Source organism: Meles meles, chromosome 1 (genome assembly GCF_922984935.1).
Source record: "Meles meles chromosome 1, mMelMel3.1 paternal haplotype, whole genome shotgun sequence".
NCBI lineage: Eukaryota > Metazoa > Chordata > Mammalia > Carnivora > Mustelidae > Meles > Meles meles.
The window spans coordinates 203662713-203801197 of NC_060066.1; the positions used below are offsets into that span (position 1 = coordinate 203662713).

Genomic DNA, 138485 nt, shown 5'->3' on the forward strand with positions numbered 1-138485 from the left:
GGAAGGAAACAGGGGAAGGATTTGCTGTTGTGACTAAATCAAAAGCAAGAGATGAAACAGCCACAACCTCATCCCAGAGGAAGCCCAAGTCTCCTTTTGTGTCTCTTTTGTCACTGAGAACACCAAACCATTGTCCCTGTAAGACAGGGTACCTGCCCTCAAGCTTACACACGAGGCAAAACACAAAAGTTAATAAGACGAAATTAAATTGCAGTTCCAAAAATGCAGCTGGAAGAATCCGGAACATGCCGCATGTCTGATGAAGTATGCACAGTGCAAGCCACAGGCTTTCAAAGGTGTGGGTCACCTCCCCTCTGAGGTTTATGGAGAGGATCAAATGGAAAAATGCACAAGAGGCCGGCAGTGTGGGATTGCGGGTTAGAGCATGCGCTTTAGGATGGCTTGTGCTCCTCTGGTCTCAACTGACCTGCTCTGTGAAATGGGGATAATAAATGTATGGAGCCTGACATATAGGAATTGCTCAGTAGTGGGAGCTATTACTATCATTAAGAAAACAATGATAGATATCTGCAACTTGGTTCAAGTTCCTGGAGAGTTTGGTCTTTAGGGTGGTAGATCTGAAAAGATTGAATGAAGGAATGAATGATTGAATTCTCGGGTTGGCTCCGCCCCCCAGGCTGGTTCGCCCGCATGCTGCCCCCTAAGTGGTTGGATGAAATGTACCCTAGCTGTGGGGTCCCCTGCATCTCAGCGTGTGAGTGTGCAGTGGTGGGGAGGTGGTCATTCAGGGTCCGGTGCCGCAGCTGCCCCGGTGTCATATTCCGGGAGGGTCTTCGCTCAGTCTCCCCACCCCCTCACTCGGCGCCGCGCCCCGGTGGGCAGGGAGACCAGCGGGATCGGCAGTGCGGGATCCGATCTCGGGACTACAGGCTCGCGCCGATGGGTGGGGGCAAGCGGTGGAAGAGCCTGCCCGGGTCCACCACGTGGGGGACGTGCCGGCGGAAGCGCTGCCTTATCCTGGGAAGGTCGATCTAGGCCGCCCCAGGTTGGAGTGGGGGTGGGGTGCGGATGCACCTTCGGACGCTATGGTCCCCCAGCCCTTCCAGGACACGCCTTGGGAATTTAGGGCCGGGAGGATACGGGTGGGAAAGGGAGAGAAGAGGAGCCTCCTGGTTAGAGGACGTGGGGGGAAGGGGCGCCCTAACGGGGAAACGTGCGCTGCTCAGGCTGCCGTCTCCTTTAAGGGGCCGGGCTGGCTCTGCGGCGGTTCCAGCTAACCACCGACCTGGTGCAGCTCTGCGGTCCGCGTCTCCAGGCAAAGAATCCGAGTACAGCCTGGCGGCAGGACCCGGCGCGGGAGAGGGCGTGGCCCAGGCGGGAGCTGGGCGGAGCCAGAGCTGCAGACAGCCGCTCTACCCAGCCCAGAAAAGCGGCGGAGAGCGGGAGTGGGTGGAGCCACGGGCTCGTGGGCGGGGCCCGGCGCTGCGGGCCTAAGGGGCGGGGCCACGGGCTCCGGGAGCACCGCAGAGGGAGGTGGATGGGCGGGGCAAGGGCGGGGGCGGGGCCTGTGTCTGCAGTGGGCGGGGCCCGCCGCAGAGGGGCAGTGCCGGCGGAGAGTCCTCTGCGTGCGGCTGCCGCGGCCCCACCACAGCGTCTCTGACAGCCGGAGAGCTGGGACCCACGACCCTCGCCACCTCACGCAGCCTTCGCGGCCTCCACCGCGGCCCGAGTCCCGTCCCTCGCCTCGGCGCCCACGTCCGGGGGGCGGTCCGGCCCGCCGTCGCTGCGGAGGCCGCATCTGGCGCGCATCTGGAACCGCCCGGCCGGCCGCGCTGGAGCCCGCGCCCGCCCTGGCCCGGCCGCGCCGGGAGCCCTGCCCGGAGCTGGAGCCGCACCTGGAGCCGCGGGCCCGGGGCCCTGAGCCGCGCAGCCGGCGCATGGTGAACTCGCTTCTGTTCGGGGAGATGGCCTTGGCCTTCGGCTGCCCGCCCGGCGGCGGCGGCGGGAGCTGCCCCGGCGGGGGCGGCGGCGGCGGCGGGGCCGGGCCGGGGCCGTCGCCGGTGACGGCGGCGCTGCGGGACGACCTGGGCTCCAACATCCACCTCCTGAAGGGACTCAACGTGCGCTTCCGCTGCTTCCTAGCCAAGGTGCACGAGCTGGAGCGGCGCAACCGGCTGCTGGAGAAACAGCTGGAGCAGCAGCAGAGCGAGCGCGAGCGGCGGCTGCGCTACAAGACCTTCTCCCGAGAGCAGGCCGTGCAGACCGGGCCCGAGCTGCTGCGGCCGCCAGCGCCCGGCGCGGGGCACGGCAGCGGCAGCGGCGCGGCGGCGGGCGCCAACGCCAACACCGTTGCCCTGGGCGGCCTGCCCCCCGGCGGCGGCTCGCACCCGCAGCACTACGGCCGCCTGCCCGGGACCATCTGGAGCTACACGCAGGTGCGGCGCACGGGCGGCGGCGGCGTGGAGACGGTGCAGGGCCCCGGCGTGTCGTGGGTGCACCCCGACGGCGTGGGCGTGCAGATCGACACTATCACGCCTGAGATACGCGCGCTCTACAACGTGCTGGCCAAGGTGAAGCGCGAGCGCGACGAGTACAAGCGGAGGTGAGTGGAGACCTGCCCTTCCCCCCACCCCGCAGCTCCTGGGGAGGGGGCGTCCAGGTCTAGGAGGCGGAGGAATGCGTGCGTTCGGGAGGGGCTGGGGGCGGCCAGCTGGTCCTAGCAGGTGGGCTGGAAGCCGTGTTTGCATAGGGCCCTACACACGCAAGGAAAACTCACTTACTAGTTCCAAGGATGGGGGCGGGTGCTGACTACCGTAGGGGACACGTCGGTGCAGTCATTGGTCGGGGCCGGTTGTTTTCTAGGTGGCATAATGACCACTGGTGTTTTATGTGATCTCATTTAATCCTCACACCAACACAGAGCGTAAGGCATTCTTATCCCCATTTTGTAGATGAGGAAACTGAGGCACAGCGACGCAAGGGGCTTGCCAAAAGGGGCTTTGCTGATAGTGGCAAAACCAGGATTTGAACTAGTGAATTGAACGACTTTTGGCTAGTTTGTCTCCCCCTGTAGGTATTTCCCCAAGGATGTAGGAGGCGGGCTCCCCCACTCCATGGGTGAAAAGAAAAAAACTTTTAACCAACTCGCTGGCCTTTTTTTTTTTTTTTTTTTTGGTCCCTTAAATTAAATGAGATCATGTGTTTGAAAATGGGCAAATCCACTGGGGTCAGAGTCTGCCATCTTGCTCCAGCCCTGCAAGGTCTGTTTGCTGGGTCTGGATAACCAGACTACCATTGGACTGGCCACAAGTTTTGAAAAACCCCTCTCTTCACCCCTCTTCTCCCCACCCCCTACTGTCATGGCTTTGAGTGCCAACAGATGCAGCCCTAAAGGCGTGCAGGAGGAGAGGATCTTGCGCTGAAGACTGGACGTTGTTTGGACCCAGACCACGGTCTCTGGCTAGTGTGAGGGGTAGATTGCCTGCAGGACCCGCCTGCCCATTCTTGCTGGGTCCCGTTTCCCCAGCTGGGAAACTGACCTTGCTTCCTGCCCGCAGCCTGGCTGACGGGACTGATGGCTCAGCTTTCCAATCAGAGGAGGGGGTCTCTCTGTAGCCTCACAGGCCTGGGTGGGGGCAGGGCCCTGTGCTGTCCCAGCATGGGCAACTCTGCATTGGGAGCCTCGGTTCCAAACTCTAGGGCTTGGAGGGTGTTGTGAGAAGGCTCTTTCCTTCCACTCTTTGAGTCCTGGTGCTAACATTGAGCCCAGAGGTCTGTTCAGGGGCATGAGTCTCCTCCAGCACCTGCCAGGGAGATAGTGGGACCATTTGGAAACCTATTTGCTCTTTAGACAGACAGGAATAATAAAACCTAACCCCAGTTGCAGAAGGGGAGAGGAGGTCGGTGATGCTTTTTGGAAGGGATAAGGTAATCAGTTGATGTTATTAAAGATGATAGACTTTGTCAGGCCAGCATAGACCAGAGGTCCTGGGAGTCTCGGGTCTCTCATGTAGGACCTGGCTCTCCGTGGGGAGGTCTTTCACTGCACTGGGGACGAGCCCCTCTCCCGGGCCGTCTTCTCTTGAGGACTTGAGAATGGATTCATGCCCCGCCACGGCCAGGGGGAGGCTACCTCTGCCACTGTGGGCAGCTTCCTTGGGGTGGGGTAGGGGAGCAGGCACTGTTCTCGATGGCGAAACACAGAGGGATGGGCCCTTCTGTGTCCCACTGTTGATTGTGTCGTCATGCCTCAGGCTTGTGCTGTGTTTGTTTTATTGTGTGTGCTTTTTGGACGTGGCTACTAAGGAGATGGAAAAACCGTGCCCAGTCTCAGAGGGAGATAGGTTGGCGTTGAGCAACGTTCTTTTCAAGTTGCATCCAGGGTGTGGGGTGTGATGTCAGCTTCTGGCGCTGGCCTGGAATGAGATGGGCACTGCTGAGGCAGGTGGAGTGTGGGTGCCTGTCCTCCCGTCCCCCGGGGCTGTGTGAGCGCCTTCTCTTCCTCCATTTTTTTGGTGAGCTGGGGAGGTGCCTCTTTTCCGGAGTCGATTCAGGGCTCAAGTTGGATTTGTCCAAAGCAAGTATACTCCCTTCTTCGGGACTCCGTTTCCCCTTTCTGTAAAGTGTGGGGTGAGTGGCCTAGCACTGTGCTCCTGGAAGCCCCAGACTGCCTTGGAGATGGTCTTGGGTTCCCTGGACTGTTATGTAAGACTTCATATTTTTTAAAAGATTTTATTTATTTATTTGACAGACAGAGATCACAAGTAGGCAGAGAGGCCGGCAGAGAGAGAGAGAGGGGGAAGCAGGCTCCCCGTTGAGCAGAGAGCCCGATGCAGGGCTCCATCCCAGGACCCCAAGATCATGACCTGAGCTGAAGGCAGAGGCTTTAACCCACTGAGCCACCCAGACGCCCCAAGACTTAATATTTTAAATTATATTACAGTGTTAATATGGTTATAAAAAATGTGCTCACTTTTAAGTTCTTAATGTCAACTCATTGTTAATTGTTAACTTGTTAGTAGTCGGCCTCAAGTTAAAGCCACCCTCCTCCTTTCTCTGTTTGTCTGAAGAGTACTCTGAGATTGCAGAGCAAACCACTAAAAACCGTTCCCATTTGTAGCTACTTATTTGTGTGAGTCAGGATTTTCGTGAAACTCTGCAGCCAAAGCTGGAGAAAGGATTAAACAGAATATGGTACTGTCATCTGTGGTCCCAGTTCTAAATGTTAATGAACCAAAATAGCCTCATCAGCTTCACTGATGGGACTCAGAATAGGTAACTAACTGTTCTGTATGTGAACTTCTAGTATGAATGTATACCCGTAACATTCTGTTTTTACTTCTTTCTGTATTTGGGTTTCTCTTGAGAATTTGCTTTCGGGAGGAGGTCAGGCATCTCAACACCTTAAAAGAAAAAAATTTAAAAATCGCCAGGCTAGATGATCTCAAAAGGTCTTCCCGGCATTGACAAAATATAATCTTGACTTTGAGCTCCCAGTCTGCTTCTGGTCCCCGGGCCATGAGAGAAGTCACCATCTAAGGGATGGGACCACGGTGTTTGTTTGGGTCACCGAAGGCGTTAGATGCTTTTGGGCTGTCTAGCACGGAGCCCCAGGCAGTGACCAGTGGAAGGGACCTGTGCCTGGAAAGGAAACGTTCTAGGGTTTCCTCCTGTCTACCTGGAGGAAGTCACAGCCTCAGACACCCCCACTTGCTTCCGCAGAGTACATGTGCCTGGTGCGTGTAGCTCTGTGTTCTCCAAGCTGGAGGCATTTGGGTTCCCCCTCTGGGATCTGCGGCCAGAACCATGTACCACCACCATCCGTATTTTGACTTAAGAAAAATATTCTTCACCAGCTTTCTTGAGGTGTAATTTGCATATCATAAAATCCTCTTAAGCGCACAATTCAGTGATTTTCTTTTTTTTTTTTTTTTAGTAAATGCAGAGTTGTGCAACCATCACCACAACCCAGTTGTAGAAAACTTGCATCACCCTAAAAAGAGCCTTCAGGCCCATTTGCAGTGAATCCCCCTTCCCACCCCAGCCCAGGCAACACTGATGTGCTTTCGGTTTCTATAGATTTGCCTTTTCTGGACACTCCATGTCAGTGTCGTTGTATCATACATAGTCTTCTGTGTCCGGCTTCTTGCACCTAGATAATGTTTTGTAGGTTCAGCCACGTTGTAGTGTGTTTCAATAGTACATTCCTTTAGACTCGAGAACGATTTTCCACTGTGCAGACAAACCATAGTTTATCGACTCACCTCTCGCGAAGAGTCATTTGTACTACCTCACATCGTCTCAGGGGCCCTGAGTGGTATGGGAACCGTGCTTTGGAAACACCGACCCAAACCAGAGCTCCTGGTCTGGGGTGCCTGGGCCCTGGGCCCCGTTTGCTACGGCTTGGGTTTCCCCTCTGGCCAACCAGCTCTGAGCTCTTTACCATGAGGGAACTGTGGTTGCCCAAACTGTACCGTGGACAAGGTTGTCATGCGTTGATTTGGAAACCAAAACAAACATCTCTGCCCTGTCACCACCCGGTGCCACCAAAATGTCCTACTCCGAGTTTGTAAGCTGGGGGCTTTCCCCTGGAGATTCCTGCTGAGTCTGTCTGAACTTTAAACTAGGGGGGATTTCTCTGCATTGCTTCTCAGAGACCCTGACTCCAGGTCAGGCTACTAGGTGCTGTGTGACCTCAGGCCAGCTGCTACCCTCTCTGAGCCTTAGGTCCTCCACCTTTACGGGAGGGGGTTCCTTTTGGTGACCCCTCCCAACTCGCCCTATACTTTGGTCTGTGACTCAAAGGGGTCCGGGTCAGGGCTGTTCTTCCCGTCTCACAGACTGGCAGTCCTCCCTCTCTCCTGCCCCAGGCCCAGCGTGGTTTGGAACTGTCTGGGTTTCTCTCCCTCCCTCTGCAGGTTGCCAAGTGTCTGTGCCCCTGACTCAAGTCAGCATGAAGGGCTTGCTTTGTTTCTCCCCAGTGGTTGGGTGATCAGAGCTTTGCTTGAGAGCCAGGAGAGACCACAGGGATCATTTAGCCCTATGGTTCCCAGACGGGCCCTTTAGAGCCCTGAGATCCAGAGCTGGGTGCCTTGGGGGCAATTCTGGGGACAGTGAGTGGGGTTGCTGAGCACCTGGGATCTGGCCCCCATCAACCATAGCAGCTCTATTTCCATGCCTGCCAGATTGGTCTTCTGGGGAAGGTTCCATTGGAAAACAGAGTTCTACAGCTTAGAAGAAAAAAAAAAAAAAAGAGAGAAAAATTGCTGATTCAGCTGAGTTACTTTCATTTTTGAGATGGGGAAACTGAGGCCCGGAGGGAGCTGACCCACAAAGCCAGGTTGGAAGACCTTGCCTGCCGTTGGAAGCTTTCCCCACGACTCTGAGGTGATGCTCACGTCATCTGGCCTCGGCTGCGGTTTGGTAGAGTTCCCTCCACCTTTTTGTGTGTCTGCCTTTAAGCATTTTTTAAAAAGCTACTTTCAGGGATGGGAGGGACTTTTGTCCCAGCTATTTCTGATCTTGAGCCGGAAGGGGCTGGGCCGGCAGCCTGAATGAAAGGCTCCAAAAAGGGCTGGTGGGTGAGCCAGCTGGAGTGTCCCCTGCCTTTCCTCATCACACCCTGGGAGGCCCTTGAGCAGGTGTGTGCTGGCCCCTGAGTGCCCCAGAGCCAGAAGATTGCCCCGGAAAGCTGGTCGCAAGGCTTCATTCTCTGCCACTTCTGTTATCTCTGAAGCTGTCACCGATGTGGATTCTTTTGTTTCTGATTTTTCTGGGAGGCAGCCTGGGATGGGGGGGAAGGGTTCACGTCCCGGCTCTGCTACTCCCTGTGTCTGCGGGGAAATTGCGTAACCTCTCTGAGCCGCCGGAGCCGTCACTTTCTGTAATAGAGGGGGAATAGCATTGCTCCCCTAGAAGTTGGGGAGGAATGAAGGAGGTCCTGTGCTAAGGCACCTGGGGCTTCGTAGGCTCGGATGGGTCCCCTCTCTGGCCCCCCACAATGTCTGTTGCCTTCATTTTATAGGGATTTCCTGGCACCGTGCTGGACTACCCCGCACATCCATTTCAGGACACGTCGCGGCTCTCTCTGTCCCGTGGAAGGCGCCAGACATGGTGTTGGGGGCGGAGGGAAAAAGGGCTACTTCTTTGTCCGGCGTCTAAGGAGGGTGTTCTTCCTACTCTTAGCAGTTGATTTGTGCCTCCGGAAATCTCTGCTCCCCCCGCCAACCCTTTCTTCCAACCTCCATTGAAAGAAACACACAAACCCCCTCCATCCAGCTCCTCAGTGTCCCAGAGTCTCTTGGCTGTGCTGGCATTCTCTTTGGGGACATATTTGGGAGGGATTTTCCAAGCCTCAAGTCAGAGGCTGGGGAATGAGGTCCCAGAAAAGAAAGGGAAGCAGGAAGCCGGGAGACAGCTGACGCTGAAGATTCCTTCCCTGAGGAATGTGAGGCGGGGCTTTGGCCTTGGCCACCGGATGCGGGGCCCCTGTCCCCCCTCCCCAACCAGCGCACTCGGGTGCGCGCGCGCACACGTGCACACGCACACCCGGGCTCACAGGGTCTCAGCCCCTCTAGGCCTGTGGCCCGCCTCCCTACACGTGTCGGTATTTGAAGGACACAGAAGGGTAGACCCAGAATTGGAACATGCTCTTTGCCGCAAGGAGATGCGTCGACTTCCAGGGGAATTGATTTTAAACTGCTCCGTGTGTCAGTGATACTGCGGGCTGTGGACTTTGCATTGGGAGTCCTGGCTTTTGATCACATCGGGGAGGCGAAGCCAGGCTGCTGTTCTGTTGATTTTCTGTGTCACGGAGGACTGAAGGCCTGGGGCAGGGAAGAGACGCTATCTGTCCCCTCTGCCCAGCACCAGGATCCACCCAGCATCAGGCATCCCTGAGCGCCCGCTGCCTCTCCCATCACGGCAGGGCAGCACACACCCTGAATCTCAGGGGCCTGGGATGTCGCTCCCCCACCGACTGTAAGCTTGTGGGGGCCGGCTCCGGGTCGCTGTACTAGCAGAGCCCAGCCCGGGCCTGGCCAGGGTCCATGCTGAGCTAGCATTTCGCAGTGAGGGAGGGCGCTGTGTCTGGCAGCTGCGCGTACCCCTAGGTCCCCAGGGCGGCTGGGAACCACACGACGCAGGTGATGGACATTTGGAGTCAGGAGACCCGCTCTCCAGTCCCCCCCCCCCAACATCAGTTTTAACAAATTTGAATAACACCCATCACCTGGGTTCCTGGCACGGGCATTAGAAGCTGAGCCAGACTACGTTAGCCACTTTGCCTCTCTGGGTCTCTGTTTCCTCATCTGTGTCCCAGAGTCGTGGGTGGGGTAAGTGGGATTGTGCAGCTATGGCGCCTTATAAATGGGGAAGTTGTAAAAGAGATTTCACAGGGCAGATGCGTGCGCTGTGATGCGGGTACCCTAAGGGGCCCGGGGGACTGGCTTTGTGAAGCAGCAGAAAGTCAGGAACCAGGCTGGAAGCTGGAGGGAGGGTGGGCCGTGCCTTTGCCAGTGGCATCGGGGTGTCATGTAGCCTCTGGGCATTGCTGGCTGTGAGGTGCTTAGAGGATTCGGGGCCAGAGGCGGGGCGGCTGGTGAAGATTTCTGACGCTGCTGCCTGACCGCCAGAGCAATACCTTCCCTCCTCCAGTGGGGTTGGGACCTTCAGCTTGCTGGGCAAGATGTGGTTACTTACCCTAGTTCCTGGTACAAGAGAGGGTAGTTGTCACCCAGCGGCAAACCTGGCAAATGCCTCTGGTCCCCTTGGGGGGTTCTGGCCTGGCTGAGCCCGTGGCTGGTGGCAAGGGGCAGCTAGAGCCCTGTGGAGTCTAGGCTGTGGTCCTAGGGAGGATCTGAGCTTCTGGTTGCCTCCCTGGGAATGGGCATGATGGGAAGATAGGCCTGTGCTCTGGGACTTCTGTTCTCTCTGTAACTTCATCAGAGTGGTCTGGAATCCACGCACCATACAATCTTTTGTACCTCAGTTTGTCACTCTGTATAATGGGGCTGCGTTTCCTTATGAGTTCTGTTTCCCAGGGTTGCTGTAAAAATCGCCTGAAGTAATGGTGTGAAAGCCTTTTGAAAAAGGTTTAAAAATAAATCATAATGACTTAATAGCCGCCACTGATTGAGCAACTACAATGCTCTGGGCTCTGTAATGACTTCTTTAAGTGAGATTTAATTATCAGACAACCCCAAGGGGTGGGAATGATGCCCATTTTACAGGTGAGAGGTTCTTTTTTCTCCTTTTTAAAGAGAGGAGGAGGAGGAGCAGAGGGAGAGGGACAAGCAGACTCCACGCTCAGCATAGGGCCTGACACGGGGCTCGATCTCTGGATCCTGAGATCATGACCTGAGCAGAAACCAAGAGTTGGAAGCTCAACCGACTGAGCCAAGGGGAGAGGTTCTGAGAGGTGGAAGACCTCTGCCCCGGATCTTGGCGGCAAGTGCACAGTGGGTCTCTAGACCCCAAGTTCAGTGTTCTTCCTAGTGGGGACAGGCTGGCCAGGTTCCATGCCACCTGAGGGCTGCTGCAGGTTGGTCCAGGGTGAGGAGGCAGGCTGAGGCATGGGGTCTCCCCGGCGTCTGTCACAATATTGCCACCGTATGTGGCAGAACAGGGGGCGGCTGCTACGCTGGGAAGACTTCCTGCTGTCACTTGACAGTAATTATTTCTTGAGAAACCAGTGAGTCACTGGCAACGGCAGGCAGGTGAGCCTCCTGGGCCACCAGAGAGGGCGGTCCAGGCCACCCCCGCTCCCTGGAGGTGATCCTGGTGGGAACTGGACTCTGGGTTGCCGGGAGTTCCTGGTCAGCCAGAGAGGCTGGCACATCGTAGCTGGTGGGCCTGGGACGCGGGAGGAGTGGGGGAGGGGAGGCTGAGGAGCACGGATTATCCCCTGTCTGGCACTTTTCGCATGATGGGATTCAAACCTTGGGCCAGCTGTGCAGATGAAAACCGAGGCTCAGAGCAGGAAAGTAACTTGCTCCAAGTCACACAGCAAAGCCAGGGCTGGATGAAGGTCTCAGATTCTAAGTTAAGGCTCCTTTGATCATGCCCGGCCCCTAATCCCGCCCAAGGCAGCGGCCAGGGGGTCTCATGAACTGTTGTACACAGGAGAGGGAGCGACGCCCCTCCTGGTGACTGGAGGGTCACTGGCCTCTGCCCTGGGGCTGGGTCTTGTGAAGTTGTGCTTTTGGTCGGCTCCATGAAGCTTGTCTCAGCAGAGGGAACTTGTGAACTTGTTACAAGTCATTCTGTGCCTCTCGTTGGGGGAAGCTGAGCCGGCTGGGTGTGGATGGCTGAGAAGCGGAGGCTCTGTTCTCCCAGCAGTGGCTGGGCAGGTGCCGTGAGCCGGGTCCCGTGCTGGGCACCGGGGTAGAGCAGACATAGGCCCTGCCCTCAGGAGCCCCGAGTCTGGGGACACAGGCAGATGCGACTGGTACCAGCTCAGATGGTACCTGTGCACAATAAGGGCGCAATAAATATTAATTAATTAATGAAACAAATATTTAGTTAGCATTTACTCTTTGTCAGGCTGCACTGAAAGCCGTTTAGGGACGTTTGATTCACTTAACCTCATGATAACCTGTGGGTTGGGTGCTGTCGTTAGCCCGTTTTAGAGAATGAAACGGAGCCAGAGAGACATGGACAGAACTGATCCCAGAAGCAGCTAGCAGGTGGGAAGCAAAGGTTTCATCCAGGAAGTCAGGCCCGGGATTGAGCTTTTTATGCTATAACCCAGCAAGGGGCACGCCCACTGCACACAGCGGCTGGGCTCTGAGCCTCAGTTTTCACTTCTGTGAAATGGAGATAGTACCTCTGCCCTCACGGAGCTATTTGCAAGATTAAATGAAGCGATGTCTGTGGAAGCACTTTATAAACTATTAAGTGGTTGCCCTTGGGGTCGAAAGGATTAGAAGCCTGGGTCCTTCCTACGCACGTGGCTGCTTCCTCCCCAGCTTCTCTTGCAGCCTGTCCTCCTCTTGCCTTTACCTTCCTGTGGCCCCTGGATTCCGGGATGAGCTGCGTGCTGGGATGTTGGACAGAAACCTGCAGAACTCGCCGGCTTGGAGCAGAGCATTCATGTGCAAGTTGGAAGCGTGGAAGGGAGGAAGTTGAAGACTGTTTCTGCTGCTTCTCAGCTGCGTGAACTTAGAGAGTCATTTACTTCTCTGAGAAAGTGGGACGTCCTGTGCGTGGGCGGCAGGAAGAGTGAACGGGACGGCGGTGCTGGCAGCTGCCACTGTGGTTATTAAACGAGACTGGGGGTTCTGGGGAGAGGAACAGGGGTGCGGGGTCGGGTTGAATGGCCTTTGGACCCCGCCTTGTGCAGGAGCCCGCCTCCCCCACCCCACGGCTGCACTGGGTGAGGGCTGTCTCTGAGCTCTCTCTGAGATGCTGGCTCAGCGCACTCCGGCCTGCGTGCTCTGACTTCGGGATGGACCCACTCACACAGCCCCCCGCTCATCTGCTGCTCAATGGGGAGACGCCCCCGCAGTGGAGACACTGCCTTCCGCCCTCTTAACTGGCCATTTTTATTACTTGGGTTATTTAAGACGGTACTTGGCTTGCTGCCGCCTGTTTGCCGTCTTGGGGGAGGGGAAGAGCCGCTGGTCTAAGTGGACCTTGTGAAATTCCCCGGCAGACAGGCTCCTCTCGGGGCAGGGTCGGCACATCTTCCCAGGGCCCGACTGCGCCTCCTTTGCGCCCCTGGCCTGCTGCGGTAATGGGCAGAAGGCCATGCTGGGCGGCGATGGGGGAGACTGACGGGAATAGCTTTGGGGAAAACTGGTTGCAAAGTCAGACCACAGCCCTGAAGCTCTGGGTGGGACCCTGCGGTGCTTGAAACCCAGGGATTGTGAAAGGTGCCTGAGCCAGCTTTGGGCCAGTCAAGGAAGCCTTCCTGGAGGAGATGTCACCTGAGTTGGGTTTTGGAGGTCTAGCAAGAGTGGAAGAGAAGGGAGGGGGGCTCCAGGTAGAGAGAACAGCTTGTGTGAAGGCCCGGAAGTGAGGTTGCCATGCCAGTGCGCAGTGCAGACCCTGCTGCTCAGGCGGGACCTCGCCTGCCCGCCCATTCTTCTTCCCCTTCTTGTCTTCCCTTCCTCCTCCTGCCCTTCCTGGTGCTCTTTGTTCCATTTTGCTGCCTCTCATCCTCTCTCCTCTCCCCCTTTCCCTTCTTTCTTGCTTTGGCCTTCATTTGCAATGGCTGATTCTCACCTCCCCATCCCCTGTGTGAGACAGGGGTGGGCTGTGAGGGGCGTCCTGCTCCTGTCCCTGGGCCACCCGATGCCAGGCCTCTGTGGGGGGCTCTTTGTCTGCTGCTGGGGCTTTGTGAGCCTCTGTGTGCGCGGGCGCGTGTCTGGGAGCCTCGGTCTGCACCCTGTAGACTTGGAGTCCTTGGGGTCAGGACCTTGCCTTCGGCCACCCCAGTCCCTTTGTACTACCCCTCGTATATCATAGTGGGGGGCAGGAGGGGCTCTCTGCTGAAAGGGATAGCTGTTGCATCTTGGAGGTCAACACTGGTCACGGGTGACCTCAGCCTCCAGCTCCCAGCCCCCATCAAAATGAGCCTGGGATTAGACACAGGGAGAGGCATGGGAGCTGGGGGGCTAGGCTGCTCACGGTGCCTCCCAGGCCTGCCCGCCCTGCCTGTCCCAGCTCCCTCAGACCTGTGACTTCATCTTACCCCCCCAGTGGGCCCAGATGGTGTGAGCCATTCTCCGAGGTCAGTCTGTCCGTCTGTCCCCCTGTTTCCAGGCTGATGAGTAGATGGGCCTTTGTCTTTGGAAAAAGACCTGAGAGTCCATCCCTCAGTGTTTTATAGTTTCTCTCCACCCCCATGCATGTACCTGTGACCACTTTCAGATGAGAAAACTGAGGCCCAGAGAAGGAGAGCGGCTCTCTTGAGGTCACACAGCAGAGTCGGGTTTCCTTTGAAACCCTGAGCTAAGGGATCCTTCCCGGGTCTGATAGTCATTTGAGGAGGGGTTTTGAAAACTTTTGGAGGCTGAGGCTCTCCGGGTGAAGAAGCCTCAGAGCCTGTGAGGTGGCGTCCATGGAGGCTGAGCCCCGCCTCCGAGCCAGCATGCAGGTCCCGGGGAGGTGTGTGGAGGAGACATCTGAGGGCTGGCCTCCTTAGAACAGAAGGCACTTCCCTGGCCTCATCCCAGCGGTCTTGGGGAGTTGACTGACTGCCTGACCTCCCTTGTCTGCCACCGTGTGCTCCTGTATCATTTCTCTGTGCCTCAATTTCCTCTTGTGTAAATGTGATGATGAGACCCTCCCCCCAGGGCTATCGATAAGCCTTGCCCCAGGAGGGTCGTTCCCATCCTCTTTCCTCTGGGGTGGGCCCTGGAGTGGGAAGGTGGGAGAACTTTGCCTTCCGAGCTGGAGCTGTGTGAACCGGAAAGCCGGGTCCCACAGCCCAATGGAGATCTGCACTCTGGGGATGTGGTCAATAAGTAGTACTTTTTGTGTTTGCGCTGATCTGTGCGGAGAGTCTTAATAATTCTGTTGTGACTGGTTTTACACTTGTCTTCAAAGAAAACACCGACACTCAAACCATCACGGCTTATCCAAGCTGGGGAAACTGAGGCCCTAGTTCAGCCTGGATTGAGCCAGGATTCGCTGGTGGCAAGTTCAGGGGACCCCCAACTCCTAGGCTGTTCCTTTCTGTGCCTTAAGGCATAATAAGTCCACAGGCTATCACTTGGGTGGGAGCTCTGACTCTGAGCTGAGACCACCCTGAGCCTCAGGTCTCTCATCTGTAAAATGGGGATGATATCCTGAACTCACAAGTCGTAGTTCAGGTTCAGTGAAATAGTGCATGCCAGGTTCTGGCCCCCTGGCTGTTATTGCTCTGTCCTTTCTGCCCCAGACCCCATAAGTAAGAACTGCCTACTCCCTCCCCCTTCTGGCTACAGCCTGGCCCTTTGTGTTCAGGGCACTTCCTTTCCCCAGCAAAGCTGACCAGCAAGGAGGAGGTCACATCCCCTCTCTTCCCCAGCAGATTGTCAGCACAGGGTCACTGGTAGGGCAGGACCTAGCATTCAAAGCCGCCCAGCAGAGTGTGTTGCCTGGAGCCTGTGGCTTCCAGGGGCCTTGTTGGATGGGAGAGTGTGTCCCTGTTCCTGCCACCCAGAGGAGGGGCCCTCTCTGTCCCAGACTCCTTGTGTGGATGTGGCGGCAGCCTCAGGAGGTCACATCCCTGGCCTGAGGTCTCACCATGAAGCAAGGGCAGAGCTGGGATTTGAACCTGAGTCTGGTAGGTTCCTCCGGACTACTTCCTGCCACACTCACAGGCTCAGTCTTTCAGGCTGGGCAATGGGCTGTGTGTTCCCCACCCGGGCCCCTGGGCTGAGTTGGAGGAGCTGGAAGACAGGGACTCGAGGCCTCCCTGGCCTCTCAGTAGTGGGGGAGGGGGACAGCCGTTCTTGCTTCTGGAACTCTGTAATGCCACGGAAGGATGGCTTCTGGGTTCTGATCCAGCCCACAGATGGCTGTGGGGCTGTGGGGCCTTGTGGGTGAAGCCTGCACTCTCAGGCCTTGGCAGAGAGGTGACGTCGAAGGCCGTGTTAGCATTGTTGTTCCAGGGGTGACGTCAGGGCCACTGGTATAGAGTTTCGTCTGAGACAAAGGCTGCTTTGTAGCTTCTGCCTGGTTTGAGCCCAGGCACGTCACCCCCCAAGGTGGGAAAGGAGACAGAAGGGATTGCAGGGCCCAGACAGAGAAGTGCTGGGAGGCGTGCTTCATCCTCGGCGCCTCCAAGAACGAAGCCGGGATCTTGTTATCCCAGAGTGCTCCTTGCATGGTTTCCCAAGAGCATCTCTTGTGCCCAATGCGGTTCAAAACTTCACAGACGTGTTCTCTTGAGATCACAGCCCTCTTGAAGGGTGGCTGTGGTTGTGCCCGTTGTACAGATGAGGGCGCAGAGTCTCGGCAGCTGGAGTGGCCTGCTGCTTGTAATAGCTAGAAAGCGGCAGAGCAGGCATGGGAACTTGGGCCTCTCTTGGGCTTCGAGGATCACCCCTGGGGTCCAACGATGTTGCATCTTGTTTCAAACCCAGCTCTGGGAGTGCACTGCAGAGAGCCGAGATGCCCTGGGGGGTGGCTGGAGCAGATGAGTCTCATGGCTTTGGGGGTCTAGAGCTTCTGTCCTCAGGACGCAGAGCTGGGCCACTGTACTCGGAGTGTGTGTTGCGAATTCAAGTACGCGCGTGTACGTGTAAGACAGAGAAGGGGATTGGTGGCCAGAGGATGGGTTGTTGTGGGAAAACGATCCAAGGACGTCTTGTGGGCAAGTGTAAGGAATCATCCTAGAGGGCGCCTAGGACCTTCTGCTCTTCCTGTTTTGGGAATTACCCCACTCGGTCATCCATCCATCTACCCATCCATCCATCTGTTTGTGGGGCCCCCGTGCTCAGGCCCTGTGCTTGGACCCCCGCCATGACGCTGCATGGACCAGGAAGGCAGACTCTCGTTCCTGCCCAGTATGCCAAATGACTATGAAGTCAGAGCTGCAGGAGTCCTAACAGATGTTTCGTTTCTCCCCCAGCACACATTTCAGAGACAGGCAGTGACTTGCCCAAGGTTGCACAGCAACTTGGTGGCAGAGGTAGGTCTCACGGCCAGGCCTGTGGCCCCCCCGGCCCCGTGTTCTCACCTCCCTGCCGGGCTGAGGTTCCACTCCCGGCCAGCAGCTCTCTTGCCCAGCCCTGCCTCCTTGCCTATTTTGATGTGTTCTTGGGCTATGCTGGAGTCCCTTGCAGCCTGTGTCCTGAAAGATACCCAAAGATGGATCAGTGTGCTGGTCGCCAGCTGGAGCCGAGCGTGGCTGTGCTGCGCCCCGAGATGATAGCCTGTCTGGAACACCAGATTGGCTGAGTCCCCGAGTACAGAGCCTCTGACGCCCTGCTTTACTTCTCCGTGCGGACACCAGCTTGCAGTCCCCAGACATCTCCAGAAGGCACCTGTTCCTCCCTCGCCTTGAGGTTGGGACCTTTGCAAATCCTGCCTAGAGATCTTACTGCTTGGGGAGGGCGTTCCAGAGTCTTCCCCTGGACGTGCCTTGTGGCTCTCTCCATTGGAAAATGCTTCCTGGTCTCTGGCCATAATCCCATTTGTGGCATCCCCTTGTTTGGCCTTTCATGGAGTAGGGGAATGGGTGGGCATCCACTGCCTGGGGAAGACAGCACCACTCCCCTCTGAGCCCCTAAGCTTACCCTCTTCCCTCCTAAAATCCCTCCGACTCATGCACACTTCTTAGAGCACGCTCTTGGGGTAGGGACGACCTGGTCCCTTTGAGATCCCATCAGTTCCCAGGAGGGTGGCACATGCCTTCTCCCGGAGTCATGGAACACTTGGAGCTGGAAGTGGCCCTTTCCTGATGAGGAAACTGAGGCCCAGAGAGGCTGAGCAACAACTAGGGCCATTCAGCCGGCCTGGTGGGTATCCTCTTTGCCAAGGCAGTCCTGATTCTGGGGTTTGGGCTGGGGAGTGGCTTTCATGGTCCCGTAAAGGTGGCTGGTGGCCTTCTGGCCTGGCAGTCCCTGCCCCACTTGGGTGTCCTGGAAGCAGAGCGGCTGGTTCCGCACAACTCCCTTTGGCTCCCTGGCCAGGAAATCAGTGCCCTCCCCTGCTTGCCCTTTGGGTTGGCACATTCCTGGCGGTCCGGGACTGCCTTCGGGGCCCCGAGGCGGCTCCTCCTCCACTCCCACCTGTCCGTAGCTCCCTGTCACCCCACTGCCTCCCTGACTCCCTTTTGGCCCCAGGGAGTTGCTCAGCTCCAGGGGGGCAGGGCGGGAGGCCCGGGTGTACAACAGTGACTAAGTTGCCAAGGGGACACTGACTCCTATGGCTGGGACAAGAATGGGTTAAGCAGCTCTGCCTGCTGGGGCTGGACACCCAGCTGGTGTCCTGGCCCCTCAGGCCGACCAGGCCATCTGGCTTGACAGACGCCACACGGTGTTCCATCTGTCCCCAGGCAAAGTCACCCGGAGGAAGCCGCCTGCTGCCTTTGTGGGCTTGCAGGGGTGGGCATGCACGTGGCTGTCTGTCCCTAGGAAGCCAGGCCTGCTGGGAAAGGGCCCACCTCTGGGCAGGCTGCCCCAGGGGCGGCTGGCCCACGGGTTTCCCAGAGGCAAGAGGAGGGAGAGCCCGAGCTCCCCGGGCGGTCAGGGCTTCCTTGTTCAGCTAGGTCCAGAGAGGTGCTGGGCCAGGTCCAGGGTCACACAGCGTGTCAGTGCAGGTGGAGAGACAGGACTCTCACCCAGGCCCTCTCGCTGCTCTACCCCATGGCTCCAGCTCCCAAGCTGATTCATCCAGTAAATACCAGTTGAGTACCTACTATCTGCTGGGCACTTAGAGTGTCTGGATACCGGACAGCGCCCCCATCCCAGGGTGGGGATGGGGAGCCCAGAGGATGAATTGTCTGTAGGGAAGGACAGCACGTCCCAGCCAAGCCTCAGACCCTGGGCCTGGAACCACCCTCCCAGCTGCTGGGAGTAGGGCCCACTCACTAAGATGACGATTAGTGTTCACCGTCTTGTACCATTCCCACAAGCCAGGAGGAAGGAACTGTTGCTGGCCCCATTTCACAGATGAGGAAACTGAGGCTCAGGTAAAGCCCCCTTTACTAGGTCGCCAGCTTAGAAGTGGCTGAATCTGTCTGTCTGATGTCCAGGAGTTTTGAGATAAGGGGCAGGGGAACTGTGTGAAGGGCTTCGTCCCCTCCCCCAGCCTGCTCCTTCTTGTCCCTCTGTCTTGAACCATCTCCTTTTTGGCTTCTTGCTCAGTCTGGGCCAGGGGTTATGTGGCTGGGAGGGAGGGGCCAAGTCCAGGGAGCAGAGAGGCCCCAGTTGGCTTTGAGCTGAGAAGAGAAGCGGGGCTGGTTCCCTGGCAGGACTGGGGCTGGTGACCCTCTGCTTCCTCCTTGGCGGGGCACCTGGCAGGATCTGAGCAATGCTCGGGGGACCCCTTTTACCCCCTTTGGAGGATCTGTGGTCTCTAAAGGACTTCCTGTCCATCGACGGGCTCTGGAGGCTGAGCCAGGCCTGTGGGAACTTCCGGGGCCACATGGCAGGGCCAAGCTGGGCCCGGCCTGGCAGGTCAACATGGAAGCCTCAGCACTTTGCCCTTGGGGTTTGGAGGTGATGCAACTCCAGGTCCATTCTGACCCCTGGGAGACTGAGATACATATTTTCTGACCTTCTCCCTCCTGTTATGAGGCCAGCTGGCACAGAGGAAGGAGCCAGGCTTTGGGATGGGAGAGACTGTGTTGTCCCCCAGCATTTGCCACACCGTCAGGTCAGCAGAAGCAGGTGAGCCTGGTGTCATGAGCTTGGGTGCTGGAGCCAGACTGCCTGGGTTCAAACTCTGTGACTTTGCACAAGTCGCTTCCCCTCCCTGGGCCTTGGTTTCCTTATCTGTAAAACGGGCAGAGGAATAAGCACCCACATCTTAAGCCCGTCGCGAGGACTGAAGGAGTTCCTAGTGCAGTCGTGAACTACCCCTTCACGATGTGGGCTGTTTTGATTATGTGGCCTTGGACAACCCACCTCTTCTCTGTGAGCCTCAGTTTCCCTATCAGCAGACACTAGAGGCTCTAGTAAGTTCTCTGCCAGAGGCTTTACTGTCATGGGGGTTCTCTGGGTGTCTGCTCCATTTCTTTCCTCTTTATCCTTGGGGGAGCTGACCTCTCTGTCCTCTGAGAGGGGTGCCCTTGCCCCCTGCGTGGGCAAGAGAGACACTGTGTGCGTGTATGTGTGTGTGTGTGTGTGTGTGTGTGTGTGTGTGTGTGTGCATGCATGTGTGGTGTCCCAGTGTCCTCCCCACTGGCTGGGCCCGCATGATGACAGGAGGCTGGTATTAAGCAATGAGTCTGTCCCCTCGAGCTGTGTTTAGTCACTAATCCCTCTCTAGGTGCAGACAGGGCAGACTAATCACCTGTCCGGCCATGCTTGCAGTAGCCTCCCTTGCTACTTGTTACAATTAGGATGCTGTACGCACAGGCGGTGTCTGTCCCAGTGCATCCTGAGTTTCACAAGCCCTGCGTGTAATTAGCTTCCTGGGTCGGTGTCACTCTTCTCTCCATCCTCCCGGGCGACTGCTCAGGAATGTCTTCCTCCCCTTACTGCCGCGAGGCGGGAAGCCTCCGGGGTCTGGGTTCCGGTTCCTGCTCTGCTGCTGCGGGGATGTGTGACCTTGGGCTTGTCATTTCGCCCCCTGAACTTCAGACTTCCCATGGACTGATGGCTAGACTTCACAGCGTCCCCTTCTGACATCCTGGGGCCCCACGTCTGGAGGGTTTTGTTGTTGTTGTTGTTTTTGTCTTTTGCACACACGCTTGTCTGTCCTCCTATAACCCAGATGGTGGTCGTTCTCCCCCGTTTCCTGGATGAAGAGACCAAGGCCTGGTGAGGGGACTTGCTCAAGGCCTCAGAGGCTTGGTTTAAATCCAAGGTGGGGTGCGTGCCAGCTCCTGTCTGGTGGACTCCCCTTGGCTTCAGCCCCTTATTTGTGCAGGTCGCAGATGTTAAGGATGACTTGTTCTCTGAGGCCGCGGGCCCAGGGCTGCTCGGGGCGCACAAGCGCTCCCAGTGAGTGATGTGGCTTTGATGGGGCGATTACAAGGAGCGGCAGACCCACAGTGCCTTGCGCTTACCTGCGGGGCGGCACAGTCACTTGGAATAAACAACGGGAGACCCACAGTGCACATTAGGGTTCCAAAATAGCATCGGGAGTTGCTGTTTTTCCTCCAAGCTGTAAACAGAGCTCTGGGTGGGGCTGCCCCCAGCCTCCTGGGCTCAGAGCCCCTGGGTGTCCTGCTTTTCTGCCTGGGTGCCCAGAACCCCTGCTGGCTTCAGGACTCTAGCAACAGCTGGAGCCCCAGCATCAGAGAGCTGTTCCGAGTGCCTGATGCTGGGGAGGGATGTGGGCGGTTGCAGGGGGGGCATCTCTGGGGACTCGGCCAGGCCTGAGCAGAAAGGCAAGGTCCTGGGGCTGGAGAGCTGTGAGCTCACCTTCCTGTCATCTGCCTCACAGGAGGTAGGCCCAGGTGACCAGGTGGGAGAAGAGCGTCATTGGAGGAGAGGAGCAGAGCTGGCCGGGACTACGGAAGTTGGGGAAACTGAGGCTGATGGGGGAGAGGCAGGCAGGGAGGTCATGCCCAAGGCCACACAGTGAATCAGTGCTGCGCTCACTCCAGATTGGGGGTCCCAAGAAAGGCCCTGGAGTTGACCTTCAATGCACCCTTTATCCAGAAAACATTTTTTGGTGCCTGTGGTTCCAGGCTCTGTGCTGGGCTCTACAGTTGCTTCTGGGAGCCAGAGACTGGCCTGATCTTGTGAGAGTCAAATAGGGAGACTACTTGAGTAGCAAGAGACTGGGGCTTTTGGAGTATAGAAGTAGGGTACTTGACCTTGACCAGAGTCAAGGAAGGCTTCCTGGAGGAGGAGGTATATAAGCTAGGTCCTGACATTGGTATAAGATGACGAGGAGAGAGATGACAAAGGGGGCATGTAGAACAGAGCCTTCCAGGCAGCGTGTATAGCATGTGCAAAGGCGTTGCTAGTGTGAGGCGGCTTGGCACACTGGGGGCACACTGGGGTGCCGTGGGGGTTGCTGTTTTATCTTGCCCCATGCTGGCCTAAGGCCGCTTGCTCCAGGGCTCATCACACACTGGGTGGAAAACCTCTACCCTTTTGGAAGAGAGAGTCTGGGTCCATTTCTCAGGTGAACCTGATTGCCCAATGTGTTGCTCCTGGGGCTTGCAGAATGCCACCCCAGTGAGGGTTAGGGAGGGCAGTGTTTATGGGGGGGTCTCCCCCCACCAGCCTTTTGATTAATTGGGAAACTGAGGCATAAAACTGTACTGCTGTAGGGACTAGGACGGGGACCCAGGGACCCTCCTCTTCCTTGGCTCCCCAAGCAGCTGTCCAGGCTCCAGCAATCGCCAAACCCCGCATGAGTTCAGCCTTGTCACACAGGGCACTTTAGAGGGGCACACATGCCTTTTCTCAGTCCCCCCTTGACCCAGCCACTCACTCCACCCAGATAACTGGACAGATATACAGATACATGTACACCAAGATGTTCTTCGCGACGTTGCTCAGATTGTTAGGACTTGGGAATGACAGTGCAGGACCCGTTAGATCAGTGGGGTCACGTCCACCTGCCATGTGACCCACCCAGAAGGATGCTTGGTGTATATTAAGTGGAAAAACCATGCTTGAATGCCACGTCAGTCTGATCCTGGTTTCACTTGTGAAAGATAAGCTTTCATAAGAAGGCACCAGGAAGGACATGCCACCTATGTGAAGGTGATTCTCTCGGGGAAGGGGGACTGGGTGGGGTTTTAATTGTTTTGTTTCACTTATCTGATTTCTTTCTATTTCTGGTGTAATCGTTGTGAAATACACATGCAACCTAAAGCAAACAGGGAGAGAGAGCAGGTGTTCTTGTGTTTTTAAAGTTTAAATGCCTTTGATTTTTTGACCAATGGACACATTGCATCACTGAAAATGGAAAAGACACAGAAGAGGAAATTCTCATACATGCTCCAGCATGGGTGAATCCCGTGGAACTTATGCTAAGTGCATTAAGCCAATCACAAAAGGACCAATACTGGATGGTTCTACTTCTGCGAGGTCCCTAGGAGTAGTCCATTTCGTAGAGACAGAAAGTAGAAAGCTGGGTGCCCGGGGGTGTGGGGAGTTAGTGTTTAACTGGTGCAGAGTTTCCAGAGGTGGACAGTCAGTACACTGAATGCCACCGAACTGAGCACTTACAAATGGTTATGGTGGCCAATTTTATATTTGCATTTTACCATGACTTAGAAAAAAACAATACAGCAGGGGACAGAGTGATCAGTCTCCTTTCCAGTCCTATCCCCCAGCCACGTGGTTCCCTCTGTCTCCACTGTGGGGGTAGATTCCTGGGTTTGATGGGCAGGGGCAGGTCCCCTCCACTGGTGGTCAGAGCAAAGATGCCGCCTGGCCCTGACAACCCAGGAGGCACGGTCCCTTCTGTCCCCGTTTCCGGGTCACGAGGCAGCTGGTACGCAGACCTTCCTGCCCTGGGGGCCGAGGGATTGAGGACCTGAGGGTAAGGGAGCCAGTGATGCCAGCTAGAGAGAGCTCTGGAGCTGGCCTCTCTACTTCAGTGGGAGGGGATACCCTGAATTCACTTCTTTGTGTCCCCCACCCCCCCAACGCCAGCACTTGGCTCCCTGAGCAGGCACTTGGGAAATGTTTGTTGAAACTGTCGTGGGGGAAGGAAGATGGTCTACAAGCCAACAGCCAGACACAGCTGGGTAGCAGTGGACGCTGTGAGGCTGTTGGGCTCTGGCACCCTGAGACACCCAACATTCATCCCGTGAGGCATCCTGGTACTGGCCAGGTCTTCTGTTGCTGCTGGGATGTGGCACTGGGTTGGACGCCAGAGCGATGACAAGTCCTCCTGTGTCTTTGGTCGATGGCTGTGTGTGTTACCAGGCATTGATAGCAGGGGTTCAGTTGGACCTCCATGTAGCCTATCTGGTGCCCCAGGACCGTGGCCACTTCACTTAGTGGACTGCCACCCGCCCCTTCTCTGTGGCGGGAAGACCCCATCCCTTGGCTAATCATAGCTTCCATCAGTTGTGTGTTTACTGGGACCTGGGCTCTGTACTAAGTGCTTAATGACTCGATACAGCAGCACACACCTGCCCTTCCCAGCATCCCAGGCTGGTGAAGCAAAGCGTCTGGGGACCTGATGACAAACTGCAACCCCCTCCTCCCCCCACTGTTTCCGTAGAGCCCCAGAGTTATGGGAAACAGACCATTTTACAGATGAAGAGACTGAGACCCAGGGAGAGCTCAGAGCTGGCTTGAGGCAGCAGGACAGGACAGGGAAGCAACGCCTGCATCTCTCACCTCTTTCCCAGACTGGAGCAGCCACGAGGAGGGTCCTTCATGATCCCCATGTCACAATGTTCAAATAAGGTGGCTCAGGGGCAAGAAATTGTTTGCCTGGAAGCCTGTGGCTGGTCATTTTGGGATTTGAATCCGTTTCGATCTGACTCCAAAGCCGGCGACTCTTTTGCTGGTCATGTGCCAGTGGTCGGGGTGGGTAGGTGGTGGGGCTGCCCGCAGATTAGACTTGGCCGCTGGCAGTGGAATGCTCAGGCCTTTCTCCACCTGGGTTCTGGGATTTTGGAAGTGAGTAAACAGGCAAAGCAGGTGCCCCAGGTAAGCAGCTCCTTTCCAAGTCAGTGACCGAGACCCCACGAGTCCACGTCTGTGCATCAGACCCTGGGTGGTAACCTGGGGTGTGCTGGAGGGCATGGTGGGGAGAGGGGTTCATGGAGCTGGACCCCTGAGAGGCTGCTCAGCCTGGAAAGTCAGATGGGCTGGGCTTGACCTGGAGCCAGGCATTGCCCTTGGACCTCTGTTTGCTCCTCGGTGAAGTGGGCACGCAAACACTTAGCTCACGGAGCTCAGGTGGGAGAACAGTGACTAGACCAGCACCTAATAAGCATTTTCCAGTCAGTGTAAGTCTTCCCCTTCTCCTAGCAGAGTAAGTGTGATGGGAGAGGCAAGGAAGTAGCCGTTTACAGCTCCCTGGATGCCATGAGGAAGGCATGTACCAGGACTGGAACCCCCTGATGGACATAGTGACTCACCCCGGGGAAGTCAGGAAGGGCTCCCTGGAGGAGGTGATGAAGGTGTAGCGAGCCTGGAAGAGGTTAGAAAGAGTGGCCTACGATTTGGCATGCAGATTCCTCCTCGCCAAGAGATGGCTTTTGAGTCACTTTCCTTCTTGGAAGTGGTCTGGTTTTTATGGGGGGCACAGTAGAGCCCCCTCAGGTGTGGTTTTCAGACAGCAGCGATGGAAGGAGGGTGCTCTCCGGCGCGCAGCTCAGCTGCCTGGTCTCTGTAGGTGTTTCAGTACATGCCACAAAAGTGGGAGTGGCGCTAGGAATCTGGGCGAATATGGACGCTGGGTAACTGGAACATGTGACTCGTAGAGACGGCCGGAACCTCAGATTGGCATTGGGTGGGCAACCGGGGGCTTCTCTGAGCCCACGAGTATGCCTTGTGCCTGCCAGCGTGGTGTTGTGAGACTAGCTGGTCTCAGGCTGGTGAGATGTCTCCTGCCTTGGTCTCTCTTGCCATCAGGTGGCCTTTGTTGGGACAGACAAAGGGCTGGTCACATGCCCATTCATTCTTGGGGAGGGTCTGGGGCATGGAGGGCAGAGGCAGGACACTGACTGGGTCTCTTGCTGGCAGTGGACTTGGCAGTACCAGCATCTGGCTCCTTTCCCTCTGCCACCGCTACCCCCGGCTGCCCCCGGTCGCCCAGCCAGGTGATGGTGGCCTCTAGCTCATCATCATCACCAAAGTCATGATTATTATGGTGGCACAGTGGCTCCAGAGTCAGCCAGTTCTGGGTTCCGGCGTAGCACCTGTGGTGCAGTCCAGGACCACTCTGTTAGTCTCTGGAACTCCCTGACCGTCTGTCATTGGGAGGTCAGGAGGACAAGGACAAGGACACCGAGTGCATGCTCATGGGACAGTGTGTGCCAGGCACTGTTCTAGGTTCTTGTCATACATGAGTCCACTGAACAGTTGCAAAAAGCTCTACGAGACCATCCCTACCTGGGTGGTCTTGCCAATGCCCAGAGAGGGCTGGTCGCTTGTCCCAGGATGTGCGGCTGGGGTTTGATCCCGGACCTTCCCAGCCCCTGCCCTTCTCTCTGCTATGTATGTTGGTGTACATTGGTTTGAGCTCAAAGACTGATACCCCAGCTGGCTTGAGATTTCCTGGTTTATCAGATTGCTTTGTTGGTTTATCAGATCAGCATGGCGTTTTTGCTGGGGGACCACAGAAAATGTTTCCTGGCCTGGCCGATTGGGCCCTTCAAATTTATCCAGCTGGATACCATTGCTTTAAGAATGGGAAAGTGATGCTTGAGGAGGGAAGGGACTCGCCCAAGGTCACTCACAAGTTAGGGACAGAGACAGGATCAGATTCAGGGCTTCCTGCTCAACGCTGGCTGCTGTGTTGCCTGAGGCCATGTGGGCCTGGGGAATGGGGTCCAGTCAAGGACTTGCCAGCCTTTTCCTCCCAGCTGTCTCAAGGCCTGGTGGCTCCCAGGGAGAGCCCCGGAAGTCAGCCAGCTGCCCCGCACAGGGTGCCCCTGGCCACTGGGAACAGGGAGGGAGAGTGTAGTGTGGACAAGTCCATGCAGCTCGCCTCCCAGTCCACGGAAAGGGCCTGCTTTCACTGCCTTGCTGGCAGAACTATGGGCAGCTGAGCTACAGGGTTCCAGATCCCCAGAGTCGGGTGGGGTGGGGAAGTGCCCCTGCTCCTATGGCCTGGGTCGTGCCTCCCTGTGTTTCCCTCCCCCAGGCAGGCACGGGCAGGGTGACAACAGTTGTAAGAATGGCCATCGTCCATCAAGCATGCCTCTGTCCCTTCCCTTGAGCTTACTGAGTCTGCCCATGTACTCCACAAGGTGGGACCGCCACCCCCCATTCATAGATGGGGCACCTGAGGCTCCTAGGTAGTGGTTAGTGGCCACCCAGGAATCACAGAGTAGCTGATGCCTTCCGCAATTTGCCTACCCTTCTTAGTGGGGTCCGCAGAGACTCCTGTCATCCTTGATTCTGGAAGGCCCAGGCCGCTCGTGACAAGCCCTGTCCGCTGGGCTCCCTGGACGGGACTGCCCTTCCAGGTTGAAAGCTGCCCTGTGCGTGCACGTGTACACGAGTGCGCACGTGTGTGCGTGTGTGTGCACATGCTGGGCAGGGGTGCACACGCGGCATGGTCGCTGCTCCATGGCCCACCAGCAGCTCCGGGCCATTACTGCCCGCCCGTAATGGAATCGGCTGCCCTGGGTAAGTGTGCACATTAATTTAATACCTCCTCCGTGGAGACAATCAGTTGGCATTTAATTTGTGTTTCCTTCCGAGTGGCGGAGTACAGCTGGGCAGACAGGACGCTGATGGGCACATGTGTACATGGTCCCTTCCCTGGGGCCCGGGGCTGAGCACAGGCAGGGGGAGGGCAGTGAGCCTCAGGGTGGCCATGCCAGGAGGTACCTGTGAGCACCGGGTTCGGGGAAGGGGGGGGGCTCTCTGCTCACAGCAGGGAGCACCCAGCCCTCCTTCTGCTGTAAGGAGCCACAGGAGAGGAAGAAGTCAGGATGGAGAGGGGAATTTGAGCTGTTAGTGGCCTGGGGGGAGGGCTGTCTTCCCAGCCCCGCCCACCCCCACTGCCTTTCCTGCTCATCTGTGTTTCTTTTCTGCCACAAGTGGGAATTGTTTGTGATATGAGACAAGGGGGTGCTGGGGCATGGGAAGCTGACTCAGTGTGACATTGAAGCTCTCCAGGGGGACTCAGCGGAAGCTAAGAGGGTGGGGGGCTCCGGATCTTCATCTGTAAGTTGGGCTCCATTGATGGGCCCATTCTGATCTCCTGCCGGTGGGCTTTGGGGAGGCTGGATTTGAAGAAAGGGCCCCCTGGTCTTCCTATGGGCTTGTCCCCCATGCTGGTCTGGAACCCGGCTCGGCAATGCGGCCAGGGGTGGGACACGGTCCATCTGAGTGGGTGTTACACGGAAGCAAGGGGGAGCCCAGGGAGACAGGTGGGCAGGATGGCCCTGGCATGCCCCTGGCTGTCACGGCAGCCTGCACCCAGCTGTGCTGCAAGGGGTGAGCTCCCCGTCCTTCTGGGTGGAAATTGTTCTCTGCCATCGGCCCTCCACCGGAGGCCAGACTCCTGCTTGGCCCAGAACGAAGTTTTCCACTGCGGGCTCTAACCTAGCCTCACCTGAGTGAGTCAGCCAGGGTGTGCCTGCCACTTACCTTCCCTGGAAAGGTGTGGACCATTCCTGGGCCACCCTCCCTGCTCTCTGAGGGCTGGGCGCTGGAGCCAGCTGTGGTGTTCCATCGTTCACACTGAGCTGCCAAACATTTAGTGGGCTCTCCGCGGGGGGGCGGGCCCGGGAGTTCTCGCCCCGACTGCCCACCTTATGTAGTCCTCACGACCACCCTGCGAAGGGGTGGAGTGCTTCCCATGTCAGAGATAAGGAAACTGAGGCCCAGAGAGGGTGATCGTTTTGCCCGAGGTCACACCGCTGGGACGTGGAGGGGGGAAGGATTCAAACTGGGTCCTTTGCTGCCTAGGCAGCTCCAGGACTTTCTCCCCAGCAGCCCCCTGGGCTGTCCCTGAAGCCTTCATTGTTTTTCTGGGGCTGTACCCACTTTCCTCTGGAGCTGGGGCCCCAGACCTCCTTTCTCTGATGGCACAGGAAGTGAAAAATCTGTGAGTCAGTCCCTCTGCCAGTGACTTCAGCCTGGCTTTCCGCCCCCCGCCCCAGCAGGCCAGGCTTTGTCAGCCCCTTTCCTGAGGCTCTGTGTGTCATCGGGAGCTGATGGTGGGGGGAGACCCTGGCTGGGGGATGGGAGGTGGGGGTGGGGAGGCTGCTGGTGAAACTTCACCCCACCCCCGCCAGCGGCCTGCCAGACTTCTTGTCCATCCTGTGGTTGGTGCTGGCTCCTCTGGAATGCGGGGAGACCACATCTGGGTGGGGCGGGTGCCGCTACCCTTGTCCCTGCCCCTGGCCTCACACGTGTTCTCCTTCTGCTAAGGTAGGTGCCGAGGTCCCAGACCTCAGCCTCCGAGGCACTTTGTAGGGTCATTTCCTCTCCTGGCCCTCTTTGTCCTGACATCTTTGCCTCTGCTCTTCAGCCTAGGGCGGTGAGAAGTGGGGGAGGGAAGCTTTCCCCTTCTCCCTGCCCCCTTCCTGCCCTCGTGGCCCCTCCCCCTGGCCTTCCTCTCCCTGGAGTGGACAGAGCTGAGCGGAAGCCCAGTGCTGGGAACTCAGCTCCTGGGAGCCCCTAATCGGTGTGGTGTAGGCAGAGAATGTTCCAGACAGAAGTGAGCAGGAGGGCTGAGGAGTGATTGTGGTTCGGATTCATTCATTCATTCATTCATTCATTCATTCAACAAATCCATACAACGGTTAGGCTCCTTACCAAGCGCCGGCTGGTTTTAGGAGCAGGAGTACGGCAGTGGGCGCAGCACTGGTAATATAGCCAGTTCTCGGCCCTGGCAGAAGGGCCAGACCCCCAGCCTTAGGCCCAACTCCTCTGAGGACTTGTATGATGGCGTCCCCCCTCTGACCCTCTTCGCCACTAGAACAGGCCTCTCCTCCTGTTTCCTTCGTGCCCTGTCTGGCCAGGGTATAGGGGCCTAAAACTTCTGAGATGGGAGCTGGAGGGCTTCTCTGTGCTGCTGCACACACGTCCAAGTTCCCGATTCATGGACTCCCAGGTCTGAACCCCTGCTTGCCCTCTGCCCTGGCGCAGAGAGCCTCTCCAGGGCGGCCCCTGCACGCTACTTCGTCCGGCCGCCGAGCAGTGGGTTGTGCTGGGCCGTACTCTGGGAGTTCCGGGGGTGCCATGCATCAGCCCCTTCCTTGCTGGGGTCTTGATTTCCTGTTCACTCCAAGGCAGTGGGAAGCTTTGAGCACAGGCCAGTGGAGGGATTGGGGCAACGAGCTGCAGCGGGGCAGGAGCCTAGGCTGGGGCCGGAAGATGGGCCCTGAGGTCCTGTCCAGCCAGAGCTGAGGCCCGGTCGCCTGACCTTCAGACAGTGTGGGAACTGGATGGGTTCTTCTCGAGTGGCCCTGGTGTGTGCTGGGGCCACATTCTGTCCCAAGCGCAGGTGGAGAGACCCAGGCTCTGAGAGATGGAGGCAGGTCCTCGGAGAGGCTGAGCCTGTGTTCATTCTCACATCCCTCCTTCTCCCTCCTTGTGAGCTATGGCCCAGTCTCAGTGAATGGAGGGCACAAAACCATCTACTCCCTGTGTGACCCTGGGCCTCAGTTGCCCTAACTGTACCCTAACTGGGTGAACTCTGGCCCATCCCGGCCTTCACTTTTGGAGATTCTCTGAGTTAAAGGGTGACATAGACATGACCCCACCTTCCTAGCTGTGTGATCTGGGGTAATGGTCTTGGCCTTCAGCTTCTTCATGAGTAACATGGAGTAACACGGAGATAATAATGGGGCCTAGAGGTGACCGTGAGTTTTGTGTAAGTGAGCTTTGCCTGTGACGCCCCTAGGAAGGCTGCCTGGCAGGGGTGCGTGCTTGGTTCATGTTAACTGCGCGGTTTGCGTTCTCGTCCTCCTCCTCCTCCACGGTCGTCTGCCTGCCGGCTGCAGACGCTGCCGCGCGTGGCTGTGGACAGAGAGCCCTCGGAGGACTGGCCTTGCAGACCGCTGTCCGAGGGTGTCCGCAGGGTGGGAAGGGAGAGGCTGCGGGGGGGGGCGAGAGCAAGTCCCCGTGGTGTGGCACGCCGGGGTGGGGCCCTGAGCACTTTCTGGAGGTGGAGAAGATGGAGGGCAGTCTGTCCCTGTCCCCCACGTCGCGGCTGGCTCTTTGGGTGAGAGCCATGCGGGATGAGGTCCCATGGCCATGTGGCCCGGGATGTGGGAAGTTGGAAGTTTCATGAGCCAGTGGGTCGGGGTGGGCAGGGGTGGCTCTGAGTGATTCAGGCCACCTCAGCCCTGGCTGGAGTTATCTCCATGCTCTGGGCCTTCATTTTCCCACCTGTAAAACGGGGCGGTAGGGTTCCCCATACCCTCACAGCCGACAGTGTGAGCGCCTATGCTCCGCAGGGGCTGGGTGGGAGAGCCGCAAAGGACACGATGTCGACCCAGCCCTGGCCCGCAGTGGGTGTGTCCCCTTCTCCGTGGCAGTGGCTGCTCCCTGGCCTCTGTGCTGCCCATCTTCGCTCGTGTGGGCGCCTCTGCCCCAAACACCCGTCCTTACTGAAACCGCATTCCTGCGGGCAGACCCAGGGCGGAGGAGGGGACCGTCCCTGGGACAGGTGTTGAAATCGAAGCGGCCGCAGCTTGGTTGACCAGTTTTCAGTTAAGCCGCCTGCTCCCTCCAGGGCTGGGCTCCAGCGAGCGTGGGGCGTCTGGGGTCCCTGAGGCAGTCTGTCCCTTCTCTCCTTCCACCGCAGTCAGCCGGAGCAGCTGAAGGGCACCGCTGTTCTGCATCATCAACGCCGGTGCGGGCAGAGCCAGCTTTCTCCACCGCGGGCAGGAGGCGCGGCAGTGTGGGCCGCGGACTGGGCCCGCCAGCCAGCTGCCGCGGGCATGCGGGGTTCTGTCCCAGGTCTTCTGGGAGCAGGCCCGCCGGCTGCCCACCCAGCCCGGCTTTGGAAATACAAAGGCCCGTGAAATCACTGGTGCAAAGCTCATCTGTCAGAGGGGCAGCTTAGAAACACCAGTGAGATGTGGGGCATGTGTCAGGGGCAGCTCATCAGGAATGATGACCTTCCGAACCCGGACCCGACCCCCAGGGATTGCTGTGCCCAGACAGCCCGAGACTCGCTGCTGCCTGAAGCACGGGCAGCGCGTGGGTCCCATCCCTGCTTGCTAGCTGTGTGACCCGAGGCCAGTTGCCTCGCCTCTCTGAACCTCAGCTCTGGCACCCGCAGGATGGAGTTGGGGAAAATTCTCTACCCAAGCGGGTTAATAATACTTCTCATGAGAGCCAATGTGTGTGAGGCACTGAGCTCGGGGTGCAGGGCATGGGGCGCAGACCGGTCTGGCCCATCTGGTGGGGTGCTCCTGCTGCTGTCTGGAGATCCCAAGGGCTGGTTTATGTTTTCTCTCGGGGTTGACTCGGGGCAAGTCGCTTTCCTTCTCTGGTCCTCTTGTTCCCTGTCTGTACCAAGGGTCTGTGGAGCCCAAGGCACCTCATTAGAAGCCTGCTCGAAGGACAAGTGAGAGATGCCGGGCTGCACCTCCAGGAGCCTGTCTGGGGAGCAGGTGTGCAGGGGTGAGAGGCCCCTGGGTGCCCCCACCTTTGCCCCTTGCCGCCCCCTTCTCTGTGGCTCCTGCTCTTTGCCGAAGGCAAAGCTCGGCGGCTTGGAGCTGAGTCCCCTGCCCCCCTCAGAGCAGCAGGGCCCGGAGAGATGATTCAGCTCGGACCCGTGTTCTGGGCCTTGGCCTCCCTTGACAGAAGGCCCGGGAGCCCCGTGCTGCCGGGCAGGTGGAGGGCGGCCTGTGACCTTCTCCCCACCTGGGACCCCTCTCTCCCATGGTGGGCCTGGGACGTGCCTGGTAACCTCGGGCAAATTGCCTGTACGCTCTGGATCTCAGTTTCCCTGTTTGCACAGCGGGGGTGCTCCGTGAGATGGTCTCACCTGGGTTCCACCCTCACATTCTTTCACTGCCCCTCCTCCGCTTCCTCTGTGTCCTGCATCCCTGGCAGGTGTCCCGGCCCCGTGCCTGCCCGGTGTTGGACCCTGGAGCCCATGGCAGGTCTAGGCCTGGCTGCCAGTGCCAGGGGAGCTGTAGAGAGGGAACGGGAAGAAGGGGAGCGTGTGGGGGAGAGGAGGAATTTTCCTCTGTGTGTGCAAACAGTATCCATTTTCTCTTGTTTCTAAAAGCCAGTGACGTAACGCACCCTTTATCCCTTCCTCCCTTCTGGCCTATTTTTAGCTGGCCCCGACAGCATCCTAAAAGGCTTCCAGACTTGCCTGCTTGGAGGCCATGTAGGGAGGTGGCCAGAGGGTGAGGAGAGCGTGGAGCTCATCTGTCTGTCCCAGGATGCAGGGAGGGAAGGAACCTGTCCCAGGCTCCCTCTGGGGAAGGGAGCTGGGTGGGGAGCGCGGGGAGGGCTCTGATGGATCCTGGGTCTCCGGGGAGCTTGGCAGGGTTGCCAGAGCTTCTAGCCTGGGTTCGAGTCCTGGCTCCAGGACTCACCCTGACCTTGGGCCCCTGACCCGTGCCTGGCTTTCTGCATCTGTGACATGGGCTAGCGGTACAGCTGTGCTGGAGGGTTGTCGGGGAGATTGAATGATACCCCGGGGAATAGTTCCTGGTACAAAGTAAGCACTCAGTTAGGGTGAGCTGGTACTGGGATGGTAATTATGATTTTTTTTAAGCCTTATTTATTTGAGAGAGAGAGAGGCGATGGGGGGAAGGGACAGAAGGAGAGAGAGAACCTCAAGCAGACTCCTGGCTGAACACAGAGTCCGATGCGGGCCTTGATCTCATGACCCTGAGACCGTGACCTGAGCCGAAATCAAGACTCAGACACTTAACTGACTGAGCCACCCAACCGCCCCCAGTATTATGATTCTTAATATCCCATTCTACCTCCAGTTCATGTTGGGGGTACCCTGTGAGCCCCTGTGTGCCTCCTGCCCTTTATTCTTTCCTGTCTGGCTTTAACCAGCATGTGCTCGAATGAGACAATACACAGAAAGCCCTGGAACGGGGCCTGGCAGAGGCGCTGACTAAGTGCGAGCTATATTTATTGTTTTTGTTTTAATGTAATAAAACAGACCCAGGTTTGGATTCCAGCCCCATGCGCTAGCCCGCTGAGTGTCTTTGGGTAAGACACGTAACCTCTCTGAGCCTCAGTTTCCTTCTCTGTGAGACAGGGATATTTAGCTGGGTAGGAGATTTCTTTGCTGGTGAGGATTGCTGCCGGACAGAAAGACTTCTGCGGACCGAGATGATCACTGGCACAATAGAAGTTTCTTTCTTGCGGCGCTGGCCACAGTCCGGCTCCTGAGCGCCCACTACCGTACGGGATGATTTAGCAATGGCAGGAGCAATGGCATTTGCAGGGCACTTTATAGTTTGTGTGAAGGGGAGATGGTGGTCCCTCCCGCCTTCATCTCCCCGGGGTGCAGTCTCATGCTGGGAACCTGGCGGTTGTCACCCCTGCCTGAAATTATGTGTTGACCTGGCTGTCCCCTTCCTGTTGACCGGGAGCTCCCTGAGGGCAGGCGGGGAGGGATTCACGGCAGCACCTTGCTTGCCTAGCCTGGAGACAGGCCCATGGTGGCTGCTGGTGTGGTGTCTGAGGGCCGGACTGACACGGGGAGGCCACCGTCTGACCACCTGTCCTTCTTGGCTCTTGCAGGTGGGAGGAGGAGCTCGCCAAACGCATGAACTTGCAGACCATGGTGGACACGCTGCAGGAGGTGAGAGCCCCCAGAGGTCCTGACCACGAGAGGCTTGTGGGAACCGTGTGGCCCAGGGGCACAGTCTCCAAGGGGCGAAGTCGGAGGCCAGTCCCAGCTGAGCCCCTGCACTGTGCTGCCCCTGCTGTCTCAGTCGCTCCTTAATGGAGCCACGAGGCCTCTTCCTTGTCCCCTGCTTCGGACCTAGGAAGGACCTGGCACAGTGTTGTAGAAAAGCTGGGGGACGGGAGTAGGGGAGCCTGGGTCTAAGTCCCAGCACTGACCCCTGCTTGCTGGGTGATGGTCCTGTGACTCTTTCCGACCCTCACCTCCCCACCCAAGTTCAGGACTGGATGGTCTCTTGAGCTGCCCGATCCCAGCTTGTAAGAACTGACTGGGGGCCGAATGCCTTATGCCTTGGAGTGGATGGGCTCCCGGTGCGAATATTCTCTTGTGGTTCTGGCTTGGGAGCTCTGGGTCTGGGCTCTGCTTTACACCCACCTGCTGGGTGCCCTGGGCGGCAAACTTCACCTTCTCGGCCTCTGAATAGCGACCCCATGAGGAGACAAGAAAAGTTCTTTAACACGTTTCTAAACATTGCTTTCCGATATTTAAAGCACGGATCTTCTAAGAGATAGAATCAAGTAATGTCAATACACAGAAAGAAAAGGATGAATGTCTGCCCTCCCTTTGTTTTGTAACAGACGTCTTTCTGTTTACAAACCGGACATGTTCACGGTCAAATATTTGGAAAATTCAGATATGTAGAGAAAAGAATAAAACTCCCTTCCAGTTCTAGCCCCCTGCCCCACCTACCCAGTTGACAGATTGCCGGGTGACCTGTCTTTTCTGTACAAACACACGTGTATTCTACATGTCTGTGTGTGGTTAGGTGGGCACACGTGGCGTTGCCATTTTGGGGATGGGAGATGGTCAAATATCGGCAATTTCATATGGACCCATCTCATTTTAACCTACTGGAATCCCTTATTATATTAACCGGTTCTTTTTTTCCCTTAATATCTGCTGGGGATTTTTCCATAGGATAAATATTCCTTGGAGAAGTGTTTCACGCTGAGTGGTGCCCTGCCGTGAACTGAACTCAGCAGGAAGCCAGGCTGGGGGGAGGTCCTCAGCACCCCTTTGCTGGCACGCAGGTGCCTGGCCTCGTTGGACGGCAGGTGTCCAGCCCCTCCCAGCCCTCAGGGTGCCCGGTCCCCTAAACCACCCTCCCCCATCTCTGTCCTCCCTAGGCGGCACAGGAGGCTGAAGCCATCCAGGAGGAGATGAACGAGAAGATCGAGCGGCTCAAGGCCGAGCTAGTGGTGTTTAAGGGGCTCATGAGTGACGTAAGTGCCACTGGCCGCCGCCCCAGGCATCATGACACCCCCTCCCCCCAACACCCATCATGCAAAATGCTTCATTCACTCCGAGGCTCCAGAGCTCGGCTTCTAGTTAGAGTCCTGGCTGGCTGCGTTTGCCCCGTGAGGATGACGGATGCATCGGAGACCAGCACCCCCCCCCCTCCACTTCCGCTTCCCTTGGTCTGAGTAGAGATGCATTAATCAATCTGCTGCTTAACCCATCCCGCCCTCCCCCGGGCTCCTCTGACGGTCTGGTCTGTGTGTTTGCTCCAACTCGTCCCGGCTCGCCACGCTGAGGGCAGGTGGTGGCCGTGGGCCTCGATGTCTGGGCACCGTGGAGGGCCCAGGGGCAGGTTGAAGGAGGCCCCTGGGTCTGGTCTGTGTCAGCCGCGGGGGCTCCCCCGGCCTGCGGTCTGCAATAGAGCTGCTTTGTAAAGTTGGGGAACCCCAGCATCTGCATCCTTTTGAAGACTGGAACCTCTCTGAGTGACTGTGGGTGCTGGGGGCTGTTGGCAAAGCCTCCTTCCTGCTGGGGACCCGGGTTTCCGGCCACCTTCAAGCAGCGGCAGCACGTAGGGAGGGCCGCCAGAAAGGAGAAGGAGCCCGATGGCGGGTGACTCAGCCTGGTGTGGCTGCTGGTCCTGGGGGCTGTGGAGCTGGGTGTGGCTGGCAGAAGCCTCTGGGTGGGGGTTGCTGCAGGGGAGCCCACCTGGCTTCCCCTCGCCGGGGTCCTGAGGGACCCCCTCCTCTTTGGTGAGGCCCCGCGGTCAGCCATGGGAGGAATCCTGGGGAGAGCGCGTCACCTCGGCACCTTGGTCCCCCCCTCCCCCGTGTGGGGGGACAGGCAGGGCACACGGGGTGGGAGAGAAGGGAAGTCTTTCAAGAGTGGGAGGTGTCTTTCTTTTTCCCTTGCTCTGACAAAGTAAAGACTAGCAGTGTGTCTGTTGAGAGAACGCCTTCCAGCGCTTAGGGAGGCCGGCAAACACGGTCTCACATTGTCCACTCGGAGCCAAAGCCTTTAGCTCCCGTGACCTCTCCACCCCCTCTCCCAACCTGAGCAGTGCTGGCCCTGCCCTCCCCACCCCGGAGAAGCTCCAGGCCCCACCTCGGACTCGGGGCTGTGCACCCCTCTGCCCAGCAGGAGCCCGGGAGCGACGCCCCCGCCCCGTGCCCTCCCCCATGCTCGCTCCAGCCCTCGCTCACGTAACCCCCCTGCTGTCCTCCCTGCAGCCCATGACAGACCTGGACACAAAGATCCAAGAAAAGGCCATGAAGGTGGACATGGACATCTGTCGCCGGATCGATATCACGGCCAAGCTGTGCGATGTTGCACAGCAGCGGAACTCGGAAGACGTGTCCAAGATCTTCCAGGTGAATAGGGTCACCCTGCTCACCGGCCGCCACTCCCCCCGCACCCCCCGTCACTGCCCCCTCCCGGATGCCCGGCCTCCACCCTGCATGGCCAGGCCCTCTTCCCCTCCAGTTTCATCCACTCCCCTGCCCCCAGAGCTAGCGTTGACCCCCGCTCTGGCCTCCCAAGACGACAGAGTCAGGGACGTGGCGACTCGTAGGCTCATCAGGCTCAATGCTTCATCCTGTGGCTGAGGAGGCTGCGATGTGACGGGCTCAGGAAGGGACAGGCCCAGCTGGGGCTGGCACTCAGGTCTCCTGAGCCACTGGGGCTTGGTCCACAGGCCCGAGGGGCTCCGTCGTTGAGGTCGAGAGCCCTGGTTGGGCTGTGGGAGCACCGGGCAGATGAGCCTCAGAATTCCCAAGAGCATCTGGTGGCCTCTGGTTTGCATCCCTCAGGGTGCACCCCCAGCCCTCAAGGAGCAAGGCTGTGTCCCGAGAGAGGGCGGTGGGGCAGTTAGTCCTGGTGGGCTGTCCTCTGGGGAGGGCCCAGGGGCTAGTCCAGTGGCCCGAAGGGCACGTGTCATTCTCCAAAGGCTGCTTCTTGAATTCTGGGTTGTGGTTTGGCTTTTGCTTGAACCCAGGCAGTCCAGCGTGTTGTCGCTTTAAGTGTGTGACTTTGGGTGTAGCGTGAGCGATCTGGGCTCGTCCACCTCCGTGCCTTCTTGCCGCCCCTCTGCTGGGAAGCAGGGGTGACCATTCCAGGCTTTGTTCGGTTTGCTTGTGTCTTGTCTGCTTGGAATGGAGGAAGCTTGGGGACCCTCGGGCTGCCTGCCCATTTTCTTTGCATGTGAGCAGGAGGGCTCTGAAGCGTGGAGCCCTCTGGGCCTCTGTGAGGGGTTCCCTCTCTCCCTGGCTGGCGCTGAGACATCCCTGGGGACTCTGCACCCCGGTCTGGCCCACCCCTCTCCCCAGATCGTGGGGCTGCCGCTCTGGTGGAGGGCCAAACTGAGCCAGCCTGCCCACCGGGGGAGGGTGTCTGTCCTTCCTCCTGCATGTGTCCCGCCTCACGCTTCCTGCTAACGCCACCTGCTTCTTAGAGGAGCTCCGCATCTTTCCCAGCAGTGGTTGCCCCAGCCACGCTCCATCCATCCCTGCGGGATGCCGACTCCCTTCCCAGCCCCCCCCCCCCCCCCCGCGTCCCGGCAGAGCCTCCCACTTACCTCCATCTCTTCCTTCCCCTGTCAGGTGGTCCCCAAAAAGAAAGAGCGGAAGGTGGCTTCGGACGACGATATCTCCGAGCAGGATGGGGAGGTGAACCGGTTCTCAGATGACGAGGTCGGGTCCATGAACATCACAGATGAGATGAAACGCATGTTTAACCAGCTGTGAGTATCTCTGCGGCCCCGGCCCCCCGGGGCTCCACTGCACTCCACCAGCTTGCTGGCGGCAGGGGTGCAAACGGGGGGGGGGGGGTGCGGGGGGCCTGCTCTGACAGTGCTTTGAGTGGCCAGCAGGGGGTTCTGAAAGAGTTCAGCTTTATCCTCAACGTTCATAATTTGGGGACTTTCACATTTTCAGAAGAGGCTCACTGGTAGTGCTGGGTCCTGTCGGCTCGAGCCTTACACTCCCACTGGTTGTCCCCGAGGTGGGATCGCTGGGTTGATCCCCGCACCAGGGCCCACCATGCGGACTGAGGCGGGCTCCTGACATGCACTGAGAGTCCTCAGTCTGTCCAGTCTGTATTCTCCATCCAGACCCACATTTGACGCTAATCCACAAGGTCCCCTGAGATCGGGTGGGGGAGGGAAGAGGAGGGTGCCCCTGCGGGCATTAGGGGACTTGTCTGAGGGCCTGGACTTGGAGGGTTGGGCTGAGACAGGGTCTCTGGGGCCTACAATCATTTCCTCCCGCCCCTCTGACTGCTCTTGCCTGTTCCCTGTCTACAGCCCCTTGCGATTGGGCCCCTGAGCCCTGAGAACTCATACTTTCCCCGCCCTAGGACTCTGGGTTTCCAACAGCAGAGCTACGATTGAGCTCTGGGCTCTAAGGAGCTGTCATAAAACCCCACAGAACCCCTCCCCAGGAGCTCCTGTCTTTTAGGCAGTTGCCTCTGATCTCATACTTGGTTCGGAAGCCAGGTCATGGGTCTCCCTCCTGCTTCCTGCAGAGCCCTGGGGCTGGCTTAGCATTACAGAGTCCAAAGGCCACTCAGCCCAGCCCCTTCATATTCCGATGGGGAAAGTCATGTTCAGAGGGGCGTGCCAGGAATTGGAATAGAGCTGGACCCCTGACCCACAGTGGAGTCCTCTGTCCCCAGCTAGCTGTCTTTGTGCTCAGAAGAGAGTCCTCCTTGGCCCTATCGGCAACCACCCTCCCTGGCCTGGTCTGTTTGCCGCTGAGCGGTGTGGCTAAGGGAGGCAGGAGTCCGACGTGGGCTGGGATGGGTTTGTGTGACACTTCCTGGTACTTGTCATTCCCTGGGAACGGAACTGAGATGACACTGTGTCTTGGGGGCTTGCTGTTAGACTGTGACAAAGAGACTCCCGGACTCCTGATTCTGTCTTCTGACATCCCCTCCAAATGTCATATTCTCATCTTTTGGTGATGACAGGGCCTTTGGAAGGGAACCCTTGGTGGGATCCAGGTTTTCTAAACGTGGTACTGGGCATTGGGCATTCCTGAGCCCGAGGCAGGATTGTCCAGCCCACACACCCAGGCTGGGTTCATTCGGGTGAATTAAAGGGCTTCACTGAAGAAATGGTCCCCATTTGCAGAAAATCCCCAAGGGATAGTTAGGCTGCCTGGGAATGGGGTGGGCTGAAGGACAGTCCCAAGAGCTGGGTCTGGGGCCTCCACCCGCTGTGCTGCTGCTGTACCAAGCAGGTCTGATGCAAAGTTGGGGTGCCTGGGGTTGACCGGCCTGAATTAGGTTCAGTATCCAATTGGATTTATTGGGTTGTGACATGGCCTGGGTTAAAAAAAAATAATAATAATAAAAATATATATTGTATATATCCTCTGATCGCCCCTCCACCCCTGCGGGGCTAGCCAAGGCCATGCTAAGCCCTGGCTCCCCCCCCCCCACCCCCCGCCATCAGGGTGCTGGCCCCACCTCCGGCATCTCCATCGGCTCCTGGCCAGGCTGAGACCCAGGCCAGAGGCTGCCCCCGGCCAGTTCCACTGAAGTCTTTGAATAATGTGCCCCGTGTCAGGGCTGTTTTGTTTTGATCAAAATCTGTTGCTTCAGCTTCAGACCAAGGAGAAGGGGAGGAATTCACTGCCCTCCCTGCACCATGGCCAGCTCCGCAACCCCGCCCTCCCCGTCTTGCAACCCCTTTCTCTGGCCTGTCTTCCTGTCCTTTCTGGCTCCCCATTCCTCAGCTGGGGTTTCCTTCAGATCCCAGACGCTAGAAAGGAAGTGAAGTCAGCGGTTGAGTATGTGTTGCGGAGACGGTGGACCCCAGGGGCTAATCTGGAACGAGTCCAGGCCAGCAGCGCCTTCCTCAGCAGCCTTGGCCCGGCTCTGGTCTCTGGGCTCATGGAGCCACCTACAGGTTCTGGCAGAAACTGCTTTTCGGTGGGGGACCAGCCTCCAGGAGGTGCTCTAGACAGCTTTTATTTTTTAAATTTTATTATTTTATTTTAAAAAGTATTTTACTTATTTATTTGACAGAGAGAGAGATCACAAGCAGGCAAAGGCAGGCAGGGGGGCGGTTAGCAGGCTCCCTGCTGAGCAGAGAGCCCGATGTGGGACTCAATCCCAGGACCATGAGATCATGACTTGAGCCTAACCCACTGGCTTAACCCACTGAGGCTTAAGCCAGGAGCCCCTCTAGGCAGCTTTTTGTTTTTTTTTTTAAGATTTTATTTATTTATTTGACAGACAGAAACCACAAGTAGGCAGAGAGACAGGCAGAGAGAGAGGAGGAAGCAGGCTCCCCGCTGAGCAGAGAGCCCGATGCAGGGCTCGATCCCAGGACCCTGGGATCATGACCTGAGCTGAAGGCAGAGGCTTTAACCCACTGAGCCACCCAGGTGCCCCTCTAGGCAGCTTTTAACCAGAAATTCTTCTTGGGCCCTGCCCCGTGGCCCCCAAGCCTGATCCATCATGGGAAGGAAGGGTGCAGTGGCCTGGAGCATTGGGGTAGGGGTACATCGGCAGAGAGCCCTGGGACCCCCGTTCTCCTCTGTGGCTGAATTCGATCGATCAAATGATTTAAGTAAGCCCTGCAGACATCAGCCATCCGATCGAATCAAGTTTTCCCTTCAGCTGGGGGAATGAGGGCAGAAAACCCTCCATCCCAGGCAAGCCCGTATGGTCCGTTACCCTGCTTCCAGTTCCAGTGAATAGGAAAGCCCCAAAGTTACTCGGGCTTTGAATCCGGGCCTGGTTTCCATCATGTATTGGTCCAGAAGTCCACCTAATCCCTGCAACCTTCAGTTTCCTCATCTGTAAAATGGGTCCAAGAATCATGCTTGTCTCATAGGCATATTGGGAGGAGGGAGCAAATTGTAGCGTGACACACGCTGGGCGGCCAGTCCCACACCCAACACATAGTGGGTGCTTGGTGTGTTCTACTCAGGGGAGAAGAGGCTATAGGAGATGTGTGGTTTTTTACCCCAGGTTCTGTGACAGGCTAGTGGTGTGACATTGGACAAGTGGGTTATTCTTCTGAGCTGCAATTTCCTCATCTGTAAAATGGGCATATTATCAGCCTGAGTTGCGGAGAAGACTACAGAAATCGCCTTTTAGAAAGTAGGGGCTCCAGAAATGAGCTGTTACTTGAATGAAAACTGTCACCAGATTGGACTTGGGGGGAAAATATCTTTAGCCTTTCCTGATTCAAGACTGGCATCTTTACAAAGAGACATTTTAAATGGTATAAGTAATATAGCAGTGTTTTTTTGTGTTTTAAAAGAGCTCACCAGCACCCCCCCAACCCTTGCTGGATAGGGCATGTATCCCCTTTGGCTGGCACCCCTATCTGTGTGGCACGGCCCCCCGGCACGAGCGTACCCATCGGGGCGGCGCCCTTTCTTCCCCAGTCCCGGCCTCTGCAGCCAGGCTCCTGGTCAGCTGTGCCCTCTGCTGTGATCCCACAGGCGGGAGACCTTTGACTTTGACGATGACTGCGACAGCCTGACGTGGGAGGAGAACGAAGACACGCTGCTGCTCTGGGAAGACTTTACCAACTGCAACCCAAGCATCGACCTGCAAGGCGAGGTGAGCCCCCAGCCCGGCTGCTCAGACACCGGCCAGCCCGCCCCGTCCCTACTCGTTCCGGCAGCCTGCGCCACCTGACTCATTGGTCCCCTTTGTTCTGTGTCCCCAGCAAGAGGAAAATTTGGGCAACTTGATCCACGAGACAGAATCCTTCTTCAAGACGAGAGACAAGGAGTACCAGGAAACGATTGGCCAGATCGAGGTGAGGGCTCGGGTTCTCAGCCCCTGGTGAGGCTCCTGGGACGTGAGGTCTTGACTGCCGTCGAGGGGGACGGGGAGGGGGGCGAAGCTGGTGGGGTGGGCTGGGCACAAGTTCACAAGTTGGAGGCTTGCGTTTCCCTGCGGGTCATACCCCTTCTAGGGCTTCAGTTTTCTTGGGTATAAGATAGATCCCATGGGGGTGGTGATCCGTGTCTGTCCCAGAGAGTTTTTTAAGTTATTCAACAGAGATGGTGATCCCAATGAGAGAAGACATTTGAATGACATCGAGGGACGCTAGGCCCTCAGGAAGCCTCGCTAGTACTCACAGGCCCCTACGTGCCTAGAGGTGGCTGGGCATCTCTGGCCTGCCCAGTGGGTACTATAGGCTGTTACAGAGAGCAGCAGAGGAGAGGAGACTGACCGAGACCCTGGCTGACCCAGGGTCTCCTGCTGGGAAGCACCGTGTAGGCTGGCTCTCTGCACCATAGAGCCCGCTCTTGGCCACATCTTTCAGTGAGAGTGACTGCTGGAGAGCGAGAAGTCCGAGCCTTCCCTGGGGGCTCCGTCATTGGTAGAGGAGAAGGCTCAGAAACATAACGGAGACCTGAGAACTGTCCGAAGCAAGTCTGTATAAAGCAGGGCGGGAGGCTGGGCGGGTAGAGTCAGGGGACCCCACGCAGGCTGCCCCTCAGGTCACTAAGCAGCTGTTCCCTGTTCCCTGCAAGCAGTTCTGAGGCTGGGGTCCAGCATGTGGAGAGTGCAGGGCGTGGTGTCCCGGGGTGGCCTCGGCGCTGTCACCACCGAGGATGCGTGGAGGAAGTGGCCGAGGGTTCCCGAGTGCCGGGGACTTGGCCTCACCTTTCTCCTGCCTTGTGGCCTTTCAGCTGGAGCTGGCCACGGCCAAGAGCGACATGAACCGGCACTTGCACGAGTACATGGAGATGTGCAGCATGAAACGCGGGCTGGACGTGCAGATGGAGACCTGCCGCCGGCTCATCAAAGGCTCTGCAGACAGGTGCCTGGCCCCTCCTCCCTGCGGGTTCAGCAGTGGCGTCCTTGGTGGGGATTTGTGGGGCTGCGCCTTATCGCCTGGTCCATTTCGTCTGCCCAGCCCATCTGTCCATCCATCCACGCATCCAGTATTAGCCACCGCTGTGTGCTGGAGGACTTGGACATCTGATCGCACGCACCTCCTGCCACATCCCTGCCCCCACTGACTCAGCAGCTTCTTGTCATTTCCAACGCCTGCTCTGTGCCAGGCCATGGGGACAGTGATGAACAGAACAGCTGCAGCCCCCGCCCTCTTGGGGCTCATGCCCCACTTTCTGCCCAGTCGCCGGGTAGAGGAGGGATGGAGGGCACTCCCCAGCATCACTGCTGAGGGGGCTCCTGGTGTCCGTGGGAAGCAATTTCCCTTCCTTTCCTGTCCTCCCACCAAGGGCCACTGGGTCTGTTCCCCAGGACACTGACATGCCTCAGGTCCCTTTTGTTTGCCAGGGAATGCCAAAGCAAAGACAGAGCTCCTGCCTTCAAGGAACACACAGCCTTTTGGGGGGAGACAGATATGGCAGTAATAAAATGAGATGGTACATGAGGAATGCTGGGCACGAAGCACAGATGTGTTCATTGTACTCGTTCTTATTATGACTGTCGTTCAGGTTATACAAGAGAGAGGGGCAGCTCAGTAGGGGGAGGGGCTGGGCTTAGATGTCGTACCTCTAGCTCATTGTTGTCCCTGGAATCCACTGTCCTCACCTCCGTGTTCAGATGGAGGAACAGGTTAAACAGCTTGCTCCCGGCCCCCTGCTCATCAGGGATAGGGCCAGGATCTGGACCCAGTACTACTTGCCGCTGTCCCGTGTATCTTCCTGCTGAGCTCTGAGTTAATTAGGGTTTACTGAGCACCTACTGTGTGCCTGGACATGTGTTAGGTGGGTGGAGAGTAGGACCCAAGCTTGTTCCATGGTTCCTGCTCCCAACGAGCTATCCGCCCCCAGAGCACTTAGAGGCCGTGCAGGGGGACCCGAGAGGTCTTGAGGGCCACGATCAACTCCATGAGCTTAGAAGATCCTAAGGAGAGCAGAATGAAGGCAGGGTCTCAGGGCAGGATCATCAATGATTAGATTTTATGCAAGGGGTGGCTCAGTCTTTCCCGCCCCTTGGATCCCTTCAAGAGTCCCCAGGCTGCCCTCTGCATGACCCTTGTTCTCTTTTGCCTTCCAGGAATTCACCATCCCCCAGCTCCGTGGCCAGCAGTGACTCAGGAAGTACAGATGAGATCCAGGATGAGTTTGAGCGGGAGGCGGATGTGGAACCCATGGTCAGCTGATGACGGAGGCCCCCTGTGCCTGCTGGTCTTGGTGATGGCGCCTCTGCCCCTCTCCCCATGGGGCCAGGAAGGCTTCTTGGAGTGGGGCTCCAGTCCTCACCACACAGACTCCCTCTGCCCTCCCTTCTCTGGAGGCCCCGAGGGACCGCTGCTTCCTTCCTTCCACCCCACCACCAACCAGTGCCCCGCCTCCATCCACCCACCCAAGGAATGGTGCTGTCAATTTCTATTGTTCTCCACGTTACAAATGCAGACTTCTGTCCGGACGATGCAGTGTTAACTGTGCCTTTTCCCTTAAGCTGAGCCACTTTGAGCTCCAAAGAATTCTTCCTAGCAGGTGTTTTTATACAAAACTCTAAGGTGGGGACGGGGCCCCTGGCCTGGTATAATGTGGATTTCTCCCCTCCCACCTGCTTCTCTGATTGGCCCTGAGCTCTGCCCTCCCCTCCTCTGCCTGGCCAGTGCTGACCTGAGTTGGCCTAGGGGTAGTCCACGTCCCCATCCCTGGGAAGGAGCTGTTTGCCTTTGCAACCTTTCCAGGCCTGGGTGGGGACCTCCCCAGTGTTTTTACTTACTGACAAGAGAGAGAAGATGGGAGGAGGGAGTGCAGACAAAATTTTATTTTCTTTCTGGATCGAGTGGCGCAGCAGAGGGACAAGGCACTGTGCGGGAAAGTGGAGTCTCACTGTGTTTAAACTACTATGCAAAAACAAAACAAAACAAAACAAAACAAAAAGCAGCTTGCCTTATATCATTGTGGAAGGTAGGCCGTCACCCAGACTCCTGGTTTTCCCCTGGAGCTGGCAGGGAGGCCGAGGCTAGGGCGATCTCTCTCGCAGCCTCTGAGGGTGAGCACTGACTTGGGAGAAGGGGTTCTGTCAAGGTCGGTAGTGAGGTCGGTGGGGGGTTGGGGGCTGCCAGGCCATCGGCCCACCTGACTGCTTGCTTTCTTGGGATCTTTGTGGGGGTGGGAGGGGTTTTTTATTGCCCTGATGACTTGATGTTTTTCTCTCCCTTCCCAGCCAATGATAAGGGGCTACAGATCTGTAATTTCTCTGTGAGAAAGCCTGGAGGGGGCGAGGCCTGGTATCCAGCCCTCTGCAGTGGGGCTGGGTTGGCATCGCCTGCCGCCATCTTGGTTGGTTCTCTGCCGTCCCTAGTCGCGGGCTGTTTGGCCACTGGCAGGCACTGGAAAGGCAGGGGGAGAGAGGCGACAAGGGCTGCTGGCAGATCGGAGGAGGCAGGAGTGGAGCTGAAGTGTGAGAACCATCCTTTATTCTGCTCATGGACACATGCAAGCCTGTTTCCATACTTCACTTGATTGACCAACCAGTGGGGAGTTAACCTGAGCCAGTATCTCCCCAATGCTTGGGTCAGAAGGCCCCGTGTGGAGGCCACCCGCTAAATCTCAGCGTGGAGCCAGCCGAGCAGGTTTTGCTTTAAAAAAAAAAAAATTTCTTTTTGTACCCACTCCTGGGGGTGTGATTGCCGATTTTTGGGTTTTTGTTTTGTTTTAAATTAAAAAAAATTTTTTTTTTATTGGCCCAGGAGCTCCCCCTGGAGGTCCAAGAAGCAAAATGCGCCCGAGGCCCAGAACTCCCCACCTACCTCTCTCCTGTGGAGGCGGAGGAGGGCCTCTGGCTGTAAATCGGGTGGGAGCCCCCTGTCTTTCTTCCTCAGGGTACCAGCGACTGTAAGGGCCTTCTCTCTCTTCTGTTTCCCCATCTGTTTTGCAGTCTTAAAACCATTGTACATAACATTCATATTATATATGTATATGGAGAGAGAGAGCATGTGTGTTAGTGACCGTATGAAATTTTTATTTATCAGAACTTGGTGGCCTTTATTGTGAGTTTTTCTCTTTCTCTTTTTTTTTTCTTTTGTGGTTGTCGAGGGACCCTACTGGTCCCCTGTGGCAGTCTGGCCCAGAGGCTTCCGTTCCCAGCCATACAGCCCCTGGGTAGGTACGCAGAGGGACAGTGGTTTGGGAGGAGAGACAGCCCCTGGCCTTCCTCCTCACTGACCCTTGTTCTCAAGGTTACAGGGTTCAAACATACCTGATTATTATTGTCATTAGTGTTGTTTTAGTTTTAGTTTTATTTTAACCAAAGTCGGGCGTGGACCTCAGCTGCTGGAAAGATTTTCCGTTTCTGGGAGGACCCCACACCGCATCCCCGGGCCTCCTCTGTCTGGGGCTGAGGGGGGGTCATGGAATGACCTGGTTTGGGAAGCAGAGCGGAGGCCAGGCTTGTGTCGCTCCTCAGGGTGGTGGGGGGCACGACAGAGCTGTCTGCAGTGTTAAGACATAAGGCAGCAGTGTAAGTATTCGGGGGTACCTACGGGGACCGTGGCTGTCCGTGTCCAGTGGTGGTATTTATGCTCATGTACGTAGGATGTCTGCCTCTGGGACTAGGGTGCCAGGGAGTGTGGAAATGGCGACAGCCAGAGATGGACGCTGGCTGTGCAGCTTTTTTCCTGCTGGTTTTCCAGAGCTGCTCTGCTCTGGGGAGCTAGGATCTGGGGCAGGTGGATGCAGGGTGTTGGGGGCGGCAAGAGTGTGGCTGACCAGCCTCCCGGGCCTGGGCCCGGCTGCCAATCTCCCCACCAAGTTCTTTTTTGAGTTTGTTGCCGGTGGGCCCTTGCTCGTGCCCCCGCCATGAGCCCACAGCTTGCCAAGAGAGACCCCAGCGCTCGCTGGGGCAGCCCCCGGTCTGGTTGGGATGAAATGCTCCGTCCTTTGTAAAGCTGTAAATACTCAAATTTCTATTTCTAAGCCCAGTGTCATATTGACATTGGTATCTCAAGGTTGTTCTCAGATGGGCTCTCCTGTGCTGCCCTCTCTCACTCTCCTATTTTTGGGGGTTTTATAAAAAGAGAGGATGGGGGAAGGGCAGGGAGAATAGCTTCTTTTTGGCTCCCTGGTTGTGGAAGACACGCTCACGCACGCATACATGCACGCACACACACACACTCCTCTGAGACTCCAAACAGGGAAAAAAAACCCACAAAACATTGGCAAGTGAACGCATTTTGTTTTCTTGTAGCAATATATCTTGAGGTCTCTGAAGGGCCAGTCCATCGTGGACTTAGCTCTGACCTTCAGAGAAGGAAACCACTTGGGCTTGGAAGGGGGGAGAGGGTGTGGGGGAGGGGGTAATATAAGGTGTAACTTAAGCTAAATGTAATCTATTTATAAAGTAAGAGATTCTCATCTATTTTTATGAAAGGAAAGGGTTTTTAAATCTAGGGTAGGCAGTTCTGGTAGCCCGGTGTTCTCCCGTGAACAAGACGCATGTCACTGCTGGACTGAATTTGATCAGTGCCCCTCCCGGGCCTCCCCACCCTCCACCCCTGCACCTGTGAGCAGCTTCAGCAGAGCCTATGTACGTCCCACCTCACCCCATTTCCCTGTTCCTTGACACACCCTCCAGCTCCTCGGTCCTTGAAAGTCTCGGGGTGGGGGGCGCATCTGTGGGAGTGGGTGGGCAGCGGGGAATTCAGAATGGAGGTGGGTGCGGAGGAGGGGAGAGGGGGCACCGGGTAGGGGACAAGCTCTGCCTCAAAGGGTGAGCTCTGCTCGGTGACATGGGTCTGGTGTGCCAAGGTCCATTGCCAGGTCAGCTGTATTTGGAAAAGGCTGAGAAGCAGCGGACCGTGGGTAACCATGGGACTGTTGGATCAGGGGGGTGCTCGGTTTCCTTGGGGCCTGGACCCTAGTGGGTCCCGGGTGGTCAGGGAACTGGAGCAGGAATGGAAGGGCCGGGAGATGCCCACCACCAGCCCCAGCTGTGCCCACTCCAGGCCGAGGCCTGGGCCTCAGTCCTCCAGGGCCTGGGGCAGGAACCGGGGTGCTGGGACTTCCTCAGACCTGGGTTCCACCATCTTGAGACCCCAAGCATCCTCCTGGCATGGGGAGTCTGGAGGCAGCTGGGTGGGTGTGGGTAAAGGCCAATTCTCTCGGAAAGGGAATTTTCCTTGGCTGGAGGATTTCCAGGTTCGGGACTGGACCTGGGCTGTGCGTTAGTCTTGGGCAAATCCCTCACCATTCCCGCTGCCGGGGCCCTCAGAGAAATGAGGCCAGGCACCATCCCCACCCCCAGCAAGACCCCTTCGTGGACGTTTTAGCATCTACCTGATTTTTAGCTCCATCCAGGGAAACTTGATATCCCGCCGTCCCATCCCACCCCACCGTTGCTGTTTGTCTGCCAGTTGGGTCTAGTGTCAAGGGGAAAGGGGGGGTTTATACTCATTGAAAGACTACTGATCCTACCGGAAACCAACCCGTTTACTGTACTGTTGTAAATATCATGCCCTTTATATCCTGTATATTGGCTTCTTTTAAATAAAGTGAAATGTCTTAGAATTGATGGTGCTTTTTCTTTTTTTTTTTTTTAATTGAGGATAAAATAGTGATGGGCAAAGGGCAAGAGGCCAGAAGGCTGCATAAACACCAAAACAAAGCCATTAGCCAGATGGTGAGAAAATAGGGAAAATTCACATCCCCCGTTACATGGGCACCTCATGGTGAAATGTTTGGAGGGCGATAGAGCAGACTTTATTACCATGCACACTTTACGGAAGGGGAAGAGCGAGCCAGAGCGGTCGCAGGCTGAGTAACTGGCATTGCCTGCTTTGCAGTTGAGGTCCTGCTGATCATAACCCCCCACTTTGTTTAACCTCCTTTTATGGTGCCCATGAGGGGCCACCTTCTGGGACTCTGGATTTGACACTGTCCAGTGTTCTAGTTTCTTCCCATGAATGGCCAAATTTGGGGAGACTCTGCCTCCTGTGAGCTGCCCTGCTCCCCACTAGTGTTTTTTCCAAGGATTCGGAGGACAGCCACCAATTCAAGTCTATTTCTTAACCATCTTTAAGACTTGAGCTTAGGGACGCTGGGTTGCCGGGTCCGCTAAGCGTCTGCCTTTGGCTTGGGTTATGATCCCAGGGTTCTGGGATCGAGGCCCCTGTCGGGCTCCCTTCTCTGTGGGGAGCCTGCTTCTCCCTCTCCCTTTGCCTCCCTCTCTCTGTGTCTCTCATGAATAAAGGAATAAAATCTTAAAAAAAAAAAAAGACTTGCGCTTAATGGAGCTTCCTTTTCTCCCCACTCTTTAAATTCCCCAAAGTGTCTTAAAGGGTGTGACTTGGAGAAAGAGGAGTAACATGAAATAATGCGGGCGATACCCCCCCCCCACCCACTATAGAAACTGAGTCCCAGGGAAATAAGGTATTTTGCCAGTGTCCTAAGGAGGAACCACAGTCAGCATCAGCACTCTCACTCCTCACCAGGTTCTCCGTTGCCTTTGGAGAAAATATTAAGTGGTAGTTTGGAAGAGAGCTCTAAAAGCTTCAACTAATTTAGGAATGGAATGAATCTTGAAGAGCCAGCCATCAGGAAGTCTTCAGAATCCGTTTTTTTTTTTTTTTCTTTAAAGTATCTATTTATTTGAGAGCCCGAGAGCTGGCACTAGTGGGTAGGTGGGGTAGGGTGGAGCAGGGTGGGGAGCGGGAGGGGAGTGGTGGAAGGGGAGGGGAAGGGCAGAGGGAAAGAGCCTCAAATGGACTTCCGGCTGAGCGCAGAGCCTGATGTGGGGCTCGATCTCACCACCCTAAGATCAGGACCTGAGCTGAAATCACAAGTAGGTCACTTAACCCACTGAGCCACCCAGGTACCCCCAGAATCCGAATTTAAAATAAAGTGTTCAAGCAAACAACTTATCCAAGAGGAAACCAAAATTTTGACTCAGGGCTTGGGGGTGGAGAGTGGAGGCATGGAGCGCAGGGACAACCAGTTCTGAGTGTTACAGGATTTCTTTTCCTCCGGTGCCCCTGGTTCTTGGTCAGGCTGCTTGGAAGAAGGAAGAGGTAGACCACACAGAGTGGTGGGCAGCAAAGCAAGGTTTATTGAACGATCGTAAAGTTTATTGGATGATAGTGTACAAAGCTCCCAAAGGGTATCCAAAGGGATAGGGTTGCCAATTTGGCATTTAGATCTAGGGGCTTTGTGGGCTTGTTGGCCGGCTGTTTTACTCCGATCAGCTGTGACCTGCCTCTCTTCCAACTGTTCTTCTTCACGAGGTCTGGGGTTTTGAAGGAAAAGCTAAGCATGGACCGGCTGGGTTTTCTCTCTCACTGGTGCTAGCTGGCCAGGAAGCAGGCCGATTTATCTAAGCGCCAGGCCGGGAGGTGCGGGGTGGGTGGGTGCCCACCAGGCGGAAGCTGGAGGCAGGGTCTGTAGGCTTATCCCAGGGGCTGCAGCCCTCTGGGTGGAGGCAAGGGGCTGGCCGCGGTGTGGCCCCGCGGGGTCCAAGAGTCTGATGGCCACCCGGCCAAGGGGAGACCGAACCGTCAGGCCGGGATGGTCACGGCACCTGACTCACCGACCAGCCCTCCTTCCGCGGCCCCTTACACTTGTCCTATTCCGGCTCTCTCATTGGCTCTTTCCGCCCCTCCCGGGAGAAGGCTGCAGCAGGACCGCCCACCCGATTGGCCCACAGTCTTCGGTGTGTCATTCTGATTGGTCGAGGGGGCTCACGCCCCCTCTCCCCGTGGGCGGCTGGGCCATACCATAAAAGACGAGGGGGAAGCGTGTAAATGCCAAAGCGTCCCTTTTGGGCTGCCTTGTCCTGGTTCGCACACTTGCGTCTCCAGTGCCTTCTAATCAGAGTGATCGCATTACCAAGAGGAAACCAAGAGGCATTTCGGGTGAATCCGATGCGGAAGACGGGCCCGTGATCCGCTAACTCCCTCCCGCCAAGGTCGTGCGCTCCGGGCGGGGCTCCGCCTTCTGGCCGCGCCCGGGGCTCAAGGTCTGTGAGCAACCCGGGGGCTCACCGTGCGCGAACAGTTCCGCTGCGAGTTCGAGATGCAGTCGCTCCAGCCAGTGCTCCGCCGTGCTCTGCTGGCCCGCCCCTGGAGGGAACCCGGGTGAGTGCGTCCCGGGTCTGCGGCGGGCGGGAGGGGGGTGCCTGGGGCCCCTCCCTGCCAGATCCCCGCGGCGATCGCGAGGGCTCCCCACGCCGGGGGTTGCCTCCTCTACCCCTCTGCCCCTCACCCAGGCCTTCCTCCCGCTGCGACCCACCCCCCGGTCTCTTCCGCGAGGTGGACCACTCCTGGCTCCCACGCTCGGAAAGTCACCTTCTTCGCGCTCGTCTTCCTCCTAGCAGGGAACCCAGCGACAGAGTGCATCTCGATTTTTTGCACAGCGCTTCTCAGCCCCCGACCCTCGGTCTCACATTCAAGACTCGCCTCTGGGAATCCCCGAGTCTCCCGTCCCCTTTCTACCGGGACTCCTCTTTCCTCTTCTCCTTTTTCCAAATTAAGTGCTGGGTAGAAAAGGGACCCTTCCTCCCGGTAGTGGAAGAGTAATGCTTAGGGAGTGCTTGTAATGGGCCGGACGCTGGGCTAAGGTGCTTGATGCGTGCCTCACTGTGATCGCTGAGGGAGAGACTCTGCACGGGAAGTGCATGGAGCAGTGCCTGGCCCTTAGTACCCAGTTATTATTAGGCAGATAGTCGTTTATCACTCTCTTTTAAACTGTGCGGGAGATATTCCGAATTACAGGTGGAGAAGCCAAGTGTAGTTTTGGGGTAGATCAGACCTGCAAATGCCCTAGCGGTGGGGTTGGGTTCCTGGACCCTTGCCCACTCAGTGACATGTTTTTTTTTTTTTTTTTTTTTAAGATTTTATTTATTTATTTGACAGAGAGAGTTGAAAGAGATCACAAGTAGGCAGAAAGGCAGGCAGAGAGAGAGAGGGAAGCAGGGTCCCCAGTGAGCAGGGAGCCCGATGTGGGACTCGATCCCAGGACCCTGAGATCATGATCTGAGCCAAAGGCAGAGGCTTAACCCACTGAGCCACCCAGGTGCCCCTCAGTGACATGTTCTTAGAGCTCCTCTGCGCTAGTTGGAAGGTGGAGGGACGTAGGCAGGACACAGACTCTGTTCCAGAGAGGCTTAGTCTGACAGGCAGGTATTTCTGTGGGCCTCTCTTTCAGGGCTGGGCAGCCTCTGCCCCCAGTTTGAGTTTTGTTTGCCTGACCCCTGGGACTGTGACCAACTCTGTCTCCCTGCTGAGCTATGCCTTTTCTGAGTTAATCAGTTTCCTAAGGGATGGTGGGGGGGGGGCGCCCTGGGCATGGGTCAGTTTCAACACTTCTGAGTGTCCTTTGTGGGTGGGGACTTGAAAGGTAAGGGCGCAGGAAGAGCACATGGGGGAGAAGGACTTCTCTCCCAAGCCAAGGCTGGGGACCACACTTGCCATATCTTTCAGGGCAATCTCTTTTGCAAGCTTCTCCCTGGACTCAGACATCACCCTCCGCCCCCACCCCCACCCCCGACCATGGGGGAGGAAGACCATAAGTTCATGTATTTACTGAGCACCTACTATGTACCATGTGCTAAACCGTGGAAGAGAGGGGTACCCAGGGCACTTACACGTGGGTGGGGACTTCTGGAGAGTTTTCCATTTAATGGTGGAGGGGAGAGAGCTTAGCCATGAAAATCTATAATACCTGGTAGAAAGCAATCCATATTCTAGAAAAAAAAAAAAAAGCTTGCGATAGCAGTAACATCTATCAAGCGATCAAGAACCATAGACCTGGCAGTGTGCTAGTAAGCACTGTATTATCCCTGTTTTTACAGATGGGAAACTGATCTGCCAGTTAAGACCAATGGAGAGCTAAAATCGCAGTCAGACTCCTGCTTCGTGCTCTTAATTACAGAGCCTTGGGAGTGGAGCTAAAGCATTTTGCAACCCGATCTGAAGGCTCAGGTTACCTCTGGCCCAGAGCCCGAGACAGGGTTTCTCAACCTTGGCACTGTTAACATTTTGAGCTGGGTAACCCTGTGTGTAAGGGGCTGTCCTGGGCCTTGGAGAATGTTCGGCAGCTTTCCTGGCCTCTGCCCACGAGACGCCACGAACACTCCACAGTTGGGACCATCCATATAGGAATGTCAGACACTGCCCAACGTCTCTGAGACCAAAATTGCTCCTAGAGGACAGCCGTTGTTCTAGAAAAACAGGTCTGATGTTAGGCCATATTTTGTTTATTCAACTAATATTTAGGATGCTCCTGGGCCATTTGTGGAGAAACAGTTTTAGAACATGTTTAATAGTATCTCATCTCTCCATGTCCTGTTCATAGAACTAATGCTGAGGAAAAACCACCTCTTTTGAGGAACCTGGTGTGGGTGATGATGTTCATAGTGTTTCCCTTTTTGCCTGGAGTGCCAGGAATCTCAACTGATTTTTTTTTTCTAAGATTTTATTTATTGATTTGACAGAGAGAGATCACAAGTAGGCAGACAGGCAGGCAGAGAGAGAGAGAGGAGGAAGCAGGCTTCCCACCAAGCAGAGAGCTGGATGTGGGACTCGATCCCAGGACACTGGGATCATGACCTGAGCCAAAGGCAGAGGCTTAACCCACTGAACCACCCAGGCGCCCCACTCAACTGATTTTTTAAAGAACACTTTTTTTTTTTTTTTTTTGCGGGGGAGGTGGTGGTGCCTGGGTGGTTCAGTCATTAAACATCTGCTGTCATTCAGATCATGATCCCGGGGTCCTGGGCTTGAGCCCCTGTGTGGGGCTCCCTGCTCAGTGGGAAGCCTGCTTTTTCCCTCTCCCGGGCTCCCCCTGCTTGTGTTCCCTCTTTCCCTGTCTCTCTCTGTCAAATAAAATCTTAAAAAAAAAAAAAAAAAAAAAAAACCTTTGCCCCCCAATTTTATTTATTTATTTATTAAAGGGGTGGGGGAGATACAGAGGGAGAGAGAATTTTTTTTAAAGATTTTATTTATTAACTGGGGGGAGGGTGGGGGGAGATCACGACCTGAGCTAAAGAGCTTAACAGACTGAGCCGCCCAGGCGTCCCAAGAAGTGAGAACCTCAAGCAGGCTCCACCTTACAACCCTGAGATCATGACCTAGGCTGAAATCAAGAGTTGGACAATTCACCTAGCCTGAGCTACCCAGGCACCCCTAAAAATACTCTTAATCATGCATTCCCCTCCCCTTTTTAAAAGATTTATTTATTTAGAGAGAGAATGCACGAGCACATGGATGATTGGTGGGGAGGGGGAGAGAGAATCCCAAGCAGGCTCCGTGCCCAGTGCGGGGCTCGATCTCAAAGCCGAGATCAAGAGTTTGGTGCTTAACCAACTGAGCCACCCAGGCACCCCCATGCGTTTTCTTTTTATTTAATTAACGTGTGTCCATTGGAAAAAGTGCAGATAAAGCAAAAAACATGAAAATGACCTAGAATCTCACCACACGGAGGTAACCACTGTCCTCACTTCGATTAATATCCTTTTAACTTTCCACAAATATGTACGCTAAAAAAAAAACCCCAACAGTATAATGATGGGCTCATCTGCAAACACTTTTTGGTAGTTTACTTTTATTTCGTAGACTTGTCCATTTTACTATCTCCGTGGCCTCGTACCTTTTAATGACTTGGATTATTTTACTGAGCTTCTTAGCAGCCTGTGATAGTTTTATAGGCATTACTGTTCCCCATTTCGTGGATTAAACAACTAAAGCCCTTGAAAATTAAGGAAAACTTGTCTAAGGCTTTAAGCTAGTAAACACCAGGTCCCCAGTTGACTGCCTCCTGTTTCTCTGGGCCCTGACCTGGTTTTTTCTCTATTTCATTGACTTTATCGGAAGTTATCCTCAGTTATGTCTCTGCACATTCTTGTTGGAAAGAACCAAGATATATATTTATATTTATGTATAAATTTAATGAGTAAAAGAAGTCGCCCAGGCACATCGTAGGTTTATATGAATCGCGAATTTTTCTCTATTACTTTTGTACCAGATGCTGCTGGGTGCCAGGGGTCCCCCCACCATTAGAGGGTGGGTGGGCTGGAATTGGCTACCGTCCTGCCCCCTGCAAGAATCCTGGGTCACTCCTCGCAGCCCACCTCCCTGCTTCGTTTGCAGCATTTTGGAACTCCCCAACACATGTCCCAGGCTGCCTGCCCCTGGAATGGGCGCAGACTGTGCTGGGCAGGGGGCAGGGGGCTGGCCCATCCTGTCACTCCCTGGACATAGACTCTGCTCTCAGTCCTCCTAGCAGAGCCCGGGCAGTGCCTCTCGCCTGGAATGTTCTCCCCTGCCCCGTTGGTGAGCCCACACCCAGCGCTTTGTGGCCTTGGTGGTGTGGCTCTCCTTTGGCCCTTCATTGTCCTGTCTGTATAATGGGGAGAATCCCATCCACCGCGGAGCTGAAGGGTTAGAGATGGTGTGACAAGGGCTCATTATGTAACTAGTGGCGCGAAGTGGTCCCAATATTGGCTTCAGAGTTTGACGGAACCCCCACTTGGGCTGCGGTTGTCCCTGGTGCTCCCTGAGCCCCTGCCTCTGGTACCCTCCCCTGGCCTGGCACGTAGTAGGTGCTGGGTGCTTGCTGTTGGAATGGGACAGAGGACAGCGTGGGGTGGAGATTCTGGCCGCACTCTTAGCAGCTCTGTGGCCCTGGACAGGCTCTTCAGCCTCCTTCCTGCCTCATTTTCCCAGGCGATAAAGACAGTTGTAGCCATCTCCTAGGATTGCCTTGAGAGGAGATGAGTTCATACACACAAACCACTTCGAAGAGTATCTGCTCCTGGACAATGTTGCTTTTTTTTTCTTCTTTAATTTAACTCCGTTATTGGACAGAGGGGTAAAGCATAAGCAGGGGGAGCAGAGGGAGAGGGAGAAGCAGGTTCCCTGCTGAGCAGAGAGCCCGACTTGGGGTTCGATCCCAGGACCCTAACTAAGGTCATGACCTGAGCCCAAGGCAGTTGCTTAACGGACAGAGCCACGCAGGTGCCCCAACAATGTTGCTCTGAGTATTGTTTTGATCCTTCTCCCCAGCCATGGGCTGTCCCGAGTGATCACCCTGGACCAGGAAGATTTAGACACGAGGGTCCCAGCCAGCACAGGGATGATGGAGGCAGGTGTGGAGCTCGGGTGCCCCCGGTGCCTTCCCATTGTCCTCACTAATGACGCCGAGGCAGAACCCTTTCTGTTGGGGTTGACCCTGCTCACCCCCCCGGGGGAGGCAGATACCTGCCCACCTTGGGGGTTTCCTACCCTGCTCTCACCTTTCCTTTCCTGGCACGGAGTAGCAGCGCCCATGAACAGCAAACCACCGCCCTCCTCTCTCGTGAGCGGGGAAATGCTGGGAAGGAGGAGACACGAGCTGGGTGGAGAGGAGGACGAGCCCGTCCCCTCGGCCCTGCTGCTTGGTTGGGTCTCTGACAGGCGGCAGGTGCTTCTGCCCTGTGAGAGAGGAAGCCCTGGGTTCGGGTGCTGCTCTGGGGCGGGGAGCCGTGCCCTGGAGCTGTGTGTGAGCATCAGAATCCTGGAAGTCGGTTTTCTCATCTGTAATAGTAATCAATAATAGTAATAGTAATCCAGGCCCGTTTCTCTGCATTCGTAGCTGGATTCGGGAGATAATCACTTGTGTGTCTTGCCAGGCCTGTTGTAAGCACTTAATACGTATTCCTTGATATTTCTGGGGCAATAAAGTTCTGGGGCAATAAAGCTTGGCCTGGATCTGCCTGGGCCCCCAGCACTTTCTCTCTGCTCACCGCCCCTTATCTTGACGATAAGGAGGATTGGCCTTATCAGGTCACAGATAACAGCTGGGAAAGTCTGGAAGCTGAATGAAGCAAGGGTAGTTTCCTTTCTCCTCCTCTCCTTGTGCTTGACACCCTGACCCCAGGCACTAGGGACCTGCATCCAGCCCCAGGTGTTAGCAGAAGAGCACTGGCCTGGGAGTCCAGTCCCGGGGGCCTGGTATCGTTCCAACAACACTTTGGGTGTTCATTGTTTTTATCTGCCCCCCTCTTTTTTTTTTTCTTGATGAGTCTGATAAAAGGTTTATCAGGGTGTTCTTTGTTTTAAAAGGTATTTCTCCAGTGCTCCCGAGGGCCAGGTGGGGTGTCCGTGGGGGAGCGGCGGGGTCAGGGTCGGGGGTGGTGGCTGACGGCCTGGCCTGTTGGTGGTGCTATGACCAGAGCGTGGGCTCTGAGATGACCTGATACACGGCCCATCCAGGCGCCAGAGGGTGGCGTCTGCAGAGGAGGGGACTCCAGAAAGACCCCCGGTGGCCGGATTGCAGCAGACAAAGTGGGCACTGGGGAGGCTGATGGGAAATAGGCCTGGAGGCCTCAGGAAGGGTTCCGGGTTTTTTGTTGGAGAAGAGATGAGAAGCCACTGGGTAGGCAGGTTTCACTGGTGGTATCCAAGCTGTCTCTGTGCCCTTGAGATGTGTGATGAATGTCGCATGAGTAAGGAATGAGTCCTGCCTGGAAGGGCCTCGCAGACCCTCGAAGAGGCTGCAGGTTCTGTGAGTGATTCTTCTCTGCCTCTCCAGAGCCAAGGGAAGAGTGCTCATGCTCATTCCAGATGGCCCATGAGCCAAAACAAAAGGTGGTGGGGGGGTTTGGTTTTGTCAGGTGTCCTCGGGTTATTTTTGGCTTCAGATTTGACTCAGGCTCATCTCTGAATTCTGTTCCCCACATTCAGACTGATGAGCAGCTGGGCTGGGGCTTGGAGACTTTCCAGGCAGAGGGGAAGCCAGCAGGGAGTGTGATGATCCTGTGGTCACAGTGGGCCTCGGCCCTGGGGAAGGTAGAGAGAGAATGCAGGATTTCTGCTTCTGACACTGCCTGGAAGGGAACGGGGTTCCCTGGCAGCTGCTGCATTTTAGGCTGGGTGGAATGTGGTGCTAAGTTTATTCCAGCACTGTCTGGTGAGTGCCCAGGCCGGCCCAATTGTTGTGACCTGGGGGGTGTCTGAGAACCATTTTGCTCTTGAACACCTGGCCTGGTGCGGTAACATTCTGGGTGTGTGTTTGTATACATATGTATACATACATACGTACACATCTGTGAGACTCCTCTAAGACAGTATTCTTAGAAGTACAGAGCCCAAGGGGTGACGAAAGGCGAGCACTTTTAACCTCACAATGCCCCTGAAGGGCACACGGACTGCCCCCATTTTTCAGGTGGGGAATCTGAGACCTGCCGAGTTTCTCATAGTGGGCTGATGTCTCCGAGCCCGTGGGGGTTTTGGTCCCTTAGCTGTCTGCTAACGGAGCTGGGTTTTCTGCATGCCCGGCGAGCGGGGTCCAGGCTCCCAGCCCACACCCGTCCTCGGCGGGCCCCCTCCTGGCTATAGCTGATTGACTGCTTGCTGGTGGTGTGCTGCTGCTGGAAACTTCCAGAGGGCCCCTGGGGGTACACGCCACCCCCGCTTTCCTGACTGGTGTGGAGGCTCTGTTCCTCCCCCACTCGAGGTTGGGGGTTGCGGTGTGGACTTGAATTTACGGGATAAACCTGTAGCTTTGTGTGATTGTCTCCCCGGCTCTTGAGAGTAACCCAAGGGAAGGGCTGGTGGGAGGCTGGCCTAGCCCTGCATTTCTAGCCTGGGTTAGGGGATGGGTGGGGCCTAAGGAATGTGACCCGCCTCCTGGGATGGGGTGGGTGCTGCCCGGGAGGTGGGGTGGGGGAGGAGGGAGAAGGCCTACCTCACTTAGAGCTGTTAGGCAAAATCTTGGGCAACCCAGCCCTGCCCCCTTCCCTCCGGGACCGCCCAGGGACCTCTCAGCTCTTCCTGTCAGGCTTCCTGCTCTGGGCCTTTGTACTTGCTCTCCTTTGTGCCTAGAATGCTCTTCCCAGTTCTGAGATCCCAGATGGTGCTGGGAGAGGACACCTCCCCTGAGAGGCCCTCCCTGATCACCTTGGCTGGAGCAGCCCTGCCCTTCCCCTTACTTGTTCTCTCACACCCTGTCCTCACTGTGTTTTATTGCTTTGCGGTGGTCCGCGCTGGAGGTCAGCTGCTTGGGATGAGGGTAGTTGGAAGAAAGGCAGGTAGGAACCGGAGGGGCCCTCCCATCCTAGGAGGAAACCACCCTTAAAAGGATTTTACACCATCCTGATGGGGCCCTCCATCCTTTCCCACCCGTGATAGGTAGGTAGAGAGGAAACTGATTGAATGATAGGCTCAGGGAGTGTTAATCATATTGAAACCGCCACCCTGCCGGCAGGCGGGTAAAAACCTCTAGACTTAGAAACTGGTGGTAACCCTCTCAGTCCCCTCCCTCCTCCGGAGCTTTGTGTCATCTCTTTGCTATCGTGTCATTAACCTTGCTTGGCTGCCCTCACTGCTGGTGCACCTCCTCATTCTTCGAAGCAGCGTGTCCTAGAAGCCCGGGGCACCGAGGGGAAAGAAATTCTGCAGCCCATGCGGCCCAAGGCCTTGGTGTCACGGTCACTGCTCTGTCCCCCCTGTCTACGGCAGCGTCAGGCATAACAGATACCCAGGAACCTTCTAGAATGAAAGGAGGACCAGTCCTCGTGGCCCCTGCTTTCCTGTCCTTCTCCAGACCTTCCAGACTGGGTCCGTGAGCCTCCAGACCCCTTCTCAGGGAGAAGGAATAAAAAGTGCCCCCCCAGCACTCACTGCCCAAGTGACACAGAGGCCTGGAGGACCCACCCGTTAGTGAGGTTCTAAGGTTCAAGACCGAACAAAGTCTTCAGGATGACGAGTTCTTGCAACTCAGGACCGTGGCATCAGACCCTGAACCCCGACAGCCACCCTCCCCATGGCTGCAAGCTGAGTTCAGGGCACTCCTCCAAGGTCCTGGCCCACATCTTGGATGTTTCTGCCCACTGGGAGCTCAGCTCTTGGTGCCAGGGGAATCCCAGCCGGGTCCCATTCTGATGAGCTGAGCTCTGGAACAGGCTGCCTTCAGCCCAGAGAAAGAAGTCACTTGGGGCCTTTGGGGATAAGGGCTGCATGGTGGGGAAGGAACGGGAGAGTCCACTGTCTCTCCATGTGCAAAACACTTAGAAGTGGTTTTGTGTTGACTGAACTTAAGCTTCAAACGGCCTTGTGGGTTTGTAGGATGGTTCTCACTTAGTAGATATAGAAACCGGCCCAGACTAGGCAGGTTGCAGGCGCCTGAGGATGCACAGGGGCAGGTCTGGGCCTGGAACTTGGATTTTGGACCCCAGGGCTAGTTCTTGCCCCCCAGTTCTATATTTGCTCTTGATGTCAGGATTCTGGGCCAACCCAGAACATCCCCCTCCCTCACTGGAGATAGAGGGGCCGGGTCTGGTGGCGGCCACCACTGATCTGTCTGCCTCTGTTCCCCGCCTTGGACCCCAGGCTGTGGTGGAAACACACGTCGTCCTCCCCGAAAGTGGCCAACGAGCCGGTCTTGGCATTCACGCGGGGCAGCCCCGAGCGAGATGCACTACAAAAGGTAATGGCCAGTGGGGGCAGGGGCACGCAGTGGGAGTAGGGGGTGGCGTGAGGACAGCCTCCAGCAGCCCCCCCCAGGATGCCTCTCTGTGCCTACAGCCCTCACCCCCTGATGTGCCTGCCTCCAGCCTTGGAAGGAGACCAGATCAGGGATGGCCATGTGTCTGGAGGATGGGAGAGGCTGGAGGCAGCAAGGGGGGCGGGTGGCAAGCTGGGCCACTTTGGGGTCCGGACCACTTTTGGGGCTCTCTCCAGGTTAGGGGCAGTAAGCCCACAGACATTTGCTTTCTGCTTACAAACATTGTCCCATTGATTGTCAGCATTTTAAAAATCGTGAGATGTCATGTACATTTCAGATGCGGGGTTTTCTCTTCTGTTTATAATGCGAGGGCCCGGCAGCACTGACCTCCCCTCCGCCAGGACAGGAAGTGACGGTGGAGGGGGGCCGAGTCCTGCTACTGCCCTGAACAGAGCGGATGCTCTCTGGCCTCAGAGCCCGTCCCTTTGGTATTTCTGTTCCCGCCAGGTGGGGGGGACCTGTGTTTGCAGGCTCTGCCCCGGGGTTTTTAGGTGGGGCAGAGAGCGGGGAGGAAATACCCAACCCCCCAGTTGTCTCCTCTGCAGGCCTTGAAAGACCTGAAGGGCCGGACGGAAGCCGTTCCATGTGTGGTGGGGGACGAAGAGGTGTGGACATCAGATGTGCGGTACCAGGTGTCGGTGAGTCCTGTGGGCGGTGGGGCTCGGTTTCTCTCCGAACCTGGGGTCCCATGTCTCGGGCAGCAGATCACACGGGACTCTCTGCCCACAGAGTTTATAGTCTGTTCCCTGATCTTGAATTCTGTGCGCCGGTATAAAACTTCCAAAAGTAGTCTTAGGGGTCTTGTCATGAAAGATGCTGACTTCACACGAGTCAAGAGGGAGTTAAAACGGTGATAGCCCCTGGCTTTGCAATCTCTTTAGAAAGGTGGACCCATTGGCCACCTAGAGGGTAGGGAGAAAGGGCAGAATGCAGAATTGAAGATAATCCTTCCAGAGAATCAGTCTCCAAAGCCCTGCCCTCTATTTTGGAATTGCTGCTCTCCCGGAAGATAACCTCCTCGCAGGCGGGCCCCCAGGGCATGGGCCCGTTGTCCAGCGAGGTGTCGCCTCCTAGAAGCCCTCCAGCTGGAGCCACACTCCTTCTACAGACACATCTGAGAGGCCCCGCCCCATCTGCAGGGTCTCCTCTCTCCGTCCTTGCCACTTCTTTTTGAGGGAGGAAGAGCAGGGACTTAGCTGCCCATTTTGGAGATCAAGGGACAGGCTCAGAGACACTGAATGACCCAGCTAAGGCGGTACAGTTAGATCTGGAATAGGGATGATTAATCCTGGTTCTCCAGAACCACACCCCGTTGGTGTTGAGTCTGGTGCGTTTTCTGGAGAGGATTTGGAAGCGGCATAGTAATTCACAGTGCAGTGGGGTCGTCTCGCTGTGGCCCCCTGGTCACGGAACGAGAACCGCGGAGCCCTGGGTGCAGGAGACAGCCTGGACTTGCCTCGATGCCTCCTGGTGACCGCAGGGAAGCCAGCACGTCACTCACACTGGTCAGAGTGTTCTCGAAATAAATTCCAGCTGCACCTTGGGAGAAGTACAGCCCTTCCCCGTGGGGGACCTGGAGAGAAATTGCTCCCGAGGGCGTCAGAAGAACAAACACTGCCTGAGTCTCAGCTCATGCCTAGAGGCTGCCTTTTACACACTGTCACTCCATGCAGGCCAGAGCGCCCACTGCTGGGTCGGCGACCAGAGGGCACGACACCCGGAGCCCTGGGAGCACAGCCCTGGACCACGCAGGTCACCCGGCCCCTCAGTGCTGTGCCATCTGCCAGCTAGGATTCTGATAACCCTTTGGGCGGGCACTTCCATTCTCATGGCCTGTGGTGCCTCACTGACCTCTGGTTCCCACTTGGGAACTGGGGGGAACATGGGAGGCAGTGGCTGGGACGGGCTGCTGGCGTCCGGGAGGACCGGATACAGGTGACTCTGCTGGTGGTTGGAATGAGGGGCAAAGGGCCACTTCCTCCTGAACCCTAGACCAGCACCGCCCAATAGAACTTTCTGCAGTTCCGATGACCAGTATCTGCACGCTGTCTCACGACCGCGGCCATGGGCCATGCGTGGCCGTCCAGCCCGTGGAATGTGACAGGTGTGGCCGGGGAATGGGGTTGAGATGTCAGCAGGCACATGGCTTGTGGCTGCCGTGTTAGAAAGGAAAGCCGCCAACAGCCCGTTGGCAGACTGCTGTGGGGCAAAAGTGTTGAAGTGTGGTGGAAAGAAGGGAAATTTCTCCCTGTCTTGTTGCTCACGCTAGCGTCTGGCACTGCTGGGTTCTGTTTATAAATGTTTGCGGAGGGTCTTTTCGACGAGTATATCTGGGTCCCATGCCAGGGGCTAGAGAAGCGGTTGGTCTGTCCCCTAGGCACTCGGGGGGACGGCAGAAATCCTGAACGGTCCCACGCTTCCTGTGGGACCTCACAGGGGACAGTGCTCCTGTCCAGGAGCCTGAGCCCCCGCCGCGAGCCACACCTGCTCTGGTGGCGTTTTCACCTGTGAACCCACTTGGCCCTACTCCCCATGCTGTGGGGGGGGGGTCCCCATTTCCCACAGAGGGAGACGTGGAAAGGGGAACCCACTTTACTCCGGCCTCCAGCTAGTAGGTAGCAGAGTTGTCTCTCTGGCCACGAAGTCCACACTTTCCCTGAAAGACTGTGTGGTCCATGCCTTTCTCCGGGACCGTGAACCTTCCAGAGCAGGGATGGACTTACTCACCAAACCGCAGGTGCTCTGTAACCCTTAGTCAGAAAGACAGATGTGGGGATTAGAGGGGAGAGGGCGAGGGTGCTGAGAACTGTTGCCTGGAAGGTGAGCTCTGTGCCCGGCCGCGTCCCCACCTGTCCTGGCATCTCCCAGCTGGGCAGTGACCTCGCTCTCCTCTCATCTGGCAGCCCTTCAACCATGGACACAAGGTGGCCAAGTTCTGCTGTGCAGACAAGGTAAGACCCTGGCGACTTCGAGTTGGGGTGCTGGCCCTCTGTTGCCTTCCTGGCTGCTGGCCTGGAGGCGGGCCTCAGTGTCTGCTTCCCTCGGTGGCTGTGGTGGGTGGAGTCTTTCACAGCCCGGGGGCCGCCTGGGGTTCATTCGAGCCAAATGAGAGCCGCGTGGGCCGGGGCTGACATTCCCTGACATGCCTATGGCCGTGAGGCAGCCTGGTTTCCAAGGGGCGTAGATTCTGCAAGGCTGAGTCACGGACATTGGAAACACCAAGGATGGGAAGGTAGAGGGTTGGCATCATGGGGGGCAGTTGGAGGGGTTGGGGTGCCCTGTGGCAGGGGGTCTAGGAGCTGGCCTCATGGGGCAGCGAGGGCATGCTGGTGTCAGGTTGGAAGTCTCAGGCTATGGTTCTGTGCACCTGACCTTGAGGGCTGGAGGCTCTGGCTGGTGGGTTTGGGGGCCCTGGGAAGACAGTGAGGTCCTAAGGAGACCACAAGAGAAAGCAGAGCTAGCTTATCAGCTGAGGGACTTGCAGCCAAGTCCCTGGCATGCAGACCTTCCTGGCAGGTCCCTCAGACCTCCAGATGGCCGCAGGAAAGGCCCAGAGCCTAGGGTGGGCTGGCCGGTGGGACACTGTGTTTGCTACTGTGTATGTGGGACGGGGGGGGGGGGGGGGGGCTGAGGCTAAGGGAGCCATGGGTCCCTGCGTGGAGACCTCCAGTCTCCCTTGCCAGTTCCCCTGGGGCCCTTCCTGCTGTGGGAGACAGCCCTGAACCTATTCCTCTTCATTAGGGTGTACTCAACATGGCCATTGAGGCTGCGTTGGCCGCCAGGAAAGAGTGGGACCTGAAGCCCGTCGCAGACCGGGCCCAGATCTTCCTGAAGGCGGCAGACATGCTCAGCGGGCCGCGCCGGGCAGAGGTCCTTGCCAAGACCATGGTGGGACAGGTGAGGTGCCCATGGGCACAGTCGGGGTGGGGTGGGAGGCTGTGGTCACGCGCGATCCAATACAGTAGCCTTGAGCTGGGCTGCTTCTGTGCTGGAGACAGAGAGATGTTCCGAGACCCCGTGCAGCCTCTAGGCTTAGTCAGCCCTCTGCAGCCCTCTGACGGGCCTTTCTGACACCTCTAGCAGAGGCTCACACACCGCCGGGGTCTCTCTGTCCCTGACAGTCATGTCCAAGTCCTGTGCTCAGGGCCCTCTGTTTCTGGCCCACGTTCAGCTTGCTGGGTGCTCTGCCCGTGAGGTCACTAGTCTGGATTTAGCAAGATTTCCTGAACACCAGGCATCCCTTCTCCCTGCCTCTCCCCAGCGGCCCTGCCTGGCATGTTCCCTCTCTTCTCTGTCCTGTGAACTCTTCCTTCGAGCTCCTGCCCAGACATCACCTCCTCTGTGAGCCTTCCAGAATGTTCTCTGTCTGAAAGCATTCGTCCCGCTTCTGCGCTCCCGTAGCGTGCTGTTCGTTTGTCCGTTACAGCTCAGGTCCTGTTGGGTACAATGAGTTCCTGTGTGCGTATCACCTCTTAACAAGCTTTTGGGGGGAAGTAATGGAGTTAGCCGTTCTCCCTCTTCGCGGGCTCACAGCATGTCTTCCTGCCGTCCTAGGTCCTGAGGGATGTTTTCCGACTGCGTGCATGGGGAGCCAGGGAGAGGCAACAGCAGCTCCAAGTGGGGAAGGGAGCTTGGGGGGGAGAGGGTTAATATCACTGTCCCCAAGAGGAAGACTTAGGCTCCTGGGTAGCCCCCTCAGGCCAGGCTTTCCCCATCCTGTGCTGAGAGCCCCCTCTGCTGCACAGAGGTGGTATGACAGCTCCTTACTAGCTAAGGGTCTGTCTCCTGGTTCTCAGCAGCCTCTGTGGTGGTTGTGGGCTCCGCAGTGTCCCCAGTGAGCCACACACACTTGGTGGCCAGATTAAGGTGCCTTATTGGACTAAAGTCTCAGGAGCTTCTCGGAAGCGTGGTGACCTCACAGAGCTGGGCAGGGCGTCTTAGCTGCTGTGGTTCCAGGTCCCAAGCAGAGTGACTATTGCCAGTGACCGTGTGCCAAGGAGGGGCTGCCCTGATCCGGAGAAGCCCCGTTCTTGCAGCCCAGAGGTCTCCCCCGGACCCTCTGTCTGTCGGGAGGAACAGGCAGCGAAGGAAATGTTGGCCGCTGTCGGGCCTCCTGCTGCTTGTTCCAAGTGCTCCCAGTGAAGGCACCTGCTCCCCCAGGGGGGAACAGAGCCACCAGCACCGTGGGTGCACAGTCGGTGTTGGAAAAGGGGTGACAGGAGGCACATCGGTCGACGCTGACCCTCCGGCGGTCCTGTACGCAGGGGAAGACGGTGATACAGGCGGAGATCGACGCGGCGGCAGAGCTCATCGACTTCTTCCGGTTCAATGCCAAGTTTGCCATGGAGCTAGAGGGCCAGCAGCCCCTCAGCGTGCCGCCCAGCACCAACAGCGTCGTGTACCGGGGCCTGGAGGTACCCACAGGCGGTGGGGCGGGCAGGAACCTGCTGGAGGAGGCCAAGGTTCCTCACCACCTCCCTCTCCCCCAGGGCTTCGTGGCGGCCATCTCCCCCTTTAACTTCACGGCGATCGGCGGCAACCTGGCGGGGGCGCCGGCCTTGATGGTGAGACGATGACCTGGATGGTGAGATGGGGCTGGGCGGGTGGGCAGCTCTCCTCCCTGCCTTCGCAGACAGCAGTGGCCCAGCCCCAGCTGTGGGGAGACGCCCAGAAGGTGGAAGCCGTGCGGGCCCCTGGAAAGGCTTTGGGATCCGAGACTGATTTGGGAATCCCCAGGCAAGCCCCCTAACTTGTCTGAGATGGTTTCTTCCTCCTTAAAGTAGAAATCTAGTAGGAGAGCCCAGAGTACAGGGTTGTGGGGAACATGTGTGGGACACACACGTGGGACATGTCTGGCCTGGTACAGGCTTCAGGGAAGGTTGGCGGTGATGGCGTATCCCTTTCCATGCCTACTGGGTGCCCTACAAGTCACCTGTCAAGTCTAAGAAATGACCACACAGTAAAGATTCGGTCTTAGCTTCCAAGTCCCTGGCTCCCCTGCCCTTGTCAGGGAGAAGGTGATACGGTCATGCTCTTGGAGGGTCTGGGTGGCTCGTGGGGCAAAGGAGGAAGGCTGGCAGGTGGCAGGGGCCTGGGCCCCACATGGGGCAGCTGGCTGGTCTCGAGGCTGCTCCTGCCCAGGGCTGTCCTCATGCATCTGGCACGAGAGACGCACACACCCAGGTGCCCCCGTGTCCTCAGCCAGGACACGGGCGGAGACAGTTCTGTGAGCACTTGCCCACCACGCCCAGTGAGCACCCAGCAACGTGGAAACACCCAGAACAGACCTGCCCGAGGGGTGCTGGCAGGACCCGTCGGTACAGGCTTCCAGAAGAAGGGTACCTTGGCCAGAGTGAGGGAACAGTGGGGGCAGGGAGTGGTCTCACTGGCGAGGTTTTTTGGAACACCGTGCCCGACACCTGGAACCGTGGGGACATCTTGGCCTACCAGGGGGCCTGGTGGCTCCACGTGAGGGAGAGCCATGCTTCAGGATGGAGGGGCCGTTGGGTGGTGACCCCTGCCTTGTGAGTCATTGCCATGCCTCCCGGACAGGGCAATGTGGTCCTGTGGAAGCCCAGCGACACCGCCATGCTGGCCAGCTATGCCGTCTACCGCATCCTCCGGGAGGCGGGCCTGCCCCCCAACATCATCCAGTTTGTGCCCGCTGACGGACCCACGTTTGGCGACACGGTCACCAGCTCGGAGCACCTCTGCGGTATCAACTTCACGGGCAGCGTGCCGTAAGTCCCCGGGGCATGGCGGGCCGGGGGCATGGGGCCGTTCACCAGGTGATCTGGGAGCCGGAGGTCAGGCACAGATCATACCTACGGACTCGCTGTGTGGACTTGGGTGGCCCGCTTCACCTCTCTGAGCTTTCATTTCTTGACCTGTTCAAGAGGAACATGGTCCCTACCTCGCAAGGCGATTGTGAGGTTCCAGTGAATGATCAGAGAGGAAGAACGTCACGGGCTGGAAGCAGACTACAGGAGTTTGGTGGTGCTGATTTTGATGCCACCTCTGTGTCTGGGAAGGGAACAAGGGAGCTTGGAATGAATTGGAGGAAGCAGGAAGGCTTCTTGGAGGAGGTGGTATATAGGCAGAGGTGATAGCCAAGCAAAGAGGGGGTAGGGAGAGTGCTGTGGGAGAGGGAACAGCATGTGCAAGGCCTCAAGGCTAAAGCTCCCGTGCTCGGGGAGCCGGTGGTAGTTCCGTGGGGCTGGAGTGTGGGGTGCTGGGGTCGCGGGAAGCGTGGGCACAGGAAAGGTTCAATCGTTTATTTGGTAACGAGCAGGTATATACGTCCGGTGAACACGTGGGCAAGTCCTGATTCTCAGAGGGTTGAGTCCCATGACTGTAAGGCCCTGTGAGCCCGCAGAGGTGTCTAGACCTTATCCCAAAGGTGATTGGGAGCCACGGAAGGTTTTCCCCCAGGGTGTGCATGAAGCAGCTTCTTTTCAAGCAGAATCTGCAGGTGGTGGGTAGTAGCTCTGTAGCTGGACCTGGCAAGTGGCCTTGTCTTCTCTGACCCCTAACTGAGATGGACCAACCTCGTACAGTTGGGACGGCTTCATGCAGAAATCTTTCCGAGATTTCAGGCTGCTTTTGAGAACCTGCCGATCTGGGCCTGTGTGTCCATGGGGCACCCCTGGCTGGAGGTGTGGGGGTTTAGAGCTCTCCGATCCCTGCCAGCCTCAGCAGGCCCGGGGCCTCTGCATACATGGTCATTTTTTTCCTAGTCTGGCCCCGCTGGGGCCCTGCCTTTGCAGCCTCTGTCCCAGATGATGGTTCTAGCTTCTCTGTGCATAAGTCCCCAATGGCCAGAGCAGGACACCAGTGAGGAGGCCATCCCTGTCCAGGAGGGGACAGCAGAGGACTGAAACAGGGTAGGGATGGTGGGATTGGGTTCAGGTGAGCAGGTGGCAGGGAGGTGCGATTGTGTGTCCATGGGATTGGATCAGTGGATGCATGGGGGGGTCCGTGGGAAAGTCCAGGGGCTGGGCGGAGGGGCTTCTGGAAGGCGTGGGTGGACATGACAAGTCCCATGCTGGTCACTTTGAGTGTGGGGAGGTGCCCAAGGGTCACCAGAGTGGAGATGTCAGGGTCTGCACTAGGGGGTCCTTCCTGGTGATCCTGGGGACACCTGCAGTGGCTTTGTCTCCCTTGCCCGGCCTCAGGCCCTCCTACACCCCCCCCCCCTTCCCAGGCTTTGCCGGGCATGATGGCAGCATTAAAATTGCTGAGGAGGACTGTTTTCCAAAAAGGCCCCCTCTGCCAGCGTGGGCCCCACAGGTCCCTGCCTGTTAGCGGGCGGAGCAGGCCTGGCCCCCATTTGCCATGCTCTGATGAGCGACGGGTGTAAAGGTAGGAAAGTCATAAATTAGTATTAGCTACTGTGTTGCAGGCTGCCTGGTGATTAGCATTTTTATTGTTTTGTGGTGCTGAGGTTGGTCACACTTGGAGCTTGGGGAGGAGGTGGGGGCCTGCGCTCCGTCTCCCAGGACCCTCCTTGGTTTGGCCTCTGGAGCCGGGGCGCCGGGCTGGGGGCGCCACTCTCCGTGGCCGTGTCTGTCCCCCGCCGGGCACCTGCAGCGTGTCTGGCACTGACCGAGGCACTTGACTCCCGCTGGAGCCACCGCAGAGCAGCGCTGCCAGGTGGGAACGTTCTCTCCAGGTCCGCGAGGAGCGGCACCATTTGAGGTTGAGTGATGAGTGCGAGGTGTCTTGGCCATGAGTGTCGGAATCGGGGCCCCTGGCCTTGTCGGCCTCATCTTGCGGCCAAGCCTACCTTTGCTCCCCACCATGGGCCCCGAATGTAGTCTGCCAGCTGCCCCTGCCTACTCCGTTCCCCTGTCCAACCCTCACTCTGACCCCTGCCCCCACCTGCTGGGCTTTGGGGCCCCTTCCTCTAGTAGGGCCTTCTCCCCACTCCCCAGGACCCTCACTGTCCCAGGGGCCTGAGCCTCACTTCCTAATCCTTGCCCTGTCCTCCGCTTTCAGCACCTTCAAACACCTGTGGAAGCAGGTGGCCCAGAACCTGGACCGGTTCCGCACTTTCCCACGCCTGGCTGGAGGTGAGGGTCCCTCTCCCCGGTGCCCTCCCTGTGGCACCCGGGCACCCCTCCCTGACACATGAAGGAGGAAGACGTGATGCCCCCATGGCGGGGTTGGGGGGCAGCCCTGGAGGAGCTGAGCAGGGAGGGGCCTTAGGGGCGGAGCCTCAGCTCTGCTGGATCCTGGGGCCTGTGCCCTCGAATGTGCAGTTCATTCATTTGTCGTTCAGCAGATGAAACGCTAAGGAGCTAGTAGGCACTCTGGACACCAGGGGTGCTGTGAGGGCAAGAGACACAGAGCCAGCCCTCAGGAGCTCGTGTTCCATGCCGGCAGGTAGATCGTGGGCACACAGTGATGGGCAGAATCCACGGAGAGAGAGGCGGTGTGCAGAGTCCCTGGGGCTGGGTGTGGTGGCCAGAGGGGTGGTCCTCTTCAAGGAAGGAGCCTTTGAGCTGAGACCTGGACCGAGAGAGGAAGCCAGCCTCACAAAGATCTGGGGAGGCTGAGCTGTCTCGGGTCCCAGCGCCGTGCGGTAGAGCTTAGTACGGTGATGGGAAAGTGCTGTGTCCGTGCAGTCTGGGTGGGGCCCACGGGTGCCTGTCGAGCACTTGACAGGTGCCTGGTATGACCAAGGAAGTGAACGGCTTGTTCTGCTTCATTTAAATTAGTGTGAACGTAAATGGCTACGTGTGTCTGGCAGCGGCTACTTACTGAGATCAAGGCAGAGGGACCTGCTGGTTCGGAGACCAGGGAGTGGGAATGAGGCCAGTGTAGGTGGCATAGGAAGGCAGGGGGCCAGCAGGACAGGGGCCCGAGAGCTCAGTATGGCTGGAGCATACAGCAATACTACGAATGTTCCCACAAAGAAACACCTACATGGTTGAGGAGATTTCTGTGTTGAAGCAAAACAGAGTCCTTCTCTGCAGGACTTCTCAGAGCCTTTAAATGCTTTTAAAGGTATGATGTTTCTTTAGGAGTCAGGACTGATACGTGTTTCCCAGACTCTCTGGCTCACAGAACCCCATTTTTGTGGAGGTTCCCATGGACCAGGATTTTTTGGGGGAAAGGGTTGAGCCCTTGAAAGGGGGCTGTCCAGGGTCCCACAGCACAGCAGCCACAGAGCAGGGACTGGTGGTTCAGCATTCCTGCTCCAGTGGATGAAGTGGGGCCCACGGGGAAACTGGACCCACTCCTGAGCTGGTGGGCGCTCTGCTGGGGGTTCAAGGAAGGGTGGCATCTCACCCCAATCCACCCTTCACAAGGTGGGAACAGTGTGCTGGGTCTGGGTTTCTGTTCCCTGCCCCCTTCCTGCTGTGACCCAAGGAAGGGAGACCACCACTTCTCTGCCACCTCCCAGCCTCCAGACTTAATCTCTCTGTGTCTCATTTATTTTTTTAAGATTTTATTGATTTATTTGATAGACAGAGATCACAGGTAGGCAGAGAAGCAGGCAAAGAGAGAGGGGGAAGCAGGCTCCCTGCTGAGCAGAGAGCCCGATGCGGGCCTCGATCCCAGGACTCTGGGATCATGACCTGGACTGAAGGCAGAGGCTTGACCCACGGAGCCACCCAGGCACCCAGTTTTGTTTTTTTTTTTCCTTAAGTTTTTATTTAAGTAATTTCTGCGCCCAATGTGGGGCTCGACCTCATGACCCAGAGATCAAGAGTTGTGTACTCTTCCGGACTGAGCCAGCCAGGCACTCAATTTTTTTGTCTTTAAAATGGGGATAAGAGGGTTGCTGTGATGCTTTCCTGAGACAAAGCAGGAAGTGTTTTGAGCAGAGCTTGGCAGGTGATTCGTGCTTTGTGACTGGGAGCTGCTGGTCAGGGAACTGCTGGTCACTCCTGTTTCAGGGAGGGAGGAACCAGGGCCCAGGGGCTGAGAAAACGGGTGGGGGAGGGGGGTTTGGGTAGCTCCCATGAGTAGGGAAGAGGGACCAGCCCTGGAAGCCAGCGTGGAGTGGAGCCCTGCCCTCTCCTCTCACCGGCCTGGGGGTTGGGAAGGTGCCAAGAAAACTGTGTGTGCTTCTGGGAATGGATTGGCTCCTGCGAGGCTCGGATCCTGGTCCTTCTGCCTTGATGGTGGGCACACCCCTGCCCCAGCCTTGGTTCCCCAGCTGTGGGGTGGGAGATGGGTCTGGCTCCCTGGCTTCCGGGGCGCTGTCCAGCCATGACCCGGGGTTCGGCTGCACGCACCTGTGCCCAGGTGGGATGGCAGGCCGGCCGGGGAGCCAGCTCCCCTCACACCCCCCTCCTCTGCAGAGTGTGGCGGGAAGAACTTCCACTTCGTGCACCGCTCTGCCGACGTGGACAGCGTGGTGAGCGGGACCCTGCGCTCGGCCTTCGAGTATGGCGGCCAGAAGTGCTCGGCCTGCTCCCGCCTCTACGTGCCCAGGTCGCTGTGGCCACAGATCAAAGGGCGGCTGCTGGAGGAGCACGGCAGGATCAAAGTGGGCGACGTGAGTGGCGTCCTCCCTGCCGCAGCCCAGTGGGAGGTTGATGGGATTGGATGCTGGTGGGGGGTGGGGAGGCGGGGCTGGGGTGTGCAGAGAAGGGACTCCCTTTGTCTTGGGCCTATGGTGACTCACTCTGACTCACTCGAGCTCCTCTGGGGCCTCCCCTCCTCTAGCCAACAGAGGATTTTGGGACCTTCTTCTCAGCCGTGATCGATGCCAAGGTACGAGCAAGAAGCAGGTGTTCGGTGGGGGCAGACCCTGGCCCGGGTGGGAGAGGGAGGAGGAGATGTGGGGGCCTTGACAGGGGGTCACCCAGCCCCACGGCCTCAGGCAAGGCAGTCCGATGGCCGCACAGACGCCCGAACCCCGAGCTTTGAAACCTGCAGAAACATCCGTAAGCAGACAGCTTGCTCCCTGCGCGCCCTGCGGCCAGGTTCAGCCAGCCCCTGCTGAGTGCGGGTCCACACGTGTGCTCAGACAGACCTGTGGGACCACAGCCTGCGCCCACACACTTGGGTGCATGCGTGTCCACGAACACAGACGGGCTCGGTGCGTAGGAGGCACCTGGGTCAGCGGCCGAGCAGACACACCCACATACATGATACACTACACATGTGCATATGTGTGTTCACGTGTGTCCGTATGTATACAGATGGATGTCGTCTGCATTCATACATGTGTGTGTGTGTAACACGGGCGTGCCCATACACAGGTGCTTCAGCATGAAGACTCGTGGCCACGCCCATGTGTACACTCTTGTGTGTGTTGTGTTTCTGTAAGTGTAATTGTGGTCCACACACACACAGACACAGACACGCATGCTTGTCTGCCCTGGTTTCTGCCATGCCTCGGCTGGACCCTGGCTTGGCCCTCTCCCCATCCCCCCATGCCAGAATTTGGGCCCTTCAGGGACAGATGTGCTGGGGTGAGCGTGTTGGGGGCCCTGCTGCTGGGCACGGCCTCCTGGCCAGTCCGTGACCTCCCTTCCTCCCCACCTTCCGCAGTCCTTCAGCCGCATCAAGAAATGGCTGGAGCACGCCCGCTCCTCCCCCAGCCTCAGCATCCTGGCAGGGGGCAAGTGTGACGACTCCGTGGGCTACTTCGTGGAGCCCTGCATCGTTGAGAGCCAGGACCCTCAGGAACCCATCATGAAGGAAGTGAGTGGGGCAGGCAGCCGGGGGCACAGACCACAGTCTCTCCCCCGAGCTCAGCGCACGCGGGATCCTTGTGTGTGGCTTCCCGCTTGTGATGCTACCCAGATCCACAGCTGGAGTGTGAGGTTCTGGAAAGGGGGTGTCTCCCTCCCAGTGAGAACAGAGCCAGGCCTGGCTTTCTGGCCTCCTGACCCCAAATCCAGGGCTCTGTCTTTGATGCTACGGAGCCTGGCGGCGTCTTAGCACTTCCACGAGGCCACAGTCCCCATCTTAACTCTGGGCCGGCCACAGCTGGGCCCTGGACTGAGAGGAGAGGTGATATACCCATCTTACAGATGAGAAACTGAGGCTCCGAGGGGTGAAAGCACTTGCCCAGGATGTGGCCGTGCAGGGGCCAGAGGACAGTGGTATTGCCGGACTGCCTGTGCTGCGTCCTGCCAGGGTGTGGGTTTGGCTGGCGTGGGGAAGTATGGGACCTCCTGCCAGGTTGGGATGGGGTCGGCGGGGCAGGAACTGGTGTATTGCTCTCTGGAGGGAGCCCAGCAGCGGGAGGCACCTGGCCCTTCTTACAGGTGCTGAGCTGTGACCCGAGGCCGGGGAGACGGAGGAGAGGTGGAGACCAGAGCACGGGGACTGGGAGGCCTTGGGACTTGGGACTTGGGAGGCTCAGGTCCAGGGAGGGGTCTGATCCTGGGCTTCTGTGTCAGGAGATCTTCGGGCCCGTGCTGACCGTCTACGTCTACCCGGATGAAGAGTACAAGGAGACGTTGCGGCTGGTCGACAGCACCACCAGCTACGGCCTCACGGGGGCAGTGTTCGCCCAGGATAAGTGAGTGGCCACCGCCCTTCTGCTCTTGGCCTGGTGTCCTGCCCCATCCTGTCCCTCGACCATCCTCCTGGATGAGGATCCTAGTCCTAATGCCGTTCCTTCCCCTCACTTCAGTCCCAGCCGGCAAGCAGGCAGGCCTCCCAAGCACCGGGACATGGGCACCCGGGCTCTTTACTGAGATGCACATTCTGGGGTCCCATTTTGGCCACGGAAACTAGATCTCTAAGGGGTGGGGCCGTGGCATCCCAGCTTTTGACCAGCTCCCCTGGCCCCCACTCAGCAAGGTCATTGACCCATGCCGCAGAGCAGAAGAACGGATTGGGCCAGGGGACCCTGCTTATCCTGCCGAGGCTGCCTTTGAGCCTGGAGGCCATGATGCTAAACCCTTGGCTTTCCCTTCCTCCATGCCCTAGCTGCTGCCCCGTCTGCATCTGAGAGCGTGGAGATGAGATTGGGACCTGGGGGCAGCGGGGGTCTTGGGGGGTGTCTCCAGCTCCCCGGGGCAGAGGAGGGGACAGGAAAATGGGACCCAGATGGGCCACTCCCTGAGTGCCCGCAGCAGGACCCTCTCCTGCCCGTTCAGCTCCTGCGGCAGCCCTGTGAGGGAGGCGTGCTAACCACTTCCCAGAACAGGGGGGCTCAGAGGCTCTCAGACCCTGCCCGAGGGGTCTAGAGCCCCGTGGCTAGATCCCGTCATCTGGGCAGCTGGTATAGGCTGGGCTGGTCCCCGTCAGCTGGGAGCCACTGCGGGCTGGGCTGGCTGGTGGCGGTCAGACCTGGGGCGGGGGGGCAGGTGATCCGGCTCCCCTCTGACCGCTCTCCTGCCGTGCAGGGATGTTGTTCAGGAGGCCACAAAGTTGCTGAGGAACACAGCCGGCAATTTCTACATCAACGACAAGTCCACTGGCTCGGTGGTGGGCCAGCAGCCCTTTGGGGGGGCCCGAGCCTCTGGTGAGTGCGTCCCTCCTCTGCAAAGGGGGGGGGCGAGTTCTGTCAGGAGACTCTTCAGCCCTCACGTCAAGAGTGTTAAGAGTAATACAAACACTGTGGGCTGGAGCTAAGGAAGGCAGTTCTTCCCATTTGACAGAGGGGTAAACTGAGGCACCAGGAGGTGAAGCGACTTGCTCAAGGGCACCTGGCTGGGAAGTGGTGGAGCTGGCATTTTGGTTCCAGGACCCACGCCTTTTTACCACCATGCCCCAGGTCACTTCAGTGCAAGTCTGTTCTGTTTACAAATGGGGAAACTGAGGTTCAGAGTGGGGCGGTGGCTCACGCTAGATCCCAGCTGTCTTGGTGCAGAGCCAGGGCCAGGCCCAGAGCTCCTGACTCCCAGTGGAGTGCGTTCTTTACGGTACTCCCAGACACCCCCTTGCAGGCAGGGCATGGGTCCTGCCTCTCCTGGCCTCGCTCAGGAGCCCTGGCCTCGTGGACACGTTTAGTTTCTGCTGAGCTGCTTATTGCCATTGCTGGTGCCCGGTTAGTCGGTCAGATCTACCCACTCCCTTTCCCTTCTGCCTGGGGCTGCCGTATCTTTTCGGAGGCAAGCAGAGCTGTCTTTCCCACAGGAACCAATGACAAGCCAGGGGGGCCTCACTACGTGCTGCGCTGGACGTCGCCCCAGGTCATCAAGGAGACCCACGAACCCCTGGGGGATTGGCGCTACGCCTACATGCAGTGAGCCCCACCCAGTGCCTCTGCTGTCTGTCCACCTGTCTGTCCGGACAACCCATCTCAGAGCCCTCGCCCCGCTCCGGCCCCTTCGACCTGCTCCCCGTGGGACGGCCCCCTCTCCAGGGCCGAGACTGCCCCCTTGCCCCAACTGGGCTTTATCCTGGCCTGTCCCACACCCCTCAGGAGCAGGTGCCAGCTGATTTGAGACCTGCTGGAGGGGAACAGGGCTGCTGCCCCTTCTGTCACGGCTGTCCTGGAGATATTATCTGGCAGGTTCTCTGCCTGTCTTCTTTCTCTGCACTGTGCCCCAGTGGCTCGGGCACCTGGGGAATGGCAGTAGAGTGCCTTCCAGGATCCCTTAGGGACCAGGGGCAGCTCTGGGCTCCTTGGTGAACCTGAGCATCCACAGAGACTCCTGGCCTTGGCCTTGGCTCCTCCAGGGCTCCAGGATTAACTGTGATCCAGGGTGGCTGCAGGGCATGGGGCCACCAGCTTGCCTGACCCTCCCTGGTCTGGGCTGCCCACCTTCCTCCCCAGCGGTTGGCTCATGCCCACCTGGGCCAGCGGGTACCTGGGCCTGATCTGGTGCCTTAGACACCCCTGTGCCTTTGTCCAGGGTGCCCATGTTCTCTGGAGGCCCACAAGACTCCTGGCAGTCTCTGGTGTGTGTTTGGGCTCGGGGGGCTAGCAGAGGCTCTCTGTCGAGGTACAGGATTTGGTGGGCTTTCCTGTTTGGGCTGTGGTTTCATAAAACCCTGGGGGGCCTTCATGCCAACTCAGCTTGCCGTCGGCTCACGGCTCACCGCCCGTGTGCGCCCAGGGCTTCCTGCAGGAGCTTGGCCCCTGCCAGCTGTGGTAGAACAGGCCTGGGGAGACTGCTCCCATCTTCTCCCAGCCCCAAGAACTAGCCTTGGGTTCCCATCTAGCCCAGGCTGAGGATGGCCCTGTAGAACCTTCCCTCCCTGGCACGGAGGTGGCCCTATGTGGACTAGCCCCCAGGAGGCCCGTTCTTCGACAGAGCCAGGTGGGAGACACTCAGAATTGGATTGCATTGGGGGACATTGAATTGGATCGCAGGGGGCAGGGGACCGATAAGGGGTGACTTCAGAGGACAGTTTTTAAGGGCCCTGGTCCTTCGCTGAGGACAGCTGGCATGGGTGCCCTGTGGGACTGTCCCCCCAAGCACCGTGGTTGTACACTGTGGCCTGCAGTCTGGTGGGCATGCTGCTGGGACAGGGCGTAGTTCTGCTTCCTTCCAAGTTCCTCATGGCTGCTGGGAGAAGCCAGGGCCGTCACCTGGGGGGAGGTGCTGGAGATGGTCCTGGTTCCACGAATGTGACACTGTGAGGTGGCAGTGGGCTTCTCTCTGCAGACACCCTCATGAATGCTTGTTATTTAGATTACTGGTCTTTCTGGTGGGGGCTGGGGGGCCAGCTTCTCCAGACAAAGGCTGATGCGTGGGATGTATGTTGCTCCCGTGTCCTTGATGTCACGAGTGCGGGGGCCTCGGTGTGATGCAGGGAAGGGCGAGCACTGAGGTTTGGGAATGTGGACTGGAGGTACGAGAACTCTGGAGTCGGGTGGGTTCAAATCCCGGCTCTGCCTCCAGAAAATTGTGCAATTTCTCTGATCTGTCTGTTTCACTGTGAGCTGGGTAATAATACACGTACACACGTGCACACACGCACGCAGATTGTCGTGACGACTGAGTGAGTTAAGTCACGTAATTGTTTAGAACAATGACAAATACAGAATGAATGATTCAGCCATGTATACATTGTAACAGCCACTGTTAACCTTGTTGTGATGGTTAAAGTTTACGTGAAAACTGAGCTGGGCTATGGTGCCCAGGTATTTAGTTAAACATTATGCTGGATATTTCTGCTTTTTGGATGAGATTGACATTTAAATCAATGGACTCCTGGGTTAAAGCCCACTGTCCTCCATACTTTGGGTGGGCCTCGTCTAATCAGTTGAAGGCCTTCATAGAACAAAGACTGACCTCCTCCAAGCAAAAAGGAATTCTGCCATGGACAGCCTTTGAACTCAGCTGTGACTCTTCCCTGGGTGTTCAGCCCACTGGCCTGCTCTGCCGATTTTGTACTTACCAAGCCTCCAATACTGTGTTAGCAGTTTCCTTACGATAAGTCTATATTCTGTTCCATTTTCTCTGGGGGACTTTGTTTTTTTCACAGCATCTGGGTGGAGTACACGCTGCTGTGCTCCCATTTCACAGAAGAGCAAACGGGTGCAGGGGGGTGAAGGGACTTGCCAAGGGCTGTGGCCTATCGTGGGGACTCTGATTCCCAAACCCATTCCCTGTCCTCCTCCCAGATGTCCATACATGGCACTGACCTGCCTTGGGAAGGCCTCAGCTGGCCAAATTGGGGCGGGGCGGGGAGTGGCAAGCAACCACGGCCAGCTAGCTTGCGCCCAGAATCTGTGGGCCTAAGTCCACGTGGGCCGGCTGACTTGGAGGGGAAACTGTCCTGCGCTGCCTGCAAAGGACAGAGGAAGAGCTCCTGGCCACGTGACCCCTCCCTGTCCCGGCACCCACTGATGGGGCCGTTGGGGGCAGAGTCCCAGAGCTGTGCGGAGGGATGGAGACTCTGCCCTTGGCAGCGCCCCCACCTGGCTTCCCCAGGGGCTTCCCCAGTGCCAGAGGGGGTGCTTCACTCAGGGACATAGGGCGGCCCCGAGAGGGCCCCGGCTGGGGCTCCTGGACGGCAGAGGTGGCAGCTGCATTTCTGGACGAAGGGTAGAGCTGTTAATGTTTTCCAGCAATGGACTCACTTGCTCAAGGTCACACGGACACGGCGGAGTTGGCATTCTCTGCCTGGTCTCATCCAGCCTGACATTGACCTTACTGGCTGTTACCTGCCTTCTGTGGAAGGACTAGTAGGGGTCGCATGTCTGGCTCGGAGGGGACTGGGGTTTGAGCCTGGGGGTGGGTGCCCACAGCCCCTCTTCCACTGCCCACCCCCTACCGGGTGCCTTTGCCTCCTTTTAATGGGGACGGGGGCCTGACGCCCGGTGCCCCCCCCCTCCTGGCATGGCTGCACAGCCAGTGCCCGTGTCTGCAGTGACCCGAGGAGCCTCTTCATTTCCCTGCGGTGGTCGGGGGCCGCCACCCGTGCGGGCTCGGAGCGTGAACCATTTGACTGAGGCCGGATGTCCCTGCCACCGCTGTCACGCGGGCCGCCCGCCGGGCGCTCTCTCTAGGGAAATGAGCCACCTGTGCTGGCTCTCAGCCGCCGGGCTGACCCAGAGCTCCCGGGCTGGGGGTGGGGGGACTCCAGGAAGAGGCAGGACGGAGACCCACCCTCTTCACAAGCTTGTGTCTTTGTTTCCAGGAAGGCACCGCTGGCATGGTCCCTGCACGTGGTCTGTCAGGCCGGCAGGGGAACTAGCAAGAGCCACGTTACGTGGCTGCAGCCCATGCGTCAGGCCTTGTGACACGTCATCAGAACCTCACTGCAGCCTCTGAAGGTCCATGTGCTACTCCCCTTTTACAAATGGGGAGACCGAGGCACAGGTGGATGAGGTAACTCTACACCAACAGGACGTGGTCCCCGTGTCCGCCTGCCAGGCCTTTGCTCATAAGCGCTGCGGCGGCGCCCGGGAGCGCACACGGCCCTGGGGTCAGGTGGGCTCGGGTTCCCAACCCGCCCCTTCCCCGAGCCTTGGCCCCCACACCCACCCTGAGGCTTGGCACTTCTCGGGGAGCTGAGGATCACGTGACACGTTCACTGCAGACTGAGGCGCTGGGTGAATAAGTACCTGTTATTTCCACTCCTGCCATCCACCTCTGTCCTGGTTGCCTGTGCCCAGGCACCACCGAGCACCTGTCACCGGGTCAGCCGCTCCCACCGGTGACCTGGAGCCATACGGGCCGATGAGGGAGGCGGTGTTCTAGCCATTTCCCAGATGAGGAAACAGCCCTGGGGAAGGGAGACCTGCTCAGTACGGGGCAGGGACAGAACTCTTCCTGGTGACCATACCAGCACCCTGTGGTCCCTTTGCCCTGGTCCCTCGCAGGAACCCAGCAGCTTCCGGGTGGGAACCATCCAGGGAGGGGACGGATGAGGCAGGGCTTGTGGCTCCAAGCACAAGGGGCCCACGTCCACTGTCAGGGTGTTGGCAGCCTCCCTGGAGGGTGGAGCGGGGGCCACACGACCCCTAGGTGTCCGGTGCACATCGGAATTCTGCCCAAGGGCTCTGCCGTGTCCTCCCTCCAGGGCCCATGTGCCCAGGCAGTCATGCTCAGCCGCTGGAGCACTTGGCACAAGGGGCCGGGGCAGGGTGAGGGAGCTGAGGTCCTGTCGGGCGCCCGCTCCATGGTGCACATCAAGGCAGGCATCAGGAGCAGAGTGGGGCTCAGAGAGGGATGTGCCCGGGATGTTCACACAGCCAGTAAGAGGCAGAACCAGGGTCAGGAGCCAGGCTGGGCAGATCCGAGCCCTAGGAGGGCCGTACAGAGTCCTAGAGCCCAACCTTCTGTCTGGGTTAAAATCGAGAACGCCACTGACACTGTGGTTCCGGTGTTTGCTCTCGTGCACCGAGCAGATTCCTGACACGTTCATCTCATTTACTCGCCCTCACCGAGGGTGGCTGTGGCCGCTTTAGAGGCAAGGAATCAGAGAGGAGTCAGAGTCCACCACCTGGCCCCTGGCCCCCCGGGGCTGGGCTGGGCCCTTGGAGGTGCAGGAACAGGACCGCCCCCTTCCCCTTTTCCACTCCTGGCAAGAGCTCCCTGAGGCTTCCTCCCCGGGCTCAACGTCCTCATTCCTTCATCTGCTCCTGCGGGACACAGTTTCTGCTTTTTCCTCCACCGGTGGCCTCTCCAGGGGCCACGCCATCTGCTCGCTCTACTTTTGCCTCTCAGGCGCTGGGTGAAGAAGTCAGTCACTCTCAGAGGAGTGACTGATAAGGCTGGGGTCCCTGGGAACTGGCTCTGAGGCCCCCCTGCTCAGGAACCCTCTCTCGGGCTGTCTCTGAACCAGGCTGGCTGGGCCTGCTGGTCAGGAACCCTCTCTCGGGCTGTCTCTGAACCAGGCTGGCTGGGCCTGCTGGTCCGCCAGACCTTCCCAGGGGTGGAGGTCCTGCCGCCCATGTCCCCCGCTGAGCTAGGTTTCCAGCTGCCCAATTTTGTCCTGGAGGAGGCGGCATAGGCAGGAAAGAGAAGGAAATGCACGGAGAGGGGGTGGGAAGGGGTTGGGGGTGGGTGCAGAGCAGCCAGGGGAACGATGTGCAAATCTGTAGAGAGATTGGAGGGTCAGGTGGGGGGGAGCAGCTGCGGCAGCCCCCCAGTCCCTGGGGTCAGGCCTTTCTTCGGGGAGGCCCCTGTGCTCCGTCCCCCCTCCAGACACCATGGTTGAGGGAGGAGGGAGATTCAGGGAGCTCTTTCCAACCCAAAGCAAATGTGGCCAGTTTCTTTCCACAAGCCCTGGGGGAAGCAGATGCAAGGCAAATGGGCAGCTTTTCCTGACCCCCGTGTCCTTGTCCCCTCTCCTCCACGTCCTTTGCATAAACCTGTCATGGTCTCTGCCACCCTGGCCACCGATGGCCACGCAGGTGTGAATGTGGGGACTTGGGCCTGGACTGGGCCATGAGGGCTTCAGTTGTGCTGGGCCCTGGCCACCTCGGAGTGTGTGCACCCGAATGAGAGTGTGTCCACCCCAAATGAGAGTGCGTGCACCCGAATGAGAGTGTGTGCACCCCGAATGAGAGTGTGTGCACCCCGAATGAGTGTGCGTGCACCCGAACGAGAGTGCGTGCACCCGAACGAGAGTGTGTGCACCCGAACGAGAGTGTGTGCATCCCGAATGAGAGTGTGTGCACCCGAATGAGAGTGTGTGCACCCGAACGAGAGTGTGTGCACCCGAACGAGAGTGTGTGCACCTGAACGAGAGTGTGTGCACCCGAACGAGAGTGTGTGCATCCCGAACGAGAGTGTGTGCACCCGAACGAGAGTGTGTGCACCCGAACGAGAGTGTGTTTCACCCGAATGAGAGTGTGTGCACCCGAATGAGTGTGTGTGCACCCGAATGAGAGTGTGTGCACCTGAATGAGAGTGTGTGCACCTGAATGAGTGTGTGCATCCCGAACGAGAGTGTGTGCATCCCGAATGAGAGTGTGTTTCACCCGAATGAGAGTGTGTGCATCCTGAATGAGAGTGTGTGCACCCGAATGAGTGTGTGCACCCGAATGAGTGTGTGCACCCGAACGAGAGTGTGTGCATCCCGAATGAGAGTGTGTTTCACCCGAATGAGAGTGTGTGCATCCTGAATGAGAGTGTGTGCACCCGAATGAGTGTGTGCACCTGAATGAGAGTGTGTGCACCTGAATGAGTGTGTGCATCCCGAACGAGAGTGTGTGCATCCCGAATGAGAGTGTGTTTCACCCGAATGAGAGTGTGTGCATCCTGAATGAGAGTGTGTGCACCCGAATGAGTGTGTGCATCCCGAACGAGAGTGTGTGCACCTGAATGAGAGTGTGTGCACCCGAATGAGTGTGTGCACCCGAATGAGTGTGTGCACCCGAATGACAGTGCCAGTGGTGCAGGTTACCCAGGCACCTGTCCTCAGGGCGGCCAACACCGCAGCCTCACCCACTTGCCTCTCTGCATGCATCCATGTCCGGGGCTTTCATCAGAATCTCAGAGCGATTCTCGCCCTTGAAATGCCGCTAAGAAGCCCTGGGTCCGTTTTACGGGGAGGGAGACTGCAGCCCAAAGAGTGGCAGTGACTTGCCTAGCGGTAGTTGGGCAGAGTGGGCCCGGAAGCCAAGACTCCTGACTCTCTGTCCAGTGCTCCTTCCTCAGACTTTGGCCTTCAGAGAGATCATCCCTGTCAAGGGGGTCCCTTATTCCTTTCTCATTGGAGCCCCTCAGGTGCCACCACCCCCTGCAGCCCCCACCAGGGTCTCGGATTTCTCCAGGCCACATATTTGCTGTGTGGCTTTGGATAAGTTACTGTCCCTCTCTGAACCTCATCCTCCTTATCTGCCAAGTGGAGACAGAACAGTAGCACATCGCAAGCATGACGGAGATGGGGAGGGCTCCACCTAGTGCTCGGCATGTCGTGAGCCCGAGAACATATTAGCAAGGGAGATGACCGTGCGTATCGCCACTATTGTCCTCCCAGCCTGTGTGGCGCAGACCCTGCCTCCCCCGCAGAAGCCATATCCCTCCCTGTGTGTCCCGGCTGTGTCCCTTGGACTGCACGCAGCCCTGCCTCATGGCGGGCTCGCCAGTGCCGGCCGTGTGAATGGCCTGCACCCAGGGATGCTTTCTTTCTCTACCATCTGCTTACCCCCCAGCCCAGCTGATTTTGCTGGGAGTCTCCAGAACGTTCCAGAGCCTCTCAGCAACCGGCATTTTGGTTGTCCCTTCTCAGAACTGCCGCGTGTAGTCATTGTGCCCTGGAATGACTGATCCTTCTCCAGCACCAGCCTGGCTCTAAATCCTATTAGCTGTGTGACTCTTGGCAAGCTGATTAAATTGATCAGTTTCCTTGTTTGTTGGTTTGTTTTAAGATTTTATTTATTTATTTGAGAGAGAAAGAGAGCATGTGCAGGGAGAGGGGCAGAGGAAGAAAGAGGAGCCGACTCCCCACTGAGCAGGGAACCTGATTTGAGGCTCCATCCCGGGACCCTGGGATTGTGACCTGAGCCGAAGGCAGAGGCTGAACCCACTGAGCCATCCAGGTGTCCCTAAGTTTCCTTGTTTTTATTTTTATTTATTTTTATTTTTTAAAGATTTCATTTATTTATTTGAGAGAGAGAGAGCGAGCATGAGAGGAGAGAGGTCAGCAGGAGAAGCAGACTCCCTGCCAAGCAGGGAGCCCGATGCGGGACCCGATCCCAGGACTCCAGGATCATGACCTGAGCTGAAGGCAGTCACTTAACCAACTGAGCAACCCAGGTGCCCCAGTTTCCTTGTTTTTAAAGTAAGATTTAATAATGGCTGCTTCACAGAGTATTTGAGAGAATTAAACGGTATAATGTACATAAAGTGCTTGGCACGATGCCTGGCCTATACCACGCCCTGGAAATATGCTCTTTTGTTACCCTCCCCACTGCCCAAGTGTCCGGCCGGCAGGTGACTGGTCTCGGAGACTCCAGCAGGCCATCCTGGGAACAGCCTCTGGGGACCCCATTCCCAGGAGGCCACTGTGGTTTGGGGCTGGCTGCACACACAGGGTCACAGAGGATGGCTGGGCTGGGGCCAGGCTGGGGAGGCCTCCAAAGCCAAGGCCAGGAGCCCAGCCGTGATCGTGCAGGCAATGGGGAGTCCAGGAGGTCATAGAGTGAGGAGGGGCAGAGCTGTGTTCTGAACTGTCAGCGTGGGGTGACAGAGGTCTAGAAAGGGGGTGAGGTGGGTCTGATCTTGGTATGGCAAGAGGGGGAGGGGTCTGGAGAGAACCCTGTGGGTTGGGGGACAGAGGATGAAGTCAGGCTGGGGCTTTTGACTTGCTGACGATGGGGTGGGGGGGGAATGGAGGATAAGGGCGATCCAAAGAGGGCTTCCCCTTGTACAGACGGGGGAACTGAGGCCCGCAGAGTTGAGAGCCAGGCCCAGAACCCACCCCTCCAGAGAGCCAGGCACGGCTCTTCCTTTTGTGTTATGGACTGGGTCTCCCCTCCCGAGCACTGGTTGACATCGGCCCAGAGAGGGGCAGGGACAGGCCCAAGATCACACAGCAAACCTGCCTGTTTCCACAGCCCCAGAAGGCTTACCCGGTCATTCTAAATGTCTGTGGGATGACTCCACCCCAGGAGGGGTCCGGGTGGGGAGGGGTGCTCCCCGTGAAGTTGCCAAAGATACCCAGCACCTTACGGGGAAGCTTCGTGAAGCTTTGGGCTCTTCCTGCAAGGTACGGCATCCGTGGCGCCCGCCCCTGCGCCAACCCCATGGCAGTTCCTTCCTTTATGGGAAAGGAAAATGTTGCTCTTTGTTCGATTTACCTTTCTCTGGGGTCTGCTCTGCTCCCCCCGGTTCCCACGTGCCATTTTACGTAATCCCCACATCCATCCCACCAGGCTGGAATTATTATCCCCATTTCAGGAGGGGAGAGAACAGAGGCTCGGAGAGGTTAGTACCACCTGGGAGCGCACAGCAAGCAGCTGGAGTTCAGTCCAGGCTGGCCGGAGTCATGTCGTCTCAAGCCGCCTCGAGTGTGGACATAGCCGTTGGCGGGAACCTGTCAGCCACGTAAGGCTGTGAGCCGTGTTTCGTGACGACTGGGACCCATGTCCCATGATGAAGCCCTTGAAGGAGGAGCCGGGCTTGGCTGGAGTAGGACAGGGCAAGACGGTGGGGTTTTGGGTCAGCTTTTGGTGCCTTGAAGCCTCCTCTCCTCATAGCCCTGGACCCCAGGGGCCCTGATGGGACCTGTCTGCTTTGAGCCCCTTGGTGCCCCCAGGCCCCTGCTGGGCCACGCATCGTCTGGGCTGGCAAGGACCAACACGGCATTACATGGACAGGGTCTCTGATTCAAATGGGTGCCTGGTTTGCTGGAACCATCCCCCTTCCATCCCACTTGGGGTAGTCACCTTGGACTCGGGAAATGTTCAACTTTCCTTTTTGACAGTACCCTGCCTCTTGGGGCTGGGTGCAAAGGGGGTACCCCGAGGGGACTCAGCAGAGCTGACTGACTGATTGTTGGGTTGACAGAGGGAAGCTGCCCACCCCCCATTCTCTTTGCTGCTGCTCTGTTTTTTTTTCTCAAAGGAAGTAACTTCACGATGTAATATATCGTGGAGAGGGAGAGCCAGGCCCTAGAATCTGACTGTGGGATTTGAATCCCGGCTTTGCTGGCTGTGCAACCCAGGGTGGGTTTCTTAACTTCTCTGTGCCTCGGTTTCCTCATCTGTGAAATGGGACTGGTAATGGTCCTGGTTATCATGAGCATTGAACAAGACAGTGAAAGGCAAGCACGCGGCGCGACGCCTGGTTCTTATTGACAACGGCTGTGACTTCTGGAACACCGGCTATGGGTCAGATGCCGTATATGAATTACCACATGCCAGCCTCCACTTGATCAGGGTCTGAAGCTTGGGATCCTTTTGTCAGCCTACTCTGTCTCCTGGGTGACTCCTGACTCCCAAATGTTGGAGACGTTAGGGGCACGACACTGGTCTTCAACAAGTGGCAGGCTAGGGAGCGCCCAAGCTGGCAGGACGTGCTTTCTCTGTTTCTAGATGGGGTTCTCCCAGACCACCCGGGTCCCACCACGCCCTGGGAGGCGATCATCCTAGTTCCAGCCTCCTCCTTTTCCCCCCTGACTTCTTAGACCTCTCTACTTGTCCCAGGTGCTTTCCCCGCCCCAAGGGCCAAGGCAGGGCGGTCACTATGTAAATGTCTGTGCAAATCCCCTGGTGCCAAGCTGCCAGCTCTCTGATGAGGCAGGGCCACCTCCAGGGACCCCCACTTCCCAGCCATGGGACCCCGGGCCAGGGCGGTCTGCTCCCTGTTCATCCTGCTGCAGGTCCTGGCTGCGCCGGCTGAGAATTCAGACTTCTACCTGGCTGGGGATTACCTCCTGGGTGGTCTCTTCTCCCTCCATGCCAACGTGAAGGGCATCGTCCACCTCAACTTCCTGCAGGTGCCCCAGTGCAAGGAGTGAGTCTCCCATGTGAGGCTGGAAGTGGCGATGGGGATGGGGTGGGAAGCCTGAGCTGGTCCCGTGGTCCTTGGGGGACCAGGCCGTGACCCAGGGCTCAAAATGCTCCTCCTCATTCATTGACAGCCCCTCGTCCTGGATCACCCCTCCTGGCCCTCAGGGGGACCCCACACAGTTCACGTTACCAAGATCTTCGGCAGTTGAGTCCTGAAACACGGAGGCCTGGGTGTCCCCGTGTCACATCTCTTAGTAAAGCCTTAGAGGATACTTGAGCCTGGGGCGGGGGGTTGGAGAGACAATCCAAACCACCCCCACCTACTTTGGCAAGGGAGTCTGTGTCAAGGCCCAGTCCAGAAACCAACGGGCATGCCTTTGGAAGGCGGGAATGTGGTTTTTCTGCAGCAGGTTCTCAGACCGGAGGGCAAGGTTTGCATTTCCCTAGGACCGCGGTTAGGCAGTGGTGGTGGTGGGCGGGGGGTGTTTGCAGGACTGTCAGGGATTTCCCTCGCCCGCCCTTCCCCTGTGAGCCCCATGGGGTGACGGCATCGCTCAAGATTAGGTGGGCCGCCTTCATGCAAGCAAGAGATTATGAATTAGTGACCTGGTGCCGAGAAGGCGAAGGCAATCTGAGAGAGAGGGATAAAGGAAAGAGTGACTGTAAGAAATGCACCCTGTCCGTGATGGTGGGGGAGGTCACACGCTGGTTTGAGAACGGGAGGGTGATGGTGCTGGGGATGGTACCGGGCACATTCTTGAACGTTCTGATGCCTGTGATAATGGTGGGGAGTCCAGTGAAGTGACGGTGGTGAGGGCGGTGATGCTGATGATGTTGGTAGCAGTAATACTGGTGATAAAGCAAATGGCGACGAGTATGGTGATGATGGTGGTGGCGGTGATGGTGGTGAAGACGGTGGTAATGATGGTGACGGAGATGATGATGGTGAAAACAGTGGGGGTGATGGTGACGCAGATGATGGTGACGACGGTGGTGACGGCGGTGACGGAGATGATGATAATGATGACGGTGGTGACGGCGGTGACGCAGATGATGGTGATGGAGATGATGGTGACGGCGGTGACGGAGATGATGGTGACGGCGGTGACGGAGATGATAATGACGGTGGTGACGGCGGTGACGGAGATGATGATAATGACGGTGATGATGGTGGTGACGCAGATGATGGTGACGACGGTGGTGGTGACGGCGGTGACGGAGATGATGATAATGATGACGGTGGTGACGGCGGTGACTCAGATGATGGTGACGGAGATGATGGTGACGGCGGTGACGGAGATGATGATAATGACGGTGATGATGGTGGTGATGCAGATGATGGTGACGGCGGTGACGGAGATGATGATAATGACGGTGGTGACGGCGGTGACGCAGATGATGGTGACGGAGATGATGGTGACGGCGGTGACGGAGATGATAATGATGACGGTGGTGGTGACGGCGGTGATGCAGATGATGGTGACGGTGATGGTGGTGACGCAGATGATGGTGACGGAGATGATGGTGACGGCGGTGACGGAGATGATGATGATGATGATGGTGGTGACGGCGGTGATGCAGATGATGGTGACGGAGATGATGGTGACGGCGGTGATGGAGATGATGATGGTGACGGTGACGGCGGTGACGCAGATGATGGTGACGGAGATGATGGTGACGGCGGTGACGGAGATGATGATAATGACGGTGGTGACGGCGGTGACGCAGATGATGGTGATGGAGATGATGATAATGACGGTGGTCGTGATGGCGGTGTCGCAGATGGTGGTGACGGAGATGATGGTGACGGCGGTGACGGAGATGATGATGATGACGGTGATGATGGTGGCGGTGATGCAGATGATGGTGACGGCGGTGATGGTGACGGCGGTGATGCAGATGATGGTGACGGAGATGATGATAATGACGGTGGTCGTGATGGTGGTGACGCAGATGATGGTGACGGCGGTGGTGGTGACGGTGGTGACAGAGATGATGATAATGACAGTGGTGGTGACGGCGGTGATGCAGATGATGGTGACGGAGATGATGGTGACGGCGGTGACGGAGATGATGATAATGACGGTGGTGACGCGGTGACGCAGATGATGGTGCCGGCAGTGGTGGTGCCGGCGGTGGTGCACTTGACGATAATGACGGTGGTGAAGAGGATGCTGGCGATGATGGTGATGAAGATGATGGTGGTATTCGTAGTGGTGGTCACAGACACGTGGTTTTAGTGAGGGCAGAGGCGATGATATCGTTCCTAGGAATAGTAGGTGTGACGGTGACTAATGGGATGACAGAGATTGTCGTGGGCGATGGTGATCACATTGGTGGGTATTGGTAGAGTGGCGGTAGAGATCATACGGAAGGCCAGAGTGGGGACAATGGTAGTGACTGATGGTAGCCACGATGCTCACAGTGTCAGAGGTGGTCATAGGGATGACGGTGATTCTAGAGATTTGGTATGGTATGGGGACCGTGATGTGATAAACATGCCAGAATCTTCTGGAGCGGCTCCTTCTTGGACAGCTCTTGGGTTTTCCTGTGGGAGGCAGAGGGGACAAGCTGGCTCTCGCATCCCTTCCCCTTCTCACTCTGGACGTGCTTCCCACCCCACCCCATGTGGCCACCCCCCCACCAGGTATGAAATGAAGGTGATGGGCTACAACCTACTGCAGGCCATGCGCTTTGCGGTGGAGGAGATCAACAACCAGAGTGGCCTGCTGCCGGGCGTGCTGCTGGGCTACGAGATGGTGGACGTCTGCTACATCTCCAACAACATCCAGCCCGTGCTCTACTTCTTGGCTCGGGAAGACTATTCCCTGCCCATCCAGGAGGACTACAGCCACTATGTGCCCCGTGTGGTGGCCGTCATCGGCCCCGACAACTCCGAGTCCACCACAATTGTGGCCCACTTTCTCTCCCTCTTCCTCCTTCCCCAGGTGAGGCCCACGGCTCCTGGGGGAAGGAGGTGGGGAGGGCACGGAGATGTGATTGTCCAGAGGGCTCACTTCCGCCCAGAGTCATGAGGGTAGGAGGAGGCGGGAAGCAGGGCTTGGATGTCAACCCCAGCCCTGGGGATGCAGCCCTGCTGATTGGTTAAGAGCTCAGGTTGTGCACCTTGGCTCTGAGCCTTGGCCATTGTGAGGCCTTGAGCAAATCTCTTAACCCTTCTGAGTCTCAGCTTCCCTAGCTGTACAATAGGATGATAAGAGTTAAGAGTTCCATCCCAGGGTTATCTGAAGATTAAAGGGTCTAACCCCTGCTGGAGTCTGTGTGGTAGGGTGGCTCGTTGATGATGCAGTGGTCATTATATAAAGTACTTTGCGCAAAAACGAAGACTCAGAAAGTGCTATTATACCATATGGTTGCCTAGCATAGGGCCTGCCACACAGTAGGTCCTCAAAAAAGGGCCACTCGTATTGGCATTATTACCGTGTCATTGTCCTCATGATTGAAAACGCTGCGACCAGCATTGGCCTGAAATTTTCATGCATTAAGGAAGAGTTAGCATAAGAAAATAGCTCACAGTAGGTAGATAGTTACAAATACTATCATTTTTGCCATCATTTTTGTTATGTAAACACCAAGGGTCTGACACATAGTAGGTGCTTAGTAAATGTTAGTATACTTACGCGAGGCATCGAGTTCAGGACGTAACTCATTCTTCCATTCATTTGACCAATATTTACTGAGCACCTCCTGTGTTAGGTGCTGTTGTGGGGCTGGGGATACTGCAGGGGACAAAGCATAAGAGCCCGTCTCCTGGCGGAGAGACAGGCCATGTCAGTAACCACATGAGAAGGCTGCTGGAAAGTGGGGAGCGCAGTGCACAGAAGCAAAAGGCAAGCAGGGTGAGGAAGGCTGGACAGGTCCGTGGGCAGGTAGAACGGGTAGAGGGGGACTGCAGTGTCCAACAGGGTGGTCAGGCAGGTCTTACTGACCATTGGACAAAGACCCAAGGGAGGTGAAGTGGTGAGGGAGCCATGTGGGTGTCTGGAAGGGTCCCCTGGGACGAGGAGACAGAGCCTGGAGAGGCTGGTTGGTTCACAGGACCCGTGAGCAGAACTGGGACCCCGGGGAGAGTAGGAGGAGATGAGGTCAGAGAAGGGAGGGCTGGGGTCAGTAAGGACTCTGGCTGTCCCTGAGTGACTTTTGGAGCTGTTGAAGAGTTTTGAGCAGAGGGGTAAGGGGACTACTGGGTCCCCTGGCTGCCACGGTCAGCAGAGACTGCAGGGGGAAGGATGAGGGCGATGCAGTGGGGACCCAGGTGGGGCGACGGTGGCCTGGGGAGCCCCTCACTCACGCTGCGGCGGTCCCGTCCAGCAGATCACCTACAGCGCCATCAGCGACGAGCTGCGCGACAAGAACCGCTTCCCCTCCTTGCTGCGCACGGTGCCGGGCGCGGACCACCAGATCGAGGCCATGGTGCAGCTCATGCTTTACTTCGGCTGGAACTGGATCATCCTGCTGGTGAGCAGCGACGACTACGGCCGCTACAACGGCCAGCTGCTCAACGATCGCCTGGCCACCCGCGACATCTGCATCGCCTTCCAGGAGACGCTGCCCATGCCGCAGCCCAACCAGGAGGTGACGCAGTGGGAGCGCCAGCGCCTGGAGGCCATCGTGGACAAGATACAGCAGAGCTCCGCGCGCATCGTGGTCCTGTTCTCGCCCGACCTGGCCCTGCACAACTTCTTCCGCGAGGTGCTCCGCCAGAACTTCACGGGCGCTGTGTGGATCGCTTCCGAATCCTGGGCCATCGACCCGGTCCTGCACAACCTGACTGAGCTGCGCAACACGGGCACCTTCCTGGGCATCACCACCCAGAGCGTGCCCATCCCGGGCTTCAGTGAGTTCCGCACGCGCCCCCCCGAGGCTGGGCCGCCCGCACCCAACAGGACCAGCCTGGGGGCCACCTGCAACCAGGAGTGCGACACCTGCCAGGACACCACCGTGTCCTTCAACACCATCCTCACGCTCTCTGGCGAGCGCGTGGTCTACAACGTGTACTCAGCTGTCTATGCCGTGGCCCATGCTCTACACAGTCTCCTGCGCTGCACCCAGACCACCTGCTCCAAGAGGGTGATCTACCCCTGGGAGGTGAGGCCCCGCCTGTGGGTAGTCAGGGCCCCCTACCCCGGGGCAGGCATGGAGTGGTTACCATGGAAACCGCTGGTGCCCGTGCTCCCCGCTAGCCTTTCCATCTTTTGCTGGGTTCTGGGCAAATTGGTCAGAGAGGCCATGGGACCACACCCTGCCTCCAGACACACAGAACCGGACAGAAGTCCTTGATGGTAACAAAACTCCTTTTTTAAATTTATGTAATCATTGCCATCCAAGATGGCTTGTGCTGGGAGGAGATTTGGGTGAAATTCCCTGGAAGGAAGCCTGGCAGGCCATAGGCGTCCCAGGTCCCCTGCCGTCTCTCTCTCTCCCTCCGGGCTGGAGACCCTGGGGGTGGACTGGTGTATTCTCTCTGCTCTCCGAGGCCCTGCTTCAGGGTTATGTATCTTCTCTTGTCCCAGGTTTGTGTTGTCCGGATTCAGACTTGGAGTTTCAATTTGTGTTTTTCTGATTTGCACATGCACGTGTACACACACACACACACACACACACACACACACACACCCCAAACCAGGAAATCTTCATGGGGCTAGAAGGTCTTCCCGAGGCTCTGTCGGAGTGGAGGGGATTTACATCAGAGATACTCACTTCATACCTTGCTCTCCAGCATCTCTCTTGCTTGAATGGTCCCTTGGCTTTTTCATAGTTTGGCGTTCAAGCTCCCCCAAACTTTGCCTATATTCTGTCTTTATTCTCCCCTTCCTCCCTTTTTCTGGATCCCCCATTCCCAAATATCTGTTCACTTCCTTCACAGAGCAACTTAGTTAATTCTGTAAAAAATTCCCCCTTCTCTTCTTTATTTGTATCCCTCTACCCCATAATCTTAGAGCCCAACCTTGCAGCCCTAAGTGCTTGATTTTTTGAAACAATGCAATTATTATTTAAAAGGAGTTCTAGGGGTTCCTGGGTGGCTCAGTTGGTTAGGTGTCTGCCTTCAACTCAGGTCATGATCCCAGGGTCCTGGGATTGAGCCCCGCACCGGGCTCTGCTCTCAGCAGGAAGCCTTCTTCTCCCTCTCCCACTCCCCCTGCTTGTGTTCCCTCTCTCACTGTGTCTCTCTCTGTCAAATGAATAAATACAATCTTAAAAAAAAAAAAAAAAAGAAATCCTAGTGCCAGCCAGCGAAATATTATATTTTATTATATGTGCTGCTATGTTCATAACATACGTAATTATCACGTGTCTCGTGCTTTACCACTTTTTGAGCCTCAGTAGGCACCGAGGGCCTGGTATACATCTATACATCGCCCTAACTCGTGGCCATCCTTGGAGGTTGGTAATCTACAGAGAAGAAGGCTGAGGCAGGGAGTCAAGGTGACTCATCGGGGATGGTTTTAGTGGTAAGCGGCAGACCACGGCTTTGAACGCTGGTCGGCCCTTTGGCGTCGCATGATTTTCCCACCGCACCCGTCAGCTCTCCCATCCGTGAGTGCCAAGAGCTGTGATGAAGGACCAGTCGATTTCTTTCCTTCCCTATTGGTGGAGCAGGGAGCCCAGTGCAGCCTGTGTAAATGTCACCCAGGCCTTTCACGGGCGTGGACAGTGTCACCGTGGGAATTAGGAAATAATGCCCTTTGTGCGAACACGTTAGACCACAATGCCGTACAGGGGGTGTGGCTTGGTAGGAGCGTGAGCTGGGCTCCAGCTGTCCCTCCCCTTTGCCTTAATGGACCCTCTTGTGCCAGACCCTCCACTATGGCTGGGAGAGTCACCCGATTGATTTTTGTCATAACACTTGCCCTACATTGTTTCTATTGTGTTTATTTACTTGTTTTCTTGTTTATTGGCTATTCCCTACCCTGCCTCCTTCCTCCCCCCAAATGTAGGCCCGAGAGAGCAGGGACCTTTCAGTCCTGCTCAGTGCGGTCTCCCCAGCTGCTGGAACTGGGTCTGGCTCAGAGCTGACTCTTGGTGAATATTTACTGAAGGAACGAATGAATGAGCACTTACTGTGTGCTAACTAACCCCTTTATGTCAGTTGCCGTCTATCCCCAGACACTCTGTGAGTAGACAGTGAGTCCATGATGACTGTCCCACAGACAGGTTCAAAGAAGTGATGATCACCTCGCTAGGGAGCGGCAGGGGGTGGCGATACACAAGGGCGGGGACAGGGGGGCTGGAAGGGAGGGCAGCCCTCGGGTTGGGGGGATGAGGCAGAGGGAGAGGCATTGGGTGATGGGGAGACTTGGGGATGGAGGCTGGGGGAATGTACTGCCTTTGGAGATGGGGGGTGGGGGTGTGCTCAGGGCAGGCTGGGGAAATCCTGGCTGGTGAATGGGGGGGGGGGGCTTTGGCAGTCCCAGGGAAAACGTTCAGAAGGTTATGGAATCACAGAGAGTGGGACTTGCACGTACTTCTCAGACTGTTCAGGTCCAATCATTTTGTTTTATAAAAAGCCCGCCTGCCTGCCTGCCTGCCTGCCTGCCGGCCTTTCTTCCTTCCCTCCCTCCCTCCCTTCCTTCCTTCCTTTTTAAAAGATTTATTTATTTATTTGTTGGGGAGAGAGAGAGAGCAGAAGCAGGGGGAGAGGCAGGCAGAAGGAGAAGCATCAGCAAGGAGCATGATTCGAGACTCCATCCCAGGAGTCTCCCCTGGAGTCATGAGCTGAGCCCAAAGCAGATGCTTAACTAACTGAGCCACCCAGATGTCCCAGCGATGATCCTTTGTGACCCCTTACCTTGGAGCCCTGGAATCCCAGGTTGCTCAGCCAGGCGTGGCCAGGTCAGTGTGGGGAATATGACCTGGACATCAGAACCTTGGGCCTCTGCCATCCTGACTCTGGTCCGAAGGTCTACCAGGAGGGAGGAGCCTCCCTCCTCTCAACTCCCAAAACCATTGCCCTCACTCCTAGCAACATGTGCAAATTCCGGAGAAACTTCCAGAGCCAGAACCTCACTCCCTCGGCAGGGTGGGAAGAAGGCTAGGGCCCTGAAGTCCTTCGCTGGCTGTCTGTCGGTCCCAAGGGGGAGATGAGCTCCGGACCCCTGAGATATAGCCCAATAGACTCTCTTGTTTATGGAGGAAAAATCTAGGAGTCAGACTGATGGAGTATCCAAGCTGGAAGTTCTTTTGGGGTCAGTCCAGAGAGGTTCAGTGACTTGCCCAAAGTCACACAGCAAATTGAGGAAAGAGCTCAGATTGGAATTCAGGCCCAAAGATACCCAGTCCAAAGCATGTTTCAGTTTGTACCAGCTTCTGCCTACTCAGAGTGATGGGGGACGGTATGGAGAGAGATGGAGAGTGGCCTCAAATGGTGGGGAGGCAGGAAGCACCCAGGGGACAGGGACAGGTGCTGCTGACCCTTGTGCGTAGGAGAAGCAGCAGACTCTCGGGCCCAGATATGGGGTCCCCGAGGGTTGGCCGAGGTGACTTCCAGGGAGAAGGGATATTATCAACACCGGGGCGGGAGGTGAGTAGTTACTAGTTTTTTGTTTGTTTGTTTTTAAGAGTTTATTTATTTATTTGACGGAGAGAGAGAGATCACAAGTAGGCAGAGAGGCAGGCAGAGAGAGAGGGGGAAGCAGGCTCCCTGCTGAGCAGAGAGCCCCATGTGGGGCTCCATCCCAGGACCCCGAGATCATGACCTGAGCTGAAGGCAGAGGCTTAACCCACTGAGCCACCCAGGCGCCCCTAGTACTTACTAGTTTTCAGACGCTGTGCTAAGTTCCCAACGCAGGTAAACTCACTGACGGCTTCAGAGCCCAGGAGACATGGTTTGTGTTGTCCTACTGTGCTGAAGAGGAACCCAGGGCTCATGAAGGTCAAGTGGCAGGTCCAAGGCCTCAAGCAGGGGCAACGCTGGTGTCTAAACCCAGAGGTATCTGAGACCAGAGGCGGCACTCTCAGCCACTGCCCCCGATGGCCACCTGCCCAGTCCTATGCCCCCCTTGCGCAGCTGTGGAAATCGAGGCTAGCGGGGTAGGAGAACTTCCCCCAGGTCTGGCCCGGGCTCCGATGCCAGCCTCCCTTCGTTTCCCTTTGGCCCCTTCAGCTACTTCAGGAGATCTGGAAGGTCAACTTCACCCTCCTGGGCCACGAAATCTTTTTTGACAAGCAAGGGGACCTGCTCATGAGCCTGGAGGTCATCCAATGGCAATGGGACCTGAGCCAGAACCCGTTCCTGAGCATTGCCTTCTACTACCCCGCGCTGCGGCAGCTGAAGATGGGCCAGAACGTCTCCTGGCACACCGCCAACAACACGGTCAGCTCTCGGACGGCTGCGGGGGCGCCGGGGCCTGGGGCTGGGCGCCGGCTCGGGCTGGGGTGGCCGGGGCGCTTTGGACCGGAGATCTGTTAAAAATAGCCGGTGGGGACTCTGTATGTGTGGGGAGTGTCTGGGCTCGCTCCTCCCAGTGACCAAGCACTGGGGACGTCTAGGGCTTTCTGGCTTCTCTGGACCCAGGGGCTCAGGAGCTGTGCCAAGTGAACGTTTGCTGGCCACGCGTGTGCTAAGGATGTCAATTCTCGTATCAACCAGTGCTCACGCTTTCGGTGCGGTCGCCGGACCCTCCACTGTGCCTGCCATCTGTCATTTGAAAGCTCCTTTGTTTCACCCTCTTAGACAAGCTGTCAGGATGGTGGTGGTGTGGGGAGGGATGGAGACCCAGCCTGGTGTGGAGGGGGAGGGTATATAAAAGCTTGAGGGGCCTTCGTCGGCATCCTCCCCACCCCCCGCCCACACTCTCCACCCTGTTCTGCAACGCTGGGTGCTGCTGGTTCCTGCACTCCATGCGGATTTTGATGCAGTCAGTTGGGTTGTCTCCATTAATTTACGAGTCTGCGGTCCCAAGAGACCACAGTCGGGGTGAGGGGGCTGAAACAACAGACACGTACTCTCTCCCGGTTCTGGGGGCTGGCAGTTCAGCTCAAGGTGTCAGGAGAGTTGTTTCCTTCTAGGGCATGAGGAAGAATGTTCTGGGCCTCTCTCTCCCACCTCCTAGTGGTTGGTTGGCCATTGCCGGCTTTCCTTGGCTGGGATTGTCTCCCCCGACCTCTGCCATCAACTCCATATGGCCTTCTCCTTGGGGATGTGTCTGTCTCCCAATGTCCCTTTTTATAAAGACTTGGGTCGTTTTGGAGTAGGGGCCCACCCGACTCCGCTAGGACCTCATCTTGACTAATTATATCTGTAATGATCCTATTTCCAAATAAGGTCACATTTGAATTTTGAGGGGAGGCAATTCAACAAATAACAGTGTCTTCGCCTGGGTTTCTCCTGGAAAGCAGAGCCTGAGGCAAGGGTTTATGCACAGACAGTTTGTTCCAAGATATGCTCCGCGGGAACAGGAGTAGGTGATGGGGGAGAGTTCATTACGGACACAGGGAACATCAGTAGAAGAGAATGTTCTCAGGCTATGCTGTGAGCTGAGTCTTACCAGGACCTTCTGAACTGCCACTTTAGAATTGTCCCCAAGGGAGGGAAGAGGATGGGATGGATCCATGGTTCTATACCACCCCATCCCCATCTGCCATGGTCAAGGGTCACCCCATGGGGCGTTAACTCCCTTGTGCTTCCAAGTCACACATGCATGAGTGCCCAGCAGTTTCCCATGAGCATCTCACACCCCGGCCCCAGGGCAGAGAGCGAAAGAGACTGAGTGCCGCTTAGGTGAGAAGCCCACAGGCAGCACCCACACAACGCTGTCACTGTGGCTGTGGCAGGACTAAAAGGAGGTTTGAGAAGACACGAGGGAGGCCACAGGGATGTCCACTCCTCGCTGCGCTCACCGTGATGCTGTCCTTCCCCCAGCCCGGTGGGAGGGCAGCAGCCAGCCCAGTCCCTCCAGCGGGAACTGAGCGGACCTCCCACAGCCCCTGCTTGCTGCAGCGGGGTCCCAGGTGGAGGCCCTACTTCTCGTGTCTCCCTCTGTCACCCATCCTGGAGTCCTTCACCCTCAGCCACTTGGCCACTGGGGTGACCCAGACACTGGTCCCCAGGTGTCTGAGCTCAAGCTTGAGCTTGCTGGCCTGTTGATGTGGCAGGTGTGCAGCAGCTGTGAGGGCTGGGCCACCGTGGCCAGTCTCCCGGACTCCAGACCGAGTCCCTCCTGCCTCCTTGAGGTCCGGCCACCTAGCTGCTAACGCTCATTGAAGTCGGTTACCTCTTTCTTCCTTGGCTGTCTTGCTCACTGGCATCAGGCCCCTGAAATGACCAAGGAGGGATCAGACAGCCTCCTTTGTCTGCTGGTGGAAACGGTCCCTCTTTGGAGACCAGAACCTGCGTTCTAGCAGAGTCCAGGCTTCTGGGGAAGAGACTCACCAGCCCCACAGGGAGCCCCTGAGAACCATGGTGAGCATGGCCAATCCCTCTGCCCCATGGTTGCTGGACCTCTGTATTCTAGCTGTTGGGGCCATAGTGCTACATACGAGCCTCCCACTCAGTGCTTATATGTCATCCTAAAGGGCAGCGGCCCCACCCTCAAGGGGCTGTCCCCAAGCTGGATCTCACTTGAACCCTCAGTGTGCCATCCCATCATCTCGTCAGGCTGGGTACTTCTGGGTGACGTGGTCTATGTTGTGATCAGTGGATCTGGGGGTCCCATGCCCACATCACCCCCCCTTTGCCATACAAGGGGTCTCTTTCTGAGGTGAGGTTCTGGGGGCACCCAGGACGGTGACCTATTTGGTCCATCCAGCCTTGGATCACGACACTGCCCTGTGGACAGGGGAGGTGAGTTCTTGCATGGATGCATCAGAGCTCCCTCCAGGGAAGAAGACACCCAACATGGTAGATGTGCTAGGGTCTGCGTAGATTGGAAGCAATCCAGGGCTCAGCCCGGGTTCTGGGCTGGAAGGTTAGGTGCTCAGCCGTGGCCGTATCTACGCCGACCATGGAGAGAGGGGTCCATGCTGCGGAGCTCACGCCACAGCCTCCATCCCCAACATCGTGAGTACTCTGTTCATGGCCCATTGTGCGAGCCCCGGGGGGCCAAAGGCAGGGGCCAGCTGACCTGTGCTGGAGGTCCACCTTTTCCATCTGGTTTTTATCACTCCCTGCGTCCTTGGATTGGCATTCACACGAGACACAAAGGTCGTCATCACGGATTTGAGGAAAATACTCATTCCCCCTGGGCTTGCTTTGGCCTGATCCCAAGTGTTTTTTCTTGCATGGGGACTTGCCCCTCTTCCTGCCCAACCCCAGGACTCCATGCATCTGAGGGTCCCTTGAGGTCCTGAAGCCACTTGCTCATTTTCCAAGGAGGCCCAGCAGGCCACAGGAGCTGATTTGCAGACAGAGTGATGCCCTGTTTCGGAAGGCACGTTGTAGCACGTTGTAGCCCATTGAGCAGCGCTCTTACTGGGCTGCCCAGCTTGTCCCCTGCAGGTGGCGCTGGCGTCAGCACATCTGCCTGAGTGGTAAGGAGAGCAGGTCCTGCAGCCACGCCTGCCCTCGGAGGCTCTTTCTACACTTGTCATTCTTTACCTTGAAACCAGAAGCCTTCCGAGTCGCGGCTCAGTGTGGGTTGGAACAGGATTTCCAAGAGCAGTTTATGCTCTCCCCCATGTCTGGAGATTCCTCAAGTGCCCCACATCTTTAATGGTAGGAGATGTGAGATGGAATGACTCACCCTTTAACATAGAGAGGATGTCCTGGAATTTCCCAGACCACAGGACCCCTAAAAGCATGACTGGTGTGGCAGGCCCGCTTTGAATCTTTGAAGGGCTTATATACCTTTATCCTGAAGGATTCACGTCCTAGAGGGGCATAGAGGACACTTGCTACTTCGTACTCATGAGATCCAATGAGTACGGTGCTGTCGGTAGAGCAGACCAGTGTGATGTTCTGCAGAAAACCAGAGTGATTGAGTTCCATGTAGACCAAACCTTGACGGAGAGAAGCATAAACTTAGCTCTGCTGTGAGATAGTAAACGCTTGTGATCTGAGACCTTTCTTCTGCTTTCAGTAGGCATTTAGAGCTCTATCTATCCCTCTAAGTGTTATGTTCACTGCATTCTATAAGCTTTGGTATAAATTACTTTAAAAGAATTTAAATTATGGGGGTGCCCGGGTGGCTTAGTGGGTTAAAACCTCTGCCTTCGGCTCAGGTCATGATCCCAGGGTCCTGGGATCGAGCCCCGCATCGCATTGGGCTCTCTGCTCAGGGGGGAGCCTACTTTCTTTCCTCTCTCTCTGCCTGCCTCTCTGCCTACTTGTGATCTCTATCTGTCAAATAAATAAATAAAATTAAAAAAAAAGAATTTAAATTATGGTTTAAAAAAAAACCCTATAACATTCACCTTCTCGTCCAATTTTTTCCAAAGGTTTTGTTTGTTTGTTTGTTTGTTTGTTTGTTTTTTGCGGCAAGATATACATAAATCGTTTACATCTTTGCCGTCTTGAAGGGCACAGTTCGGTGGTCTTGGGCACATTCACATTCTTGTGCTAGGACCACAAGCCTTTACCTCCTGACCTCGTCATTTGCAGAATGGACACTTTATACCTGTTAAACACCAAGCCCCCATTCCCGCCTCTCCCCAGCCCCGGAAACCACCTGTCTGCTTTGTGTTTCTGTGAATGTGACCAAGAACCTCCTGTAAATGGAATCACACGGTATTTGTCTTTTGGTGACCTGCTTATGTCACTCAGCATCATGTCCTCAGGGTTTATCCATTTTGTACTGTGTGTCAGAATTCCCTTCCTTTATAGACCAAATAATCCATTCAATCAATGGATTATGATTATATGATTATGAATAATCATAATCCAATAAAAAATACCACATTTTGCTTCTCCATTCATCCGTCAATGGGCACACTCGGGGCGTTCCTACCTTTAAGCTACTGTGAATAATGCCGCTGTCAGCATGGGTGTACAAATATTTCTTTGAGACCTTGCTTTTAATTCTTTTGAGTGTGACCCGGAAGTGGAAACTGGATCATGTGTTAATTCTCTTCTTTTTTTTTTAAAGATTTTATTTATTTGACAGAGAGAAATCACAAGAGAGGCAGGCAGAGAGAGAGGAAGGGAAGCAGGCTCTCCGCTGAGCAGAGAGCCCGATGCGGAACTCGATCCCAGGACCCTGAGATCATGACCTGAGCCGAAGGCAGCAGCTTAACCCACTGAGCCACCCAGGCGCCCTCTCTTCTTAATTCTTGAGGGACCACCATATTGTTTTCCGCAATGGCCGCACCATTTCACATTCCCAGCCGTGGACAAGAGGTTCTGGTTCCTCCACGTCCTCGCCAAGACCGCTTGTGTTCTGTTTTTTTGTTTTCTTTTGGTTTTTTGATTTTTCCAAAGTAGCCATCCTGATGGGTGTGAGGCATCGCTCGCTGTGTTTTTTTTTTTTTTAAGATTTTATTTATTTATTTGACAGAGACAGATCACAAGTAGGCAGAGAGGCAGGCAGAGAGAGAGGAGGAAGCAGGCTCCCCACAGAGCAGAGAGCCCGATGCGGGGCTTGATCCCGGGACCCTGAGATCATGACCTGGGCCGAAGGCAGAGGCTTTAACCCACTGAGCCACCCAGGTGCCCATCTCTCTGTGGTTTTGATTTGCATTTCTCTACTGGTTAACGACTGAGCATCTTTTCAAGTACTCATTCGTCATTTCTATCTCTTCTTTGGCGGGATTCCTATTCAAGAGCTTTGTCCATTTTTGAATTGAATTATTAGTTCTAGGAGTTGTCTCCATATTCTGGATGTTAATCCCTTGTCAAACATATGATTTACAAGTGTTGTCTCCCATTCTGTGGGTTGCCTTTTTACTTTCTCGGTAGTGTCATTTGATGGACAGAAATTTTAACTTTTCACAAAATCCTATCCAGGACATCATTGCCAGCTCCAGCTTCATGAAACTTGTGCCCTATGTTTTCTTCTCACTGTTTCTGTGGTTTTACGTCTACCACTGAAGTCATGGATCCATTTCGAGGTAATCATATATGGTGTTCAGTCCAACTTTATTCTTTCATACGTGGATATCCAGTTTTCCCAGCACCTTCATTGGAAAAACGATCTTCCCCCCACTGAATGGTCTTGAGATCCCATCTGAATTTCGGGATGGGTTTTTCTATTCCTGTAAAAATAGAGAAATAAATAAATACATACATACATAAATAAAGTCACTGGGGTTCTGATGGGGAGTGTGTTCAACCTGCAGGTTGCTTTAGGTGGTATTGACATGTTCACCGTGTTAAGTCTCCCAAGGCATAAACGTGGAATGTCTTCCCATTTACTCAGGTCTTTGTCTCTTTCGGAAGTGTTTTGACCCCTTCTCCTCCGTTCTGCAGCTGCCTGTTTAGCTAGAACTGCCAACTTTCTCTCCCGGGCTATTGGGACGGTACCCTACCTGCACCCTTGCTTCCGCTCTCATCCCTCACAGTTTAAGCTCAACATGGAACCCAGGACAGTCCTGTGGAAAGGAAGTCGGGTCCTGCCGCTCCTCTGCGTGGAATCCTATAGTAGTTTCTCACTTCACTCGGAGTAAAAGCCCGAGTATTGATGCCACCTCTTTGAATCGATCTGTCCTGTCCTTTGTGTTCATTGTACTCAACTTCCATGGGGCTTCCTGCTCAGCAACCATGCCACGTGCCCCCTGCCACGGGGCCTTTGCATATGCTGTTCCCTCGGCCTACACAGACCTCTTCGTGGCTTGGTCCCTCACAGCCTTTGGGTTTCTGCTCCAGGATCAGCTGCTCAGTGAGGCCAGCCCTGCCCTCACCCTTCATATGTGCACTCAGCCCCTCCATCACTTTCCATCCCCACTGCACAGCTCTACTTGCCTGCCCAGTATTGATCACCACCTGTCGAGTTACATATTTCTCTGTAGATGGTGTCTTTTCTGCATGACCGTAGTCATTCCTTAAGAACAGAGACTTGGCCTCATCGGGTTCACTGCTGTATTCCCAGCGCCTGGCATCGGTATGAGCTCAGTACCTTCTTGAATGGATGAATGAATGAATGAGCCAATGGCAGGTTGAGAGTCCACAAGTGAGAGTAGGATGAAGTTGGTCACTTAGGGGTTAGTGAAGAGATGAGTTTGGAAGGTGGTGGGGGGGGCCAATAATGGTGAGGGGGTGGTAAGCTGTAGGTCCGGATAAGGCACACATGTGTGTTGGGGTGCACGTGTGTGGTCCCGCGGGAGGCAGAGGTGACTGTCGACAGGCCGCCGGGGGTCAGATGTTTCATTTTGGCTGATGGAGAGCCCCTGAGGTTCTTCCAGGAAGGACCTTCAGGCAGGAGAAGAAGACGTCTGGAGGTGTCCCCTGATGGCCATGAGCAGGAGGGACAACAAGGGAGGAACAGGAAGGCAGGTGACCTGTCAGAGGCAAGAAGGGGGAGGGGCTCTGGGGCCAAGTGGTCCTACTGTGGCTCCCCTTGTCTGGGCCCTGGCCCTTCACACGCGTGTTCTTGTAACACCCTCTTATTTGTGCATCAGAATGATTTTTGCCCCACCTGGGTCTAAACAGGCTCTCCCCCTCCAGGAGCCATCGTTGCTTCCCACCTCCCCTTCATCCTTAGTGTGTCCCATACGAGACTTCAAGATGGGGCTCTCCCACCTGCCACCCTTCTCCTGGGACCTGCTGACTCCCTTCTGTTCCCCTGCCCTTACTGTCCCCTCTGCTTGTAATTCATTCCTGTGTTTCATAAACCAGCAGTGGGGGCTCTTCTGTTCTCTAGAAGTAGGGAACATCTCTGTTCTCTGTTCATCTGAAAACCCCGCCCCTCCACAAAGGCCATGTTCACGCTACTCTCGGACTCACATGGCAGAAGCTGATGGAAGCAGGGAGTGAAGCTGTTGCGTCCCATCATCGAAAACTCTAGGGGTAGACCGTGCGGACTTCAGGCACGGCTGGATTCAGGGTCTCTCTCCAGATCTCAGTTCCTTCCTTGGGAGTGCTCCCCCTCCGTGGAGACAGGCAGCTGTCAGCAGGCACAGAGTCACATCCTATCTCACCGGCAATGTCAGGAAGTCTCCGTCTCAACAGTGGGGTGCTGTTAGAAGGCGGCTTACGTGTCAGGCAGGCCAAACTAAGAGGGTCCCTGCAAAGGTCCAGTTCTTTTTTTTTTAAAGATTTTTATTTATTTATTTGTCAGAGAGAGAGAGAGCAAGAGCGAGCACAGGCAGAGTGGCAGGCAGAGACAGAGAGAGAAGCAGGCTCCCTGCGGAGCATGGAGCCCGATGTGGGACTCGATCCCAGGGCGCTGGGATCATGCAAAGGTCCAGTTCTAATGTCAGTTCCTCCTCCTTCCCCATCCCAGGCAGGGGCCAGGCTTCCCTCCCGTGAGCATCCCACTAGTTGGGCTCAGGATCTCTTGTCCTCCTCCCTCCAGATCCCAGTGTCCATGTGTTCCAAAGACTGCCAGCCTGGGCAAAGGAAGAAGCCCATAGGCATCCATCCCTGCTGCTTCGAGTGTCTTGACTGCCTTCCTGGCACCTTCCTCAACCGAACTGCAGGTAGGACTTGCAGGTCCACACCCCTGCTCCACCCCGTCCTGCCCTGCCCTGGGCTCTCAGGGCTTTTCATATTTGGCAAGGTTTCTGGAGTCTCACTCAGGGACCGCGTCTCATTCCAGGGTATCTCCTTACAAGCTGGTGTAGAGAAAAACCCTCAGTGCACACTGTTAGGGAGGGTGGGAGAGGGAACAGCCCTCAACCAGGCAAGGCTGTCACTGATCTCCACTCCACACACCTGTAACCAACTGAGGGCCAGGGGTGTCAGACCAGAAAATGTCCACTGGATGGATGAATGAATGAATGAATGTCCCTGTCCACAGAAGAAATGTTTCTGGCAGGTAGGGACAGGATCTGATTTATCTCTCTGACCTCCCTGTGCCTAGCGTAGTTCAGAGCATACAATGTGGGCTCAGTGAATATTTATTAAGTGACATCCTTGATTAGACAAAGTAACAGCTCCCCCTATAGACCATAAAGTCCAGGAAGGTGGGGACAATGTCTTCTCTCTGTCCTTATTAGTGCTGAGCACGGTTCACAGTTGGGGCTCCAATTACTTTGTTCGTGACTTCCCCGATTAGTAAATTGAGTGGATATAGACATCGACTAGAGGACTTATCATGTGCCTAGTGAACCCAGGGCACAGAGTAGGTGATCAACCAAAGTTTGCTGGATGATTTCACAGGCTTTTCCTCTCCTGGTTGATCAGTAGCCTGAAGACAGGAGGCTAGGTTTTATCCACGTCTGTGGCCTCCCACCTCAGGCGCTCATCACCGTGGAGGGTGCTCAAGAAAGCATTGGTTGAAAGAATTCTTTGCCCAAGTGCAAATGTCTGTCCCACCATACAGTAAGGTCCTGGAAGGAAGGAATTGCAGTTGTTAGGATGGGAGTCAAGGGAAACTCGGTTCAAATCTTGCCTCTGTAACTTACCAGCTATAGCTTACTGTAACTTACAGCTTTTGTGGCTGCCTGGATAAGCCTCAGGTTCCTCATCTGTGAAATGGGCTTGCAGTGAGGAGTGGATGGGCTAGTGGATGTAAGGGACGCAGCGAGGGGTGGCTAGGACTGTAGGCATTGCCCTTTGCTTGCCCACCCCCCAGCCCCCATCCCTGAGACCTGGCCCCGTGCAGGTGCAGTGGACGTGGCTGTCAGCAAGGTGGGTGTGGCTGAAGGAAGCTTCCCTGGGCTTTCGCAGATGAATTTGACTGCCAGTCCTGCCCAAGTTACGAGTGGTCCCATAGGAATGACACGTCCTGCTTCAAGCGGCGGCTGGCCTTCCTCGAATGGCACGAGGCCTCCACCATCTTCGTGGCCATGCTGTCCTTCCTGGGCTTCCTCAGCACCCTGGCCATCATGGTGGTCTTCTGGAGACACCTGCACACGCCCATGGTTCGCTCCGCCGGGGGCCCCATGTGCTTCCTGATGCTGGTGCCGCTGCTGCTGGCCTACGCCATGGTCCCCATGTACGTAGGGCGGCCCACGTTCTTCACGTGCCTCTGCCGCCAGACCTTCTTCACCCTCTGCTTCACCATCTGCATCTCCTGCATCACCGTGCGCTCGTTCCAGATCGTCTGCATTTTCAAGATGGCCCGGCGCCTCCCGCGCGCCTACGGCTACTGGGTGCGCTACCACGGGCCCTATGTCTTCGTGGCGTCCTTCACGGCGCTCAAGGTGGTCATCATGGTGGGCAACGTGCTGACCATGAGTGCCAACCCTACCGCCCGCCCCGACCCCGATGACCCCAAGATCATGGTTCTGTCCTGCAACTACCGCAAGGCGCTGCTGTTCAACACCAGCCTGGACCTGCTCCTGTCCGTGGCGGGCTTCAGCTTCGCCTACATGGGCAAGGAGTTGCCCACCAACTACAACGAGGCCAAGTTCATCACCTTCTGCATGACCTTCTACTTCACCTCCTCCGTCTCCCTCTGTACCTTCATGTCTGTCTACGAGGGGGTCCTGGTCACCATTCTGGACCTCTTGGTCACCGTGCTCAACCTTCTGGGTATCAGCCTGGGCTACTTTGGTCCCAAATGCTACATGGTCCTCTTCTACCCGGAGCGCAACACACAAGTCTATTTCAGCAGCATAATTCAGGGCTACACCATGGGGAAGGACTAGCTCCAACTGTGGGCTGCCCAGGAGGCGGGAGGCCTCAGCCCCAGGAGATGGAGCCTGGCGGGGGGCGGGGCTTGCTTATTGAACCCCAGCTGGGCACAGGGACACCGTCTCTGACGGTCACCTCTTCACCCTGCTTTGATTTGACCTCCTCCCCCCAGGTTCTCTGCATCCTGGCCACGTTTACCTGCTTTCCTTATAGCTCTTCCCCATTCTAGGAAAACCACCCAGGGTGACCTGTTGGTCTCCAAGGCAGAGGTGGATTTAGGCAGCTGACAGTCGCCATCTGGTGGTCACATTTGGCGTCTGCAGGTTCGGGCTCCTTCCCTTCAGTCCTGTTCGCACAGTGACGGAAAGACACACTGGAGGGCTGGGCTGAGGCTGGTGTGGGGGGATGTCTTCCCCGATATGGGTGGGGGGGGACAGTCACTAGCTGCCCACATGTCTGTACCTTATCGCCCAGACTCCCTCAGAGCTCGGGACCCAGCTTCTCTGAGTAACGGCCGGGCATTGGGGCTGCTTCATAAATGTGTGGGAATAAAACTCACTTGGGTGAAGTAAATGAGTTTCCCTCTCATTTCCAGAGGTCCTCCAAGAAAGAAGATTTCCTTCGGTTTCTATCCCAGCATTGCCGCTTCCGAGCTGTGTCCTCTGGGCCCATTATTTATTCTTTCCTCCACTTCCCCATCTCTATCATAGGGACAATAGTTGCTTTGTGGGGACATTGAAGGATCAGAGAGAATGGGCATGGGGTGCACACAGTAGGTACTCAATAAATGCCAACCATTGCAAACTCACATGTCCCTTGAACCATCAGGGTCAAAAGAAGGCTGTGTTTCCTTTTTACACCCAGATGTCCATGGAACACACTCTAGTCTATGGTACCAGCCTCTGTTGGAAACTAGCTTGGCCCCCAGCAAATTCTGGGTGTTGTCTGGCGGGTGCTTGGGTCTCCCGTGTGCTCCGGAGCCAGGGTGGGCCATGGTACTGCCATCTCGGCACTGCCGAAGCTTGGAGAAGGTGCCGTTCTGAGTGTGCCTATGCCCATCACCCTCGACAGCAGGAAGAGCCCCGACTTTTCTGCCTCCCAGGCTCCCCAGGGAGCCAGAATGTCAGGGCTGAGGCTTCTAAGCTGCTGCCCAGAGAGGCTGAGTGACCGGCTTCGGGGCAACCAGCCAGAAGGTGGGAGCCGCAGTGTCAGAGCCTCAGGCTTTCTGAAGACTCCGCGACTGGGGTGACCTTGTGACTGTCTGAGAACTCCCCTGGGTGCAGTTTCTGTACCGACCCCACACCGTCCCTGGCAGGAGCAACTTCTGGAAGCTCATCTGCGGCCGGGAGGGCAGGGCCATCTTCTTCTTGTCCTGAATTTACCTCTCTCATGCTTCAAGGAGGTGGGTGGTGGGATCTTGGTTTGAATCCCCTGGAGTTCGGGGGAACTGCCTTCACATTGTGGGGCTGCTTCTCCATCATGGTGGGGACAGTCCCCGTTTCTCTAGCCAGAGCTGGCCCGTAGCAGAAGCTCCATGAATATTGACGGAGCAGCTAAATCACTCCTCTCCCTGCCCTTCTCCTCCTCCACCGCTCCCTCGAGCCACGGCATCGTAAATTCCATGCATCTCTCGTGGCCTTGGGTGCCGGACCCTGAGCGGCTCTGAGAAATACAGAACAAACACCCGTGCTCATCATCGGTGAGGATGACAGTGAACGTGAATTACCCTCCCTGCGGGCTTTGCTACATCATTCACTCTTTCTTCACCAAACTCCATCCGTCCCGTACTGTTAGAGTCCTTGTTTTATAGATGGGGAGAGAAGGGCCCTCCAAGAGGTCACGTAAGTACCCCAGCCCCTCACAGCCCGTCCCCAGAGCCATGACCTTCTGTGGAGTAAGACCCAGATGTCCTGCTTGGGGAGTTGGTGCGGGGGAGGGGGACTGTAATCACATTTGGGGGGGACGCAGTCTCTCCACCAGGCATTATGGTGTGCTGGGGAGCCTCCGATTTTAGGGAGACGGCCGGTGGATGTGGTGCCCGGGGAAGACCCTGGGGGAAGCGGGCATCTGGAAAGAGCAGTGAAGGGCAGAGAAGTGCCCGGAAAGCAGGGAGTCTAAGTGTGGGGAAAGCTCATGGAGACAGCGGGGGCAAAAGTGGGGTGCAAAGAGGCTGGGGTACCAGGAGGCTGGGGGCTGAGGGTGGCCAGTGTGATAACCAGGCTTGGAAAGCTAGCTATGGCTAGATGTTGGGAACCCTGACCGAGCATCTGACCTTGTCTTCCTGGCACCCACCGCCAGCGTCCATGCACACAGGACAATGTCCTGTGTCCTGTGTCCCCCGAGAGGCTGTTCTTGGCTGTTTCTCACCTCGGTCTTCTTCCTACAGTCCTGAGCTCTGGCCTGGCTCCCCGGCCAGAGACTGCGGGGGGAAGACCCCCAGGATGGACCGCGGTGTGTGCCCATCCCTCCTCTGTCCCCCGCTCCTGGGTCCCAGGAGGAGACCTCACCCAGCCCCGAGCTTGGAGTGAGCCGCTCTGCCGTCTGCTCCTGGATGTGTCTGTGTCCCGTCCCCCTCGCCCTCGGGACCAGATTGTCAGGCTCAGGGACTTTTAAGCTCTTAATTCTCTTTTCTTACGTGCTTCTGATGCCTTGGTTTAAAATTTTTTTTAAGAGATAATGACCTCCTTTTCCTGGTTCTGCCTTGCGGACTGCCCTTAGAGAGAGAATCCTGGAATCCCGCCGACCTCAGAGTCAACTGCTCCACGCCTCGTTCTCTAGCTGCCCGGAGCTGAGCTCCTCATCCTCCTTGTTCCCCTCCAGTGACAGGAGGCTCACAGAGGACAACGCCAGCTGCTCGAAATTTTCGTTAGATTGAATCAAACCCGCCTCTTTGGGATTTCTATTTACGGACCTTAGTTTCATCTTTGGGGACCACAAATTCAATCTCACCCCTCTTTCCCATGATGGTCTTTTGTACGTAGTGGCAACAAGAATGATTGCCTCTTGAGGGTTGCCGGCCCTGTGACAGGTGCCTCACACCGCGAGCTCTAATCCCTGTGATGCCCCTGCCTGATGGGTACCTGGGACCATCCTGATGCATCCTCCTCTCTCCTGCCCTACCTGACCGCCCCTGTCCTCCCAAAAGAGATCTACATTGTTCTGGGGAAGCTGACTCTGTCCTGGCTCCTGGGGTAGAGCAGACGACCCAGGCAGAGGGCGGGTCTAATCAGAGGGAGTCTCAGGACTTCTGGGACAGGGAATCTTTCTGTAGGAACTAGTGAGGCTGAGATGCAGCGGCTCCTCTGGGACCACAGGGCAAGTCAGCCGTGGAGGGGAGCTGGACTCTGCAGAAGGTAAAGTGGGAGGGTGGAAAAGCCAGGTCCTTGGAAGCTTTGGAGCTGACGGATCCTGCCTGAAGCCAGCAACCCCGCTGAAGTCTTCCTGGGTCCCTTCCCGTGCGTGACTGCTTCTGGTAGTTGCAGTTGGGTCTTCTGTCCCTGCAGCCCAACACATCTTTACCCCACTGAGGAGGAAACTGAAGCTCAGAGAGGCTGATGCACTTGCTCAGGGTCACCCAGCTTATAAGTCGGGGAGCTGGGAATTGGAGAATGGGGGGGTATGGTTTTGTGTTCTCAGATCATCTCTTTTCGGCCTAAAGGTTCTCAGTTGCTCTTAGGACCCGATTTTGGGCGCCACCCTAGTCCTCTCCTCGGGGCCCACTCTGACCTGTAAACCTCTCTCAAGCTTCCCCCTCCTGCACCCCTGACCCTCTCCCCACACCAGCCCAGCAAAGCGGGGTCCCCTGAACCCCGCCCGGCCACAGGCTTTCCCAGCCCTGACCCCTGCCGTGGCTCCCCAGTGCCTACACAACACCCCTGGGCCTCCTTCGCATGCCGCTCAGGTGGTTCAAAACCGGGCTCCCGCTGGCCTCTCCAGCCTCACCGACCAGGGGCTCAGGTGGGCGCCTAATTCTTCCTCCCGGTGGCTCCTGCCTGGCTTCACCCCTGCGCTCAAGCTGTCCCTTCTTGCTTCTCCCTGCCGGCCTCACACAGATCCCTCAACGCCCCATTTCAGTGTTTCCTCCCCCGAGGAAGGGTTGCCTGTCTTGGGGCGGAGGAAATCCTTGGTACTCCTGGAACTGCTTGAGTTTAACTCCTGTTCGTCTTGCTGATGTGCCTTTCTGGTCTGGGGCCACCTGAGTCAGGGGCAGGCTGTGCTCTGTGTGGCCTTTGTCTCACCTGTCATGTTCCCTCCAATGCATTTGCTGCTCAAGGCGCTGGGCACTTGGTGGCCTGGCCATTTGTGGGGCTGGCACCGATCTGGGGGGAGCTGGTGGGAGCTGGTAGGAGCTGATGGCAGCTGGCTACGGTCTGGGGCCCAGCACCTGGGCCAGGCTACATGTGCTCTTCCCTGGTGGCTGGGCTGCAGGGGGAATGGAGAGGGTGACCAAGGGAAGGCAGAAAGCTGGAGCTGGGCCTCCCAGGCAAAGACAGGTCTGTAGCAGACTTGATAGCCTCTCCACCGCTCCGACCAGAAACTTCAGTCACGCCTGACTCCTCTCGCTCATCCTGTGTCCTGTCTGTCAGTAACACGGTTGGCACTACCTTCAGGGGAGACCCCAATCCCAGGGTAAGCCTGGCTTCCAGCAACAGCCTCCTAGCTGCTCTCCCTGCTTCTGCCCTGGCCCCCACAATATGCAGGCTGTTCCTTTGACAAGCTAAGTCACTTCTTATCCCTCCTCTGCCCAGTGCCCAGCCTCTGTCTCAGATGAAGAACTGTGGTCCTTGTGCTGGCATCAGACCCACGGGGCTCCCTGCCACCTCTCCCACTTTGCTGTGGACACTGCCCTCACACACATACCTCTGCAGCCATGGTGGCTTCCTCACCATCCCCAAATGTGCCATGTATATGCCCCAGGACCTTTGCACTGGCTGTTCCCTCTTCTTGAAATGCTCTTCCTCAGATTGTCACAGGGCTGGTTCCTCCTGCTTAGCCTTTTCCCTTAACTCTCACCACTAATACACTATACATTTTACTTCTTTGGCTTGTGTGTTGTTTTCCTCCCCTAGTACACCATAAGATCCTTGAGGTGGGGAATTTTGTCTGTTTTGTTCACTGATGCAGTCTGAGCACCCAGAAAAGTGCCCGGCACCGAGAAGGCTCTCTGCAACTCCTGGTTGAGTGAAGGAATCGATGAATGGGCCAGAACTGTTAACAGATTGTGTGGACAGAAGCCAGGAGAACCAGGCATAGGTCGGGAGGGGAGGGAGGTCATGGTCAAGGTGAGTGGTCCAGGTCCTCAAGCAAGGGAAGGGTGCTGGAAGGGGCATTCCCTTGTGCATCATTCCCTCACTCATTAAATCATTCACTCAACTAACTAGTGGTTCATGAGCCCTTCTAGGGTCAGGCCCCTGCAGCATGGAACATATGGTGTCGCCCAAGAGGACGGTCCCTGTGCCCAGGCAGCCGGTGTCCTAGTGGAGGACTCGGGACACCAAAATGAGAGAGAGGAAGGGAGAGAGGGGAGAGGTGAAGGGATATAGGGGGAAAGAGAGAGAGAGAGGGAGGGAGGGAAGGAGACAGAGGGGGCAGAGAGAGACAGAAGCAGAAGGGGGAGGGAGGGCCGTCCGGCTGCGTGACTCTGGAGCTCACTGGACACCCCTCCCCGCCCTGCGTTGTAGTTTTCTCCTCTGTGCAATGGGGTGATGCTCACGGTGCCCACCCCCCAAGTCGCACGCGAGCTGACCCATGGAAACACAGGATGCCTGGCACAGAGCGACTGTTGAATGTTAGCTCCTGTCATTGTCAGGAACTTGGACTTTATCCTAAGAGAGACGACTGAAGAGCATGGGTCTGAGACAGGAGGCGGGAGGTCCCTTGGGGCTCAGCCACCAGGTCCAGCTGAGCGAGGACGGTGGCCTGGACCCATGGTGCCATGGACTTGGGGCGTCGGTGCTCCTTGGTGACAGGTGGGCCCTCGAGGGATCCTGGGGTGGGTAGGAGCGGCCGGAGAAGTGGTCTGTGGGGGGGTTTGGATCACCGGGGGTCCCCTTCGTTCATACCACCGCTGCCTCTTTGCAGTCGGTGCCCAGCCCCGTGGCCGGGGCTGACCTGCTCCCTAAAGCCCTGGGTGGAGGGAAGCAGTAACCGCTTGTAGACTTTCTGGGAATTGGGGGCCGCGTGGGTGGGTTCTCATCCTGGCTCACTCCCCGTCCAGCAACCGCAGCATCCTCCAGCTCTGGGACCAGCCAAAGAGGCCGACCCTCCCCCATCAGGTGTCCCACCCCAGAACCCCCCAAGGAGGCCCTCAGACCTGCTGCTGTCTGGGGGTGTGTGCAGGGTGGGCGGGCAGAGAAGGGCTTCTGGAGGGGAGAGGGGGATGCGGGGCTTCCATACAGTAACATATAGACCCATCTGCTTCCAGTTAGCAGCTCCGGGTGAGCCTAATTGGCAGATCAAACCATTCGATGTTCCATGTTAGATAAGTAGTCAGAGGAGCCCCCGCAGAGTCTGACACTCTCTGGACGGAGCCCAAGCCCTGCGTCCGACCACCGCGGGGCCCGGGGTGTTAATGCGAACCAGACCCTCTTGCACGGAAGCGGGAAGACATTAACAAGTGTCAAAGACCTTTGAAGCTCCGGCAGATGCGGCTCTGCCTCTGCCCCCTGCACCGACCGGGGGGGGGGGGTCCCGGCGCTCCCCACAGGAGCTCCGACTTGAGGAGGAGGGGGGAGTGCTTGGGCGGGCGGCTTCCTGGTGGCGGTGGCCGTGGCTGGGACATCCAAGAGTCAGAGAGATTCTTGGCGTGGTGGAGGGGGGACCTCCGTCCTCGCTCCCTGGGGGACCCACGGGGGGTCACGTGACACAAAGGCGTGGGCTCCAGCTATGGGACTTCGGGACCCCCACCTCCTCAGGCACATTTCCAAGGCCCAGCGAGGTGCTGAGGGACGACTTTCCCATGTTGATCGATGCAAGTGTTCTGGGAAGGGAAGGAGCCACCACGACAATGGTGGTTGGTGCCACTAATGAGTGTGTCCTGAGAACCGGGGCTGCGTCTAGCGTCTCGCCCACATCATCCCTTTTAATGTCATAGCCTCCCACTGGGGGGTTCTTATCCCCACTTTGCAGATGAGAGGACTGAGGCTCAGGGATGTCCTGGGTCCCTGTGGGGTGATGGATCCAGGTCTGACTAAATGAAAGGAGCAGTGATCCTTCTAGTCGCCAGGGTGGGGATACCCGTGGAGCGGCCCTTCTAGCGATGCAGGGGCAACACACAATGTGGTAAAGTCCCCACAGCAACAGCCACCACCGAGGAGACAGCAGACCACAGGGTGGGGAGGAGTGAGGGAGGGCAACACTTTCTGATCCTGTCATCTGTTTATGAATTTGTTTCATCCTTATGGCCACATTGTAACACAGGTCATACTGTCATGATGTAGGTGGTGACTGTTTAAACAGGGTAAGGGAGGCTACAACAACAGGCTACAACAAAGAGACCCCCACCCCCAAAATGCTTAAACACAACAGAAGTTATTTCTCTTATAGGTAACAATGTGGAGGTGTGCAATGGAGAACTGATGGGCGACTCTGCCACCCTCTACATGTTGCAACTGTCTGGGCCCAAAGTGGCTGCTCTAGCTCCTACCCTCACAGCTGCATCCCAGCCATGGAGCAGGAGAGGAGGAAGGGCAGTACATGACAATTCCCTTTCAAGCACAACCTAGAAGGGACACACAGAATTTTCTCTCACATGCCATTGACTAGAGTTTATTCATCTAGGTACACCCAGCTGCAAGGGGAGGTGGGAATGTAATATTGAGTGGGCATCTCTGGTGGACATTATAATGCGTCACCCAGATTCCCCTTAAGGACTGAAGAACTTCTTTCTGCAGCTGCTGGGAGGGCTGCTGGCCAATAGTCAGCCCTCTCCAGAATGATTCTGGGCTGGAGAGCTGCCTCCCCACGGAGCAGCTTGCATGCTGGGACTAGATGCTGTGGGAATACCAAGGAACGTCAAGGCCAAATCTCCTAGGTACAATGCAGGACCGCTGTAAAGAGGTCCTCGTGGGGTCTGCCGAGACCTTTGTTGAGCCAGCATTGCAGCCCGGTCTCTCCTTGGGCCCAACCCTAATCTTTGCCCAATAAACCTGCCCTCTTATGTGTATCTCAGGCTCTGCTTCCCGGGAGAAGAACCTGGAAGGGCATCCAGCAAGCACATTGAGGGAAGAAGGGAGAACGGCCGCAGATAGGCAGTAGCAACCAGCTTTGGGCTTCATAGCTGTCATGAGCCACGCTGTCACGAGGCCACTTACTGTGATCGTGCTGGTTATGGCCACGATAGGAGTAGAAAGCCACGATCATTCAAGGTTGGTATTTGCTCCCCTGGTGTAGGCTTACCTCCTGCCCACTGAACCCTAACCGAGTAGCCATTCACTCTGAGCCTCAGGAGCGGGCTCCAGGGGGGCTGGTCTCCTCTCTCCATCTGAACCACTGTCACCTGCTTTCTAGTTACTCAGACTCCTAGTCCTTCCTCCTTGTGGTCAGCCTGACACCTGCCTGGAGAGGTTCTGTCTTCTTCTACTCTTCAGTTCCAGCACTAAGCTTGTCCAATTCTCCCGGCTCCATTTTCTTTCCCACTAATCAGGCCATCTGGCCTTCCCTGGTTGGGGGTGGGGGGCGGGGTCTCAGCCCTCTCACTTCTCCAGCTAGATTTCTGGGTTCAATGCCAGCCGCAGGGGGCTCCCTCAGCTCCATGGCGCGACCCAACTCGGGTCTACTCAGCAGAGATGGTGGGAAGGTGTGGATGGTGATGAGGATGAAGATGACTATCATGATGGTGTTTATGCTGGGGGTGAAGGTGGTGGTGGCGGTGATGGTCGCGTTGGCAGTGTTCATGTCGGTGGTCATGCTATTGGCAGTGACGGTGATGGGCTGGTTGTGTCGGTGATGTTGGTGATGGTGGTGGTGATGGTGATGGGTTAGTTGTATTGGTGATGGTGGTGGTGGTGGTTGTATTGGTGTTGGTGATGCTGAGGAGCTGGTTGTGTTGGTGATGGTGCTCGTGGTTGTGTTGGTGATGGTGACGATGATGTAGTGGTGGTGATGGTTAGCTGTACTGGTGACGTCAGTGATTGTCCTGGTGATGTTGGTGATGGTCATGGTGGTGGTTGTAATCGGTGTTGGTGTTGGGGGGTGGTGATGGGTTGGTTGTGTTGGTGGTGTTGGTATGGGTTGTACTGATGTTGGTGGTGGTGATGGTAATGGTGATGGGTTGGTTGATTTGGTGATTTGGGGGATGGTGGTGGTGATTGTATTGGTGTTGGTGGTGATGGTTGTGTTGGTGATGTTCATACTGGTGATAGTAGTGGTGGTGGTTTTATTGGTGTTGGTGATGAAGATGGGCTGGTTGTTTTGGGGATGGTGGTGGTGGTGGTTGTGTTAGTCTTGGTGACGGTGATGGGCTGGGTGTGTTGGTGTTGTTGGGGATGGTGGTGGTGGTGGTGAGGGTTAGCTGAATTGGTGATGTCAGCAATTATCCTGGTGATGTTGGTGATGGTGTCAGTGGTGGTGGCAGCGGTGACAATGAAGACCATGTTAATGCTGATCCTTTTCTTTCTGGCTGAATGCCTCCATTGAGCCTCCGATTTAGGGACCATAGTCCAAGGTCACTTCTTTTGTTTTTTGCTTACACCAGCAGGGTGTGGACTTCACTCTTTGCCAGATCTGGGTCATTAGAAGATCCATCCAGATTCTGGCTGGGGAGAAGACCATGGATGGTGTAGAGAGGGGTGAATTCTGGTGGAGAAAGCTGGGTTCCTTCCCACCCCCCAATCCTCTTCTGTGGAAAAGGGTGGGCAGGCCTGACCCAGCCCCTGACCTCTGTCACCACAGTCCTAGGGGCTGTCCTTGGGCTCACAGCGCAGAGAGAGAGAGAGAGAGAGAGAGCACTGGATAAGGAGCCCGGAGACTGTGTCCTGGTTCTGATTCCCTGAATGACTGGCAAATTTCTTTGCCGGTCTGTGCCTGTTTCCCCACTTAGGTAATGAGGGAATGGGACAAGAGATGAAGGTTTAAGCTGTTTCTTGCAGTGGCACAGGACTGCCTCTGGGGCAACAGTGACCCAGGAAGTCCACACTGGGCTCCCTTGGTAACCCTGCTTGGCCTTGCCATCAGCTTGCCTGGCTGGGTCTCTGTCCTGGTGCAGTTTGATCACATGAGGACCACGTTGAGAGAGAGCGAGTGGTTTGGTACAGCTGGTTCCTTTAGAGCTGAGGGTGATTTCATTCATGCCTTCCCCTATGAGTGTGTGTGTGTATGTGTGTGTGTGTGTGTGTGTGTCTACCTTCAGAATATGACCTTGTCTCTCCCCAAGATTTCTGGGTGGCCCCTCACCGGTCTCCTTCTACCTGTGTTTCTACCTGTGTTCCCTCTATAGTCTGTTAAGCACACAATATCAAAGTATCCTTTGTTGTTGTTTTTTTTCAAGATTTTATTTATTTATTTGACAGACAGATATCACAAGTAGGCAGACAGCGGGGGGAAGCAGGCTCCCTGCTGAGCAGAGAGCCCAATGTGGGGCTCGATCCAAGGACCCTGGGATCATGACCTGAGCTGAAGGCAGAGGCTTTAACCCACTGAGCCACCCAGGTGCCCCTCAAAGTACCCTTTGAAACCCAAGTTAGATCTTGCCCTTGCCCTGCTCAGAATGGTTCCCCATGCCATCAGGGTGGAAGCCAGAGTCCTGATGAGGGCCCACAAGACTCTACCTGCCCCCACTGCTCTCACTCCCTCCTGTTCTCCCTTCTGCTCACTCTGCTCTGGCTACACTGGCCCCCTTGCTGTTTCTTGAACACTTTAACCACACATGCTCTCCCGCCTCAGGGCCTTTGCACATGCTAGGTCCTCAGCCTGGAAGGCACGTCTGCCTGGCTGGTTCCTTCACCTCCCTCGGGTCCCTGCTCCAACAGTCCCATCTCAGTTGCACTGCCCTGAGCCTCCTCCTGTGTAGGGTCACAGCCACACCCCATACACGTGCTCCCTGTCCTGCCTCCAGCTCTGCTTTGCTCTACGGTCTGTATCACCATGGGACATGTCTTTCACTGATTCATCTTGCTTGTCTGTCTCCCAATAGAAGAGAGTTTCATTGGTTTACTTCTCTACTGTATCTGCAGCACGTGGGACTGTGTTGGGTATACAGCAGGTGCTTAATAACTACTTGCTAATGAACTTCTCTGTGTTTGCATATCCGTGTGGCAGTGGGACATCAATACCACTGAATGGATTCAAAGAAGCAAGCACGGCCCTGGCCTGGGTCTGGCACAGGGGGCCAGGGAGGGGGACTTGGACTTGGGGCGAGGGTCCCAGCCCTGAGTCCTGGTGCAGCCACTTGGGGTACCGGGCAGGTGGGCAGCTCCTGAAGCTCCCACGGCTTGCTTTCCTGGTCTATAAGTGGGATAGAAGGGTACACATGTGGGGAGATGACCCCACACTCCCTGAAAACCAGTAGCTACCGTGATCTGACCACCAATGTTCAGAATCCCTGAGCCCCCGAGAGTTCGTGACATTGACCACTTCATAGGAGGCCGCCAGGGACAGGGATATGGGTTGGCCTAGGGCTTGGCTTAAAAACCTACTCAAGGCCACCGTGTCTCTAGGCCTTCTGCACCGTGAGGCTCATTAAAGCCCTCTGGTCTAGGAGGGAGGCTGGCCAGACCCTTCCAGGGCCTCATGCAGCCATGGCTGCCAGGGATGCGGAAAGAGCCTCCTGTCCCCGGAATGGATGATTCTGAGCCCTAAGGAAGGAGGGGGACAGCCATGTGGAAGGCCAGAGCTCTGGGCTGGGAGTCAGAGGAACTGGACCAATTCCCAGCTGGCCATTGGTTCCCGTGACCTTGGGAACCACTCCACCCTATGGGCCTCAGGCTCCCCGTCTGCCGAGTGGGGGACCACATTGCCTCCTGCACTAGGCCAGGGTCCTGGGCCAGGGGGCTGTGGCCTGGCCTTCCTCATATTTCTCGTCCCTCCGCAGTTTCCTGCCTGGGCCCCCCACCTCCGCGGCTCCTTTCACAGGGGTCAAGTGCGTGTGCACCATTTGGGTGAGAACACATCGGCCTTCCTGGAGAGGGTGGGGCCCAGTGTGTCCCCCGCTGCCTCACCCCAGCCTGTTGGCCTCATCACACATCTCCCCCAAAGGCGTCTGTTGAACCCTGTCTTAAGATGGGAGACAAAATGAGGAATTCGAGAAAGCACTCCATTTGTGAAATTGTCTAGGGGCGCCTGGGTGCCTCAGGTGTTAAACGTCTGCCTTTAGCTCCGTTCATGATCCCAGGGTCACGGGATCGAGCCCCACATTGGGTCCCTGCTCGTCAGGAAACCTGCTTCTCTTTCTCCTTCTTCCTCTGCTTGTGTTCCCTCTCTCACTCTCTCTCTCTCTGTAAAGTTAAAAAAAAAAAAAAAAGAAAGAAAAGAAAGAAAGACATTGCCGTGCCTTCCTCCCAGGATAACCAGCGATCTCATGACTCCCTGACTTGGGGCCCCAGTTTCTCCATTCATAAAAGTGGAGGGGTGGCCAGCTTGGGTACGAGCCTTCCCGGGAGGTTCTGAAGGCGAGCCTTATTCTAGACCTTGGTATCGGGATGTCCCCTCAACCCCAGCTTGTTCTCAGGATCGTGACCCTGACCCAGGTCCTTCCCAAAAGCCAGCTGAGGGCCAGCCAGCCTGAGGCCCTCTGAAGGACAGTTCCAGAAGCTGACAGCAGATGGTGCTGTTGACCCCAGTCCCGGGCAAGGGGCGGCTTTGCTGCAGCGGCTGGTCTCTGGGGCTCCTGGCTCCAGGCAGTCTGGCTGTCTGGCCTGGCAGGGTTTGGGGTCTCCTCTCCTCAGAGTCCAGCCCAGACTCTGGGTACACCCTCTATGGCCCATCACCGCGCTGGAGAAAGGCCCTTGTGGGACACACAGCTGAGTGGGGAGCACGGCAGTACAGATGCACACGCGGGCACACGCAGACACGCGTCCGCAGGGACACGTGGAGTGCACACGCCTGTTCACTTCTGCCTGCGTGGTGCCGAGTGTCTGGCCTGACTGCGTTCACGGATCACGCCTGTGCTTCCCCATAACCAACGTGCACGAGGGTCTGCCAGGCTGGCGGTACATGAGGGAGAAGAGGCCTCAAAGGAGGCCCCGGTGTTGTGCCTTCCTGCGGGTGATCATGCGTGTGTGGACTCTCACGCCTGTAATCCGCATGTGCGTGCACCTGTGAGAGGTGTGGTGTGCGGGCGCGGGCACACGGGTGTGTCTGCGTGTGCACACGTGTGAGTAGGTGCTGTGTGTGCGTGAGCACTCCAGCGTTGCATCTCCCTGGGCACAGCTCTGCAGCTGTGTGTGTGCACGTGTCTGTCCGCGGCTGCCCATGCACGCACCTGTGTGCACGTGTGCGAGTGTGGGGGCCACAAGCCCCAGGCTGGGCTGAGGGACGAGCAGCCCGGAAGGAGTGACACAGGGTCTGAGCCACGCGGAGGGTGTGGACGGACAGGCTGGAAGGACAAATAAGCCTCTTCTTGGGAGAGAGGGGCCGAGGCAGGCGGACCCAGTGCCCTGAGATCCTGGCCCAGACCCGGCGGGGACGGAACAGTCATGTAGAGCCGGGATGCGGGGCCAGAGCTGGCATATTGTCCTTCTGGGTTAAGGGGAAGTGCACTCTGTCTGAGCCGGGCCCTGGACTCCTGCTCTCACCTGCCCACCTCCCAGAGCCTGCCTCTTCCAGGAGAGGACACGGAGGCTCAGGGCGGCCGAGGCACTTCCTGGAAGCAGACGGCGAGGAAGTGGTGCAGCCAGGTCTGGAACAAAGGTCCGGCATTGAACCTCGTCATGAGATCCCCTCCGCCCCAAGCAAGCGTGGCCAGCAGGCCGTGACGCCCCAGAGTGTCTGGCCTGAAGCAGGGGTGGGCGATGAGGGCAGGTGTCCGGGCAAAGGGGGATGAGGGGATGAGGGAGAGGAGACTGTGACACGTAGCGAGGAAAGGAGGTGTGCGGGGCAGCAGAAGGATCCCAGCTCCGTGGCAAACCCGCCCCCAAGCCCCTGTCCTCCACCGTGGGGCAGCCTCCGGGGGCTTCAGTTTCCCTGTGTGCTGAGCCCTGACCTCACGCAGGAAACTTGCTTGGGCACGGCCCATCCCCGTTCTTCAACAGGGGTTTATTGAGCACCTACTATGTGCCAGGTTCTGGATGCTGGAGACGTAGCAGGGAGCAGGACACACGCGCTCCCTGCACGCGAAAGCCAACATTCCAGGACGCAGGAGAAACAGTAAAGAGAAAAGAGAAAGCACAAACGAGACACGTCAGGCAGAGGCGAGCGCTGGGATTAAGACAGTGGTGGGGCAGGCGGGGTCTCAGGGGGCTGCCAGGGGCTGGGAACGGGGCAATGGGAACAGCCAGTGCCCAGGAGGGCTGAGGGGCAGGGCCTCCCAGGCCACACCGAACTCTGGGGATTTTATCCCCAGGTCACAGGGGAAGCCACAGGAAGGTCTAAGCAGGCAGAGCCCTGACAGCAAACCTAAGAGGAGAGTCCCCCCGAAGGCAGGAGCTCCCTGAAAACCCGCTGGGCCTCGGATGCAGGAGACAGGGCCGCTGGGCTCGGAAATCTGGATCCTGGACAAGCCTTCCCTTTGGCCTCTTCCTTCTGCTTGGGACCACGTGTCCTGGGGCTTCCAGCTCTTTCCTGGAGCCGGTTCTCCTAGGCCTGGTGTTTCCTTGGCCGCTGTGGATCGGGGGTCCGTGCAGACTCCCCGCCCAGCATAGACTTCCACCCTCGGCTCGGCTCTTGTTGGCAGGGTGACTTTGGCCACGTTGCTTCCCTGCGAGCCTCAGTTTCCCTGTCTGTGCAGTGGGGATGATGATGCCTCTCGGAGCACCAGACAGTGTGAGGATGAGATGTGCTGACTCCTGGAGAGGGCTCCTGAGGGTGCCAGGCCCAGCGTCGGGGCTCCGAAGCCCTCGCCATGGGCTGTGGTGGTGATTCCTGCAACACCCGGATGGCCCGCGCGGGCGGCTTCTCTCTCCCAATGGCAGCTTCTCCCCCTGCCCATCACACCCGCTTCCGGAAGGGAGAGGAGGCAGGCACTGGCAGCGCAGCAGAGACAGGGGTGCGGCAGGCCCGTCAGGCTCTCCCTGCAGCGGCCTCCCTCTCCCTCCAGTGTGCCCCAGGGAGTAGACGACTGGCAGTTTCTCCGCTCTCTTCCCTGCTCCTGATTTGTGTGTTTAAAATGTATCTGCAGACTCACGCTGCGAACCAGGCCCAGCCTCCCTCTCTCCCTGCTCGCGTCTCCAGGAACGGAGCTAAGTGCGTGCACAAGAGCTCGGGAAAGCACACGCTCCTGTCCCTTCCACGCCAACACCATCTGGGATGCCCCGTTTCTATGAGGGGGTGTTGGGGTTTCTTTTCATTTTCCCATCTTTGCCTGCACCCGTGGGGCTGTGCACTCCCTCGCCGGCTGCTGGGCGATGCTCTCAGATCACAGGCCTGACATTTCGGTGTTCGTGTCCCTGTGCCAGGCAGGCAACAGCCTATGCAATTGATTCTCCTTGCATAATCGCCAAGCACCATCCATAACGTTTCCTCCGCCCAATCGGCCCTTCCGGCTGCTTGCTCTGGGCCTCACGCTGTCTTGCCTGGTCCCTCTCTTCTTGGACTGGGCACTCTCTTTCCCAGCGCCAGAGAAAACTGCCCCCTGTCCCCACCACCACCTGTCCTTCACTCTCCATGAGGCTGGTAGGACTTCCTCAATTTCCGGTCACTCCCACCTTCCCATGTCCCCTTGCACCGTCATCTGATGTTCCCTTTGGTTCCTCGAAGAGAAGGTGTCTTTCCCACCTCGGGGCCTTTGCACATCCTGTGTCTGCCAACAGAACTCCTGCCTGGTAGCCCCAGCATACTCTCCTTTCTGCCTAAGCTCACTCCCACTTGCCATTCGGGTCTCAGCATAACAGTTACTTCCTCCAGGCAGTTCCCTTGGATTTCCCAGACCAGGTTAGGTTGTTCCATTCCACTCTCCTTTTACAACCAGCTCCTCTCTTTGTTGCTCTGTCCCTCCTGGAATGATTGATTTGAAGTCTGTCCCTCACATTCTATTTGAGTAGGCTCTGTTCCCCTTTTGTTTCCTTCTGTGTCCCTTTGGCTTAGCCAGTGGTGCTCAATAAATGCAGATTGAATTGAATGAATGCTTATTGAATGAAGTCACTCACACGGAGGTCTGACCTTTGGGGAGAAGATTTCCTTCCTGGAAAACCTTTGTACAAGGGGGTAACCTGGGGAGAGAAAGGAGGGGCCGTGGTGTCGGGTGGGGCCGGGAGCCTGAGGCCAGTGCCCAGGCTCCCTCCTCCACCTGGGGCTAACATCTCTGGGAGGGCTTTGAAGAATTATGGTGCAAAGTGATGACCATTTTGCTGGGTTTTGGGGAGATGATGTAAAGAATTTCAGAAAAAGAGACAAGCCTGGGCTCCTCTCCTGACTCCATCACTTAGGAATTCAAGAAGCCCGTCAGGGAAGCAAGCTGGGTGTCCATCAGCAGACGGGTGGGTAAGAAGATGGGCTGTGTATACGTATATGTATACGTATACCTACATATACACATACGGTGGAATACGACGTAGCCGTGGAAAGGAGGAGAGCCTGCCGTTAGGGACAACATCATGGGACCAAGCGGGCAGGATGCCAAGTGAGGTCAGTGAGCCTGAGAAAGACAAGTCCGGTTTCACTCCTACGTGAACACTAAAAAACCCAAAGCAAATGCATAAACAAACAAAAAGCAAAAAAAAAAAAAAAAAGAAAAAAAAGTAAAGAAAGAAACCCTTCAGGGCCTCAGTTTCCTTATCTGTAGAATGGGTACAGCAGATAAGCGCACTCCCTCCACAGGGCAGGGCCGGGCTCGCTGGGAGGAGTAAATGAGAGGGTGTGCGGAAAGCTCCCAGCACAGTGCCTGGTCCCGGTGAGGTGTTGAGTAGACAGGCCTGGAAGGAAGACAAGATGAGGGCCTCAGGGCTGTTGCCACTGCTTGGGATGATGATGGGTTAGCATTTGTGATGAAGGTGATGGAGGGACAGCGCTGGCGCCTTTCCTGCCGCAGGTGGCTGGCTGGCGGTGGCGAAGCAGGGGCCGGGATGACGGGGGAGACCTAACCTGTCCTTAAACAACCAGCGTGGGTTTTGTGTCGGCAAATTTTTGTGCAAAAATAAATACAGCTTTTCATCTTTGGGAATCACAGATCAAAGAGCAATTTCTCTCTCTCTCTCTCTCTCTCTCTCTCACACACACACACAGTAGAAAACAAGATGGTAGGTGACCGGACGTCAGAAGGGGTGGTTTGGGGCTGGGCATTCCAGGAAAGGTGTGAGCACAGATATGCTCCAAGGGCCCGGGGAGCTGAGAGGCAGGGAGCAGAGGTGCTGGAGAGGGAAGAGGAGAGAGAGCATCAGAGAGACAGGAGCCATGGCAGGTGTGAGGGTGACAGTGCCCTCTGTCCCTATGAGGTCTCCGGTGCCCCATGAGGAACTCTGACCTCCAACCCGGGGTCCTGGTTCTGGTCCCAGCTCTGCCACACGGCCCGGCCCCCTGGGTGACCTTGGGCACGCGCTTTCCCTTGAAAATAGGCCCTGGGTTCCCCGTGACTCCGAGGGTCTTGACTTAACTCCAGCGGTACAATGGGCACATGGAGTAGGTTTGGACTCTCACTTGACAGAGCAGGGGCGACCTTGGAGAAGGCACCCTGGGGGGCGTCGGACTGGCACGGGTCCCGGCAGGGTTGGGTCAGTTGGTGAGGACTCCATCCTCCTGCTTTGTTCTAACCGTGAGTCTAAAATGTCACGTGCCCACGGGTGTGTCTTGGGGGAGTGGCCTCCTTCCCTGCTCTGTCCATGTCTCTGGGATCTCTGTATGCACAGGAGCTCAGAAAAGCCCATCCACCTGCCTCTCCACCCCAGCACCCCCCTTCTGGTGTTAGGGTCCAAGATGTGAGTCAGGACCAGAGAGGGCAGTGCCTTGCCCAGCAACACACAGCGAGGCGAGGCAGAGTGGCAGCGCCAGGAGTGCAGGGGTGAGCCAGGCTGTGACTCCCTCCTTAATCGGGGCTCCTCACACTGAAGAGACCGCAAAGGTGGACAGCAGGTGAGGGCTAGAGAATTAGGGACAAACAGAGCTGACCCTTACCTAGCAGACGCTTTAGGGGTAATTAAGTCTGTGGACTTTGGGGCCAGAAAGGCCTGGGTTTGAATCCCAGCTTTGAATCCTATGTGCTAGCTGTGTGACCTCAGGCAATCCACTCAACCTCTCCGTGCTTTGGTTTTCTTGTCTCTACAATGGAGAAAACCCTCCCTCAGGGTTCTTGTGAGGATTAAGTCAGTTTGTATCTTGCCCGGGGGGACAGGGCTGCCGGTGGTGGTATCGGTGGCTAATACCAGGTACCTGCACTTCCTATCTACGGACTTGCCTCTTGAATGTCCTTCTTGAGGGAGGGATTGTCCTCATTGCAGGGGAGGAAACTGAGGCTCAGAGGTTGTGCCCAGCCCTGGCTGGCCCCATGCCCACCAAGCTGCCTTGGCAGGGGGACGCTCAGGAGGGGGTCTGCGGAACGGGCCGGGGTGGGGGCTCTGGGCGGGGAGTGGGAAGCCGAGAGCCTGACACAGGCCCTCAAGAATGCAATCCACTTCCTCCTGGGCCCCCGGGGGGCCTGGGAATCCTGGGGCGGGGATGCAGGAGACAGCTGTGCAGGGTGTGCGGGGGGGGGGGGGGGGGGGGGCAGGGTGGAAGGAGGCCCCGGGAACCCGGACCCCCCCTTCTCTGTTTCTCCTGCAAGGGGGATGGGGGGAGAGGCTGCTGGCTGATTAACCCCAGCAGGGCCAGAGCCAGGAGATGGGAGAGGAAAGCTGGGGGTTAAACAGGCCTGCGGGGGAGCCCGCCCCAGGGAGCCCTTCCCAGGTGTGGCCAGCTGGCCCGCCCAGGGAGGCGTCGGGAGACTCCACTCCCGAGCCTCACAAAGGAGGAAGAACAGGTCTTTAACAGGGTCACAGCTGGAAGGCCCTCAAAGGTCAGCTAGCCCAGTCCCCTTGCTTTACAGAAGGGGAAACTGAGGCCTGGAGGGGGTGGCCATCAGCTTGTGCTCACACAGGAGTCAGTGGCTGAGCCGGGAGTGGGCAGCCTGGGCTGTGCCCCATCCATCCCTCCATCCTGACTCATGGCAGGAGTTCTACTGGGTAGTCGGTGTCCCTGCACGGGGCCCTGTGCCCACCCCCTGCTGGGAGCCTCCCCCCTCCGAAGTACAGGGGCGACGGCACTGGCAGTACATTGTAGCTTTTGATTTTATCATTTATTCCACCTCCCGAGCCATCTGTATCCTTTACGTCATCGGGTCCTCACCGTACTGTGTGTAAGATGTGTGGGTTCCCATTCCACAGACGTGGACACTGAGGCTTAGAGAGCTGAGGAGACTTACTTAGTCATGCCTAGAGCGGTGACGGAGCTGAAACTCTCCTTCCTGGAAGAATCTCCCGGTTTCCCAGAAAGGTTGAATGCCCCGCCATGGCCCTGCCCTGATCTCATCTCCCAGGGCTCTTCCTCCACTCTCCTCACTGCCTTGTTGCTTGAGACCCTACGATCATCCTTCCTCTTGCTTGAAGCCACTAGCCTTGTTCCCACCGCAGGGCCTTTGCACATGCTCTTCCCTCTTCTGCTTGGTGCACTTCACCCCACATCTATGCATGGCTGTCTTCTTGCCAGTTTCACTGACTTTTGCTCACTGCTCTGGCTAAAGCTGGTCGGCGGTGGCATCACTGGGCTTGACCTTCTCCCTAGCACTTTCCAGCGTCTGAAAGCATCTCGCTTATTTCTTTTGTTCCTGAGTTTGTGATCTGTTTCTCCCTGCTAAAATGGAGATGTTCTGAGGGCGGGGACTTCATCTGTTTTGTTTACTGCTGTGACCCCACTTCCTAGGACAAACCTAGCACGTAGTAGGTGCTCACTATGTAAGCGCCAACCGACTACGCGCCATGACTCGGGCTGTTGTGAGTTCAGACGGAGTATGTTTCCTCCCAATCGGTGCACCTGCTGTCTGACACTGACCCCCAAACTGGGACCCCTCTCCCTGTGTCACTGCTGCAGTCAGAGGGCAAAGGACACTCGGGTCCAAACCCTAGCACACTGGGACTCAAGCGTCTTCACTTAATATTCAAATCGTGGACTCCCTGTGATGCTGCAGGTGACCCTCTGGGCCCAGAACTGGAAAAAAAAAAATTGAGCAAAAGTAAGATCCAGGTGGTGGAAATGTGGAGCCTGATAAGAGAGGTAGAAAAATGCAGGCGAGGCCGCGTGGTTGACCTCCTACTGTGTGGTGGGTGCTCTGCAGACGTTTGTATCTGGAATCCTCAGGGAGTCAGTAACTGTTTGGTGGAGGGTGGGATAAATCCTCACCCAGTCCCAGCAAGGCGGGGCTCTTGGCTTCTGTGCTACAGATGGGGAAGGTAAAGTGTGCAGAGGAGAGTGACTCGCCCAGCTGTGCCCTGCAGGTGAGTGGCAGAGCTGGGTTCAAACCCAGGTCTGCCTGACTCTGAATGCTACGCCTGTGAGAGCGCAGAGGTCAAGTGTGCCTGCTCTCGGGGGGACACAATGGACTTGAGTCTAAAAGTCAGTTCAGATGTGGCCTCGGGGACGGGGACTTCTTGGTGGGAGTCCAGGGAGCTCAGGCAGGGAGGCAGGGATGAGGGCTGGTCATGGGATCAGAGAGTGGGTTGGGGGCGCCTGGGTGGCTCAGTTGGCTAAGCGTCTGCCTTTGGCTCAGGTCATGATCCCAGGGTCCTGGGATTGAGCACCACATCGGGATCCTTGCTCGGCAGGGAGCCTGCTTGTCCCTCTCCCTCTACCTGCTACTCCTGCCCCTGCTTGTGCTCTCTCTCTGTGTCAAATGAATAAATAAAAATTCTTTAAAAAAAAAAAGTGGCTTGGTTTTCCTGGGGCACACAGGGCAGTAAGAAGAAGGGAGGGAGATGAGGAAGGAAGGTGGCTTGGGCCGGCCCCTCGTTATTTTTTTAGCATCATGATGGCAGTGTAGGGTGACAAAGGGAAGTGGGGGTTGAAGTGGAACCTCAGAAACTTTCCAGCCCGTGGATCCAGAGGACCGGATGCCCGGGGTGAGAAAGGAGTCTTTCTGAGCGGCTTGCGGAGGGGGAGTAGGGAGGAGAGGAGAATTCAATATGAAAATGGTACGAGTTGGAGGGTTTTGCATTTTGAGACTCGAGTTCGCTGGTCCAGGAAGCAGGGGCCCGTCTGCTTTGAATGCAAAGTGGCAGGAGCTCCGGGTTTTGGGGGTTGCCCGGACCTGGGCTTGAGGTCCAAGTCTATATTCCGGACTGTGACCTTCCATAAGCCTGACGTCCAGCTGAGTGTGGATTCTTCACGGGTAGGCTCGCGGAGCTCCCATCGTGAAGCGGACCGCAGGGTTCATGTCTGTGACACACCCAGAACAGGGCCCGGTCAGCACAGCGGGAACACTCAGTAAACACTAGGCCCCGTGTTCCCCCAAACCCCCCTACCCTAGGGGAAACCCCACCTTCAGGGTTTGCAAACTGAATCACCCAGGGAGGCTGGACTGAGCCTGTTAGGGGACCGTGGGGAAGGAGGCTGCTTTAACATCGTTTTCAACAGAGCCTAGAAATACGTTTTTTTCTTTTTTAAAGATTTTATTTATTTATTTGACAGAGATCACAAGTAGGCAGAGAGGCAGGTGGGTGTGGGGGGGTGGGAAGCAGAGAGCCTGATGCGGGGCTCAATCCCGGGACCCTGAGATCATGACCTGAGTCGAAGGCAGAGGCTTAACCCACTGAGCCACCCAGGCGTCCCTAGAAATAGGGGTTTTAATGTGAAATCTTCCACAGCGATGGGGTGAACATCCCCCTCCTCTCGAAGTAAAATCGCCGTAGGCCCAAGCCCACCAGTTTGCAAACCCTCTGTAGAGCCCCAGGCTGAAGAGATTTGGGAGGACCTGCTGGGAGTTGGGGTGGGAGCTTCGGGGAGTGGAGTGGGGAGGAGGTGGGGGGATGGGTCAGTCCTGGGTGTTGGAGGTGGTGAGCGTTAACCGACAAGTGAAGGAGGGACAAAAGCTTTTTGACCTGGTCAAGCTCACAGGCAGCACAAGTTTCCGGAAGCAGCGAGGCCTGGATGCCAACAGCCAGGGATCCGGCCTGGGCTCAGGATAAGGATGCTGTGTGAGCCTGGGCCAGTCCCTTGCCCTCTCTGAGCCTCTGGGACAGGAGGGAATGGGCTCTATCAACTGTCCTGGCTTTCCTGGCTTTGGGGGTGGGGCCTGGAGCAGAGGGTGAGGGAGAGCTCTGGTCCTGGGAATAGCGCTATGTCTAATCTACTGTTGACATTCCTCTGGGCCTCGGGGCTTGGGTTTCTCCTGGCCCACAGGATCCCCAGCCCCTTGTGCCAGGCGGGTGCTGGGTTGGGACACTTGCCGCATGTCACTCTGGGGTGGATTAGGGTCCCCTGGACCAGGGGGTTGGGGGTGTTGAGAAGCGGGGAGACGGGGGCAGGGCTGAGGGCCAGCTGCCAGCTGGGGGCTCTTGTCCCTTCAGAGTCTGTTTGTGGGATCGGATGGGGCCTTGGAAGTCAGCACTGCTCAGATGTTAACTGAGCATCTACTATGTGCCAAGGCAGACAGGAAATCAATAGTCTGCACCCTCTCACCACTGCCATCCCCAGTTAACAGAGGGGGAACCTGAACTTTAGGGAAGGGACATGTGGCTGTTAGATGATGGTGGGATTTGAATCTGGGTGGCCCAGCACGCAGGCCTGCATTTTTAACATCAGTGCAGTCACATGACCATTATTGGGGGCAGAACCTGAGAGTGATGGACACCAAAGGGGGTGTGGCCTGGGCTCTGGTCCGAGGGCCTGGGAGGGGGAGGTCTCCCCATGGGAGCCGGCACCCATCGGGGCCCTGCGGAGCTTCAGAGAGCAGTGGTAGGCCCTGAAGGGTCTTCAGTGGGGTCTGGTGTGTGTCTAAAGAGCTCTCTCCCAGCTCGGTTCCTTCGAGGCTGAGCTGACCCGGCCTCTCTGCTGAGTGGGGCCAGATCCCGGGGTGTCCCCAGGTGGGATTCTGCACATCTGTGGCTGACTGGGGGTGAAAAGAGGGACCGCATTGGTCTGTAAAGACTGTTTCTCCCTGAGCCGCACCTCCAGCAAAGGCCCTGTGGCTGCCGACCCTCGCCGACCCTCTTTGTCAGGCTGGGAGGTCAGTGATGATTAAAGTGGTAAGTCTCCAGGGGCGGCTCCCAGGAGGGCGGGAGTGCTGCTGCCTGAGCCTCGGTTTCCCCACATCACACCACCACGGTGGGAGTCGGATGAACTATCCTGGGGAAAAGGGAGGGCAGCAACACCTGCTTCCCTCATTCACACAGAATGCCAGGCCCTCTTCCAGAATCTGAGATCATAACGGGCTTCCTCAACGCCACACCCCATGCTGAGAGCTCCATGTTCCTGACCTCTTTTGCTCTACACCGGACCTCCACACGGGAAACACTGTTCTCAGGCCCGCTGGACAGATGAGGCACGGAAGGGTGGGTCATATGGGGCAGAGCTGGGGTTCAAGCCCAGGTCAGCCTGGAGGGAGAGCCCAAGCCCCAGGCAGCACTTAACTCTCGACCTGGTCATGAGTCCTGGACACCATGGGTGGGAACGAAATTCTAGACTTGTTCTTTCGTGGGCCTGCTGGACTGAAAGACCCATGGGGCCGGGGACTGTGTCCCATTCTGCTCACTTCTGTGACATCTAGTAGACCGGGGAGATGAATGAATGAATGGGCAAGCAGCCGCCCAGGCCAAGGCTCCCGGGAGTACTGGAGCGGACCCTGAGGGCCATTCTCAGGGCAGGTGCCAGGCCCAGGAACCCTCTGCTTTGCGGCAATCTGTCTGGCCCTTCCACCACCCAGCCTCCTCCGGGGCTCACAGGGTCCGTGGAGATGGGCCCGTGGCGGGATCCAGAGGCCTCGGATAGAATATCAGTGGCTGAGCCCTTGAAAATCTGATCTCGCCCCAGCGCACCTCCCCAAGGTTCTCCCCAGACCATCAATCAGCAGTGAGACACGATCGTATTTTATAGCCCGGCAGGGGTGGGGGGTGGCATGAAACCCAAGCCCCCATTCCCCCTGCCTGCTTAGGAGGATCAAGGCAGACCCGGCGGGGCCTTAACTCCTTGTGACCCCGTTCCTACCAGCTGTGGGCCCAGCTCATCTGTCCCACAAGGCCCTGCCAAACTGAGCCCCTCAGGGGATGACAGAGGGGAGGAGGATAGGTGTTCTGGGGTCTTCTCTGCTCCCAGGGACCCGCAGGAGGGTTCAGAGTATGCTTCTGGCCTAACATGTGGGAAACGTAGGTTCTGGCTCAAGGTCTACCCATTGTGGCTGTGTGACCTCAGGTAGGTTGCTTCCCCTCTCTGGGCTTGACTCCTTAGCTCCAACCCTGGAGTCCTAACGGCACCCTGCTTATCTTCCTAGGGGTCGTCCTATAGCCTTCAACATGGGTGAAATGTGATTCCTGGCCTTGGGTCCCTCTGTCTTTGTCACTGGCTCCTCTCCGCTGGAAATAGTTGATCCACAATAAGAGACTCACCTCTCCTAGGAACTGATGTTTGCATTTTACGGACAGGGAAACTGAGGCCCAGACAGATATTTCCATGACCCCAGCCACCAACAAATGGCTGTAGAACCAGGTTGGAGCTCTAGCTCTCTGCTGCAGACCCTAGGACTGACCTCACCTCTCCTCTCCCTTTCTCCTCTTATTGGAAACGGGCCGTCCTGGGGGCTGGATTGCTGTCAGTGCCGAAGAGAACAGATGCGAGTTCAGGGGGAAGCTGCCAGATGTGGTTGGGATGGCCACGGCTGGCGGGAGAAACTTTGGTGGGTGAAGGAGCTTGTTGACACCACACGGGGGGTCTGGTAGAGCAGGACTGACACCCCCAGCTTTGGGACGAGCCGGTCCTTGAGCGGAAACTTGGCCAGGTCGCCTTGGAGCCCAATATTGTCATCTCTGGAACAAGAAGGGTGATATCAACTTGCCTCATTGTCTCATAGAGACCAGGTCATCACCAGGGCCACCCTGGGAGGGGCTGAGCACCCCGTCGCTCAGGGGCATTCAAGCAGACCCATGGTTGTCAGATCAGAGAAGCATCTTGGGAGAGAGGTAAACTAGACGACCCTGAAGGTCCCTCTCAGGGGTGCCAGGGGGGTGGGGGAAGGGTGGCAAGGGAGGCGTTTTCTGGTGTCCAGTTACCAGCTCTTGGAATCAGAGAGGTCATTCTGAGGCGGCGGCAGCGCCAGGAGCAGTTTCCTCAGGTGGCCGAGGCTCTGGGGACGCGGGTGTCACAGCAACAGCTGGATGTGCTGGGTTGATGGATGGCTGTTAGAAAATCAATTTTCTGAAGCCCAGTCAGTGGGGCAGGCAGGCGGGCCTTGGGGAGGCTCGGGCTGGCTCGGGGAGGGGCTCTGTGCCCAGCAGGCGGAGCCCAGCCCCCACCCCTCTGCAGTTCCAGATCCCTGTCGCCTCCCCTGCCCCTTCCCCAGGCTGTGCCTCCCGCTTGGAGACACCGCCCCTGTCTCCGTCCTGGGCTCCTGGGCAGGATGAGCGCCCAAGCCCTCGACAGGTGTCAAGCCATCTGGTGCCTCGTCCCAACTCGGCTGCTAACTGGCTGGGTGAGCTCTCTGGGCCTCAGTTTCCCGATCTGTAAGTAGAGGAAATTGGGCTATATCTCCCTCATTTCCCGGGCTGGCTCCTCCTAATGCTTTGAGTCTCAGTTTAAACACAAGAGAGACGCCCCTCCCCTCCAACCACCGCAGCGCCCGAGGTTCCCTGATTCCCTTGTACAACCAGCTGCCAGCCTTTCCGGCCCTCAGTGCCATGATCTCCGGTGACTCAATCTATGCTGGTCCCTCCCACTGGAAGGTCAGCTCCGGAGGGAGCTGTCTGCCATGTAGTCAGCACACTGCAGTCCTGTCTCCATGATCAAAAGAACATTCATACCCATGTCTCAGCAGGGAACAGTGAGTCCCAGAGAGAGGTCCTGCCTTTACTTAATATTGAATTGAGTGTCCCACTAAGTCGCACACAGGGGTGGGGGCGGTCAGGGCAGAAGCCCACTCTGTCCCATTTCTCTACTCTCGACCAGGCTGTTCAGAAACCTCAGAGGACCCCTGCTTCTGCTTGTGATAACCCTGCACTGGTAGGAAGGAGAGCTAGAAGGGCCTATATGACAGGTCTGCGGCCCATCATCCATCTGGCAGAGCGAGGACGGGGAGAGCTGCAGCCCGGCCCGAGCTCGACGGGCTGGTGGACATGGAGGGCAGGTTGCTGACGAAGCCAGAGCAGGAAGCTGCCTCGGAGCTGGCTGGTGTCTCCTGGCCACTCCTGCGACAGGCAGCTGGAGTTGAGGACAGGGGTACGGAAAGTCTTTCCTCCTCTTCTTTTTTCTTCTTTTCCTTCCAAAAAAAAAAAAAAAAATCTCCAATAAACAACCCATCTCCCATGACTTGGAAAAATGGCTTGAATCCCGTGTCTGGCTCTGGAACGTTTTATGGCCCTTTCCAGCCGAGGACGTGAAGCCTCCTGTGACATGAGCCCTCTGTTCCTAGGCCCTGGCCGGGAAGGGCCCATCCATCTTCCCCAGCTGGCGGCCGTGTGTGGGAAAGGCCCCCGCCGAGGGGGGCCGAGGGGGGCGCCCAGCACCTGTTGCTCTCACTCTTCCTAAGCTGGTCGTTCTAGTCCCTCGTGGGGGCAGTGATGGGGGAAGGCGCTGGGGGGACCCCTGGCGTCGCTGCCGACTTGGAGCACCACCGATGCCGCCCAGGGTGACGAGGCTGCGATAAGAGTGAGGGTCTGTCCGAGGCCCGGGCTTTCTGGCAGCTGTGCCTTGCTCCCAGGAGAGGTGGCAGGTCCCACAGTGTCCCCAGAGAGGAACGGAGCCAGCCCGGGCCTGGTAGGGGAGGCAGACAAGGCGGGGGGCGGGGGGGTCACAGTGCTGCGTCGAGCCCAGGCAGTGAGGGCAAGAGCGAGCCAGGCTGAAGGAGCGGTGACCCGAAGCACAGTGCGGGGGTGGGGGGGGCGGGGGTCATATCTGGGGAACGTCGCGTAGGGTGTGAGTCTGGGAGGGGACGGGGACGGGGCTGTGATCACAGAGGCAGGGCCACGCATTCAGACTAGTCTTGAAGGCGATGGGAGTCACCGCGGGTCCTGAACCAGACCTGCATTCCACGAGGAACCCCTCTGCCATCCGCACGGGGGAGGGGTTGAGGTTGACCAGTGGGCCAGAGCCTTCGGCAGCGTAGGTGAAGCCGGAAATGCATCCTGACTTGAAGGCAGTGAGGGGTAGTGGATGGAGAGCCATCTCCAGGGACAGACACACCTGGGCGCACGCCCAACCTTGCTGTTCCTGGCAGTGTCCCTCTGGCAAGCCGCCTCTGCTCTGGCCTCAGTTTCCCCACTGTTGCAGTGAGGAAGACGGACAGGCAAGGCGGGGAGGACCTCAGAGCAACCCAGGCTACTCCACAGCTGTGCTGTTCATCAGCGTTGGGAACAAGCATCTCATGCTCCCGGGCCTGTTTCCTGGTTTGTAAGATGCCAGCTTCCAAGGGTGTGGGGGGCCGTGACTCGCCACGTGTAAGAGGACCCACACTAGCTGGCGTTCACCGGGTGATCAATGATGGACATTTTCCTCTGCTCAAGCCCCTCCCAGGTCCCCCTTTTTGTGACTGCTCTCCCTGGGGACTTGGTGGGAAAACCAGGGGGTGGGCAATGAAGGACGGTCGTGCCTGAGGGAGCCCTGGATGGGGCGGGGTGGGAGGGCTGGGGTTCTGCAGGGACCACTCAGGTTTCAGAGGTCCTGGGACCTGCAGAGCTCCTAGGAATTTTCCCAGGCCAGGGCGGCAGGCAGCTGGAAGCCATCCGTCCCAGGGAAGGAGAGAGGATCAGGGGTCTTGCCAAGGTCTTTCGCTGGGAACGAGAACTTGGGAGGGGGGCAGGAGTCCCCCATTCAGTCTGGAAAGATGAAACCTTTCTGCCCGGGCAGCTGCTCATGGGGATGCCAAGAACCCAACAGGCCTGGCCTCCCTCCCGCCCCGGGCTCCCCGGGGGCCATCAGTCTTAGGGGGGGCCTCTTAGAGCCCCGGAAGCCGGGAGGGCAGGCTTAGAATCTGCCACCTCTTCCTGGTTAGCTGGGGTGTCACAGCCTGGGAGACAGGGAGGCGGGGACCCTGAGGCTCCACGAGAGCTTCACTTTGGGTTCGACCAAAGTGGGGAGCCCAAGTTCAGGTTCATCTCAGGGTCAGTATTATCTGCTCTGCAGGGTTGTGAAGATCGGGGATGCTGTGGGAAGCACCAGCACACAGTAGGTACTTTAGCTGGTACTTACGTTATTGGAGGGGATATAGATAGTGATCAGGAGCACAGACCCAGACTGACGGCCTGGGTTCAAATCCCACCTCAGTCACTTCCTCCTCGTTAATTAACGACCATTCCTGAACCCCGATTTCCTGACGTGCCACACTTAGGACACGGCCTGGCAATGCGCTGAGCACCAGGGATTATTATTACAATTGTTGCTACCAACAGTATAGGACAACTTTGGGCCCCGATCTGCAGAATGAGAACATCCGTTTTTCCCTTGCCAACCCTAATAACAGTAACAGCTGCTACCCATGTCGTGACTTCTGAGCGCTGGGTGCCCTGCCTGATGGCTTGCTCTATCTTGGGAGTCTGTCTACCAATCTGGAACATAATGATTTCCTGTCCCCTTTTGACAGGTGAGGAAGGAAAGTCCCTGAGATACATAGAAACTTACCTAAGTCCTTGCAGCCAGTAAGTGCCAAGGAGGAGAGATTTCCAGCCAACCTCACAGAACGCCAAGAGCAGGCTCAGGGGCCCTTTCTGGGTCAAGGAGATGGACAAGGATACAGTGGGGAGAGCGCTGGACTGGGAGTCAGGAGCAGACATTCTTGCTCTAACACACTGAGGATAAGCTTTTGGAGCCTCCGTCTTCTTTGTTAAAGCAGAGGTGTTACTATGGGTTCTGTGTGGAGCTGGGATGAGCCTTCACTGAAATCATGGGAGCCGAGTGCCTGGCACCGTGTCTGGCACAAAGCTGGAGTGCCGCTGGTGGGGGTTTGTGCTGTTGATGTTAATGGTATTGTTGGGTTTTCTATTAGCGTAGAAGATGGTGGCGGTGGGTGGATGTAGTCAGAGTGGCTGTAGTTGGGATAGTTTTTGCTGTTGTTGGTGATGGTGGTAGGGCGTTGGAGATGGTGTTACTGGTGTGACGGGGGCAGTGTCGATAGTGACAAGGCTCTTGTTACTAGTGTCCAAATGGGTGGTGTTGATACTGATGGTGTAGACGGGATGGTGTTGCCGATAACACTGTGATTAGTGTTATTGTTGTTGTTAGGGATCGTATTGTTGGTATGGGTGGTGTGAAAGTAACTGGTGCTGGTGATGAGATTGTGCTTTGTGTCATTACCAGGGGTCGGGACATTAATATTGGTGTTGTTGGTGCTAATATGACTTCTGGTGGCATTGGTGTTGTGAGTGGCGATGCTAACATTATTGCTGGTGGAGTTAGTGGTGTCAATGCTGATAATATTGTTAGTGGAACTGGTGTTATTGGTGGTGTGAACATTGTTGCTGGCGAGGCTGGTGTTGACTCTGAAGCCAACATGATTACCAGTATTGTCGTCGGTGTTGGCATTAACATGGTTACTGGTCGTGTTGGTGTTGAGGTTGATGATGGCGGTGCTAACGTGATTACTGGTAATGGTGATCGTGTTGCCATTATGTCAGTGTTGGTGTTAACATGGTTACTGGTCGTGTTGGTGTTGAGGTTGATGATGGTGGTGCTAACGTAATTACTGGTAATGGTGATCGTGTTGCCATTATGTCGATGTTGGTGTTAACATTGTTACTAGTGTTGGTGATGTTGAGGTTGATGATGGCGGTGCTAACGTGATTACTGGTAATGGTGATCGTGTTGCCATCGTGTCAGTGTTGGTGTTAACATTGTTACTGGTGTTGGTGATGTTGAGGTTGATGATGGCGGTGCTAACGTGATTACTAGTAATGGTGATCGTGTTGCCATCGTGTCGGTGTTGGTGTTAACATGGTTACTGGTGTTGGTGGTGTTGAGGTTGATGATGGCGGTGCTAACGTGATTACTGGTAATAGTGTTGGAATTTGTATCTGTGTTGCTGTTCATATTAACATTGTTGCTGCTGGTGTTGATGTTGATGGTGTTAACCTGATTACTGGTATCAGTGTTGGTATTAACATTGGTACTTGTGGTGTTGGTGTGGATGTTGACGATGGTGATGTTAACATTGTTACTGGTTTTGGTGCTGTTGGTCTGGACGATGGAACGGCTGAAACAATGACTGCTGGTGTTGGTGTTGGTGGAGACATCAATAACGTGAGTACTGATGTTGGTCCTAACAGTGTCTCTGGTGTTGGTGTTGGTGGAAACATTGCTAACGTGAGTACTGGTAAAGGACCACCCCATAGTTGAAGGAGCAACCTTGACTTGGTACCGCCCACCCTCACTTCTCCAACCTCTTCCTGAGGCTGTTGCTGGAGGTCTTGTGCTAGAGGGCTGGTGAGCTGCCTTCCTGGGGGGGTGGGATGGTGGGGGTTTGGCCAAAGCCTTGCCTGAGGGTGTTCGTGTGGGCAGGTTGCTGCTTAGGGGTGTCTTAAAATCCTCACAGAGCCTAGAACGGCAGTGTTGAAAGGGCACCGAGAGGTTGTCCAGCCTGGTGGTTCCCAAACTGGGTTCCTCAGAGCCTTGGGGTTCTCCAGTGGCATTTCTGGGAAGGAGAGGGGTACCAGGATCGGGCACGGCAGCACCTCTTTTGTCTGCTTTATCCTTGTGGGTTCTGGGTGGGAACTTTTCAAAAATGCAGACCTTAGCCTGTCTTTACCATCAATGGCTGCTGGTGGTTTTAAAGATAAAGATCAAAATCCCTATTACCGCCTGCAGGGATGGACCAGCCCCATGCCAGCCCCAGGAGCCTTTGATCCTCACCACAGAGCAGCTGTCCCTCCCTCACAGCGTCCTCGAAGGAGTCATGCTCTGTCCCACCCATACCGCTCCCTCCTTTGGGCTACCAGGCCAGTCCCAGCTCCTTCAGGGAAGCCCATCCCGGTTCCCCAGGGAGGCCCTGCCTCCTGCCATTCCCAGCCATGGCACCTGGACCTTCCCCTCAGGTCTGTTCCCTGCCTGGTCCCACTGCTCTTCCTGAAATTCTTTGATGCCTGCCCTCCCCACAGACCCTTCGCTCCCGGGCGGGGCGGGGGGGGTACTCGGTGAACACCGTGGGGTAACACCAACTTGGCCAGCCCTCTTGGGATGTGGGCGGAGGAGTGAGGCCCTGAGAGGGACATGGCCTGTTGCACAGCATGTCAGTGATAGAGGTGGCCTGTGTCCTCAGTCCCATACCCTTCCCCCTGACCCCCGGGATCTCTCCCATCTTCCCTGGGCAGAGTTCCCTATTCCCTGCTTTAATCCCTGCACTTCCCGAACACTCCTTCAGAACATGTGAAAGCTGAGACGGCCATGGGAAGCTGGCATTGGTCTCGTCTCCCCCCTTGGGGGCAGGAAGTTCTCCTCCCCCCGAAGCCCCAGTTCTGGCCACTTGGCCTGGACCCCTCTCATCTAAGCCCCAGCCTGGGAAAGAGTCCCCTGGCCTCGGTGCGACATTCCTGACCCAGCCTTGCCAAGGGGCTCAGCTGGTGGAGGCTGGGTTAGGGGGTGGGTGGGTGGGGTGCTGGCATCCAGACCCATGGCGGGATGTGGAGGGGGTCGGGGTGCTTACGGGAACAGGCTTCCTGCCCCAGCTGCCCTCCCATCTCAGTCCTGATAGAGCTCCCAGATGCAGGAGGCGGTGAGGGTGGAGAGGGTTTGGCCGGGAGGAGGCTGGCGGCCAGGGTAAGATGAATAAGGACACCAGGAGGCCAGACCGCTGCTGGGAAACACCCTTCAAAATCGATTCTTAGTGTGGCAAACCGACGGGTGAAGTGGGGTCTTTCGGGTTCCTTGGGGCTTGCGGCTGTAGTGCGTTCCCCTCCGTCCTTTGGGGCTGCCATTCCCAGGGAGGCTCCATGTCCACCCCCGACCTCCCCCCGGGGCCGCCCAGTTCCCAAGGCGTCGGGGGCCGCCCAGTTCCCAAGGCACCGCGCCCGTCTTCATGGACTAGCCGCAGCCAGCCAGCCAGCCAGAGACAATAACACAGTAGCGATCGCGATGTTGTTTGCTTAGC

At 56.9% G+C, this 138485-nt stretch overlaps 3 protein-coding genes across 4 annotated transcripts; all 3 read left to right on the top strand.

The window, feature by feature from the left end:
• Positions 1-1586: 1586 nt before the first annotated feature.
• IFFO2 (intermediate filament family orphan 2) lies at positions 1587-48746 on the top strand. Of its 2 annotated transcripts, XM_046025992.1 has the most exons (9): positions 1587-2563; positions 33909-33969; positions 35202-35297; positions 36543-36683; positions 37911-38050; positions 41769-41889; positions 41999-42091; positions 42975-43105; positions 44314-48746. In XM_046025992.1, exons 1-9 carry the CDS (start codon positions 1899-1901, stop codon positions 44417-44419), a joined length of 1554 nt encoding a protein of 517 aa, XP_045881948.1. In that variant the 5' UTR covers positions 1587-1898; the 3' UTR covers positions 44420-48746. The 2 variants fall into 2 exon arrangements, with proteins under 2 accessions (XP_045881948.1, XP_045881956.1); XM_046026000.1 differs by lacking the exon at positions 36543-36683.
• Positions 48747-51123: 2377 nt separating this feature from the next.
• ALDH4A1 (aldehyde dehydrogenase 4 family member A1) lies at positions 51124-78073 on the top strand. The gene is made up of 15 exons (XM_046020702.1): positions 51124-51343; positions 60575-60671; positions 61295-61387; positions 63653-63700; positions 64491-64646; positions 66014-66163; positions 66239-66313; positions 67302-67489; positions 69747-69820; positions 72062-72258; positions 72429-72476; positions 73260-73412; positions 74117-74238; positions 75071-75189; positions 75804-78073. Exons 1-15 carry the CDS (start codon positions 51282-51284, stop codon positions 75914-75916), a joined length of 1695 nt encoding a protein of 564 aa, XP_045876658.1. The 5' UTR covers positions 51124-51281; the 3' UTR covers positions 75917-78073.
• An 8278-nt stretch (positions 78074-86351) lies between these two features.
• Positions 86352-106205, top strand: TAS1R2 (taste 1 receptor member 2). Its single transcript, XM_045979792.1, has 6 exons — positions 86352-86533; positions 89177-89477; positions 90865-91638; positions 95654-95863; positions 103935-104058; positions 105251-106205. The coding sequence occupies exons 1-6, from the start codon at positions 86352-86354 to the stop codon at positions 106171-106173; spliced, it is 2514 nt and encodes an 837-aa protein (XP_045835748.1). The 3' UTR covers positions 106174-106205.
• Positions 106206-138485: the final 32280 nt, after the last annotated feature.

What these genes read in the sequence shown, in the direction of transcription:
- TAS1R2 (XM_045979792.1), top strand. Translation starts at nt 86,352, where the DNA reads ATGGGACCCCGGGCCAGGGCGGTCTGCTCCCTGTTCATCCTGCTGCAG. An exon ending in CAGGTGCCCCAGTGCAAGGA is followed by an intron (nt 86,534 to 89,176) that starts GTGAGTCTCCCA and finishes CCCCCCCACCAG; the next exon opens with GTATGAAATGAAGGTGATGG. An exon ending in CTTCCTCAACCGAACTGCAG is followed by an intron (nt 104,059 to 105,250) that starts GTAGGACTTGCA and finishes GGGCTTTCGCAG; the next exon opens with ATGAATTTGACTGCCAGTCC.
- ALDH4A1 (XM_046020702.1), top strand. Translation starts at nt 51,282, where the DNA reads ATGCAGTCGCTCCAGCCAGTGCTCCGCCGTGCTCTGCTGGCCCGCCCC. An exon ending in TCGTGTACCGGGGCCTGGAG is followed by an intron (nt 66,164 to 66,238) that starts GTACCCACAGGC and finishes CCTCTCCCCCAG; the next exon opens with GGCTTCGTGGCGGCCATCTC. An exon ending in AACTTCACGGGCAGCGTGCC is followed by an intron (nt 67,490 to 69,746) that starts GTAAGTCCCCGG and finishes CTCCGCTTTCAG; the next exon opens with CACCTTCAAACACCTGTGGA.
- IFFO2 (XM_046025992.1), top strand. Translation starts at nt 1,899, where the DNA reads ATGGTGAACTCGCTTCTGTTCGGGGAGATGGCCTTGGCCTTCGGCTGC. An exon ending in TTAAGGGGCTCATGAGTGAC is followed by an intron (nt 35,298 to 36,542) that starts GTAAGTGCCACT and finishes TCCTCCCTGCAG; the next exon opens with CCCATGACAGACCTGGACAC. An exon ending in ACGTGTCCAAGATCTTCCAG is followed by an intron (nt 36,684 to 37,910) that starts GTGAATAGGGTC and finishes TTCCCCTGTCAG; the next exon opens with GTGGTCCCCAAAAAGAAAGA.